Source organism: Artibeus jamaicensis, unplaced genomic scaffold (assembly GCF_021234435.1).
Source record: "Artibeus jamaicensis isolate MK-2021 breed Jamaican fruit bat unplaced genomic scaffold, CSHL_Jam_final contig_384, whole genome shotgun sequence".
NCBI classification, from domain to species: Eukaryota; Metazoa; Chordata; class Mammalia; order Chiroptera; family Phyllostomidae; genus Artibeus; species Artibeus jamaicensis.
This window is the reverse complement of record NW_026521810.1, coordinates 639,066-783,244: the sequence shown is the minus strand read 5'-3', so window position 1 is coordinate 783,244 and position 144,179 is coordinate 639,066. Positions and strand designations below refer to the sequence as shown.

The window sequence follows — 144,179 nt, the reverse complement described above, 5'->3', positions numbered from 1 at the left end:
TCATCAAAATGTCCATACTACCCAAAGCAATATACAGATTCAATGCAATACCTATTAAAGTACCAATGGCGTATTTCACAGACATAGAACAAACACTTCAAAAATTTATATGGAGCCATAAACCAGCAACTCCTCTTTTGAGAAAGAAGAACAAAGTAGGAGGGATCACAATACCTGATATCAAACTGTATTACAAAGCCACTGTAATCAAAACAGCCTGGTACTGGCATAAAAACAGGCACATAGACCAATGGAACAGAACGGAGAGCCCAGAAATCAACCCAACCCTCTACAGTCAATTAATATTCGACATAGGGGGCAGTAACATAAAATGGAGTAAAGATAGCCTCTTCAGCAAATGGTGTTGGGAGAACTGGACAGCTACGTGCAAAAAAATGAAACTTGAGCACCAACTTACACCATACACCAAAATAAATTCAAGGTGGATAAAAGACTTAAATATAAGCCATGACACCATTAAAGTCCTAGAGTAGAACATTGGCAAGAAAATCTCAGATATTCCACGCAGCAACATTTTTACGGATATGTCCCCTAGAGCAAGGAATATAAGGGAAAGAATAAACAAATGGGATCTCATCAAAATAAAAAGCTTCTGCATAGCTAAAGAAAACAGTATTAAATTAGCAAGACAACCAACTGTATGGGAAAACATATTTGCCAATGATACCTCAGACAAAGGTTTAATCTCCAAAATATACAAAGAACTTACACGACTCCACTCTAGGAAGACATCGAACCCAATAAAAAAATGGGAAAAGGACTTGAACAGACATTTCTCCAAAGAGGACATACAGAATATCCAGAGACACATGAAGAGATGCTCAATATCGTTAGCTATCAGAGAGATGCAAATTAAAACCACAATGAGATACCACTTTACACCAGTCAGGATGGCTATAATAGACAAAGCAACAAACAACAAATGTTGGAGAGGGTGTGGGGAAAAGGGGACCTTAGTTCACTGTTGGTGGGATTGCAGAGTGGTACAACCATTATGGAAAACAGTATGGAATTTTCTCAGAAAATTAAAAATTGACCTGCCTTTTGACACAGCAATTCCACTGCTGGGATTATATCCTAAGAATCCTAAAACATCAATTTCAAAGAACCTATGCACCACAATGTTCATAGCAGCACAATTTACAATAGCCAAGAGTTGGAAGCAACCTAGGTGCCCATCAGTAAATGAATGGATCAAAAAATTGTGGTACGTGTACCCAATGGAATTCTATGCTGCAGAGAGAAAGAAGGAGCTACTACCTTTTGCAACAACATGGATGGAACTGGAAAGCATTATGCTGAGTGAAATAGGCCAGGCATTGAAGGACAAATACCATATGATCTCACCTTTGACAGGAAGCTAAAGAATAAAACAAACAAGCAAACAGAATAAAAACAAAGACACTGAAATAGAGAATAAGTGGGCAGCGACCAGAGGGGAGAGGGAAGGGAACTTAAGGGGAAAAAGGGGGAGGGATTTTGAGGAACGAGTATGAAAGACACAGAGATGAGGACTGGGGGGGGGGAATGGGAGGGAGGGGGGAGACTGGGCGGGGGGGTGGGGTGGGATGGGAGAAATAGATAATAAAAATGTACTTGAAAAGTAACAAAATAAAATTTAATATTAAAAAAATAAAAGAAAAAAAAGAAAAAATAAAATAAAATAAAATAGGTTGAGATTGTTTCAGCTCTAAGACCTCTAATCATTTTTTTCAAATTAACTTTCACTGAATTAAAAACATCAAAGAGCTAACAAGGTAATCAGTAATTACCAAGCCAAATAAGAGCCTAAATGAGAGCCTAAACAGCTAAGTGAAGCTCTGATGTTTCTTCTGCTCTGTGTGCATCTGTCAATGTGGTCAAAATTGAGCTTGAGTTTTTTTGGTCTCATGAGATCATGGGGAAAAAATTAACACCTAGGGCATGACCAAGGAGAAGTTGGTTTTATGGGAAACCCTCCCTCCATAAAGCTGGGGCCAAAAAAAAAAAAAAGACTATTCCTTAAGTAACACCAACAAGAGGACTTGAAGAGAATTGAATCAGTACTGAGCAGAATAATCAAAATGAAAAATTTCCTTAAGTCATAATCACAACCTAGCCTTTGTGCAGATTTGCAGTCCTTAATCATATAACCTAGTGGGCCAATACAACTCCAGCCTTGAGGGTAGTTTAAGCTTCTCCTGGACTAGTAGTGTTGCAAGGCTGCAGGTAAAAATAAGAACAGATTCTCATTAGAAAAAAGCACCTTTGGCACAGTAAAAATAAATCTCCAAATATTACTTTTTAAGGACAGTGGTCAACATATAGCCAAAGCAAACAAACGTGCAAAGCATTGAACACCTTGAGAAAAAAACAGGTAAAATAGTAATTTGAAAAAACAACTGCAAAGACTTAAGATCTGACAGAATATAAAACAAATACTTGGTATATTTCTTTTTTAAAGAAAAGATCATAAAAGGCTACAAAGCACATATCTGTGGGACATAAGAAACTATAATGTAACAGATTTGAGTAATAACCAAACAGAATTTCTGGAAATAAAAAATAAGATTATTAATATTAAGAAACTCAGTTAATAAATTAAACAGAAGAAATAAAGAAGGATTTAAAGACTTAGGAAGTAGAGTGAAAAAGTCGAGTAACACCCATTTACTCAGAGTTTCAAAAGGAGAGAAGTGAGAGAATAACATAGAAGTAAGAACATTTAAAGAGAGAATGTATGAAAAAATTTCTCAAATGATGGAAAACACTAATCCACACATTCAGAAAATGAAGCAAGTTCCCAGTAAGATAAATATAGGAAATCCACACCAAATTCATCATAGTGAAACTGAAGAACACTAAAATCAAAGGGAAGTTAAAAGGTAGGAAAAAAGTCACACTGCCTTCAGAGAACTAATGGACTTACAACTGGCTATTCACCAGAGATGTTAGAAGCTAGAAGCTCAGGGGGTAATATTTTCAACATGCTGAAGGCAGCAATCACCAGTCAAAAACCTTAGAACCTTTCAGGAAAGAGTGTGAAATAAAGATATTTTTAGAAGTAAAACCTGAGAGTTTTCCAAGAGCAAATTTTCAATAAAGATAATTCTAAAGGACAATCTTTAGGTAGAAGGAAAGTAATGCCAGATGGGCGTATCATGATTAAAAAAGGAACAACGCAAAAAGCAAAATTAAAATGGAGAACATATGGGTAAACCAAACAAACATTGCTTGTATAATACAAAATAATAATGCTAGAGAGTATATATAAGTAGGCAGAAAGGTCAATGGAAGTGTTTTTAAGATTCATATATTGTCCAGGAATAGGCTAACTGTATTAATTAATTTAGATGTTGAGAAGTTAAATATTTATGTTATAATTTCTTGAGTAAGTTTTGAGTAATTTTGAGTAATTTTCTTTGAGTAATTTATTTATTTTTTTATTGTTTTCAACTTCAATTGTCTCCATGTTCCCCCACTTCCTCCCCTCTGTTCTACCCACTCTCACCTCCCACCCTCAATTCTACCCCGCTGTGGCTTTATCCATGGGTCCTTTATACGTGTTCCTTGATGACAAAGAACATGTATATTCCCCTCTTTCCCCTGTTATCTCCCTTACCCTCCCCTCTGGTTACCGTCAGTCTGTATTTTATTTCAATATCCATTTATGTTTTGTTTGCTTATTTGTTTTGTTGATGAGGTTCTGCTTATAGGTGAGATCATATGGTATTTGTCTTTCACTACCTGGCTTATTTCACTTATCACAATGCTCTCCACATCTATCCATGCTGTGGTGAAGGGTAGGTACTCCTATCTTTCTGCTGGGTAGTATTCCATTGTGTAAATGTGCCATATTTTTTTGATCCATTTATTTACAGATGGGCTTTTACATTGCTTTCAACACTTGGCTATTGTAAATTGTGCTTCCATGAACATTAGGGTGCCTAGATTCATTTGAATTGGTGTTTCAGAGTTCTTAGGGTAAAATCCCAGCAGTGCAATTGTTGGGTCAAAAGGCAACAGCTCCATTTTTAAGTTTCTGAGGAAGTTCCATACTGTTTTCCACAGTGGCTGCACGAGTCTGCCTTCGCACCAACAGTGTACTAGGGTTCCCAGAAATTTTTGAAAAATAGACATTGGATGTTGCTTCCAAAATACTAGAAGATAAAAATGGAATGATAAAAATACTAAATCTAAAAGAAAGAAAATGATTTTAAAATTTATCATGAGATAAGAGGGTGCTCAACAAATAATGAAAACAATAACAGACATCATGGTAGAAAGTCTCTATTAAACAAAGTGAAAGCTCGCACTCTTTCTCAGCAGTTATCAGAGGAAGATTCAAGATAAGAACAGGGACAGAAGTGCTGTTCCACTCTCTATACAACCATTTAGGACTCAATGGGCCTCCAGCTTCCTTTCAAGCATTTGATTATTTCATGGTGGGTTTTTAAACATATGTATTGTCCAAAGATGTTGTAATTCTGTTATTGTCCATCCCATACTCAAAACTAAATGAATCCACTCTCCAGATGGTCTCTCCTCCCTTTACTAGCTTGTGGGTTTGCAAAAGTCACTTGCCCATCAACCTGCATTGTGAATATTCCTCTCATTCTGGCAAAGCTGCTTTATCCAGGAAAAAGAGTTGCCTTTGTTGGGTTTAAGGGACTAAGAGCTGACTTTGGGAACCATTGTTTAAGATTTCCTGTATTGGATTTTGTGATAAATTGAAGCTTTTGTTTTGTTTTGTTTTTATTCCTTACAGAGGAAATCAAGCGCAGCAGGCCTCTTTATGGTGAGCTGTGTCTGCTGTGGCGAAAGCAGCAAAGTTCAAGTCAGGAAGTTCAAGTGGTGGTATCTAGGATGGGTCCAGCCCAAAACACCATCTCTTCCTGTGAAATCTGACCTGTTATGACAAGCAAAAAATGCAAGAAATGGCCCTTTTAAGAAACATAAACTCAAGCTTCTATCATATTTTCTTAGAGAAAATTTCTCATTACTAGAATAATTCAACACGCGTTTATTCAATACCTACCAGCATCCATCCAACACTATGCTAGTCAAGTCCCTGCCTTAAGGAAGGAGCTCACTTTATAAAGAAAGGACAGCTACACACACAGACTGAGCAATGCTGAGATGGAGTTAAGCCCAAAGGGGTATGAGAGGGTACTGGGGAACCCCCACATAAACTGGCTAAAGAAGAAGGGGGTCTTAGAAGGCTTCCAGAACAAAAGGAGATTAAGTTGAAGTAAGCTAGACAGCAATTAGCCAGGAGATGGGAAAAAGCTGAGATGCCAGGCAGCAAGTGTAGCTTGTGCAAAGGCGCTGACATATGCAAGTGTGCAGCACCTCAAGGAACTGTAAGTTCTGCCCTTTGGGAATATGAGTGAGATAAGGCTAGAGAAACAGTTTTTCAAATCTGAGAATTCCTGTATGAACATTTGAAACTATATGTCTATACCTGTAAAGAAGAAAAGAAATTTGGGGGTATGTGGTCATGTCACTACTGTCATTTTTGGTAAATTGAGGATCCAAAGTATAAGGAAAACGTGAATTGCAGTCAAAATTTAAACAGGTCACAGATTTAGTTGCAACAAAATCAAAACTGTCTGATCTTAGGCAAACTGCTTAATTTCTCTAAGGACTCAGTTTCTTTACCTACAAAACAATAAAAAAATCTATTTGGTGGATGGACATACACAAAAGTTTTTATAAGTTTTAGGAACAAATGTGATGCAATAGTAACAATGGTGTTAAGGAACACTGTATTTAGTATTGTTATTATCATAATCATTGTTATGATTAGCACAAGGTTAATAACACTTCTCAGCCCTCCAAATGATAAGAGATGAAAAGGAAAGAAGAATAGAGAAGATGAAGTGAAGGAATGCAGGGGAATGGAGGAATTCCAAATCCCAGAGACCCTGGGACTGCTGACACAGGAAAGTCTGCCTGAAGGATGAGGAAAGAGCAAGTTAGCCCTTGGCTGGGCTTCAGACAGATGCAAAAGGGGAAGTGCCTAAATGTGTGGTGGCAAATAAATTTAAAAAGTGAGTCTGTGAATCAACATTCTATGACTCTCAGGATATTACTTAAGCTGTTATGATCACATTCTTTTTCTTTGTTTTTAAATAAAACTGCCAGAGCAAGGGAATCCTAAATTGATGAGTCTATTCCCTTTTCATAGTGCTTTTTTCAGTGCATGGAGGAAACATAAGTTCAGATGTTCACTAAGAGGAAAATTATTTGCATCATATCAGAAAGTTGAACATATAAAGCATGACTATATGTGTATTTTTAATTCCACATGTCACCTCTCCTTGGAGACAGCCAAGTACTGACATAAATCCTGCTTGACATACCAGCTGTGTGCAGTTATAGAGAGGAAAGAGTGGGAGTCGAGCCTTCATCCCCATCCTCAAGAAACCAGAAATGCTCCTGTAGCCTCCTGTCCATGCCACAGTTAGAGACTCACTCCTCTGGGAGAGATGGGCAGATGTGCTCATGAGGTCACTCCTTCTCTTCTCCAGACATGTGGCAGCTGGTGGTTGGGCCATGAGGAAAAAGAGAAGAGAGAAGTGGACAAAGGAGGCATGAGACAAGGACACTAAGATTACTCTTTGTCAAACCTCTGGAAACCATTTTACTTGATAGCACCTGACAATCCTAGGATAGCCCATGAGATATGACATTCTGTAATGTATAGCTTATACCACTGTTTCCAAAACTGAGTTCCATGGAACTAAGTATCCTTCAAGCTATTTATCAGTGGTGAACAATGTTATACAAAAAGACAAGTAAGCAAACAAATAGGAAGGGGTATGATTCTGTAGACAGTTAAACTTGGTAATACCAAATTATACCTGACTGGTGTAGTTCGGTGGATTGAGCTGGGGCCTGAAAAACAAACCAAATTATAAATAGGCTTACTTGCAGCAGGATCACTGAGATCCTTTAATATGATAATATACCTGTGAATTACCAAGACAGAGATACAGACATATAGTATTTGGGAGTTTCCGAAACTTTTCTTTTTTTTTTTTAGAATACTAAGTCTTTTCTTTTCTTTTCTTTTTTAGAAGAACACAAGGGTGTTCTGCAGAATATTAAAAGAAAGCCCTAATAATGTTATATGATAATATGCTAGAGTTAATTAGCCTGTTAATAACATACTTTGGGTATTCTACATGTTGAAGAGGGTTTTTAGGCAGATCTGAAATGTATGTGTCTCTGTGTGTATAAGTAGCTTTTATGCATCACTCTCAGAATACAGCTTCAAATATACATATATAAACAAACTTTTTATTATGGATAATTTCAAACACATAGAAAAGTAAGGAGCAGCCCTGGCTGGTGTAGCTTAGTGGATTGAGCACAGGCTGTGAACCAAAGTGTCTCTGCTTAGATTCCTAGTCAGGGCACATGCCTGGCTTGCAGGTCAGGTCCTCAGAATGGAGCACCTGAGAAGCCATCACACACTTATGTTTCTCTCCCTCTCTTTCTCTTTCTCTTTCCCCCTCTCTAAAAATGAATAAATAAGATCTTTTAAAAATAAAAAGAAAAGTAAGGAGCAAAGTATAACAATTCCCTCAAACCTGACACCCAGCTTCAGCCATCCTCAGTACTTGTGAATCTTGTTTCCTCTATCCTCCCCCTTCTTTTTCCCAACCCCTGCCCTGCCAACTATGAAGAATCATCTCAGACATCATCTTATTTCATTTCTAAATATTTGAGTGTGTATATCTAAAATGGATAAGGATTCTCTTTAAAAAAAGAACCATGATTTTCTCAATACCTCAAAATTTTTGAAATAACTGAAATCATTTTAACTATATCCTTTCAAGAAAAGTTATAGGCAACAAAAATTTATTGAGCACTTATTATGGGCCAGTCACTGTGTTAAGAGCTTTATCAATTTTTATTTTGTCTCACAGCTACACTTGGCAGTGGCTACTTTAGTGATCTGTTTTATAAGCAAGTAAACTGTTGCTTAGCCATCCCCCAGCAGAGTAGATAAACCTGGGACCCTATGTGTTCTGCCATTTATCAGCTGTATGACTTGAGACAAGGTCACTTCAAATCTCTTCAAGTCTTCTTTCCCTCCCTGTAAAAGGAAGCGAACAATTATACTCAATACTAGTATACTCACAGATTCTGTATATAAGACCGGAGGGGTACTGCTGTCCTTCTTCATAGACTGAGGATCAGAGAGAAACATCTAAATTTTAGTCTGATCTGCTATAGTTAGCCCAATATAATGATTCAGTCAGTCCTCTGAGATCATGCCTAGGCTCCTTGGATAAACATGATTTATCTCTATTTCATTTCCCTCCAGTCTTTCCCCAAGATGACTCCAAACAATGTTTGGCAGAAGGGTGGCTTACCATGTGGGGGGACCACATAACTCATGGTTTAAGTTAGGGCACTTTGAAGAACAGGAAAGAGAGCACAAGGACAAAAGGCATAAGCTGGAACTGTTCCAGGCAAACTCCACCCTTGTGGGTCTCTTCTCAAGCCTTGTCCTTTTTCCTGGTCTTGGCACTCAGAGACAATGCCCTCGTCCTCAGGGTGCTGCTCCCTTTGGTGCCAGCATGGCTCAGTCACCCTCTGGAGAATTTGCTCCCTCTTATTCCTGATGGCTCTGTGGGCTGTGTCCCTCCCACTCCATGTTTCCTACCAGGAGGCCAATCTTGTGGCCCAGAGCTACATGACTGTTCTGAAAAGTCCCTAGCTAAACTTTCAACTACTATCTAATGTGTTCTATTTTACAGAGTCTTTGGGGGTAGCCCTATTTTAATTACTATGTCTTTGCTGTGGGCAACATGGGGGCAGGTACCATTGCAATGTGTCCTCATTGATGTCTGCCCCACTCCTTGCATGTCTATAGCTCACATAGGTGTTTCACAAATATTGTTGAGTGAATGGCTCAAATCTACCTCTCCCTCTGCTTACCTGTGAATCACTGACTGTCACCTGCAGATCGGTGTGGGAGCAACTTGCTTCTCCCAGAATCCTCACTCAGAAGATAAATGACAAGTATTAGTAGTACATCACTTTGTTATAAGAAAAGGAAATCTACTCAAACTAGCTCAAGTGGAAAGGTAGTTTGTTGAAGTACACAGAGGAATCTCATGGGACTCCACTTCAGGAGGGACAGTGCAGCCACTTTGGAACTAGAAGGTTATTAGGCATCTACCCTCTCCAGCTCTCCTCACCTGAGTTCTGGAGTCTCTCACTTTAGCTTCTCTCATCTCACTTCTTCAATTTGCTAAGAAGTTGCCAAGCTGAGTGGTCTGGCCAGGGAATTATCTGAGGTGAGAGAGGTGCAACCTGGACAACTCAGCTGCAGGTGGATGTGGATATGATTCATGCACTGGGCAAGCATCTCAGCTATGCAGTGATGGCATGTGACAATTATATTTGAAAAAGATCATCTGAACAGCTGTTGGCATATTGGACTCGCTCTTTGTGTTTTTAATATTAGTAGATTTTAACATATGTGAAGACATGTTTCTTTTCATAAAATATGTTTAACTATCTTTAGGCATCTATCAAGATGTATCTACCTTCATTATGAAACACAGCATACAGATGTTCTTTTAAAATTTTTTATTGTTATTCTATTGCACTTGTCCCAATATTTCCCCCCTATGCTCTCTTCTGACACTAGCTCCCACAGTCAATCCCCACACTGTTGTCCATGTCCATGTGTCATTCACACATGTTCTTTGACTAGTCCCTTCCCCTTCTTTCAACCATTATCCTGCTCCCTCTTCCCCTCTGGTCACTATCAGTCTGTTCCATGTTTCCATGCCTGTGCTTCTTTTTTGCTCATTAGGTTCCTATATAGGTGAGATAATATGGTATTTGTCTTTCATTGACTGTCTTATTTCACTTAGCATAATCTATGCTGTCACAAAAGTAGGAGTTCATTCACTGCTGTGAAGTATACCATTGTGTAGTATACCATTGTGTCAAATGTACCACAGTTATTTGATCCACTCATTTACTGATGGGCACTTAAGCTGTTTTGAGCACTTGGCTGTTGTAAATAGTGTTGCTATGAACATAGGGGTGCATAGGTTCTTTTGAACTGATGATTCAGTAATCTTAGGATATATTCCCAGCAGTGAAATTCCTGTGTCAAAAGACATTTCTATTTTTAGTTTTTCTGAGGAAATTCCATATGGTTTTCCACAGTCATTGCATCACTCTTCATTCCCACCAACAGTGCACTTGAGTTCCCTTTTCTCCACATCCTTTCCTGTACTCATTGTGTATTAATTTATTAATGATGGCCATTCTGACTGTTATGAGGTGATATCTTACTGAGGCTTTAATTTCAATTTCCCTAATGGCTACTAATGTTGAGCATCTTTTCAAATATCTATGGGCCATCTGTGTGTCCTCCTTGGAGAAGTGTCTATTCAGGTTCTTTGTCCATTTTTAATTGTATTGTGTTTCTTTCTGGTGTTGAGTTGTATGCATTCTTTATATATTTTGGTGATCAAACACTTGTCTGATGTATCATTGGTAAATATATTCTATCATGCAGCCAGTTCCCTTTTCATTTTGATGATGGTTTCTTGAGCTGTGCAGAAGCTTTTTAATTTGATGTAGTCTCATTTATTTATTTTCCCTTTATTTCCCTTCCCCTAGGAGATGTATCAGCAAAAGTATTGCTACATGGAATATCTAAAATTTTACTGCCTATGTTTTCCTCTAGGATTTTTATGGTATGATGGTTTATATATAAGTTTTTAATCCATTTTGAGTTTATTCTGGTGTATGGTATAAGTTGGTGACTGAGTTTCATTTTTTTTTTTGCATGTACCAGTCCCGTTGTCTCAACACCATTTATTGAAGAAGCTATTTTGACTCCATTGTATGTTACTGTCCCCTTTGCCAAGTATTAATTGACCATAGAGACATGGATTTATTTAGGGGCTCTCCATTCTGTTCCATTGATCTCTGTGTCTGGTCTTATGCTACTACCAAACTGTTTTGATTACAACACACTTGTAATATAGTTTGATATCAGGTATTGTGATCCTTCCTACTTTGTTCTCCTTTCTCGAAATTTTTTAGGACATTCAGGGTTGCTTGGTTCCATACAAACTTGTGAGATGTTTGCTCTAAATCAATAAAGTGGTATTTTAATAGGAATTGCATTGAATATAGGTTGCGTTGGGTAGTATGGACATTTTAACGATGTTATTTTTTCCAATCAACGAACTTGGTATATACTCCCATTTATTTGTATCTTCCTTAATTTCTTTCTTTAATGTTCTATGGTTTGCTAAGTACAGGTCTTTTATCTCTTTGGTTATGGTTATTCCTAAGGTACTTTCTTTTTCTTGTTGCTATGGTAAATGGGATTTTTCCCCTAGTTCCTCTTTTTGGTATTTCATTGTTGGTGTATAAAAATGCTCTAATTTTTCTAAATATTGATTTTGTATCCTGCTATTTGCCTAATTAATTTATTAGGTCGAGTGGTGTTTTTGGAGCCTATAGGGTTTTCTATGTACACTATCATGATGTTTACGAATGACAGTTTTACTTCCTTCTTTCCAATTTGGACACCATTTATTTCTTCTTCTTGTCTAATTGCTTATGTTGAACAAGATTGGTGAAAGCAGACACTCTTGTCTTGTTCTTTCTTAGGGGAACACTTTTAGTTTTCCCCTGTTGAGTAAGATGTTAGTAGTGGGTTTGCTATATGTGGTTTTTATTATGTTGAGGTATGTTTCCTCTATTCCCACTTTACTGAGTGTTTTGATCATTAATGGGTCTTGGACTTTATCAAGCGCTTTTTGAGCATCTATTGATATGATCATGTGGTTTTTGTCCTTCATTTTTATGTGGTGTATTGTGTGTATTGATTTGAAAATATTGTACCATCCTTGCATTGCTGGAATGAATCCCAAATGATCATGGTGTATGATGTATTTAATGTATTGCTGGATCCATATTGCCAATATTTTGTTGTTTAGCCTCTATGTTCATCGGATATATTGACCTATAGTTTTCTTTCTTTGTTGTGTCTTTACCTGGTTTTAGAATTAAGATAATACTGGCCTCCTAAAAAAGAGTTTAGAATTATTCACTTTTCTTAAATTTTTTGGAATAATTTGAGAAAGATAGGAGTGGTTCTTCTTTAAATATTTGGTAAAATTCACCTGTGAAGCCATCTGGTCCTGAGCTTTTGTGTGCCAGGAGTCTTTTTTATTACTGCTTCAATTTCACCAGTTGTTATTGGTCTATTCAGGCTTTCTACTCCATCTTCATTCAGTTTTGGATATTGTATGTTTCTAAAAATTTGTCCATTTTGTCCAGGTTGTCCACTTTCTTGGTATATAGTTGTTTGTAGTAATTTCTTTTGATCCTTTGTATTTCTGTTGTATAGTTTTAACTTCTCCACTTTTGTTTCTGATAAATAAAAAAGAAATAAAGTTTATTTATTTAGGTACTCTCTCTTTTTTTCTTCATATGTTTGGTTAAAGATTTGTCAATTAAAAAAAAACAGATCCTGGATTCATTGATCCTTGAATTATTCTTTTAGTCTCTATGTCATTTCATTCTGTTCTTATTTTGATTATTTCCTTCCTTATACTCACTGTGGGCTTTGTCATTATTTTCCTAGTTCTTGTAGCTGTAGGGTTAGGTTGTTTATTATAGATTTTTCTTTGTAGGTAGGCCTGTATTGCTATGACCTCTCTATATGGCCAGTGCTGTGTCTCATTGGTTTTGGGTTGTTGTGTGTTCATGGTCATTTGTTTCCAGATACTTTTTATTTTCTTCTTTGATCTAATTGTTAACTCATCAATTATTTAATAACATGGTATTTATTCTCCATGTATTTGAATGTTTTCGAGTTTTTCCTTGCTATTCATTTCTAGTTTGAAGTTATTGTAATGTGAGAACATGCTTGATGGAATTTAAACTTTCTTGAATTTGTTGAGGCTTATTCTGTTTCCTACTATGTGGTCTATCTCCAAAAATGTTCCATATGCATTTTTAAAAAATGTATATTTTGCTTCTTTCGGGTAAAAATTTCTGTACATATAAATTAAGTCCATTTGATATAATGTGTCATTCAATGCCACAGCATCCTTTGTTTCTTTGTTTGGAAGACATATCCATTTTTGACAGTGAGATGTTAAAATCCCCTGTAATGATTATGTTGCTGTCACTATCTTTTTAGAAGTCCTCCAATATTTTTTTTTATATTTTAGTGCTCTTATGTTAGGTGCATATATGTTTACATGGTTATATCCTCTTGTTGTACTATTCCCTTAAATATGATGTAGTGACCTTCTTTGTCTTTTTTATGGCCTTTGTTTGAAGTCTATTTCGAGTGGTGTTAAGTATTGTTACCCCAGCTTATTTTTTCATGTCTGTTTGAAATATCTTATTCCATCCCTTCACTTTCAGGCTATGTAGATCTTTTGTTCTGAGTTGTGTCCCTTGTAGATGCTCTGTGTGGAGGTCATATTTTCTTACCATTCAAGCTACCTTATTTTTTTTTCACTGGAGATTTTAATCCATTTACATTTAAGGTTATTATTGATAGGCACTTATTCATTGTCATTTTTTCTCTTCATACCTGTGTTCCTCTCTCTCTCTGTTCATCTTCTTAAAGCAATCCCTTTAGTATCTCTGGCAATGCTGGTTTCTGGAAATATACTCTTAACTTCCACCCCCCCCCTTTGGTCTGGTAAGCTCCTTATTAGAGCTTGGTTGCAGGCCTTTACTTTACATTACTTGGAATATTTAATGTAATTTCCTTCTGGCCTGTAGTGTTTCTGTTGAAAAACCAGTTGACTGCTTTATTGAAACTCCCTTGTATGTTACTAGGTGATTCTGCCTTGCTACCTTTAAAATTCTCTTTGTTTTTAAATTTTGCCATTTTAATTATGGTGTATTTGCTGTAGGCCTTTTTGGGTTCATCTTGATGTGACACTTTGTTCTTCCTGGACTTGTGTGACTTTTTCTCTGACCAAGTTAGGGATGTTTTCTGTCATTACTTTTTCAAACAGGATTTCTATCCCTTGCTCCTCTTCTACTCTTTTTGGTATCCTTATGACACAGTATTATTTTCTTTCATGTTGTCCTGTAGCTCCCATAAACTATTTTTGTTATTTTAGAGGGTTTTTTTGTTTTGTTTTGTTTTGTTGCTCTGTCTGGGTGTTTTGTTTTTTTTTTACCTTGTCCTCCAATTCACTGATTTGATCCTATGCTTCATCTAGCCTGTTTTTTTATTTAAAGATTTTATTTATTTATTTTTAGAGAGAGGGGAAGGAAGGGAGAAATAGAGGGGGAAAAACATCAATGTGTGGTTGCCTCTCACATGCCCTACACTGGGGAAATTGGCCCACAATCCAGGGATGTGCCCTGACTGGGAATTGAACCAGTGACCCTTTAGTTTGTAGTCTGGTGCTCAATCCACTGAGCCACACCAGTCAGGGCTCATGTAGCCTGCTTTTAATCCCTTCTATTGTATTCATCATTTCAGATATTGTATTCTTCATTGTCTATTGGCTGTTATTCATGGTTTACATGTCCTTTTTCATATTGATGTAATGCTCAGTAAGTTCCTTGCAGCTTCTGTAGAGTTCCTTGTAGTTCTCACTGAGACCCTTGAGCCCCTTTATTACTGTTATTTTGAACTGTATGAGTGATAGGCTGCTTGCCTCAGTTTCATTTAGCATTCTTTCTGGGGATTCCTCCTTTCCTTTTGTTCGGGGGTTGTTTCTTTTTCTTCCCATTTTAGGTGACTCTTCTTGTTTGGTTTTTCTGATATGGGCTGGTTCAGCCCTCCTTAAGCAACCTGGTGGCACCCCACTCCCAAGAGGTTGCCATACTGATGCTGAACTTAGTGTGGACACCCAATTGGCATAGTGCACTGCAGCCCAGAACTCCTGGGCTCAAGCGATCCTCCTGCATCAGCCTTCCAAGGAGTTGGGACTACAGGCACACACCACCACACCCAGCTATTTTTTAATATTACATTCATCTGCTTTGACTCCATGTCTCCATGACAAAAATTGGCTAGTTGGGTGAAATATCAGTTATTGCTGTACTTCTCCAAAAGATCTTCTATCTCTTCTGACTTGTTGGTACTTAAAATCCCATAAAAACCTCTCCTGCTGTCTTAATTCATTTTGCCATTGCCCAGACCCTGATCATACATAAGATAAGATGGGAGCTGTGAATACCAGTAAACACACAGGAGGAGAGAACCAACCAATGAAGGAGCTGCCAGCAGGTAAAACTCAAATACAACAGAAGAGCCCACACGAACAGGAGAAAGAGCAACCCTAGAGCATCCAGACAAGGAGATCAAAGAGACCGCTCCACTGAGTCCCATAGAACTGCTACCATAGATGTTAACCCTACAAAAACAGCTAGCAAAGCACAGTATCTAGAATCACAGAAACAAATAAAAATAGTGATCTGAAGTAGGGAGAAAAAGAAGGAACCTATAATCAAAAGGAAAAGAAGACTAAAAGAGCTAAATGAGCTAAAAGAGCTAAATGAAATGGAGGCGAGCAAACTATCAAAAATTGAATTAAAAAGAATGGTTATAATGATGCTCAAGGAAGTCACAGAAAACTACAAGGAACTGGGTGAGAACTACAATAGCACAAAAAGGAAATAGAAACTATAAACAAGAACCAGAAAAAAATAAAGAATAAATTTTCTGAAATAATAGACACACTAGAAGGATGAAGCAGAGGACCAAACTACTGAGCTGGAAGACAAGGCAGAAAGAAATAGCCAGATAGAGCAGCTGCACACACACACACACACACACACACACACACACACACAAAGACTGAAAAAAATATGAAGATAACTTAAGGGAAGTGCAAGACAACATGAAACGCATCAACATTTGAATTATAGGAATACCAGAGGAAAAGAAAAGGAGTAAGAAACCCTGTTTTAAAAAATGACAGAAAACTCTGAACTCGGAGAGGGGGAAGAAACACATAAGTTCAGGAAGCACAGAGGGTCTCAATTAAGAGGAACCCAAAAAGGCTCACTCCAAGACATATCCTAATTAAAATTCCACATTTTAAAGACGAAGAGAGAATACTAAAAACAGCAAGGGAGAAATAAGAAATAATATACAAAGGAGAGCAGATAAAGATAACAGCTAATTTCTTACCAGAAACACTACAAGCAGGACAGAATGGCAAGAAATATTCCAAGTAATGAAAAGTAACAGCCTACAACCAAGACTGATCTATGCAACAAGGCTCTCAATTAAAATGGAAGGCAAAATAAGGACTTTCCCAGACAAAAGAAGCCTATAAGAATACACATAAACCAAACCAGCACTGCAAGACATGCTAAAGGGACTGCTATAAGAAGAGAAAGAAAAAGAGAGAGAGGGGAACACAGGTACAAAGGAGGGGAAATAAATAAGTACCTACCAATAACAACCATAGATATTAATGGATCAAATGCTCTAATCAAAAGATAGGAAATATAGGGGAGCTGAATAGATAAGAAAACATAACCTACACACATGCTGCCTACAAGAGACCCACTTCACAAAAACATAGACCTACACTGACTGAAAGTGAAGGGCTGGAAAAACTATTCCAAGCAAAAGGACAGGGAAAAAAAGAAGTTGTACCAATACTTATATTAGACAAAATACAGTTCAAAAGAAAAGCCATAAAAAGAAATGTGGAAGGAGAACATTTCATAATACTCAAGGGAAGAATCCACTCAGAAAACATAAATATCATAAACATGTATGCATCCAATATAGGAGTACCCAAATATATAAGAAAAATCTTGGAGGACTTCAAGAGAAGTATAGACAGCAACACACTTATACTAGGGGATTTTAATACCCCACTGCCAAAAATGGATAGATCTCCAAAACAAAATAGCAACAAGAACACTGAGGCATTGAAAGATACCCTTGATAAAATATATTTCATTGATATATATAAAAACTTTCATCCAAAAAATCAAAATTCACAATCTTTTCAAAGGCACATGAAACATTTTCAAAGATAAACCACATGATAGAACACAAAACAAGCCCCAACAAATTCAAGAAAAGTAAAATCATATCAAGCATTTTCTCTGGCCACATGAACTAAAACTAGAAACCAAACTCAAGGAAAAAACTCAAAAACACTCAACTTCATGAAGATTGAATAGCATGCTACTAAACAATGAATGGGTTAAAATTGGATCAAGAAAGACATCAAAACGTTTCTGGAATAAAATGAAAATGTACGCACACAGTCCAAAACATATGGAACACAGCATTGGTGATGCTAAGAGGGAAGCTGACAGTGATACAAGCCAACCTAAAAAAATAGAAACATTTGAAATAAACAACCTAAGACTAAAAGAACAATCCAAATGATCAATAAATCCAGGAGCTGTCCTTTGAAAAGATAAACAAAAATTGGCAAGCCTTTAAGAAGACTCATCAGGAAAAATAGAGATAGAACCAAAAAGAATAAAATCAGAAATGAAAGAGGAGATGACAACTGATACCACAGAAATAAAAAGGATTGTAAGAAGTTATTATGAACAAGCATATGTCAAGAAATTTGAAAACATGCATGAAATGGATAACTTTCTAGAAAAATATAATCTTCCAATACTGAATGATGAAGAAGCAGAAAGCTTGAAAAGACCAACAAGAGCTGATTATATTGAAGCAGTAATTAAAAAGTCCTGGCACACATAAGCCCTGGCCTGGATGGTTTCACAGGAGAATTTTACAAGTTTTTAAAGAAAGAACTGACCCCCATCCTTCTCAGACTATTCCACAAAATCCAAGGTGAAGGAAAACCCTCAACTTTCTTTATGAAGCCAGCATCAACCTAATTCCAAAACTAGATAAAGACAAAGAAAGAAAACTATAGGCCAATATCACTGATGAACATAGATGCTGAAATCCTCAACAAAATATTGGCAAGCTGCATCCAGCAATACATTGAAAAGATCACACACCATGATCAAGTGGGATTCATCCCACGGATGCAAGGATAGTACAACATTTGCAAATCAAAAAACATAATACATCACATAAACAAAAGGAAAGACAGAAATCACATGATCACAACAATAGATGCAAAAAACATTTGATAAGGTACAACATCCATTTATGATAAAAACACTTGTGGCATCCACAAACGCGAGCAACAAATGGTCGGAAACTTTCAGGAGTTTAAGATGGAACTTTATTGGCCAAAGCTTTACCTGCACAGGGGTGAACTCTCTAGGTGTCCAGAGACGGTGCCAAGAAGGCTGCAAATGAGAGTCGCGCCTGGCGCTTACAGCCTAGGATTTTTATTGGGGTGAGCAAGCAAGCAAATACAGAAGCAGATGTAGCTGTTAGCAATTGGCTATCTCAGGGAACACACGTGGCTATGCTCTCTGCTTGCAGCAATGGATACTTTTCTGCAAAGGCAAGGTCTTGCATAGGTGGTTATCTTGTTTAGCACTCTTTGTACTTTCTGTATTTTCTATCTTCCTTGCTGAGTCTGGAGCCTGCCTCGGGTTCCTTGGTCCTCTTGGCTACTTTTATCTAATTCTGGGCCGGGCCTAACACACTCAGCAAAGTGGGAGTGGAAGGAGCATACCTCAACACAATGAAGGCCATATATGAGAAACTTACAACCAACATCATACTCAACAAACAAAAACTAAAAACTTTTGCATTAAGATCAGGAACAAGACAAGGCTTTATCACTTCTATTCAACATAGTATTGGAAGTCCTAGCCACAGAAATGGGACATGAAAAAGAAATAAAAGGCATTCAAATGGAAAAGAAGGAAGTAAAATTGTCACTATTTGCAAATAATATAATAGTGTACACAGAAAACCCTACAAACCTCACCAAAAAACTGCTCAACCTAATAAGTGGATTTGGCAAATGGTCAGGATTCAAATTCAGTATTCAGAAATGTTAAAGATTTTGTTTCAGAAACTACAGATAAGAGCTGTTTTCCCTGGCTCCTGGGAAAACAGCTGGCCTCCTGGGGCACTGCTAAAGATTACCACTTGGGAACAACTAGAGGCATCAGGACCTTTGTGTTCCAGGGAGATCTAGATAACCACTGCCCCTGGAAACAGCTAATACATTCCTGCCCAGGACAGGAATGTTGCAGCTTCACTCACCTAATCCTCCCTGAACATCAAAGCCCTGGCCTTACCTCATTTACTCCCTGTGATAAAAAGTCTGGCCTAGAAAGAGAAGAGAAGATGGTTTGTTAGGGTATGAACCCGCCATCTTCTCAGATCGCCGGCCATCTGAATAAAGCACCCATAAAGATTCAATCGCTGTCATTGCTTATTGAGTTTGGTAGTGACAGGCAGCCCAAACACCAGTGTCTTTTCTGGTTATACTTACACAGAGCATTTCTTTTTCAACTTATAAAATCTCTTATCAGGTGGTGCAAAGCATCCTCTATACTCCTTGACTCCAAAACTTTGTATCAGCTGAGATTCCATTGATAGTTCAGGTCACTTGTTGGAAGATCAGCCATAAAAATAAGCCAAGTGCACTCAGCTTCCACCTACTCAGTCACCATCTTCCACTCCAGAAGTTCTTTATAAAATATTCTCACTGCCTCTCTCTGCGGGGGAATTCCAGTTGCTAATTAGCAGAAAAGGTCACACAACTGACTTAAAGGCAGTGTGCCATCTTTTACTTGCTTTCAGAAATATGTGTCAAATGGGTATTGGGTTTGGGGAAACTTTAGTTGAAATCCATTTCATGGTAGAGGTGCCATCATGAGATAATTATAGGCAGAACATTGGAGACCAAGCATGTGTTGGAGTATGTTTTTACGAAAGAAGAATATGAACCATGGTATGAACTTTTGTTACACCAAAAAGTCAATTAGTGCTACCATTTGAAAACTGCTTTTAAAAGATAATGCCTCCACACTCATAAAAGTCTTTAAAATACTATTTACACAAATCCGAAGTAATTGCTTTAGTGTGCCTTAACCCATTCTCTTGAAACATTATTAAATGAATTAGGGTATAATTTATGAATTTCCACACTATCATGATTTGGAAAAGTGCCTTTAGAGCACAGGTGGCAAACACAAGGCCTAGGCCTGTGGGCAGAATCTGGCCCTCCATCTTGTTTTATCCAGCCTGGTATCTTGTTTCTACCCAGCGGCAGCACTGAGCTCCTTGCCCCTAGTTAAGGAGTAGTTACATTTATGCAGTCCTAAAATTACATTCAGCCCTTTGAAGGCAAATGCAAGGCTGATGTTGATACAGGGTGCAGCCAAGATGGGGGCCCCCAAATAAGAATTTGGAATGGAGTCCAACTCAAGGTGTATAGGAAATATTAGAAAGACATATAAGTTGTCCTCACCCCTTCCCCTCAGGTGTGAGTTGGGAGAAGGGACACATGGAGCAGGAACATGCGGGGCCATTTTGTACAGCCACAGTTTTGCAGCTAATCCAGGGAATGGTCATTTAACATATCTATAGCCTTTGAATGGTCACTGAGATATGTTAAATAGCAGTGGCCATGCTCTGAGCCAGGGGGATGGAAAGGGACTCCCCCCCAAGATGTGACTGGGGGGCAGGTCCCCCAAGTTACAGTGCCTGTGTGGGAGCTTGGAGAAGTTTGGCTCCATGACATGGGGTCACCCCTGCCTAGACTTATAATGGCAGCCCAGTAAACTTGGAATAATGCAGGAGTGCTGGCAAGTGTAACTGATTGTAGGAAGAGTCAGAAATGGGGCTGCTAGGGAGGATCGGTGTGGGGATTTAAAACCCAGTCTCAGCAGTCATTGACGTGAGAAAGCCACGCGCTTCTGGCAGAGTGGGGACCCCTGCAGCCATGTTAAATAAAGAGCCAGGAGGTTTTGCCAGAGTGGAGACACCCTCTTGGCCTTGCCAGAAAAAGAGATCCATGTGTTTTGGCCAGTGTGCAGACCCCTGCAGCTCTGGTGGAGAGAAGAACCATACAGTTTTGGCCAGAACAGGGACCCCTGCAGCTTTGGTAGAAGAGGACCACATGGCTTTGGGGTGCTCCCTTTGGCCACATGGCCTGGGAAGCAAGAGACACTTTGCCTGGAAGAAGGGTGAAAGAACTCTTGCCAGTAGGCCATGAGCAGGTGCCACATGGCTTTGGATTAATTAGAGATCCTGCCTGGATGGGGACAAAGCCAATGGTGCCAACAGCCTGAAGCACAGACTTTGTGCTTCTTTTCCTGAGTTATGGTACCCTGAATTAGGGCAAGGGGATAAGGAAGCACTGTGGGCATTTGTGGGTATCACAAAGGACTTTGATATTTTAATGAAGATATGAGGTCACTACTTTAAGTCTGCATGGCATTTAATGAACATTTTCTTTTCTTTTCACAAATCTCTGGCATTGACAGATGTCTTTCCTATCGGGCAGCTGACAGGCTGGCAATTGAGCCCATTAGGGGGTCCTTTCTATAAAAGTATATTACCCTTGGCCCCTTTGTTCTGTGACAATGTGGCCCCTGGTGAAAATGAGTTTGACATCCCTGATTTAGAGGTTACATGACAGCTCTAATAAGATGACATTTAATTCCTATTCTTCCTTTTCAGGAAAGGAGAAACCACATTTCATTTTGGTTTTGTTTAGTTTTCTATCACTCCCAAAACATCCCACTTTTAATGGAACAAAAGACTTCAAATGTGCAACTCCACAAATGACAATTTATAAGCATTCTGAGATGAATGAAGGTTGTTCCTTTTTATTCTTAGCATTCCTCTGCCAATAATACTGTTTGTTACACCACATGTGGCCAGCCTTTTACATGACCTGAGGGAAAAAAAGGACAATTAGGTGGGTGGGAAACAACCTCTACAGGAGTGGAATATATTCAGATACTCCAAATCATGGATTTTAGTTTAGATCAAGAGATGGCAGTGATGTGCTCTGTGTAGCATTGGGTTTTCTAGTTCCACACATGCCTGCTACTTTAGTGTTCCCGATTTCAACTAGAGCATGAGCCAGACACTCTGAAGGTAACTTTAGACCAAGGGAAATGTTAACACACGAGAGCCATTTGGAATCTCCCCAGTGAGAGAGAACCCAATGATCTTAAAGTCTCCTCCAGGCAAAAATGAAACATACAGTTCCATTGTAATTCTGTAAATTGAAAATCTGTCCTCTGTAATACTCTGGGCAAAAGCTAACTACATTCTACATTCTTGGCTGAAGGCATTACAACTCAGCTTTATTTTCAAACACATCTATTGGCTGAAGACACCTGGGACATCCACAAAAAGTGCATAATGGTAAGGATTTAGTAAAATTAAGCACCCCCAATCAGAAGTGTTTTTTGTACAAGAATAAGGCACATTTGGTGCCTTTTTAGAAGCTGAAATAAAACTAATTGGATAATCTCCAGGGCAATTAGGCTGAATTGGGCAAAAGAAGTCACTGATCAACTAAAAGAGATATATTCTCTGGCAAAGGGAGAAAAAACTTTGTGTATATCAAATGTGACACAAAGAAGTGAAATTTTATTTTATAAAACTAAGATTCCTTTCCTTTTGTAATGGTAACTACATTAAAGAGAAGATGCTGGACCTGAGATAGAGGGAGATTGGACTTTTCAGGCATTAGAGAATAGATACACAAAATGATATTTTAAAATATCAGTTGTAATTAAACATCCTTTGAAAAGAAAATAGATTTTATACCTAATTCTACTTAGTGGTCTATGTGGCTATATTCTCGGACCAAATGAAAACCTTAATTATGCTGCTACTAAAAGAGTCATGTGCAGAGATGAACATCCTTTGCACATTAAGCACATTAGGAAGGCATAGCCACAAATAAACCTAAGAGAGTTATTACACTAGCACACACCTACTCAGAGTCTGCATCCATAAGAGGGTTGGTCAAACTGAGGACACCAGCTGTCATCTTTCATAGATGAAATTAGCTGGGCCTTTGGGTGGAGGGTGTAAAATTGACCTCATGGCTTCTATATCTATTGTCCTTTACACAACAGGCCTCAACAGTTCTACAGCAAGGGGAGGTGATGCTTGCATTTCATAGCATCTAATATTTTTTGCAGTCAATAGCAAAGAGACCAGTGGTCAACCAGAGGGTTATGGTATCCCATTGCATTTCCAAGGTCTGTCTCAGTGCCTGGCACTGATGGGGGCTCAGTAAATATGCAAATGTCACATAATCTGCAGTGGCATAATAAGACCGCAAGTCAGCTATAAATAACAGTAGGGTGTTTTCTTAGTTATTTCTAATCTCTGTAAAAATGGTGGGCATCTTGGGAAGTTTCTTGGGTGGCATGGAGCTGCTGCAGGACCAGCATGAGGGATGGAAGAAACAATGTTCTCAGCATCCAGGGGTTATAGAGAAGGACCTGTCCCACAGCAGGAGGTCTCCATCACTTGTAATGATAAGTCCTTCCCACTTACCCACCCAACCCACCTCTATCCCACAATTTCATAAAACCCTCCTCAAACTTCAGGACCAGGCTGATCCCTGGCACAGTTCTCCAAAAGAGAGCTAGATGTTACCCAGGGTTGGAATCAGTGACCTATCAAACTTGAAGGCTCAGGCTTTTTCAAGAATATCCTGTGATCTCTCCTCTGCACTGCCCTTTATGCCTGCCTGATGCTCTGATGATGGTGTCCCCTTTGAAGGGAGAGTGCTGGCCCTGGAGACCTCTGCTGGTATGTCCCAACATCTATATCCCAGTATTGTCACATGAAAGGTATAAAATCTACCATTCTAACCATGTTTAAGTGTACAATGGCATTAAGTGGCATTAAGTATATTATCGGGAACTGCCCTGCCTGGTTTCAGGAGCTGTACCCCCCCCCCAGTGGCTAAGGCTGAGTGAACAACCTTTGGACCATAAGCCACTAAGAAGACAAAGCTTATCTCCCTGGCAGGAGCGCCACTTCTGCTCCTTTTACTTCATCCATACTGGCCTCCAATGCTTGATCAGTTAGCTGATGATGGGTAAGAGTCCCCAAGGCAGGAATGACATAAGACAGACATGATCACATGGAGGCCCCAGGAAGAACTTGGGGGGCTATGGAGAAAGGGGGTGACAGACACTTGCCCCTCGGCTTTGACAAAGCCTGAGTCCTCATTCTGTCTGCGAGAAGTCTCCTAATTTCTTGGCTATCTTGCTTCCTCTGCCTGACTTAAGCCTGAAACAATGACAGAGAGCAGTGCAGCCCTGTGCTGGAAAGGGTGGATTCCCCAGGAAATCAGGCCTGAGAAAGGATATGTAAACTCCTATGAAACCTGCTTTGCTAAGAATGTTCTTAATTAAGCGATAAAAGTCTGAGCAGGAAATGAATATGTTTCCCAAAGTTTTTGTAGCCTTTTAGCTAACAGACCCTGACTAAGAATAGGCCCTCGGAGTTCTTTGTATGCTATCTACTGCCTGACAATAATTAATGAACTTTACCTGTATTCCTGTGCTAACTGAACCCAATAAAATTCTATCTGGGCAAGGGTCGGTGTGCTTTCCCCTTGAGAGAGTTGCCAGGCCACTCTGAGGTGCTCCGCCCTCTAGGGAGTAGCCGTGCCATCCCTTTTCCTCCACAGGACTCAGCAGTCTGTGTGAATTTTTCTCATGTCTCATCCATAACAGGATGAGGGGACGGCAGTGACATGGACACTGTGGACGGAGGTCCGAGTCAGTACATGTACATTGTGATGCAACTATCACTACCATAAATCCCCAGAGCTTTTTCATTATCTCAAACTAAAACTGTTGTACCAGTGAAACAACTCCTTATTATCTCCTTTCCCAAGTCCTGGTAACCATCATTCTTTCTGTCTCTATGAGTTCGACTATCCTAGGTACCTCATATAAGAGGAATCATCCTTTTTTATCTGGCTTCTTTCACCTGGCATAATGTTCTCAAGGTTTGTCCATGCTGTAGCATGTATCAGAGTTTCCTCCCTTTTTTAAGCTGAATAAGATACTACTTTTTGTCCACCGTTTGTCAGTTGATGGTCACTGTGCTGCTTCCACCTTTTGACTGTTGTGAATAATGCTGCTGTGTACATGGGGGTACAAATTAAAAATATCTGTTCAAGTCCCTGCTTTCAATTCTTTGATATACATACCCAGAGTAGAATTAATGCATCATACAGTAATTCTATTTTTAATTTATTGAGAAACCACTTGTTTTCACAGAACCTGCAACCTTTTTACACATCTGCCAGCAATGAGCCATGTTCCAATTCTGCACATCCTTGCCAACACTTATTTTCTTTTTTCTTTCTTTTTAAAAATGATAGCAATCCCAGAGTATATGGAATGGTATGTCATTGTGGTTTTAATGTGCATTCCCCTAATTACTAAGGATGTTGAACATTTTTTATGTGTTTATTGGCCAGTTGTGTATGTACTTTTGGAGAAGATAGTCAAGTTATTTCTCCATTTTTATAGTACTTTTTATTATTGTTCAAGTACAGTTTTCTGTCTTTTACTCCCAGCCCAGCCCACCCCCCCCCCAGCACTTCCCACCTCCCTCCCATTTCTACTCCTGTTAGTTTTTGTTCATGTGTCATTTATACTTGTTCCTATGAATCCTTCCCCTTTTCCCCTGAAATTCCCTCCCCTCTCCCCTCTGGTCCCTGTTTGCCTATTCTCTATTTTGGTGTCTTTGCTTGCTTGTTTGTTTTGTTTAGCTTCCTGTTAAAGGTGAGATCATATGGTATTTGTCTTTCACTGCCTGGCTTATTTCCCTCAGCATAATACTTTCCAGTTCCATCCATGCTGTGGCAAAGGGTAGGAGCCCCTCCTTTCTTTCTGCTGCATAGAATTCCATTGTATAAATGTACCATAGTTTTTGGATCCATTCATTTACTGATGGGCACCTAGGTTTCTTCCAGCTCTTGGCTATTGTAAATTGTGCTGCTATGAACATTGGGGTGCATAGGTTCTTTTGGATTGGTGTTTCAGGGTTCTTAGGATATAATCCTAGCAGTGGAATTACTGGGTCAAAAAGCAGATCTATTTTTAGTTTTCTGAGAAAATGCCATACTCTTTTCCATAGTGATTGTACCAGTCTGCAATGCCACCAACACTGAACTAGGGTCCCGTTTCCCCACAACCTCTCCAGCACTTGTTTGTTGCTTTGTTTATGATGGCCATTCTGACTGGTGTAAAGGGCTATCTCATTGTGGTTTTAATTTACATATCTCTGATAGCTAGTGGTATTGAGCATCTTTCCATGTGTCTCTGGATCCTCTGTATGTCCTCCTTGGAGAAGTGTCTCTTCAAGTCCTTTGTCCATTTTTTAGTTGGGTTGGTTGTCTTCTTAGAGTGGAGTCGTGTAAGTTCTTTGTATATTTTGGAGATTAAACCTTTGCCTGAGGTATCATTGGCAAATATATTTTCCCACACAATTGGTTCTCTTTTTATTTTAATATTGTTTTCTTTAGCCATGAAGAAGCTTTTTATTTTGATGAGATCCCATTTGTTTATTCTTTCCTTTATGTCCCTTGCTCTAGGGGACATATCATTAAAAATGTTGCTGTGTGAAATATCTGAGATTTTCCTGCCAATATTCTCCTCTAAGACTTTAATGGTGTCACAGCTTATATTTAAGTCTTTTATCCATCTTGAATTTATTTTGGTGCATGGTGTAAGTTGGTGCTCAAGTTTCATTTCTGGGGTCCAGAAGAAACCATGTGATTTGAGGGGTCTGTAAAAAATTACCTTGATATTCCAGAGGTATGTTATCAGGAATATTATCATTGGTCAAAAAAACAAAAAGTCTCAGTCAGTTAAGGTGAAGATTGACCTTTGTTTAGGAAAATACTGCTCTAGGACATGAGTACCTGCCATGAACTGCTTTCAATTAGAAAGTTTTAATTTCAGACCATCCTATGTGGTTACTTCAGGTCTCTTGAGTTTGTAAGGCTGCCATGTAACGCATTGCCTGAGCTTGTCAGGTTTAGTATATGGCCCCTTTTTTGTCCACACCTTTCAAGGGGAGGGAGTGGGATGGTAGAGTTGAGGATGGGTTTAATTTTTTTTTTAGATTTTATTTATTTATCTTTAGAGGGGAAGGGAAGGAGAAAGGGAGAGAAACATCAATGTATGATTGCCTCTAGTGCGTCCCCTGCTGGGAACTGGCCTGCAGGGAACCGGCCTGCAACCCCGGTATGTGCCCTGACTGGGAATCGAACCTTGATTGTCTGGTTCACAGGCCCACACCCAATCCACTGAGCTACACCAGCCAGGGCCCAGGTTTAATTTTCTTTGGAGGATGGCTCTTAGGCATCCAGCCTTAGGAGAATGTTTAACAGATCGCTAGTACTTGTGCTATTGCTGGTGGAAGTGGAGTTCTTGTGATGTCACAAGGAAAGCATTTTAGGAGACCCATAAGGGAGGATGAGGTATGACAAGATTGATTTGTAGCATGGCCTGCATTAAATAACTTGGGTTGAAAATCATGCAAACAACTGCTTCAGAAGAAAAGACAACAGAGGTAAGAGCTATGCACTGTGCCCTGGGTCACAGGCCACAGGGACTGGCAAGTCATACTGGCTCCTGCAGTCACCTGCAGGGGTGATAGACTGTAAGGGGGCATTACTTTGTGTTTTAGGAAGGAAATAATTCTCCACTTCGTAGTTATAGAGATCTTGGCTGCAACCTTTATAAAAGTATGTGAAACAGTGCCTGCTGAGCCCAATAATTTGGACTTTTTTTCAGTATACCTGTATTTCAAAAATATAAAACAACAAAAAACACTCACCACGTTGTTAATCTTATGGCCCAAAATCAATATACAGGATGGGGAAAAAGTAGGTTCACCATTGTTCATATGGAAAATAATGTAATGGGTGTGCCACCCTGTAAATAGGGAGGGTGGAGAAGCACTGAAAACAGCATATGTGTGCATTGCCCTGACAACCAGGGCTGTGTGAGCATGATGCAGCAAAAAGAGGCAGGTCAGGCTGGCACCAAAAGGTGGGGAGGTAATTGGATGAGACAGACATACCCTAATATCTACTTCTGCTGTGAGGAATTATGGGAGCTGTTTTAAAAAGCAGAGCACATGGAAAATGTGTGCTTTTTGCTCCCCCACCTCCTGGCTTGTGAGTCTGCAGCTGGGAACTGAAGTTCCTGAGCCAGTGGGCTTTGTCTGAGGTTCCTGAACTGGCAGGCCTTGCCAGGAGGATTCCCCATGGAGCATAGCTGGTTCTGGTAAGAGGGCAGGGGGGAGGCTCAGGCTGGAAGGTTCAAAGAGCATGGCTGGCTGGCAATCTCTGCATCCCTTCACCAGACAAGAAGCTGTGGTGGCTGCTGCCTGCCCACAGCCCATACTTACAGTGCAGGCCCAGCAATTCCCACGCCCCATCCCCAGATGGAAAGCCATGGTGGCTGTCACCTGTCTACAGCCCATGCCATACAGGCTTGTTGGTGGGTGGTAGGGTCCCAGTGAACCTGGGGAACAGAATGCCCTGCCCCCCTCCCTGAGCATACCCAGGCCTGACCAGGAGTGCTACAGGCACTAGGCTGGTAAGAACAGGGGCAGGCAACTTGAGCCAGCAGGTCCAAGGAGGCAAGGCAGCCTGGTGGCAAGCCCCATACTCCTCCCCTGCACATGAAGCCGTGGGAAGCCACCTTGAAGGCTACCCACCAACTGCCTGCACACACCTCTGCCAGCAAGGTAGGGGGGACATCAAGAAATATGCTGTGCATATTTTAAATTTAAAAATCTGCCCACCCCCCCAAAATTCCTTTTTCCTTCTTACCAGATTCTTTTCTCTAGAGTTTTTGCCTGTGGGTGGTGAGTGGTAAGAACCCACTGGTTGTTTGGTTACAATGGTACAATAATTAATAAATAATAACACAAGAATAAATTGTTTTACATACTCACAACTCTAAACCTATTTTTGCTCCACCCTGTACTTAACTCTGAGCTGAGAACAAAAAGGTACAATATATTACTGATGCTGATTGGTGAACTTTTGTATTCAGTAAGTTAAGCTCGTTTAATTTAGTTGGATCCCACACTCATGATGACCGCTGATCCTTATCAGAATGTCCTGTTGTAGAAAAACTGATGCCAATTTCCTCTTCCTTACCTTCCTCTCCCCAGGGCTGGTGGACAATTTCTGCATTTGTGAAGGGTACAGTGTGCCTTGTTGCTTCATGTATGAGATCTACGTGGATACCTGTGGGCAAGATGTACAGAACCAAGTCAACCTAGCCACATTTGTGAAGGTAGGTTGTGAAGATAAAAATATAGAATCCTGAGTTTTTTAAAAAAGAACCCATGTTAATTGATGAGCCAATGTTAGAATTTAAGTTTAATGATTCTCAGTTGGGTATAATTTGGGTTTGCTCAGATGGCTAACATGCTGTTGTACTCCATCTCTATGGAAAAGCTATCCTTTCTTTGTCCACACTTCATAATGAGGGAACAGGAAAGGTGAGGAATAGAGTGACACTTCGGAGAGTGAAACCATGGCAGCTCCAGATACTCAACCAGTTTTTCCTGGCCATTATTCCATGCATGAAAGGCCCAAATTCAGTTTCACACAAGTCCTAGGATCTACTTTGTAGTGTGAGAAAACTGATATTTCCAACAATTTTGTCATACTTAGAAAACTCATTAAAGATTTCCTCTGGAAGTTAAGAGCCCTATCAGGAACTTTGTTTAGGTTATACAATATACAGAATGGGTTAACAGAGGATAGTCTTCTGAGACCATCCACGTTTAACAAATATTTATTGAGCAGCCTCTATGTTCCAGGGACTGTTTTAGATGCCGAAAATACAACAATGAAAAGGACATTCCTGGCCTTACTGAACTTACATTATAGTGGGAGGAGACAGATAACTAAGATAAAATATATAATACATTAGGTGGGTTAAATGCTAAGGGAGAATATAGAACAAAAGGAGAGAGGACTTTAAGGAAAAGGAATATCTCATCCAATACAATTGCAAGTTGGACTGGGCCTCATAGAATGTAGTCTAGTGCTGTCCAACAGAAATTTAACGGGACCATAGACATAATTTAAAATATTTTAGTATCCTCATTTTTTAAGACTTTTAAAGATGAAAATAATTTTTATAATTTTAACATAATCCAAATTATCTAAAATATTACCTTTTCACCATGGAATCAATATTAAATATCATTGAGTTATCTTTGTCATTCTTTTATCCAACTAAATCTCAAAAATCCAGTGTATTTTACATATAAGCCCCTTTCAGTTTGGACTAGGCACATTTTAAGTGCTCATTAGTCACATGTGGCCAGTGGTTCCCATCTAGGACATCCCATGACTAGATGGTGACTTGCCAGGCACCTCACTTTCTCCCTCTGGTGCATCCTTTACCCACGGGGACTCTGCTTCTCTCTACCTCTCTATTGGCCTGCTGTGGGCCCTGTAGCCTCCTCCTTCTTCATCTACCTGCCTGGCAGCTTGGTCAGATGGAAGTGGGGTTACTCTAGCTTGACATGTTTTTGGTCTGTATGATCCCTTTCTTTTCTAAGAAATCAAAAACTGTTTTTCAAAATCTGTTTCAGACTTTCTTAGAAGTTGTCTCACTTCTAGGGAAGTCCCTAAAGTTAAAACAAGATCTTGGTGTGTATGACAATGGGTATTTTGTTAGCATTTTTTCATCTTAATACTCCCTGAGAATCCACTCCCAAAGGCACTAACTTTTGGGGAATTTAACTGAAGAATGGTTTAGTGGAGCCCAGTGGAGCTGGGATTGGGAACGGATCCTGTGCTGCCTAATTTGTTACTAAACAGAGAAGGGAGAGGAAAGGGAAAAGGATATGATCCCAAAATGTGTTTACAAGAGAAACAACAAGATACCCAATTCTCATTTCCTCCCCCCACCCCAGGGAATAGAGTCAATTCCACATTCCACAGCAGTTCCTGTGCAGATGTTAGAATGTTTCTTGCTCCTTTTGGCAATCCTGGGCATAGGATGAGTAATACTCATTCCTAGTGCAAGTGATAATTTTACATGGATGAGGGGATTTCCATAACATTGACTTCCTTTTTGAAAATAACATTTACTGATGTTTTTCTGATTACAAAAGTAATATATTCTCATAGCGAAAATGTGGGAATTGGAGAAAAGTGTATAAAAAGAAAATAAATATCTGCTACATCCACAGATATAGCCATTTGTGTGGTTCATTTGAATGCTCATGCACATATGCACACCTGTGACCAGAGTAGCCAAAGAAGAAGGCACACAATGGGGCTTCTCCTTCCCTTTCACCACCTCCCCCAACCTTTCTGGGTATTGGTTTGATCCCTCCAGGAGGGGGAGGTAAAAGCGGCTGGAAAGCTCCTACTACACAGCTTCATGCTTTGGAGGCCAAACTGACTCTTGTATTCTGGTCCCTTTGGTGGATTCTTCACAGTAGCCCTTGGAAATGTGCTAGTCATGCCTTGCCTTAGTGATGGATTCTTTCTGAAGCCTGACAGCCCATTCTGGCACCCTTGCTAGGCAGAGTCTGGGCTCTTCCACATGTCACCTCTTTCTTATTTGTGGCCAACTTCAGGTCATGGAAACTACCATCATTCTTGACCTGAGCAGACTATTGGTGTGCCAGCTAAAACCAGGGCAATAGGACTCCCCTCTGGCTGTCCATCAAGGCCCTGGCCAACCTATCTCTCATCTGCCAGGACTCCTGTGTAGCCTGGCACAAACTTTAGGGCCCTCACAATAAGTTCTTCAGTCAACAAGTGAATCCCTTTTTGTTAGGCTTATCCCACACACCATTTGAAGGTAAGAAAGTAGTTTTGCCACAGGAAATACCCTCATACTTCCTTTTCTCTCTCCCTCTGTGCATTATTTGAGTTGAGGGCTTTTCGGAGTTTTAAAACCAAATTTTAGTGAAATTACTAAGGGTACAAGTCCCCTTCAGTGTGTGTCTCACAACACACTTGGCTGTCTGTTGTCTTCATGCTCTTCCTCTTGTAACAAGAGACCCTACCTCAAGAAATGGTGGAAGGATTGAGAAGTGCAGAGGACTGTGCATATGTGTGTTGCCCCAGCAACCAGGATAACACACACACGACTCAGTAAAAAAGAAGTGCATGGAGCTAATACTTAGAGCTAGGGAGGTGATTGGGTGGGAAAGGCATGCCCTCCCATATACTTCTTCCACATCGGGGACTATGAAAGATATCTTTAAAAGCAGAGTGTGTGAAAATGCCATGTACCTTACTCTCTTTTCCCCTGGATGGTCAGTCCGCTGCCAGTGTCAGGGGCTTAGGTGCCTGAGTCAGTGGGTCTTGAGGAGACCACGTGGTCCAGGAGTGTTTCCTATGTCCCTACCCTGTACAGAAGCTGCAGAGGCACCAATGATTGGAGCCCTGCTCCATGGGTCCTGCCCTGGCAGGCACACAGAAACACCAGAAAGCAGCAGCCAGAGGAAGATGGCAGTGGGTGCCATGAGTAGGACACCTGGATGCACAGACTCCAAAGGATGCCTGAAGCCAGACAGCAACTGGAAACCAGCTAAGCCACCCATGTTTCTTAAAGGATGGTGCCTTTGGGTAGGAGAAGAGGTCCCTGGGCAACCTTGAACTGAGCTAGCGGAAGGTGGCAGGGTGATTTTCTTTAGATGTTTTAGAGGAAATGGGCTTTGAGGAAGACACCTGCCATTATTTCAAACTGTATGTACTTTACATAAAAGATTCCCCTTTTTTCCACAAAGTTTCTGTCATCAGAGTTTTTGCCTATTGGCAGCAAGTGATAGAGAACCCCACTGGTTATTCAGTTATGCTGTTGTATAGATACCATGTAGATGGATGGATTGAAAGATAATATATGGGTGGATATACACAGATGGGTATTCAAAGAGACAGGTAGGTAGACAGACACTTACTGGATGACAGAGTGTACTATGGCACACTTTTTTACAACACTAAGTCTAGAATCAGACTAAATAGGTTATAACCTTGGGCAAGTTATTTATCTTTTTTTGTACCTCAACTTTGTCATCTGTAAAGTGAGAATACTGATAATGTTAATAGTACCTATGTCATGAGGTACTTTTAAGGAATTAATTAAAAAACACATGTAAAGGGAATTGAATAACTTTGGTACACAAGAAACACCCCAGAAACCTAAACTATTATGATCATATGCCTATTTTCACCTAGAATATCATAAAAATCTTCACATCATTTTCAAATGCGCATTGTATAAAATATTTTTGGATGTTCCAGTATTTACCTCATTATTCCCTTTATTGGAAATTTATCTTGTTCATAATTTTTCTCTAATATAAGTAACATAGACCTCCATCTGTATCTGGTAATTTCCCTAGAATAAACTCTACACAACTGTAACCAATTCATGGCTCTCATAATAGTTTTTGATATTCTTCCCCAAATTCATAATATTCTTAACCTAGAACAGTCATTGGTTAAGAACTATATTTAGCTATCTTGACTTGGATTTATTGATTAGGGAAAGTAAGCACTTTCATGTGTGTTTGGTTATATGTTTCTTGTTTATATACATTTTATCACCAGACCACTTTCTAATGGTGTATTAGTGTTTTTCTTATTGATTTATATTAAATATGTAAATTTCATACTTATAATATTTTTGGGAAATTGTCATCTCAGTTGGATTTCAAATTTTTACTGTGGTATATTGATCATAAAATGAAAACACAGGGTATTCTGGGGTTAGAATTACTCAGTAAAATAAAATGTGCAGATTATCATGTTGCCAGACAATTTTTTCCTGCTGCTTCTTCCAAAACACCAGGTTACTTTCCAGGGCCTTGAATCTGAGCCTGATGCATAATTTATAATGATTCCATTAGTTACCTACTATCTTATAACTAAACATATAGCAAAGATTTTAAGTGATTTTATGAAGGGAAGATGAAATTGTCAGAATCTGTTGTTGAAAATAGAAATTTTTGGCATCTAATCCTACATTTAGGCTTCACTGACTTTTTAAAAAATCTCCTATCATTTAATTTTCATCTGTGTATTTTGGTTCTCCTTCCCTGAATTAACTTGTCAATTTGACCTCATGAACTCAATGTTTAATTGCACCATACTTGCCTTCCCTCTTCCTTCATTTGCCTACTCCACACTCAAGAGTTTGGTCACCTCCCATAGGAAGAGGTAGGACCTGAAGCCAGATAAGAGGAATGTTTAATGACACTGTCAAATCCTGCTGCTTGGAAGCTAAGAAAAGAAAGAGAGATGCAATAGGAAACAAAGCAGAAGTGGAGGCTGAGTGATTAGGGAGGGGATTGTAGAAAAATATCAGAAATCATTACTTGACTGTTTGGAACACCATGCTCTGTATGTTTGTAATTTCACCATACTCCAGGATTTTCACTTTCAACAGATTTGCAGTCAGACACCATGCATGCCATGCACCCCTCACAATTAGGAAAATGGAAGACTTCTATTTTTCTTAATGTTATTGATCATAAATGTAATATCAGCATTATTTAACAACATGCATTAAAATGAATTCAAGGAGTTCATCATCACCAAGCCCTTATTGTATGAAATGTTAAAGGGACTTATCTAAGAAAAAAGATAAAATATGAACAGTGAAAGGACAGCAAACTCACAGTTACTAACAACCACACCTAAAACAAAAGCATACTAAGTGGACAGCTAGATCAGGAGTGAAACCATAGAAATGGAGATCACATGGAAGGTTAGCAACAGGGGAGTGGGAGGAGGAAAAGGGAGGAGAAGGTACAGAGAATAAGTAGCATAGACGGTAGAAAATAGACAGAGGGGAGGGCAAAAATAGTATGAGAAATACAGAATCTAAAGAATTTGTTACACTCGGACATAAACTAAAGGGAGGGAATGGTGAAGGAGGGGAGGTGCAGGGTAGAGGGGAATGAAAGGGGGGAGAAATGGGACAACTGTAATGGCATAATCAATAAAATATATTTTTTAAAAAATGATAATTGAGAGAGCCCTGACCAGGTGGCTCCATCAGTTGGAGCATTGTCCCATACACCAAAAGGTTTTGGGTCAGGGTACATACAACTGATGATTCTCTCTCACATAGATGTTTCTCTCTCTCTCTCTCTCTCTCTCTCTCTCAAATCAATAAAAATATATCTTCCAGGAAAGTATAACAAAATGATGGACTATTAGGCAGCTGTTAAAAATCCCTGTTTTCAGAAAATTCTGAATGATGAGGGGAAATGTTTATGGCACAATATTCAGGGAAGAAAGTGGAAAGCAAGATTGCAGACATGCTAATTGTGTGATGTCAGTTATTTCATGTATATACCTATAGAATACATACGCATATTGAGGCTTTGATAAAAGATTAGAAGGAACTGCACTGAGATTTAAATGTTGGTTTCCTGAGTGGTATGTTTTCTTCTTTATATGTGTCTGATTTTTTTCAAATTTTATTTACATATATTTTCTGTATCATCATAAAAGAGGAACTACAATTTAAACAATATGAGAGAAGAAATCACAAGTATTATTTCTAAATTTTTGAATTATAGCTTTAAATCTGGCTTATTCTTTTAGTTTGTGTACTTAATTTTTTCTGATCTAGTCACAAGAAGAAGTGCCAAGGAGGTTTATCATTTTTGTTTTATTTTTAAAAAATCATAGAATAAGTGACCAAAAATGCAAAACTGGACAAATTATAAGTATCAGCTGTTACCATAAAGTTCCCATAATTCAAGCTGAAATCCTAGTGCCTAAAGTAAGTCAGAAAATGCTAGAATCAAATATTAATTTTTGTTTTTTTTACTTTTGTTAAAACACAAAAGTCACAATATATTTTGGTCTCAACGTATTAACTATTTAGATATATAAATGTCTAATTGTTGAAATATTTAAATAATTAGAACTATTTTAGTACTATTTGAGCTAAAATTTCCAAGTAACATCTAACTAGCACATTTTAATTATATTCAGCAAACTGGATACCCAGGCTATATTTTTAACACAAAAGGAAATTTCAGTGTTATTTAGTGTACGGTGTTATAATTGTCACTCAGTTATTACTGTTTGTTGTTTGTTTGTTTTAAATCAAGAAAAATTAGGAGAGATCAGGAAATCAGTAATAAGAAATAGGAGCCAAATTAAGAAAGGGGCCTGCCACCCATGAAGGAATTGAAGACAGTGGAAGAGTTTACCAAATTCAACATTGAGCCGTAGTCCATTTGAAAGAATTTTGTGCTGCCTGGACAAGCTGCTGCAGTTTCCAGGCCTGAACAGAACAGGGTGTGAACTACAGAAAGGAAGCCAGCTTATTCATTGGGTTTCTGGGAACGTTGGTGTAGCCTCACTTCATTCTGAAGAAGTTAATGACAGTGGCAACCGGAGGCTTTCCCTATTGCACCTCTAAGATTAGATCATCATAAATTGGGAAAGCAGAGTAGAACATTTGCAAGCCTGTTTCAAAGCTGCTGCATTTGAAATAGTTCAAAATCACCTGCCTATCAAAGCCTGATTATGCTGAAATGATAGAGGACTCAAGAGTCTGAAATTTTCATTTTAAGTAATAGCTAATAAGCTTAGAAATCAATGCATATAAAAGCTGTCATTTGAGGAACTGAAGGTATGACCCACCCTGACTCTGGGAGACAATAAGCAGTTACATCTTTGTGCCTTGGGAAGACTGCAAACAATTCAAGATGGTATCTGAGCCATTGTACTCCATCCAGGGTGAGATGACCACCACCTAGGACATAGCTAAAGACCACCACCCAGTATGAGAATGCTGCAGTTTTTTAATCCAATTAACTTTTTTCCGAATTCTAAACCCTTACCTACACTTTGTTCTCCTTATAAAAATGGCCATCTTAAAATGGAATTTAAGATGGTCTGTTAGGCTTTGAACTCGACTGCCATCTTCTCAGATCACTGGCCATCTGAATAAAGCACTCATAATTTTCAATCCCTGTCTCTGCTTATTGGTTTCATTATGTGATAGGCAGCATGAACGCTGGTCTTTTCCAGTTTCATTATGACTGATTACCTTTTCCTAATAACCAGAGTCAGTGATAAAACCCAGAGAAGACCCCCAAGTCTTCATAAGCTAGTCTGTGTTGTATCTTCTGCAAAACATGTGTAGTGTGACATCATCTTTAAGATAACCTTTATCTTTCAGGTATCATTATGATGGAATCAAGAAAAGTTCTTTCTTTTATGCCCAATATTGCTGCCTTCTGAATGAAAAAAAGCATTACAGGTTAGTATGTATCATTGGAGTAGTTTGGTCATGAGTCACAGCCTGAATGATTCAATTAACTGGCTTTTTGGCTGTTCAGCCATTAATCCTTTTTCAGGATGGAAACACATGCATTGCATCAATACATCTTTGACATGGGCAGAAAATCAATCTCTGACAATATCATTCACCAGAGAAATGCATTTTCAGTTCATTTCCTTAGATTTTTTTTTATCTTAACCATTATCTCAATTGCCAGATCACTGGATAATGGCCCCTTCTCATTCTCCTGTATCTCCCCTCCCCACTAAGTGCAGACATTTTTCTGACATCCAACAGTTGGTAATCTTCCTACTGTCTGGCCGAAAGACGCCTCATCCTTTTATACTTTTCACCTATTGTTCATTCTGTTACAGAACTTGCCAAAACTGTAACTGAGCAGACCAGAGCCTATCCACGTAGCACCTTGGTAAATGACCCAACAATTCATGCTGGAAGGAGCAGATCTTTATTTACAACATTCCAGCCTTGGGGGAGCTCAGAGCACCTCAGCTCAAAGCCCTCTTTTCCCAATATACCCAGCACTTCCCATGCTCCCCAGCAGGCTGTGAGCCAAAAACATCCCCAAAAGTTTTCCATGTCCTTATCTGTGCAGGATCTGGAATATGTTGCCAGCAACCTTCTTGTAATAGTCCAGGAAAGCATTACTATTCCTGATCCTGGAGTTGGTGTTACACTGGGTCATGGTGAAACTCAAGAAAGGCACAACTCTTAATAGTCTAGGTAAAGTCCAAGTCTGAAAGGTAGCATCTTGCAAAGAAGTCCTTTGCAGCTCTGGAGTCAGTTAGAGTGCACATGATCACAGCAGCAGTTCATGGCCTAATCCCTTACTATAGACAGCATGTCTCGGTCCTCACGTGGCCAAAAGCTCCTCTCCTTCATAAACCACATGGTCAGGAGAACTCCACATAGCTGCTACATCCTGCTTTTCTTCTCCTTTCTAAACCATGTGCCAGAGAGAGAGAGTGAAAATGACAGAGAAAGCACCCCTCATGTCTCTCCTACTCCCTTCCAAGCAACATGGTCCAGAGACCTTGGCTGCCTCACACTTGAGTTTAAATCCCTGTACCTCCTCAACCCCATCTCCAACTTCTCCCACAGTCAGCTACATCTGCCCATCCTCTGGTTTATTCTGCCTTTTTCAGCTGTCATTGTTAGTCTGGTTAGGATTGGCCCTGTGACCTAGGGAAACCTCCTTCCTGCTCTCAGGCAGGCTCAGGAACCAAGGAGCCACCTCCTGGCTACATAACAGCTTAAAGTCATGCCCAGCTCCCTCATTCTGAGTGCCTGCCACAGCTACTGAACTACCTAGGAAACTAGCCTGCTGTTATTGATATACAAAATACCTCTTAACTGGTCTGTCCACTTCCCCAGCCCCAAGCAATGGCTGTGGGTTTTTTCCCCCAGGTACCCCAAGTTCTAAACCTTGTTCCACACCTGTTACAATCCCATGGGTGGCTCCTCCTAAATCATTTCCTCAGGTCTTGATGGGGGACTCAAGAGTTGGAAATTTTTAGTTTAAGGTAATAGTTAATAAGCCTAGTAGTTAGTGCATGTAAAAAGCTATTGTTGCCCGTGAACCAGACGATTGCAGTTCGATTCCCAGTCAAGGCACATGCCTGGGTTGCAGGCCGGTTCCCTGCAGGCCAGTTCCCAGCAGGGGACGCACAAAAGGCAACCGTACATTGATGTTTCTCTCCCTCTCTTCTTCCCTTCCCCTCTAAAGATAAATAAATAAATAAATTTTTAAAAAAGCTATTGTTCCAGGAACTGCAGGAAGGCCCACCCTGACTCCCAGAGACCACAAGTGATTGACCTTTGTGCTCCAGAAGAGACCATAAGCAATCAAGGTTGTACCTGAGCCATTGTGTTCCAAGGAGAAACAATCTGCTGCCCAGGGTACTGATAAAAAAAAATTGCCCAGGACACAGATAAAGAAAATGATTGGTCAGTGGATGAAAATATGTTAGGGAAATTGATGGACTTCAGCTTTTATCTCATTAACCTCTTTCTTGAATTCCAAATTCCTTACCTACACTTTTTTCCCTTGAATTGCAGCCCCCTTACCTACACTTTTGCCCCCTTATAAAAAAAAGGCTGGCTTGAAAGGAAATGTAAGACAGTCTGTTAGGGTCGATACCTACCATCTTCTCAGATTGTTGGCTTTCTGAATAAAGTGCCCATAAAGATTCAATCCCTGTCTCTGCTTATTTGGTCTAGTAGGTGACAGGCAGCACAAACATCAGGTGTTCCGGTTTCATTCTCATTTCTCCAATATTCTGGCCATTCCTTTCTGGCTATTTCTGGATATTTCCATTTAGTCGACCTGCTGGTGCCTCATACTTAGTGTGTAAAAATCTACAATAAATTTATAATCTTCATTCAAATCATCTCTGCATTATTATTTTAATCTATCATTCCAACAGATAGACTATGTGTGTATTGTTACCTTAAAACTATCCCTAACTCCCTTGGGTCACATAGTGCTGTTAATCCTACTTTTTCAGGTCTCCAGGAAGTTTACTCATTTTAGTGACCAGTATTTCCTTTAAATTCCTGTCATTGTACATTGAGATTATTTCCATGGATCCATGTGGACTTCCTCTCCTCAGCCTCACCTTTCTCTAAATATGACCATGAGAAGAGTTTCCCAAAATGCTACATTTTCTTTGTCTCTTTCCTGCTCTTTCCTCATTTATAAAGAGAGGGAGAGAAACACTCAGGTACTTGCTACTTTTACCTGCTTTATAAAGACTACACCTTCCCCCTACACATACACACTGGTGTTAGCACTGCAGTTTCTTCCTACCCCACTTTCCAACCCTGGTGCCTATTTCTCCTCAATATAAACCATCAACTTCAGCCATAAACTCTTCTCTGAATATATCAAATGTGGTTCCATCTTTGCTCCTAACAGCCTATCCTTCCATGATGTCATTCCTTTTTCTCTCTGTTTAATTGGGTCTTCCTGAATCCTGTTTCTTCCCACTGGTCATACCTCAGGGACCACCTGTTCAGTGGAACCATCCTCAGAAATATTAGCTCTGATAATGGCACCTTCTGCCAACCTTTTACACTGCTCACGGGCTACTACATTATAAGCCAGTAACAAAGTAAGTGTAAGTGTAGTTGTAAGTATAGGCATTTCCACTTAATTCATAAACTATTTGTTGATACTCCATTTGTCATAAATACCATGTGACCAAATAGCCAGGGACAATTTTAGTTTTACTTGCAGCCTAGGATAATTACTAAGAATGGCCCTTTCACTATCAAAAGTGTCTTGGTTTAGACAATAAATTATAACAAACCATATGATCAACTTTTGTAGAAGTTACCCTACGTGTGAAGCAACTGTTGAAGTGGAGCCACCAATATGAATAAGACATGGGCTCTTCTCTCTAATAGATTAATAGCAGAGATTGGTACACATTGAACTTCATGCCAGGTGTAATGTGATGCTTATTAGAAGTATACAAAAGGTCCTGGCTGGTGTTGCTCAGTTGTTTGAGCACCAGCCTGTGAACCAAAGGGTAGGCTGGTTCAATTCCCAGTCAGGGCACATGTCTAGATTGTGGGCCAGGTCCCCAGTGGGGGGTGTACAAGAGGCAACCACACCTTAATGTTTTTCTCCCATTCTTTCCCCCTCCCTTCTCCTCTGTCTAAAAATAAATAAATAAAATCTTTTAAAAAAAGAAGTATACAAAAATCCCCATGAAAACTCAAAGAGCAGACACCTTGCACAGAGAGCCTGTGAGAGAGTCATGTTTTGAGTGAAGTTATGAAAGACAGCTTAGGATGTTGAAAGGTAGGTTGAGTGGAGGGGAAGAAGGAGACAGGAACATGGAGGGCATCCAGACTTGGGGGAGGAAAGTGAGAGAAGACAAAGGAATGAGAAGTCAGAGGTTTCTTGCTATGTGGAAATGTGTGGAGCTATAGCACAGGATAAACCCAGAAGGTGAGTTCAGAGGGTCTTGAACACCTGGCTAGGGGCCCAGCCACCTGTAAGTCTTTGAGACTTTGTTTGAGAAATGGGGTGGTATCATCATGGGAATTTCCACAAGTGCAGGAACCATGGAGTTTTACTTGTCTTTAACCCCAGTATTGCCTAGAAGTAGAGTGGGAATTGAACTAGCTGTTGAAAAACTAAGAAGTCTGAATAGGAGTTTAAGAAGACTAGATTGAGAAGGAGGTCACAGCTGGAGAGGCTGCCAGTTACTCAGATCAGTGTCTGAACCACAAAAGAAGCAGGTTGGAAAGACCTGAGGTATGTTGGTGCAGGTCTTGTTTGAGTCTGTGTTATTAAGAGGGTCAGAGATGACTGAGCCCAGCCTGCCCCACTGAAACCTCAAACTCAACCTCCAATAGAGTCATTATGTTCTGCTCCCAACCAGCTCTTTCTCTTCAATCTCTTACTCATCCCTTAGGCACAATGATAAAAAAAATTACATCAACTAAAATAGAGAAGTTAGGGAAGGGAGAGATTTTTTTTCAGTAACAATGAGAACTTTCCTTGTGCAAATGTCTCCTCCTACTGACTGACCTATCCACTCCTGTAAGGCTGGGCTGAGAATCTGCTATTCTCAGTTTGCTCCAGCAGTCAACCAACAGACAGTTTGGAGAGCCCTGCATACACACTCACTAGAGTAGAATAATGACAAAGCTGGCAATCAGCATGGATGAGAGGCCATCAGCATCCTGAGGTCTCTGAGCTGATATCAGAGAGAGAGAGAGAGAGAGAGAGAGAGAGAGAGAGAGAGAGAGACCAGAACTGGTCTTTGCGAGGGAAAAAATGATTTTATCCTCAGCAAAAAAGGAAGGCTGTCAGGAGACAAAGATAAGGACAAAGGTAGTATTGGCTTATTCATGAGATAAGCCCAGCAACAAACATTTCAACAAGTACTCTGCATTCAACTTATGTTTGATAATTGATAAGTCTAGAGCCTTGGCTAATTAAGAGAATTTTTTAAAATTAAGATTTAAAGGTAGTTTCCTTACCAATTCCACATTTAAAAAAATACTAAATACCAGGGAGGGGAAGATGGCTGCGGAGTAGGACAAAGGATTTCGCTTCCCCCATGCACTGGAGAAAAATTGGGCTGATCTGCAGCAGAGCCCAGCGGACAGCCAACAGGGACCCAGCATATAGGAAGGTAGGACTCCAGATATTGGAGTGGACTCTGAATGACCAGAAGGTGAGGAGAGACGGCTGCAAGTCAATAAGGTCCCAGGGAATGGTGCAGAGGCCACAGGCCCTCTGCCAGTTTGCGCCAGGGCCCAGGTTGGTCCGCCTCAGTTTCTGCGAGTGGAGGGCTGGCTCAAGGACCTTGGGAGAGAGCCAATCACCAGCTCCCTCCCTACCCAGCCAGGCACTGTTTGAAAAACACCAAGAGAGATCTGTTTGCTTGGAGTATTAGGGAGAGGAGTGGGTATGAAGAAGCAAAACAAAGAGCTTTGATCACACATGGAGTCTGTGGCCACTGGCTTGGGAGAATTGAGAGTCACCCTTGCGTCCCCCGTTGCACTGGGCCTGGGCCTAGTATGCTGGGTTTGCTTCAGACTCTGGGAGCAGGGAGCCAGAGAGCTGGCTGCAAGGCCCCTGGGAGAGAGTCAGTCATCAGCCCCCTCCCTCCCTCCCTACTCAGCCGGGTGCAGTTTGAAAAATGCCAGGAGAGACCTGTTTGCTTGGACTGTCAGAGAGAGGAGTGGGTATGAAGAAGCAAATCAGAGAGCATTGATCACACATGGAGTCTGTGGTCGCCGGCTTGGGAGAATCGAGAGTCGCCTTTGTGACCCCACATAGCACTGGGAAGGGTTTGCGCCCAGGCCGGCAGGACCAGAGAAACCTGGCCGGAACGCAGGTCCACACCCCAGGCCAGGACTGTGAATCCTGGGGAAAGTCTGCTCTCAGTGGGGCGCTGAGGAGAGGATTTTGGGAGAGCAATCCTGAGACCAGCTGAGTTTACCGAGAAGAGAGAAAAGCAGCACTAATCGACCCTCAGACTGCTGCAGCTAGTGTGACCAGAAGAAAAGGCTTGGCCAGCTGGAAACCAACAAAATGTTGTGTGTTTCTTTTTCAATTTAAATAATCTTTTATTTTTCAACTTTATTATTGTTTTATCTTTCAATACTTTTACCCTCTCCCTTCTTGTTTTTTATTCCTTCTTCCTTGCTTTCCAAACCTATCACTTTCTCCTCCCTCCTGCTGCCTTTTTTTTCTTTCCTCTCAACCCCCTCTCCCCCAAGTGAGACAAAAGACTTGGAATGCCGAAAAGACCAGAGTTGGACTCAAAGAGGGGGCATCCCAACAGCAGAGACAGAGAGACAGAATTCACTTTGCTATACTAGAAAAACTACAAGTTACTGCATATTTGAATTTTTTCATTATTTTTCATTATTCTTACATCTTTTATTTTAATAGTATCTCTGTATTCCTCCTCTTTCTGTATAGTCTTCTTTACCTTGGCTGGATATATTGTATCACTTGCCAGGTTTCCCCTGTCCCCTCAGCCATAGTATATTGCTAATTTACTGTCCTTTACTTCCCCTTGCCCAGTTAGCAAACTATTGGAAGTCTAATACTCCCTATTCTTGGTATATCATAGATTCTGTCGTATGATTGTTGCTCTAATATTATTGTAAATAATAGTTTTTCCATGCCGTTGTAATTTCTACACCCCCCACCCTGGATCTTAGCCCACTACATTGTTGCCTGAACTATAATACTGCAGTGGTTGACTCTGTTCCCTCTCACACTATACCTAGTTACCATCCCTTATTCTCACCTTACCTCAAAATCTGATGTCCCTCAACCTCACTCCTTTCTGGATCCAAATCACAAGCCTTCCCTCCTCAAAAAGAGCCTTATCTTCCTTCCACCTATTATGAAAAGTGGCTAGGTGGGTTGAAGATTACTGTTTTTGCTGTACATAGTCCGGGGAGTGCCTATCTCTTCTCTACTGGCTGCTACTGTAAATATCATAGAATACCCTCCTGCTGTCATAAACCAGTTTGCCTTCCCCTCCAACTGATCACAAAGAAAAAAAAAAGAATAGATGGAAGCGGTGAACACCAGGATACACAAAGAAAGAGAAAACTCAACAACAAAGGAACCACCAACAGTTAACAACAAAAGAAGGTGAAGGAGGGAGTAGAAACCACACAAATCTCAACCCAAGACCTACCTGGAAATACAAATAAACAGCAGAGAAACTTCCCAGGGCAACAAACTGAACAAGAGCAAAACAGAATCTTCAAAACCATGTATATGCAGAAGAACTAGCTTCAACACAACCTGCCCTCCCCAGCACAGCAAATTAAAATGAATAGGGGACACAGGGCCCATCAATTCACCAGCTGGTGGGAAAAAACCACACACACACAAAAGACCCAGAAACAACAAAAACCCAAAGACAAACTCAGAGCCAACATTAAGGACAGCCCAAAACCAGCAATTGGGGAGATCAAGGAGACCATACCACTGAATCTCACGGGTATTATACCACAGAAGTTCACACCATAAGTCCAGGAAGCCAGAACAAATCAATTTAAGAAGCTAAAGCTAACAAAAGAGTCTCACAAACAATGGGAAGACAAAGAAACAACACCCCAATGAAAGGAAGGGAGGAATCCCCAGAAAGAATGCTAGATGAAATAGAGGCAAGTCACCTATCAGATATTGAATTCAAAGCACTGGTTATCAGGAAGTTCAAAGAGCTCACAATGAGCTACCAGAAACTATGGGGGGCTACAATGAACTCACCGCAAACTATATCAACATGAAAAAAGAAATAGAAACTATTAGCAAGGGCCATGAGGGAATGAAGAATACAATTTTGGAGCTGAAGAACACAGTAGAAGGTATCAAAAGCTGGATCAATAAAGCAGAAGCTCAGATCAGTGAGTTGGAGGACAAAGTAGAAAGAAATGCCCAGAAAGAGCAAGAAAAGGAAAAGAGGCTTAGAAAGAATGGAGAGGGATTAAGAGAAATGCAAGATAATGTGAAACATAATAATATCCAAATAATACGAAGAAGAAGAAGAAGAAGAAGAAGAAGAAGAAGAAGAAGAAGAAGAAGAAGAAGGAGAAGGAGAAGGAGAAGGAGAAGAAGAAGAAGAAGAAGAAGAGGAAGAGGAAGAGGAAGAAGGACAAGGAGAAGGAGAAGAGCAAGGGATAGAAAATCTATTTGAAAAAGTAAGTAATGATGGAAAACTTTCATAATTTGATGAGAGGAAAAGTTGCACAAATCCAGAAAACACAGAGAGTCCCAATCAAGAGGAACCCAAAGAGACCCACTTGAAGGCACATCATCATTAAAATGGCAAAATTTCAAGATAAAGAGAAAATCTTAAGGCAGCAAGGGAGAAAAAGGAAGTAACATACAAGGGAGCCCCAATAAGGTTAGCAACTGATTTCTCAATGAAAACACTCCAAGCAAGAAGAGAATGGCAAAAATATTCCAAGTAATGAGAACCAGAGGCCTTCAACCAGGGCTTTCAATCAAGATAGAAGGCCAAATAAAGAGCTTCCAAGACAAAAGAAATCTAAAAGAATACACCTCCACCAAACCAGCTCTGCAAGAAATACTAAAAGATCTGCTTTAAGGAAAGGAAGGAAAAGAGAGAGACAATGAGAAGCACAGGTATAAAAACAACAATGAATAAGTACCTATCAATAATATCCTTAAACGTAAATGGATTAAATGCTCCAATCAAAAGCCATAGAATAGCTGAGTGGATAAGAAAGCATGACCCACACATATGCTGCCTACAAGAGACTCACCTCAGGACAAAAGACCTACACAGACTAAAAGTGAGGGGTTGGAAACAAATTTTCTAAGCAAACAGCCAGAAAAAAAGCTGAGGTAGCAGTACTCATATCAGACAAAATAGACTTCCAAAAAAGGACCATAAAGAGAGACCCAGAGGTCACTCAAGAAAAGAATCCACCAGGAGAACATTAACATTGTAAATATATATGCACCCAATATAGGAGCACCCAAATATATAAAGAAAATCTTAGAGAACTTCAAGAAAGATATTGACAGCAACACAATTATAGTTTGAGATTTTAACACACCACTGTAAAAAATGCACAGATCTTCCAAACAAAAAAATCAACAAAGATATTGTGGAATTGAACAACATCCTAGATGAAATGGACTTAACTGATATATATAGAACCCTTCATCCCAAAGAAGCTAAATACACATTCTTTTCAAATGTGCATGGAACATTTTCAAAGATAGACCATATGATAGGACACAAAACAAGCCTCAACAAATTTAAGAATACTGAAATCATACCGAGCATTTTCTTCAATTACAAGGGACTGAACCTGGAAACCAACCCCAAGAACAAAGACCCAAAAACATTCAAAATCATGGAGATTGAATAGCATGCTATTAAACAATGAATGGGTCAAGAATGAAATTAAAGAAGAAATCAAAAAGTTTCTGGAAACAAATGAAAATGAACTCAAGACAACCCAGAACTTATGGGAAACAGCGAAGGCAGTCCTGAGAGGGAAGTTCATAACAATACAGGCCTACCTAAGAAAAATAGAAACATTTCAAACAAAGAACCTAACCCTACGCCTACAAGAACTTGAGGAATAACAACAAAGACAGCCCAGAGCAAGTAGAAGGAAGGAAATAACCAAGATCAGAGCAGAATTAAATGATATAGAGACTAAAAGTACAATTCTAAAAATCAACAAATCTAGGAGCTGGTTTTTTGAAAAGATAAACAAAATCGACAAGCCTTTAAGCAGGCTCATCAAGAAAGGGAGAGAACCCAAATAAACACAATCAGAAATAAAAGAGGAGAGATTACAACTGATACCACAGAAATATAAAGGATTGCAATTACCATGAAGAATTATATGCCAAGAAATTTGAAAGCCTAGTTGAAATGGACAATTTTCTAGAAAAAACGTAATCTTCCAAAACTCAGTGAAGAAGAAGCAGAAAGCCTGAATAGGCCAATAACAGCAAATGAAATTGAAGCAGTAATCAAAAATCTCTAGAAGCACAAAAGCCCTGGTCCAGATGGTTTCACAGGAGAATTCTAAGAAGCATTTAAGGAAGAGCTAATCCCTATTCTTCACAGACTATTCCAAAAAATCCAAAATGATGGAAAACTCCCACACTTTTTTTAGGAAGCCAACATCATCCTAATTCCAAAACCAAATAAAGATACAACAAAGAAAGAAAACTTCAGGCCAATATTGCTGATGAACATAGATGCTGAAGTCCTCAACAAAATATTGGCAAACTGCATCCAACAATACAGTAAAAAGATCATTTACCACGACCAAGTGGGATTCATCCCAGGGATGCAAAGATGGTTCAATATTTGCAAATCAGTAAATGTAATACATCATATAAACAAAAGCAAAGACAAAAACTACATGATCATATTAATAGATGTGGAAAAAGCTTTTGATAAGGTACAATGCCCATTTATGACAAAGGCATTCAGCAAAGTGGGAATAGAGGGAGCATTCCTCAATATAATAAAGGCCATATATGAGACACCTACAGCGAACATCATGCTCAATGGGCAAAAACTAAAATCTTTTCCACTAAGATCAGGAACAAGACAAGGTTGTCCACTTTCACCACTTCTATTCAATATAGTATTGGAAGTTTTAGCCACAGCAATCAGAAAAGAAAAAGAAATAAAAGCCATCCAAATCAGAAAGGAGGAAACAAAACTGTCAATGTTTGCAGATGACATGATAGTGTACATGGAAAATCCTCTAGACTCTACCCCAAAACTGCTCAACCCAATAAATAAATTTAGCAAAACAGCAGGTTACAAAGTCCATATCCAAAAATCAAATGCAATTTTGTATACCAGCAATGAAATAGCAGAAACAGAAATCAAGAAAAAAATCCCATTCAATATAGCAAAAAGAAAAATAAAATACCTACAAATAAACCTAACCAAGGAGGTAAAAGACCTGTATGCAGAAAACTATATAACACTGAAGAAAGAAATCAAGGAAGACACAAACAAATGGAAACATATACCGTGTTTATGGATTGGAAGAATTAACATCATCAAAATGTCCATACTACCCAGAGCAATTTAGAGATTCAATGCAATACCTATTAAAGTACCAATGACATACTTCACAGATATTGAACAAACACTTCACAAATTTATATGGAACCATAAATGACCTCGAATAGTAGCTGCAATTTTAAGAAAGAAGAGCAAAGTAGGAGGGATCACAATACCTGATACCAAACTGTATTACGAGGCTACCGTAGTCAAAACAGCCTGGTGCTGGCATAAAAATAGGCAAATAGAATAATGGCACAGAACAGAGAGCCCAGAAATAAACCCATGTCTCTATGGCCAATTAATATTCAACAAAGAAGGCAGCAACATAAAATGGACTACTAAATGCCCTTTCAACAAATGGTCTTGGGAGAACTGGACGGCTATGTGCAAAAAAATGAAACTCAAGCACTACCTTACACCACACACCAAAATAAATTCAAGGTGGATAAAAGACTTAAATATAAGCCGTGACACCATTAAAGTCCTAGAGGAGAACATTGGCAAGAAAATCTCAGATATTTCATGCAGCAACTTTTTTACTGATATGTCCCCCAGAGCAAATGACATAAAGGAAAGAATAAACAAATGGGATCTCATCAAAATTAAAAGCTTTTGCATGGCTAAAGAAAAAAAGTATTAAAATAAAAAGAGATCCAACCATATTGGAAAACATATTTGCCAATGATACCTCAGGCAAAGGTTTAATCTCCAAAATATATAAGGAATTTACACGACCCCACTCTAAGAAGACAACCAACCCAATTAAAAAATGGGAAAAGGACTTGAACAGACATTTCTCCAAGGAGGACATACAGAAGACCCAGGGACATATGAAAAAGTGCTCAATATCACTAGCTATCAGAGAGATGCAAATTAAAACCACAATGAGATACCACTTTACACCAGTCAGAATGGCATCATTAACAAAGCAACAAACAACAAGTGTTGGAGAGGTTATGGAGAAGACGGGACCCTAATCCACTGTTGGTGGGATTGCAGACTGGTACATCCGCTGTGGAAAACACTATGGAATTTTCTTTAAAAAAAAACCAAAAATGGACCTGCCTTTTGATCCAGCAATTCCACATCTGGGATTATACCCTAAGAACCCTAAAACACCAATCCTAAAGAACCTATGCACCCCAATGTTCATAGCAGCACAATTTACAATAGCCAAGAGCTGGAAGCAACCTAGGTACTCATCAGTAAATGAATGGATCAAATTTACGGTACATATACACAATGGAATTCTATGCAGCAGAAAGAAAGAAGGAGCTCCTACCCTTTGCAACAGCATGGATGGAACCGGAAAGTATTATGCTAAGTGAAATGAGCCAGGTGTTGAAAGACAAATACCATATGATCTCACCTTTAACAGGAAGCTAAACAACAAAACAAACAAGCAAAATAAAAATAAGGACACTGAAATAGAGAACAGGGGGACAGTGACCAGAGGGCAGAGGGGAGGGAATTTCAGGGGAAAAGGGGGAAGGATTTACTGGAACAAGTATGAAGGACACATGGACAACAACTAACAGGGGTGGAAATGGGAGGGAGGTGGGGAACGCTGGGGGGGGGGGGGGTGGGAATGGGAGTAAAAGACAGAAAACTATACTTGAACAGTCATTAAATAAATTTAAAAAATACTAAATACCTATTTTAGAAAGCAAATGTATAGTAAATGATATACTGTAGTTAATAACCTATGAACTAAAGTGATGAAAATCAGTTTATTATACTGATAATATAATATAGCTTCTACTTTATTATATAGTTTATATAAAAACCTATGTGACAAATTTCTCATAAAAGTGGATTCTCAAAATACAAAGTTTATCTCTAGTCTCTAGTTTTCAGATATTTAAAACTGTATAACTCATCCATCTATTTATTTGTTCAATTCAATAAATATTTGAATTCCTCCAATAAATCAGGCCCTATTCTAGCTACTGGTGATGAAGTAGTAAACAAGATAAGCAAGACCTCTCCTTTTGTTACTTTTAGTGAAGGAGAAGACAATTAAACGAGAACAATAGTGAGATTGATCTGAAGACAATAAAATGGAGTCATGGCAAGGCCTCCATGAGAAGATGCTTTCTGAGCAGAAAACTGAAAACAGGAGCCACCCAGTGAAGATCTGAGGGACAAGAATTCCAGGCAGAGGAAAGAGCAAGTGCAAAGGGCCAGAGGCAGAGGAAAATGCAAATAACAACCAGAAAGTCTGAGGGTTTGGGTTGGTGAATGAATAGCAGGGTGGGAAGAAAGAAATGTGAAAACACAGGCAAGGATCTATAAGTCTGAGGAAGGAGATGAGGTATTAACCTGAGTGTGATGGGAGCCACTGGAGAGTCTCAGGCTAGGGAGTGAAGTAGTCTGCTTTGCATTTTAAAATGGAGATCCTCCAGGCAACTTTGCTGAGACTAGGCTACTCGAGGAGGCAATGACCAACCCTGGAAGAGATGGCCCATGAGATTTCTCACTGACATAAATGTCCATAATCCTTTCAAAAAAGCAGCATAAAGTATGCAATACCACAAGTCAATATGAGCACAGAGTCTGCAACGAACTGCCTAGCTCGACTACTAGTGTTATAGAACAGAGGTCCAAGGGGGGGGCAATATTTGGCCCACCCAGGGATGCCCCAAACTGTTACAGAACTGTTACACTGGGGCCCAGACTCCAGAGGATGGTATACTAATACCATCCGGACCACCTACTGGGCCCAATCGTCCATTGCCAATTGGAAAGACATCTTTCAATGCCAGAGATTTGTGAAACGGAAAGGAAAGGCTTATTTAATGCTATACAGACCTAACATAGTAACCTAACATCTTCATTAAAATATCAAAGTCCTTTAGGATATCCACCTATGCACACAGCGCTCCCTCCACTCCCCCCCCCCCCTTATTCAGGGTACTGTAACTCAGGAAAAGAGCACATGTCTGTTTTTCCAGGCTGCTGGCACTGTCAGCTGTGTTGCTGTCCAGGCAGGATCTCCAATTAATCCAAAGTCAGGTGGCACCTTCTCATGGTCCACTGGCAAGAGTTCTTCATATCCATTTTTCCAAGCAAAGTCTCTCTTGCTTCCCAGGCCATGTGGCCAAAGGAAGCACCCCAAGGCCATGTGGGCATCTTCTACCAAAGCTGCATGGGTCCGCACTCTACCAAAAGCATGTGGCTTTCTTCTTCACCTGGCTGCAGAGGTCCCCACTCTGACAAAGCCATGTGGCTCTCCTTCACCTGGCCAAGAGGGGGTTCTCACTCTGCTAAAATTGTGTGGTTCTCCCTGCTAAAGCTACATGATGATTCTGTCACATGGCTGCAGGAGTCCCCATTCTGGCTGAAAGGGCATGGTTCTCCTCTTCACCTGGGCAAAAGGGGGTCCTCACTCTGCCCCAAACTGCCTGGCTTCCCCTCAATGGCTGCCATGTCTGGGTTTAAATCCCCTTGCCAATTTTCCTCTGTACCCCCATTTCCAACTCCTCCCACAATCAGTTACCTCTGCCAATATTTCTGTATTATTCCAAATTTACTGGGCTGCCATTGTGAGTCTGTGCAGGTGTTGCCCGATGTCCTGGAGCAAATCTTCTCCAAGCTCCCGTACAGGTGCTGTAACTTGGGGGACCTGCCCCCAGTTACATCTTGGGGGGAAGTGACTTCATCCCCCTGGCTCCAAGCCTGGCCACAGCCATTTAACATATCCAAGTGACCTGCCAAAGGTCATGTGTTAAATGACCATGCCATGGATTAGCTACAAGGCTGTGGCTGTACAAAACAGCCCTGCATGTTCCTGCTCCATGTGTCCCTTCCCCCAACTCACACCTGTGGGGGAAGGGGTGAGGACATCTTATATGTCTCTCCAGTAATTCCTGTATACCTTGAGTTCTGGACCCCATTCCAAATCCCTCTCTGGGCCCCCCCTCTTGGCTGCACCCTGTATCACTAGTAAGCTATCTGACTTATTGTGCTGAGCATAATGCCCTCAAGGTACATCCATGTTGTTGCAAATAGCAATATTTCATTCTTTTTATGGATAACTAATATTCTATTGTATATAAGTGGCACATCTTTTTTATCCATTCATGTGCTGATGTACACTTAGGTTGTTTCCATATCATGGCTATTGTAAATAATGTTGCAGTGAACACGGGAGTGTGTATATCTTTTTGGGTTAGTCTTTGAATTTCCTTTGTATAAATGCCCAGCAGTGGAATTGTTGGATTGTATGGTAGCTCTATTTTTAATTTTTAAGAACTTCCAGGTTCTTTTCCATGGAAGCTGCACCAGTTTATATTCCTACCAACAATACACGAGGGTTCTATTTTCTCCACACCTTTGCCAGCATTAGTTTGTCTCTCTCTTTTTTTAAATAGCCATTCTAACAGGTGTGAAATGATATTTCACTGTGGTTTTGATTTGCATTTTCCTGATGATTACTGATATTGAGCATCTTTTCATGTGCTTATTGGTCATCTGTATATGTTCTTTGGAAAGATGTCTATTCAGAGTTCCAGCCAAGATGGAGGTATAGGTAGAAACCCTTCACTTCCTCACACAACCAAAAGGATAACAACCAATCTAAAATGAATAAACAACCAGAAGTGCCAGAAAATCAAACTGTATGGAGTTCCAACAACCAAGGAATTAAAGAACAGTCAACCAGAACAAACAGACTGGTAAGAACCCACGGAGCAGCTACATACGGCTGGTGGGGCTGGCTGAATGGGAAACAGAGAATCAGAACTGACTGTGGAGTATGGCAGTTGCTGCAGAGGGAAAAACTCCCAATCTCACATGAGAGGTCATTGGAAAGTGAGCTAGAGACAAACAGGCAAGCTGATTTGTTGACTCTCTGGCCCCTCTTTGACAGACAGCGCTGCAGTACAGCAAGGAGGGTTGGCTCACCCTGGTGAATACCTAAGGCCCCTCCCCTAATAACTTAACAGCTGTGTGGAGACACAGAAATGTGGCCCAAATTAAAGAACAGAGCAAAGCTTCAGAAAGAGAGCTGAGCAATGAGGAGATAGCCAACCTATCTAATAGAGAGTTTTAAGCCCTGGTAATCAAAATGCTCACAGAACTGATTGAAATATTAAAAAACAAATGAAAAATACCCAAAATGAAATAAAGCAAAATATTCATGGAACAAACAGTGACATGAAGAAAGCCAGGACTCAAAGTAAGGATTTGGAACAAAAGGAAGAAATAAACATCCAACTGGAACAGAATGAAGAAAGAATTTTTAAAAATGAAGAGGCTGAGGAATCTCTGGGGCAACCTGAAACATTCCAATATGCAAATTATAGGGGTGCCAGAAGGAAACGAACAACAGCAAGAAATTAAAAATATATTTGAACAAATAATGAAAGAAAATTTCCCCAATCTGGCAAAGGAAAGACTTTCAGGAACTCTAGGAATCCCAGAGAGTTGTAAAGAAGTTGAACCCAAAGAGGAACACACCAAGGCACATCATCATTAAATTACCCAAGATTAAAGATAAAGAGGAAATCTTAAAAACAGCAAGAGAAAAGGAGACAGTGAGCTACAAAGGAGTGCCCATAGGCTATCAGATGATTTCTCCAAAGAAACCTTGCAGGCAAGAGGGGCTGGAAAGAAGTATCTGAAGTCATGAAAGGCAAGGGCCTACCTACATCCAAGATTACTGTATCCAGCAAAGCTTTCATTTAAAATAGGGCAGATAAAGTGCTTCCCTGATAAGGTCAAGATAAAGGAGTTCATCATCACCAAGCCATTATTATATGAAATGTTAAAGGGACTTATCCAGGAAATAGAAGATAAAAAATCTGAACAGTAAAATGACAACAAACGCACAGCTATCAACGAATGAACCTAAAAGAAAAGACAAACAATGAAAACAAAAACTAAGCAAACAACTAGAACAGGAACAAAATCAGAGAAATGGACATTGCATGGAGGGTTTTTAGTGGGGGGGAGGGAGGAATAGGGGGAAAAGGTACAGGGAAGAAGCATAATTGGTAGGCATAAAATAGATTGGGAGAGATAAAAGATGTTATAGGAAACAGAGAACTCTAAGACTTTATATATACAATCCATGGACATGAACTAGCGGGGTGAATGCTAGAGGGTGGACAAGTACAGGGTGCAGGAGGGATAAGGGGGGAAGTTGGGAAAACTGTAACAGCATAATCAGTAAAATGTGTTTCAAAAATGTCTACTTGGATCCTCTGCCCAATTTTATTTATTTTTTGCTATTTATTTATATGAGCTCTTCATATATTTTAGACATTTATCTCTTGCATATGAATTATAACTATTTTCTCCTATTCAGTATATTACCTTTTCATTTTATTGATGGTTTCCTTTTGTGTGCATAAACTTTTCCATTTGATGTCTTCCCACTTATTTTTTTAATTTTGTTGACTATGCTTTTGGTGTCAAATCTAAAAAGTTATTGCCAAGACCAACATCAAGGAGCTTACTGCATATGTTTTCTTCTAGGACTTTTATAGTTTCAGATCTTACATTCAAGACTTAAAACATTTTGAATTAATTTCTCTGTATGGTGTAAAGTAGTAGTCCAGTATCCTTTTTTTTTTTTTTACATTTTTGTATTGTCGTTCAAGTATAGTTGTCCATTCTCCCTGCCACCAGTACTTCCCTCAATCCCAGCCATTCCTACCTCCCACCCTCAATCCTACCCTGCTTTGGTGTTGTCCATGTGTCCTTTATATTTGTTTCTGAAAACACCTCCCCCTATCCCACTCTCTATCCTCTACCACCTCCCCTCTGATTACTGATCATTTGTTCTTCATTTCACTGTCACTGGTTATATTTTGCTTGTTTGTTTTGTTGATTAGGTGCCACTGACAGGTGAGATTATATGGTATTTGACTTTCATGGCTGGGCTTATTTCACTTTGCATATTGCTTTCCAGTTCCATACATGCTGTAGCAAAAGGTAGGAGCCCCTTCTTTCTTTCTGCTGTGTAGTATTACCTCATGTAAATGTACCATGATTTTTTGATCCATTCATTTACTGATGAACACTTAGGTTGCTTCCAGCACTTAGCTATTATAAATTTTGCTGCTATGAACATTGGGGTGCATAGGTTCTTTTGGATTGATGTTTCAAGGTTCTTAGGGTATAATCTCAGCAGTGGAATAGCTGGGTCAAAAGGCAGTTTCAGTTTTAGTTTTCTGAGGAAATTCCATATTGTTTTCTACAGTGGCTGCACCAGAAGGCATTCCCACCAAAAGTGTACTAGGATTCCCCTTTCTCCACAACCTCTCTAACACTTGTTCTTTGTTGATTTGTTTATGATGGCCATTCTCACCAGTGTGAAGTAGTATCTTGTGGTTTTAATTTGCATCTCTCTGATGGCAAGTGATGCTGAGATTCTTTTCATATGTCTCTGGACTCTCTGTATGTCCTTTTTGGAGAAGTGTCCGTTCAAGTCCTTTGCCCATTTTTAATTGGTTTTTCTTCCTGGAGTGGAGAGTCATGTGAGTTCTTCATATATATGTTAGAGATCAAACTCTTGTCCAAGGTATCATTAGCAAATATGTTTTCCTGTATGGTTAGTTCTCTTTTCATTTTAATTATATTCTGTTTAGCTGTGCAGACACTTTTTATTTTGATGAGATTCCATTTGTTTATTTTTTCCTTTATGTGCCTTGCACTAGAGGACATATCAGTGAAAATATTGCTGCATAGATTATCTGAGATTTTCCTGCCTATGTTCTCCTCTAGGACTTTTATGGTATCATGACTTACATTTAAGTCGTTTACCCAACTTGGGTTTCTTTTTGTGTATGGTGTAAGTTGGTGATTGAGTTTCATTTTTTTCCATGTAGCTGGCCAGATCTCCCCAGTACTATTTTTCGAGGATGCTATTTTTACTCCATTTTATGTTTCTGCCTCCTTTCTCAAATATTAATTTGCAATAGAAACTTGGGTTTATTTCTGGGCTCTCTATTCTGTTCCATATGGAACGGAATAGACCTGTTCCATATAGACCTGTTATGCCTGTTTTTATGCCAGTACCAGGCTGTTTTGATTACAGTGGCCTTGTAATACACTTTGATATCAGGCATTGTGATCCCTCTTACTTTGTACCATTGGTACTTTAATATGGATTGCATTGAATATACAAATTGCTTTGGGTAGTATGGACATTTTGATGATGTTAATTCTTCCAATCCATGAGCATGGTACCTGCTTCCATTTGTTTATGTCTTCCTTAATTTCTTCCCTCAGTGCTGTGCATTTTTCTTAGTACAAGTCTTTTGCACCCTTGGGTAGATTTGTCCCTAGGTACTTTATTTTTCTTGTTGCTATATCAAATGGGACTTTTTTTTACCTGATTTCTGTTTTTGATATTTCATGGTTGGTGTACAAAAATGTCTTTGATTTCTGAATATTGACTTTATATCCTGCTGTTTTGCCAAATACATTTATTAGATCAAGTAGTTTTTTGGTGGAGTCTATAGGATTTTTCTATGGACACTATCAGGTTATCTGCAAACAATGACAGTTTTGCTTCCTCCTTTCCAATTGGAATGCCTTTTATTTCTTTTTCTTGTCTGATTGCTGTGGCTAGGACTTCCAATACTATGTTGAATAGAAGTCATGAAAGCGGATATTCTTGTCTTGTTCCTGATCTTAGTGGGAAAGCTTTTAGTTTTCATTTATTGAGTATGATGTTGGATGTAGGACTCTACTGTGGGGCCTTTATTATGCTGAGGAATACTCCCTCTATTACCACTCTGCTCAGTGTTTTTATCATAAATGGGTTCTCTACCTTATCAAATGCTTTTTCTTCCTCTACTGATATGGTCATGTGATTTTTGTCTTTTATTTATGTGCTGTATTGCATTTATTGATTTGTGATTATTATACTATCCTTGCATCCCTGGGATGAATCCCACTTGATCATGGTATATGATCTTTTTAACATATTGCTAGATGCAGTTTGTCAATATGTTTTGAAGATTTTTGTGTCTGTGTTTGTCAGCAATATTGGCCTGAAGTTGTCTTTCTTTATTGTCTTTGTCTGGTTTGGGGATTAGAGTGAAAGAGTTTCAGAGTCTTCCATCTTCTTGAATTTTTGGAATAATCTGTGAAGGAGAGGGGTTAGCTCATCCTTAAATGCTTTGTAGAATTCTCCTGTGAAACAGTGTGGTCCAGGGCTTTTGTGTGTCAGCAGTTTTTTGATTACTGCTTCAATTTTGTCAGGTGTTATTGGTTTGTTCAGCCTTTCTTCTTTTCCACTCAGTTTTGGAAGTCTATACGTTTCCAGAAATTTTTCCTTTTCCCCTGGGTTTTCAAATTTCTTGGCATATACTTCTTCATAGTAATTTCATACAATTCTGTGGTATCAGTTGTAATCTCTCCTCTTTCATTTCTTTTTTTAAAAAATGTTTTATTTATTTATATTTACAGGGGAATGAAAGGAGACAAGGAGAGAAATATCAATGTATGGTTGCCTCTCATTCACCTCCTGCTAGGGACTGGCCTGCAACCCAGGCATGTGCCCTGACTGGGAATCAAACTGTGATCATGCAGTTCACAGGTCCGCGCTCAATCCACTGAACTACACCAGCCAGGGCATCTCTCCTCCTTCATTTCTGATGGTGTTTATTTGGGTGTTCTTTTTCTCTTGATGAGTCTTCTTAGAGGCTTGGCAATTGTGTTTATCTTTTCAAAAAAGCAGCTCCTCAATTTATTGATCCTTAGAATTGTGCTTTTAGTCTCTATGTTGTTTAATTATGCTGTGATCTTGGTTATTTCCTTCCTTCTACTTGCTCTGGGCTGCCTTTGTTGTTGTTCCTCCAGATCTTGCAGGTGTAGAGTTAGGTTGTTATTTGAAATTTTTTCTGTCTTTTTTAGGTAGGCCTGTACTGCTATGAACTTTCCTCTCAGGACTGCCTTTGCTGCGTCCCATAAGTTTTGCACTATTGGGAGTTCATTTTCATTTATTTACACAAACTTTTTGATTTCTTCCTTGACCCATTCATTGTTTAATAGCATGCTGTTCAATCTCCATGAATTCGAATGTTTTTTAGTTCTTTTCTTTACCTTGGTTTCCAGTTGCAATTCCTCATGGTTGGAAAAAAATGCTTGATATGATTTCAAATTTCTTAAATTTGTTGAGGCTTGTTTTGTGTCCTGTCATATGTTCTATCTTTTAAAATGTTCCATGTACATTTCAAAAGAATGTGTATTTTTCTTCTTTGGGTTGAAAGACTCTATGTATATCAGGTAAATCCATTTGATCTAGATCATTGTTCAATGCTACAAAGTTTGTTGCTATTTTGTTTCAAAGATCTATCCATTTTTGACAGTGACATGTTAAAATCCCCTACTATAATGGTGTTTCTGTCAATATCTTTCTTGAATCCTCCAAGATTTTCCTTATGTATTTATGACCCTATGGGTCATAAATGTTTACAGTGTTTACATCTTCTTGATGGATTCTTCCCTTGAATATTTTACAGTGTCCTCCTGGGCCTCTTTTTATGGCCCCTATTTTGAAATCTGTTTTGTATGATATGAGTATTGGTACCCTGCCTTTTTAAAACTGTTTTCTTGAAATATTTTTTCCAATCTTTCACTTTCAGTCTGTGCAGGTCTTTTTTTCCTCAGGTGGGTCTTTTGTAGGCCACGTATGTGTGCATCATGTTTTCTTATCCATTCATCTACTTTATGTCTTTTGACTGGAGCATTAATTTATTAACATTTAACTTTATTAAAAGTGGATAAATGCATTTCCCCCCTTACTTGTGTTCCTCTCTATCCCACTCTTTTCCTTCCTCTGCTTATTGTAGTCCCTTAAGCATATGTTGTAGTGCTAGTTTTGTGGAAATGTATTCTTTCAGCCTCCCTTTGTCTGGGAAACTCCTTATTTCACCTTTCATTTTAATTGAAAACTCGCAGGGCAGGGTATACTTCATTGCAGGCCTTTGTTTTTTGTTGCTTGAAATATTTCTTGCCATTCTCTCCTGGATTGTAGTGTTTCTGTTAAGAAATCAGCTGCTAGTCTTATAGGAGCCCCTTGTATGTTACTCCTTGTTTTTCCCTTGCTTCTTTAAAATTTGGCATTTTAATTATGCTATGTCTTGCAGTAGGCCTCTTTGTGTTCATCTTGATTGGGACTCTCTCTGTCTCCTGCACTTGCATGGTTTTCTTCCCTCTCCAATTTTGGAAAGTTGTCTGTGATTACGTTTTCAAATAGGATTTCTTTCCCTTGTTCCTTTTCTTCTCCTTCTGGCATTCCTATGATTTGAATGTTGTTGTGTTTCATATTATCTTGGAGTTCCCTTAAACTCTTTTAATTTTTTTCAGTCTCTTTCTGGTGCAGTTGATCTACCTGGGTATTTCTTTCTACCTTGTCTTCCAGCTCCAGTAGTTCGGTCCTCTGCTTCATCCAGCCTGCTTGTAATTACTTCTAGTGTGTTTCTTATTTCAGAAATTGTATTTTTCATTTCTTCCTAGTTTTTGTTTATGGTTTCTATTTCCTTTTTCATACTGTTGTAGCTCCTACTCAGTTCCTTGTAGTCGTCTTTGACTTCCTTGAGCATCCTTATAGCCATTCTTTTGAATTCTATAGCTAATAGTTTGCTTGCCTCCCTTTCTTTTAGCTTTTTTAGTGGGGAGTCTTCTATTCCTTTTGATTGCGGGTTGTTGGTTTTTTTTTTGTCTCCCTGTTTAGGTGACTGTTTTTGTTTGTTTCTGAACTTCCTGATATTCTGCTCTGCTAGCTGTCTTTGCAGTGTGAACTTCTATGTAGGAAATCTATGGAATTCAGTGGAGTGGTCTCCTTGATTTCCTTGTCTGAATGCTCTAGAGTTGCCTTTTTTTTCTGTTTGTGTGGGCTCTTTTGTTGTACTTGGGTTTTTACCTCTTGGTGGTTCCTTTGTTAGTGGGCACTCTCTGAGAGCAGTTATATTGGTGGTCTCAGCTCTCACCTACTCTTGTATGTGACCAGTTGCCTGGGGAAGGCAAAATGAATTAAGAAAGCAGGAGAGTATTTGCTGGGATTTAAAATACTAGCAAGTAAGGAAGGGAAATCCTTGGATAAGTATAGCATTAACTGATGTTTCACCCAACTAGCCACTTTTTATAAAAAGTGAAAAAGAAATAAGATTCTTGTTAGAGAGGGGAAGGATTGTGAGCTGAATCCAGAAAACAGAGCCCTTGTGTGAAGTCAGATGATGAGATATAGTGAGAATGAAAGATAGAAAGTAGGGGTACTGTGCAAGAGAATAGAGTTACCACAACGGTAATAAAGCTCTGGAAGATAGTGAAATGGACTAAGATCTGGACGGGTGCTATGTAGTATTTACAATTACATGGAAAAACAATTATTTACAATAACACTAGAACAACAATAATATTACAAGAAATATATGATCTAAAAAACAAGAATAGGAACTACACAATTAAGAGTGGTGTGATATTGGAACACGAGTGAAGTGAAAGGACAATTAAAATACAATGTGAAAGGGAAAACCAGTCAAACAATGAAATTAAAGAAACAAATAAAATGAGAAAACTAAACAGAGAGAAGAGAAATGAAAAAAATACTAATAAAATTAAAAAAGTAAAAATAGTGAAAAATAATAATAATACAAATAAGTAATAAAATGCAAGTTCTATAGGATAGCAGTGTAATTTGTTTCCATTTCTAATTTGTTGGGGTTAGCCTTATGTTTCCTCTTTGGGTCTGTCTCTGGACCTTTCACATTTCCAGGTTCTATTGTCTCACTTGGGGGAAAAATATAAAAAAAGCCTCCTGTTGACTTTAAACCCACCAAGGGAGTTCTGCTGGTCCTCCTGGATGCAGCAGGCTGAGGTGGGCTGGGTTTTGCTTTTCTCTCTTCTTATGGATTTTCAAGGATGGGGGCCAGGTCTGGGCCACAGTCTTCACAGTTGCCCAGTCCCTAGCCCAGGTCCTCTGTGTGCTGCCGAGACCCCATTTGTCCATCTGCACCAGGCTGTCACTTTTAATCCACTAGTTGTTCCATCTGTGAGGTGCACTAATTAGGGGCAACTCACACAGTATCTTCTCTGTTTTTGCTGGCCTAGGTGCTGAGCACTCTCAGAGCCTCTTTAAGGTAGTTCAGCTCCCCCACTGAGTTAAGTCTCTCTGGGGACTGCTAGCTCCCTGAGTCCTGCTACCCTCCTCTGAACAGTTTGTGCAGGATGCCTTCTCCTTCCTCTTTGTGAGCCAATCTCCTCGAGAGCCAGCCTTGGTGACAATAGGCAGCTGCTTAATCATTGGTTGAGAGCCCTTTTTTTGAGTAAAATCCTATTGTTTAAGCCCACTGTTCTTTTTTTTTATTTTAAGTTGTTCCATTTTTTCTCCCCCTTTCTTTTAACCATTTATTTAACTTTTTGGTTAGTTTACTTTCAATATCATATTGGTTTTTTTTTAACATTTTTATTGTTCGAGTACAGTTGTTGCCTTTCCCCCCCACCCCTCCTCACCACTCCAGCCCTCCCAACCTCCCTCCCCTGTTTCCACCCTGCCCCTCTTGTTATTGTCCATATGTCCTTTATAATTATTCCTGTAAACCCTTCACCCTTTTTCCCCATTATCCTCTCTTCTGTCCCCTCTGGTCACTGTCAGCCTGTTTTCAATTTCAGTGTCTTTGGCTACACTTTGCTTGCTTGTTCTTAATAAGTGCCTGGTTTTTCACACAGCCCAGCTTTCTAACCAGACTGGAGACTATCTGAGTCAGGGTCTGTCGCAATCCAACTATTCTCCCTTCTGCAGGTGTCACCCAGCTCCCCATTTTCTCTGGTAATGACCTGGCTGGCATCCACAGTCCCAGTGGGTGATCACCGCCTCTGTGTGTCTCCCAATTCATCTTTATTCCCCCAACCCCAGTGACTTCAAGCATCCAGGTTCATCCTGGTACTGCTCTGTCCTCTGTGTTTGTAGGGGAGGAGGCTGTTGATTTGGCTCTCCTCCAAGGTTCCCACTGCAGGGACCAGGCTGGGGGCCGGAGTAGCCTTGGCCCCCAAGTAGGTCCCAGGGACCTTAATGTCCCAATGCAATCTCCTTACCATCTGTTTTTCAATGTCTTGTATAATTCTGGCCTCCAAACTTCATATAAGCTGGGATTCAATAGATTGTTCACTCTGTCCCTCAGAAGATTGGCTAGGCCCTGGCTGGTGTAGCTCAGTGGTTTGAGCATGGGCCTGTGAACCAGACAATCGCGGTTCGATTCCCAGTCAGGGCACATGCCTGGGTTGCAGACCAGTTCCCTGCAGGCCAATTCCCAGCACGGGACGCATGAAAGGCAACCATACATTGATGTTTCTCTCCCTCTCTCCTTCCCTTCCCCTCTAAAGATAAATAAATAAAATCTTTAAAAAAAAAAAAAAGAAGATTGGCTAGGTGTTCCACCTCTTTGCAGGGGGAATTGGTATCTGTTCCCACCTACCTCACCACCATCTTCCACCCCCTTCAGTTTCCTTCTTTTGCTTGTGGTTATCCAGTTTTTCCAACACCATTTATTGATTAGACTGCCTTTTCCCAATTATATATTCTTACCTCCTTTATCAAAAATTAATTGAATCTGTATGCATGGGCTTCTTTCTAGGCTCTGTATTCTGTTCCATTGTATCCTAGGCATTCGGGTTATGATGTTAGGATACTCTGGATCCTCCTTAAATCACTTTTGCAAGCAGTCAGCTTGTTTAGATTTAGCATATTATTTCTGGCTTACTTTTGTGGGCTGTACTTCCAAAGATAATTTTGTTTTCTGAACCCTTGAATGCTATTCTTGAATGCTATACTTGAATGCTATCTGTTTCATTCTTCGGGCACTATCAAGACTTCTGATCAATTTCTTACTGGTACTAAATGGGATTGAACCATTTCCTGGGGCCACCTTTTGCAGGGAGTGGAGAGCCAGAGTAGCTGTGTCTGGTACCCTTATATCAATTAGTGTAGGGCAGGGAGATTTCAGGTTTTGCTGGTATGGGTAGAATGCCTGCCTTTCACTGCAAGTATAGATTAGGTGTTAAATTGGTCAGTGGCTTCAATTCTGTCCATGTGGAGGTACCTAGCCCACCTGTTAATGTGCATTGGAATGAGGGGTTGGTCAGCTCATCAGGACTTTGAAGCTGCCACTGTGGGCAGATTGGGATGCCAGCTTATGGCCTGGTTGTGGAAAAGTATTGTAGCCCCTCTAGGTATCCATTGGGCTCACCTTTTCTGACCTTTTTCCCACAGAGTACAGATTTTTCTTGGGACCTATGTCTATGGCTGTTGACAGTTAAAGATTTCTCCAGTGCCCAGTGCAGACATATATAAGAGAAAAAGCAAACCCAGGGAACTCACCACAATGTCACTTCTCTAGTCCTGTGTTCCCTGGTTGGTCTACCTTCTTGTTTCCAGCTTTCAGAGTGCTTTATCATGGTCTATTGAATAATTTTCAGGGTATTTATTGTATTAGAAGGCAGGAGCAAGGGAGAAAGAACCTACACAATTTTGTTCCCTGTCTTAATTCAAGCTGCCTCACAAACATTTAAAAAAGCAGACCATATATACATTATAAATCAATGTTTCCAGTAAGTGGCTCACTTAATTATATGATGGTGCCTAACAAATTAAAACATGATGAGTTAAAATATGGTAGCAAATTTGGTTGCAACAATGTGGTATAGAACCATTTCTTTCTGCTCCTCCTTGCTATGCACAATTATAAACTATAAAGATAATGCAGGAGGAAACCAAAGGAAAACTCCAAAAGGTGGTGAGAGGAAATTGACCTGGTTAGGGCCCCCAGGACAGCACAGCCAGCAGAATGGCATCCTTCAGTTTCCCCATCCAGACCCAGTGTTTCCCATCCCTGACCCAGCAGGAGGAAACATCTCAGGTAAACTCAGTATCAGGTGAGAGGATGCAGTAGGGAATTTGTCAAAAATAAACAGCCAGGGGAAACTGGGTCTGAGATACTCCTTTCCCCCCAGAGATACTAAGTGTCAGCTAATCTGTCAAGGGAGGCCCAGCTACAGCAAGTAGCCTGGCCCAAGGAGTCTTATTGTCTTCCACCCCAGCCAAAGGCAGCTGAGGGGGCACCAGCAGAAGGACCCTTCCTCAACAGAAAAAAAAAGTCTTCCAGCCCACTAGGCAGTACCAGCAAAGAGCACCAGAGGCACCAGATAAACCAGGCAGACCAAAATTGTATATTCATACCCACAACTAAAACTTCCTACAGAGATGTAGTAAGGATACACAGTCTATCATAAGGAGAAAAATGCAGAGTCTGGGGGAATCCACGTGCAGGCTTCCCACACTCCTCCCTCCCATGATGGTCACACAGCATATCCTCCTCCAGCAGTGAAAATGAAGCAACATGATTTTGATGTTTCTGCCCAGGGAAGCCCAGTAGAGACTCCACTTTCAAAGTTTTTATTGGGAGGTGATCACATAAGTCCCTTCTTCTCGGAATGTGCCAAAACTATGGATCACTGTCCCCCCCAAAACAGGCTATTCAGCATAAACTACTATATTGTTTGCACAAACATTTTAGGCACAGTGAACCTCCCTTATCAGTTAAGTGTTAACTGGGGACATCTTGGGAACCAAGTTCCCAGAGGCCAGCCAAAGACCAGTCTTGCAAGCAGGCCTGTCTAGGTACAGCAGTCTCGGTGCTGCTCTGTTATCTTTTTTGCTGCACAATTACATGACCCTGTGAAAACACTAAAAAATAAAAACACTGAAAAAATAAATTGCACTCTTTACGTGGGTACTAAAAAACACTGCATTGCAGTTTTTAAGTGGGTAAATTGTATAGTATGTGAATTATCTTTCAACGAAGTTTAAAAAAAAATACCAGCAATGTTTTTTGTAGATATAGGCAAGCTTATTATAAAAGTTATATGGAAAGACAAGACCCTAAATAGCTCATATAACCTTGACAAAGAAAGGACCAAGCTGTGCACCAAGCCTGGCTTTCTCCAACACCAAGCCCAGGGGCAGTTCAGCAAAAGGCCCATGGCACCCCAAGATGTGTTTCTGCATGCCAGAGCCTATACTCAAGTGCATGATGTAAGTTCTCAGTGAGTCACCAGGTAGGGGTGAGTGGTGCTCACCAGACCGATACTGGTTCAAACTCAGTGCTTTGTGTAAGGCCACTCAGAAAAAGTCTCAGGGTATACAAGTTTAGCGCCACTTGCTATGTGCCTGCATACATTTGTGGTGGGGTGGGGTCTCAGGGAGTTGTCAGGGTGAGGCCCAAACAGACCAAGATTTGGCCACGTGAAGGGAGGGTTCTGCACCAGTCAGGCATGCAAGGGAAAATGGCCCCTCTCCTGGAGCTTCCCAATCAATCTGACCCAGATTCTGCCAGTCCTCTTACAGATCCTGAGCTAGGCATAAGGGAGCCACCAGGAGTCTGGAGGATGGGACAAGTGGATCTGTTATGGGGGAATGCACCAGTATGCCGGAAGGTGAGGGAAATGGCAACTCAATCCCTGACATCCCTGAGTCTTCCTGGACCTCTACACCTTGGGCACACACAGCTGACTCTTCTACAAAGCGTAAGCTATGAAGGGTGGGATACAGGGAGTCCAGAGGGTCTAACAATTGCTTTCCCCCAAGCTGATGTTGTATGGAGGAGGGTGCTCCCCCAAAGAGACTTGGTATCTAATGTGTGGAAGAGTGTCTCAGCACAGGGATCCTGGGGGTTGTCCCTTCAGCTCTCTACCCACAGTCACAAACCCTATTCTCTCTTCACACTACTCTAATCAGCTCTGCCATCCCTTCACCAGAGCCCTAGGTGAGTGGCTGCAGACAAGATCTCGTGCACTAGCTCTTTTACAGGATGCCTGAGTCTCTTGAAGACTCTGTCTCTCCCTGCCAGACAGAAACCCCACTGATTTTCACAGTCAAATGTGATGTGGGCACCTCTTCCCAGCTCTGGTGCTCCAGGCTGGGGAACCTGGTGTGTGGTTGAGACCCCATGCTTTTCAGGGAAGCATCTCTGCAGCTGAGATATCCCTCCAGATTCTCCATTGCCACCATGGGAATACGTTTACTTTTTTCTTGTCTTTGCCCTTCCCACTGGTCTCAATGTGGCTACTTCTGTAAATCCTTAGTTATAAGACTTCTGTTCAGCTAGTCTTCAGTTGATTATTCAGGTTGATTGTCCTATATTTTTGTTGTAATTCTAACTAGGTGCTGCAAGATTAATGTAACTTTCAACTACTCTGTTGCCATCTTGTTTGTCTTTTTCCCCCCTTCTGGTCTTTGTGTTAAGGGAAGAAATAGAAATTCCACTAACAGCATAGAGAGACCTAGCCTGGAAACAGGACTGGTAGCAAAGTGGTGGCTTTCAGGTGACTTGAGGACTTGGCTTCTTCATGCTCACCATTATCAGGCACTGCAAATGAGCATGCTTTCTAATTAAAATAAATTTAGTCTCAAGCTAAGCCCCTATCTCTTTCCTATTTTCCTCATATTTCCCCTCCTCAGCACCATCAGTAAAGAATTCCTGCACCCAGATTTCAAACACTATCTATCCCACCACTTTCCCTTATACCAAAAGAAGCAGCATGAGGACATATTCCTCACTGATGATCTCCTTAAACTGTACATCTGAATAAGTCGCCATAGAAGAAGTGAGTCCTGCTGTCATCAGCTTTCATTTTCACTGGGGGGTGGGGTGGGGGTTGTGGTAAATCTCACTAAAAACTGCTGATATAGCATCTGTCCTGAACCAAGGAGAAACCAAGGCTCGATTTTTAAAACAAATGAAAAGCTCGAGGCTATTTTTTAAAGGAAAATGACTATAAATATACAGTGTGCACCATATGAAAGGAACCCCCTTCACAAAATCCAGAACGTTTTACCTCCCTACACTCCTCTCCAGGGTAACATCATTTCACGGTTGATAGATCTCCCCAGATTCCAATCTTGTTTAGTGGGCAACCAGACTGAGACTTGGGCCCTTGTATAATTGCTGACCTAGAAATTTACTGAAGAATTGAGGACAACATAGAAAGTGCTTTATTGTCCATGGAAGAGGGAGGAGTGTGTGTGTGTGTGTGTGTGTGTGTGTGTGTGTGTGTGTGTGTGTGTCTCACACCTAGAGAAATAATTCTGCTTAACTCACTTTTATTCCCTACTTTTTAGGCAAAATCTCTGGTTAATATATTTCAAAAAATGTCATTTTCCAAATAGATGAGTCTGTTCTATCTAATGTAAAGTCTGAAATCCATGGCACTGTCTTATATTTTTCTCAGTATATATGGAAACTAACCCTTACCCCCCTCATTCCTACCCCCCTCAGTCCACACACATACATGCACACATACAGCTTTTCCAAGTTAACATATTAAAGGTTTTTTAAAAGCTTCTAAAATTGTGCCTTCAATATTTTGTGCCTTTATTCTTCTATTTCTTTGTTCTTTTGCCAGCTCATGAGCTCAGGGGGCTGCCTGGGCCTCAGCAGGTCCTGGGGAATCCAGAGTTATGGGTCCACAGCTGGCTAGTTATGCTGACACAGCAGAAGGCACAGGGTTTATATTTCAGGCTATACCACACTGGAGGAAGTCAGATCACAGGGGTGTCATCCTGGCACTTGTAGCCACCACAGACTTACAGATGTCAGAAGAGCACAAGCAGTTCCTTTAGAAGTGTTCTTTGGCCCCAACAAGGGGTTCTTTTCCTTCTATTCACACAGCCAGGGCACCTAAGCTTTCCTGGGTCTAGGGCCCCCTGCAAGGGCTCTGATGTGCCCAGGAGACCCAACTCTTGGGTTCTAATCAGATGTCCAAGTTGCAACCCACTTTTTGGCTCTGTCTACCCTATGGTTTTCAAGGGTGGTTAGCACTTGTTGAAGTTAAAAAATATGCATTACCCGATTGTTTTCTAGCAGCTCAAAAAAAACATATGTGTGGGGAATTATACTCTAGGCTGCACCCTTGCTTAGGAAAGATTTGAAAAGCTGGTAATGCTCCTGAGCTCCCTAACATGGAGAAGTGTCTCATTTGTTCAAAGCAACCCTCCCTTGCCCAGCCCCAGCCCAGAGATGCCCATGGCAATGCAACATGCTCTCTGCTGTCTACCAGTGAGACCTGAATTCAAGCTGCTAAATTTTGCCTCAAGAAGGTGAATATGAATGAGTCTGACTTTCAATACTTCCAACTGGGTTGTCATTTTGTAGTTAAGTTTTTCATAAAATCGAATGGGTTAGGATATAGTTAAACAGTATGAAAGTACCTATCCCCAATGCAGAAAATGACCAACGCACAATTCTTAGCAAACCAGATTTAAAAATAAGATTGTTCTTTTCTGTTTTAAGATTCAAAACTTTGACTTCCTTTGCCTTTCTTGTGTACATTACTTTTTATGACACCTGTATATTTATCAAGACAGATTAGAGTGCATAATTGAGGTGAGGCTATGAAGTCAGAGCTGGGTTTCTAGATCTACAAATTCTGTTTTGCTTTTCCTATATGTAAAATTGGGATAATAATGAATTACTGTCTAACTACCTACTGAATCATTGTGAGAATTAGGGTAATACAAGAAAAGCACTTAGCAATGAGTTAGTGCTCAGTATATTTTAGTGATTAGTATTAGTATAATCAAAATGATTTAAATACAGTGTTTTGCAATCATAATGACACATGCCTTTCTATGAATACATATTTACTATTTTAACTTTGGATATAAAATACTCATTAAATTAAGTGTATCTTATAGTCAAAACCAAAATAATTAATTTGTGTGCTTTGAGTAAGATTTGAAATAAGATCTTTTAATGATTGGAAGACAAAGCACCTTTGTTCTCCAATCTGACACTAAATAAGCATGGTACATGAGTTAGGTTTTATTACATTTTTATCCTCTTACCTTTATAATTGCTTCAAGTTGTTTTCATTGCTGTTAGAATAATTTGAGAGGGTAAATTGCAAAGCCAAAATTATGTAAATGGGAGTCTGAATTAATGACAAATGATGTCAAAACCTGAGAATGTGAGTGTAAATTGTAGTTAGACTAAAAGAAACTTAAATGCCAGAAAGCATATCAAGCTAACATTATATTTGAAAGATTTTATGGGGGTTAGAAGGAGATGAGTTGTGTGTCATATAATCATGTATCAATCCTCTTTGCCCTGGACCTTTAGCCAAACTGATCATGAAAAGTAATTAAAATAAAATGTGTTTCCTTTGCTGTATCTGCACTGCACTGAGTAAAGTGGACAATCTGTGGGCTCCAGAGAGACCTTCCTGCACTCCCTGTGAAAGGTCCAGAAAGAATCTTTTTATCATCATAGAAGCCATGTAGCATTGAGGCCCCCAGTTCGTAAGGTTTTGGACTTTGGAAGCTAGAAAAGGTCTTATGAGTCCTTAAATTCCATGCCCTCCCTTTATAGGGATAGAAAATTGAGGTCCTCAAAGAACAAGCAATGTGTGTAAGGCCACATAGCAAGTTAGTGATAGAGCTGGACAAGCAAGCCTGTTCTTTTCCAGACCTTCCTTCTGTGTCTCTGGTCCTATTCTATCTCTGTTCTCTCTCCCACCATTCCCCCCCGATCCTTTCTGGAACCTTCTGAGCACTTTCCTTCCCCCCCAAGCAGTCGAATCTTAACATCCTGGTTCTGCCTGGCTTGAGCCCTGCAGATGCTGAGGAGAGTGCTCACAAGGAACCAAATGATTTCACTGGGCCTCACTCCTGTGTTATGGGTCTTTTCCTCTGTCATCAGGATTTGGCACCATTACAGCATCTCAGACCTCAGAGAACAATGGAGAAAAACTTTCTTTCACAGCAAGGCCAGCCCTGGATGTTTGCTGTGGTTTTATTAGAGCCATATTTTAGTAATGACGGCTTTTGATCATAATCTAATAAATGTCCCAGAGGACTTAATCAGAATCACACATGGGAAATTACCCAAAGGCAATAACCCCAAAACACGAGTCTACTCCAGCTGGCATCCTGAGAGTTGAAATTGTCACCTCCAATGCTGCTTCAGCCTTGTCATCCTCATTGCCCCTCCTTTTCGTGGTTAGAACCCAGTGTAGGAAAGGAGGTGCCACTGGCAAAGTGCCTATCTACACAGCCTCACTTTCTAGCCCAGCTGGCCTCGCCTGCAAGATTAAAGTACACCCATTGTTTACAGTGTTCATTCCACCTCCTTTTCCAGATCCTCTAAGAGCTAATGCCCTTAAATTGGCCCTTTACAGTTACCATCTTGCCGGAGGCTGATCTCCAGCACTGATTCTCTGATCATCTGCTCTGTAGTGCCTGGCTCTAATGTTGCCTCCCATTCATGCTGTAATCATGCATATTTTCTTTTGAAAAAACTTTTTAAAAGATTTTATTTATTGAGAATTTGGAAGATGGTGGCGAGGTGGATGAGAATGGAGCCCAGTTCTCCCTGTTCCCAGCTGGAATATGTAGCCGATCTTCTGAAGAACAGAGTGAACAGCCAACAGAATCCAGCTTATATGAAGTTTGGAGGCCTAAAATTGCAGAGGACATTGAAAAACAGATGATGAGGAGTTTGTATTGGAATGCTAAGGTCCCCGGGATCTGCACGGGGACCAAGGCTGCCCAGAGCCTGCCACAGAATGTGGAGAGGAGACTTAGATCATCAGCTCCCTCCCCTACCACAGCAGGGAGGGCAGCCTGGTACCAGGAAGGATCAGGATGCTGGAAGTCGCTGAGGGGAATAGAGACAAAATGAGAGACACACAGAGGCAGTATATATCTGCTGGGACTATGGACTCTGGCACTAGAGAAATTGAGGTGCTGGGCAACCCCTGGAGAAGGGAAGCATTGGGCCAAGTTGGACACTGACTGGGGTAGTCTCAGGACTGGTTGGAAAGTTGGGTTGTGTGAAAAGCCATCTGCTTGTTAAGAATGGTGGGCAGCTGCTTTGTAAGGAACTCTCAAGCAGCAGCTGACTCGCTCCAAGGGTGATTTCAGCTGTGCTCACCCAGAGACTGAGTGGCTGAGGGGAACCACGTGCCCATGCAACTTATCTAATTCTGCCTGCCCAGAGGCTGAGTGCCTGAGTGAAAGAGCACCTGAGATTAACTCATGCTGTGAGCAGCTGAGTGGCTGATTTGAGGCTAGCAGCTCAAGGAGGACCTGGGCTGGAGGCCAGGAAACTGTGAATATTGTAACTTCAACCTGGTACCCATCCTCAAAAATCTGTAGGAACAGAGAAAAGTGAAGCCAGCCCCCTGCTTCCTGTGGCATGTAGTACAACCAGCAGAACTTGACAAATAGGTTTAAAGTGAGCAGGAGGCTTATTTATTTTCCTGTTTTGTTCTTCGCTGTTTTTTTTCCTTTCTTTTTCTTCCCCCACGTGAGACAATAAGATGTGGAGTTACAAAGGGTCCAGAGACAGATTGAAAGGGGGAGCACAAGTCTAACCCCAAAAACTGAGAAACAGAGACAAATGTCACTTTGCTATCCCATAGATCTGGCATTTTATTGCTTATGTGTATTATTATTTTTTTCATTATTTTTACCACTTTTATTTATTAGTGTTTTTTATTTCTCTTCCTTATGTTTAGTTTTCCTAGATTTATTTCTATGTTTAATTGCACTGTTTAACTGGTTTTCCTTATTCTCTCTGTCTTATATTTTAATTTTCCTTCTTTCACTTCACTTGTGTATGAATAACTCACTACTCTTGATTGGGTGCTTTCTGTTCTGGTTACCCAAATCATATACTTATTGCCATATTATTGTTGTTATAGTACTATTGTAAATAATTGTTCCATACAATTGTACATACTACACAGCAACCCTCTCTGATCTTAGTCCATTTCATTTTATACCTGACCATTATTATTGTTGTAGTTAACACTATTCTTTCTCACACTGAGCCTGCTTTCTATACTTTACTCTCACTATCTCTCATCATCAAAACTTGCACGAGTGCTCTGTTTTCTAGATTCAGCTCACAGTACTCCTCCTTTCTAATAAGAGTCTCATATCTCTTTTACCTTTTATAAGAAGTGGCTAGTTGGGTGAAATATCACAGTTAATACTATACTTATTCAAAGAAACTCCTATCTCTTCTCTACTTGATGGTACTTTAAATCCCATAAAACACTCTCCTGCTGCCTTAACCCATTTTACCTACCCCCTGCTACTTATCACATAGAAGAATAAGTGGAAGTTGTGAACATAAGTAAACCTGCTGCAGGAGAAAAACCACCAACAAAGGATCCAACAACAGGTAAAAACCCAAGAACAACAAGAGAACCCACACAAACAGGAGAAAGGGCAAAGCCAGAGCATCCAGACAAGGAGATCAAAGAGACCACGCCACAGAACCCCATAGCATTCCTACCATAGAAGTTTACCCTACAAAGACATCTAGCAAAGGGAAACATCGGGAAGTGCAGAAACAAACAAAAAAAAGTCACCTAAAATGGGGAGACAAGAACATGCAATGAAAATAAATGAAGGACTTCCCACTAAAAGAGCTAAACAAAATGGAAGTAACCAAACTATCACATACAGAATTCAAAATAATGGCTATAAAATGCTCAAGGAACTCACACACAATTATGAGGAACTGAATGAGAACAACATAAAAAAAGAAATAGAAACTATAAACAAAAACTAGGAAGAAATGAACAACAAAATTTCAGAAATAGAAAACACATTAGAAGGATTACAAGCAGGTTGGATGAAGCAGAAGATCAAATTGATGAGCTGGAGAACAAAGGAGAAAAAACACCCAGAAAAAGCAAGAAAAGGAAAAAAGATTCAGAGAGAATGAACAGGTGGTAAGGGAGCTGCAAGAACACATAGAACATAATAATATCTACATAATAGGGATACCAGAGGAGAAGAAGAGGAGCAAGGGATAGAAAACCTGTTTGAAAAAGTACTAATGGAAAACTTCCATAATTTGATGAGACAAAAACTCACACAAATCCAGGAAACACAGGGACTCCCAATCAAGAGGAACACGAAGAGGCCCATTTTAAGACATATCATAATTAAAATGGCAAAATTCCAAGATGAAGAGAGAATCTTAAAGTCAGTAAGGAAGAAACCAGAAGTAACATACAAGGGAGCCCAGATAAGTCTACTAGCTTACTCCTGAATGAAAATGAAAATGTTCCAAGCCAGAACAAAATGACAAGAAATATTTCAAGTAAAAACCAGAGGCCTGAAACCAAGGCTACTTTTTCCACTGATGCTCCCAATTAAAATGCAAGGCCAAATAAAGAGCTTCCCAGACAAAAGAAGTCTGAAAGAATGCACATCTACCAAACCAGCTGTACAGGAGATATTAAAGGGCATGCTATAAAAAAAAGGAAAGAAAAGAGTAAAAGAGAGAGGAACACAAGTATGAAAAATGGCAATGAATAACTACTTATCAATAATAACCTTAAATGTAAATGGATTAAATGTTCCAATAAAAGACATAGAATAGCTGAGTGGATAACAAAGCATGACCCACACATATGCTGCCTACAAGAGACCCACTCAGAACAAAAGACTACACAGACTGAAAGTGAAGGACTGGGAACAATTATTCCAAGAATAGACAGGAAAAAGAAGCTGGGGTAGCATACTCATATCAGAAAAAAATAGACTTCAAAAACAGGGCCATAAAAAGAGACTCAGAAGGTCACTTCATAATACTCAAGGGAAGAATCCATGAAGAACATGCATACATTGTAGATATATACATGCACCCAATATAGGAGCACCCAAATACATAAAGAAAATCTTGGAAGACTTCAAGAAATTGACAGTAACATCTTTATACTATGGGATTTGAACACCCCACTATCAAAAATGGATAAATCTTCCAAACAAAATAGCAACAAAGATATTATGGCATTGAACAATGCTCTAGATGAAATGGACTTAACTGATATATATATATATAACTGATATATATATATATATATATATATATATATATATATATAACTGATATATATATATATCAGTTAAGTCCATATATATATATATGGACTTCATGCCAAAGAAGCAAAATACACATTTTTTCAAAAGCACATGGAACTGTTTCAAAGATACACCACATGCTAGGACACAAAACAAGTGTCAACAAATTCAAGAAAATTGGAATCATATTAAGCATTCTCTCTGACCACAAAGGACTGAAACTAGAAACCAAGTTCCAGGAAAAAACTCAAAAACACTTAAACTCAGGGAGATAGAATAGAATGCTATTTAACAACTAATGGGTCAAGAATGAGATCAAGGAAGAAATTAAAATGTTTCTGGAGACAAATGAAAATGAACTCACAACAACCAAAAACTTATGGGACATAGCAAAGGCAGTCTTGAGAGGCAAATTCACAGTGATAAAGCCTATCTAAAAAAGACGGAAACATTTCAAATAAACAACCTAACCCTACACCTACAAGAATTGGAGGAACAGTAAGAAAGACACCCCACAGAAAATAGAAAAAAGGAAATAACCAAGATCACAGCATAATTAAACAACATAGAGACTAAAAGAACAATAATAAAGATCAATAAATTGAGGATCTGCTTCTTTGAAAACATAAACAAAATTGACAAGCCCTTAAGCAGGCTCATCAAGAAAAAAAGAGAGAAGACACAAATAAACACCATCAGAAATGAAAGAGGAGAGATAACAACTGATACCACAGAAATACAAAGGATTGTAAGAAATTATTAAGACATATATGCCAAGAAATTTGAAGACCTAGGTGAAATGGACAAATTTCTAGAAAAATATAATCTTCAAAAACTGAGTGAAGAAGAAGCAGAAAGCCTGAACAGACCAATAACACCTGACAAAATTGAAGCAGTAATCAAAAAACTCCTGACACACAAAAGCTCTAGACTGAACAGTTTCACAGGAGAATTCTACAAAGCACTTAAGGAAGAGATAACCCCTCTCCTTCACAGATCATTCCAAAAAATTCAAGAAGTTGGAAGACTCTCAAACTCTTTTTATGAAGCCAGTATAATCCTTATGTCAAAACGAGATAAAGACATAACAAAGAAAGAAAACTTCAAGCCAATATCACTGATGAACATAGACACTAAATCCTCAACAAAATACTGGCAAACCAGATCCAGCAATACATTAAAAAGATTATGTACCGGTCTCGAGGAAGATGGCGGTGGAGTAGGACAAAGGATTCTGCTTCCAGCCACGCAACCTCCAGCCACGCTCCGGAAAAAAGCCTGGCTGATCTGTGGAGGAGTGCAGAGGATAGCCAACAAAGAACCAGCATATAGGAAGATAGGACTCCAGAAATTGGAGCGGACACTGAATGACTGACCAGATGGTGAGGAGAGATGGCTGCAGGTCAATAAGGTCCGAGGGAACAGTGCAGAGGCCGCAGGCCCTCTGCCAGTCTGCACCAGGACCCGAGCCAGTTGCCTCAGTCTCTGGGAGCCGAGGGCTGGCAGCAACGTCCTTGGGAGAGAGCTGGGTCATCAGCTCCCTTCCTACCTGGCCGGTGGCAGTTTGAAAAATGCCAGGAGAGATCTGTTTGCTTAAAGTGTCAGAGAGAGGAATGGGCATGAGGAAGCAAACCAGACGGCTTTGATCACACATGGTGTCTGTGATCACCAGCTTGGGAGAATTGAGAGTCACCCTTGGGTTCCCCCATAGCACTGGGAAAAGTTTGCGCCCAAGACTTGGGGAACAAAGAAGCCTGGCCAGGAGCTCATGCCCACACACCAGCCCAGGACTGTGAACACTGGGGAAAGTCTGCTCTGAGGAGGCACTGGGGAGAGGCGCTCATCCAGATCTTGGAAGAGCACATGTGAGACTGGCTGAGTTCACCCAGAAGGGAGAAAAGCCACACCAAACACCCCTCAGTCTGCTGCAGCTAGTGTGACCAGAAAAAATGGTTTGACCAGCTGGAAAGCAACAATAGGGGTTTTTTTTAATATATTTTTTAAATTTCTTAACTTTATTAGTTTTACCTTTTAATATTCTTACCCTCTCTCTTCTTCTTTCTTGTTTTATTCCTTCTTCCTTTCTTTCCAAACTATTATTTTCTCCTCCCTTCTGCTGCATTTTTCCCACCCCCCCTTCCCCTGAAGTGAGACAAAAGACTTGGAATGCCGAAAAGACCAGAGTTGGACTAAAAGAGGGGGCATCCCAACAGTAGAGACAGAGAGACAAAATTCACTTTGCTATAACAGAAAAGGTACAAGTTACTGCATATTTGAATTTTTTCATTATTCTTACATCTTTTATTTTAATAGTATCTCTGTATTCCTCCTCTTTCTCTATAGTCTTCTTTACCTTGGCTGGATATATTGTATCACTTGCCAGGTTTCCCCTGTCCCCTCAACCATAGCGTATTGCTAATTTACTGTCCTTTACTTCCCCTTGCCCAGTTAGCACCCTATTGAAAGTCCAATACTCCCTAATCTTGGTATATCATAGATTCTGTCATATGAATGTTGCTCTAATATTATTGTAAAAAATACCTGTTACATACTATTTTAAATACTACACAACACGCTCCCCCCGATCTTAGCCCACTACATTGTTGCCTGAACTATAATACTGTAGTGGCTAACTCTATTCTCTTTCACATTACACCTATTTACCATCCTTTATTCTCACCTTACCTCAGAATATGACTTCCCTCAACCTCACTCCTTTCTAGATCCAAATCACAAGCCTACTCACCCCAAAAAGAGCCTTATCTTCTATCCATCCTTTCTAAAAAGTGGCTAGTTGGGTTGAACATTATGGTTATTGCTCTACATAGCCAGCAGATCTCCTACCTCTTCTCTATTGGCTGCTACTGTAAATATCATAGAATACCCTCCTGCTGTCATAAACCAGTTTTCCTTCCCCTCCAACTGATCACAAAAACAACAACAAAAAAAGAATATGTGGAAGCAGTGAACAACACCAGGATACCCAAGGGAAGAGGAAATCCAACAACAAATGAACCACCAACAGATAACAACAGAAGAATGTGAAGGAGGGAGTAGAAACCACACAAACCTCAACCCAAGATGTATCTGGAAGTACAACTAAACAGTGGAGAAACTATCCAGGGCAACAAACTGAACAAGAGCAAAACGGAATCCTCAAAACCCTGTACATGCAGAACTAGCTTCAATGCAACCTGCCCTCACCAGCACAGAAAATTAAAATAGATAGCGGAAAGAGGAACCATCAGTTCACCAGCTGGTGGAAAGGACCCACAGAAAAAAAAAAGAACCAGAAACAACAAATGCCCAAAGACAAACTCAGAGTAAACATAAAGGACAGCCCAAGACTGGCGAGCTGGCAAGGTCGAGGAGACTACATCACTGAATCTCACAGATATTATAGCATAGAAGTTCACACCATAAATCCAGGAAGCCAGAAGAAATCAGTCTGAGAAGCTGAAGCTAACAAGAAGAGTCTGACAAACAATGAAAAGACAAAGAAACAACTCCCCAATGAAAGGAAAAGAGGAAGCCTCAGAAAGAATGCTAAATGAAATAGAGGCAAGTCAACTATCAGATATTGAATTCAAAGCACTGCTTATTAGGAAGTTCAAAGAGCTCATAATGAGCTACCAGAAACTACAGGGGAACTACAATGAACTCACTGCAAACTATATCAGCATGAAAAAAGAAATAGAAATAATCAACAGGCCCAAGAGGAAATGAAGAATACAATTTCTGAACTGAAGAACACAGTAAAATAAATCAAAAGCAGGATCAATGAAGCTGAAGATCAGATCAGCAAGTTGGAAGACAAAGTAGAAAAAACACCCAGAAAGAGCAAGAAAAGGAAAAGAGGCTCAGAAAGAATGAAGAGGGATTAAGAGAAATGCAAGATAATGTGAAACATAATAATATCCGAATAATAGAGATACCAGAAGGAGAAGAACAGCAAACGGGTAGAAAACCTATTTGAAAAAGTAATGCTGAAAAACTTTCCTGATTCAGTGAGGGGAAAACTCACATGAATCCAGGAAACACAGAGAGTCCCAATCAAGAGGAACCAAAACAGGCCCACTTCAAGACACATCATAATTAAAATGGCAAAATTCCAAGACAAAGAGAAAATCTTAAAGGCAGCAAAGGAGAAATAGGAAGTAACATACAAGGGAGCCCCAATAAGGTTAGCTACTTACTTCTCAATAAAAACACTCCAAGCCAGAAAAGAATGGCAAGAAATATTCCAAGTAAGGATAACCAGAGGCCAGCAACAAAGGCTACTCTACCCAGCAAGTCTCTCAATCAAGACAGAAGGCCAAATAAAAAGCTTCCAAGACAAGAGAAGTCTAAAAGAATATGCCTCCACCAAGCCAGCTCTGCATGAAATACTAAAAGCTCTGCTTTAAGGAAAGGAAGAAAAAGAGAGAGACAATGAGATGCACAGGTATAAAAATGGCAATGAATAAGTACCTATCAATAATAACCTGAAACGTAAATGGATTAATGTTCCAATCAAAAGACATAGAATAGCTGAATGGATAAGAAAGCATGACCCTCACATTTGCTGCCTACAAGAGACCCACCTCAGGAAAAAAAGACCTACACAAACTAAAAGTAAAGGGCTAGAAACAAATTTTCTAAGCAAACAGCCAGGGGGAAAAAAGCCAGAGTAGCAACACTCGTTGCAGACAAAATATACTTCAAAAAAGGGTTCGTAAAGACAGACCCAGAAGGTCACTTCATAATACTCAAGGGAAGACTCCACCAAGAACACATAAACATTGTAAATATATATGCAACCAACATAGGAGCACTCAAATATATAAAAAAAAAATCTTAGAGGACTTCAAGAAAGATATTGACAGCAACACAATTATAGTTTGAGGTTTTAACACCCCCACTGTCAAAATTGCACAGATCTTCCAAACAAAATATCAACAAAGATATTGTGGAATTGAACAATATCCTAGAAGAAATGGACTTAACTGATACATATAGAACCCTTCTTCCCAAAGAAGCTAAATACACATTCTTTTCAAGTGCACATGGAACATTTTCAAAGATAGACCATACGATAGGACACAAAACAAGCCTCAACAAATTTAAGAATACTGAAATCATACCGAGCATTTTCTTCAATTACAAGGGACTGAAACTGAAAAACAAACCCAAGAAAAAAGACCCAAAACATTCAAAATCATGGAGATTGAATAGCATGGTATTAAAAAATGTATGGGTCAAGAATGAAATTAAAGAAGAAATCAAAAAGTTTCTGGAAACAAATGAAAATGAACTCAAGACAACCCAAAACTTATGGGAAACAGTGAAGGCAGTCCTGAGAGGGAAGTTTATAGCAATACAGGCCTACCTAAAAAAAAAAATAGAAACATTTCAAACAAAGAACCTAACCCTATGCCTGCAAGAACTTGAGGAACAACAACAAAGACAGCTCAGAGCAAGTAAAAGGAAGGAAATAACCAAGATCAGAGCAGAATTAAGTGACATAGAGACTAAAAGCACAATTCTTAAAATCAATGAATCCAGGAGCTGGTTTTTTGAAAAGATAAACAAAATCAACAAGCCTTGAAGCAGGCTCATCAAGAAAAGGAGAGAACCCAAATAAACACAATCAGAAATAAAAGAGGAGAGATTAAAACTGACCCCACAGAAATACAAAGGACTATAAGAAATTACTGTGAAGAACTGTATGCCAAGAAATTTGAAAACCTAGGGGAAATGGACACATTTCTAGAAAGATGTAATCTTCCAAAACTTAATGAAAAAGAAACAGAAAATCTAAACACACCAATAGCAGCAAAAGAAATTGAAGCAGTAATCAAAAGACTCCCATCCCACAAAAGCCCTGGACCAGATGGGTTTACAGGAGAATTCTACAAAGCATTTAAGGAAGAGCTAACCCCTATTCTTCACAGACTATTCCAAAATATCCAAAACGATGGAAAACTCCCAAACTCCTTTTATGAAGCCAGCATCATCCTAATTCCAAAACCAGATAGTGATACAACAAACAAAAAAAACTTCAGGCCAATATCACTGATGAACATAGACTCTAAAATCCTCAACAAAATATTGGCAAATCACATCCAACAATATATCCAAAAGATTATACACCATGACCAAGTGGGAGTCACCTCAGGGATGCAAGGTTGGTTCAACATTCGCAAATCAGTAAATGTAATTCATCACATAAACAAAAGCAAAGACAAAAACCACATGATCATATCAATAGATGTGGGAAAAGCTTTTGATAAGGTACAACATCCATTTATGATAAAAACACTCAGCAAAGTGGGAATAGAGGGACCATTCCTCAATGTAATAAAGGCCATATATGAGAGACCTACAGCCAACATCATACTCAATGGGCAAAAACTAAAAGCTTTTCCACTAAGATCAGGAACAAGACAAGGATGTCCACTTTCACTACTTCTATTTAATATAGTTTTGGAAGTTTTGGCCACAGCAATCAGACAAGACAAGGAAATAAGGGGCATCCAAATAGGAAAGGAGGAAACAAAACTGTCACTGTTTGCAGATGACATGATAGTGTACATGGAAAATCCTATAGACTCTACCAAAAACTGCTCGAACTAATTAATGAGTGTGGCAAAACAGCAGGATACAAAGTCAATATCCAGAAATCAAAGGCATTTTTGTATACTAACAATGAAACAGCAGAAGCAGAAATCAAGAAAAAAATCCCATTCGATATAGCAAAAAGAAAAATAAAATATCTGGGAATAAACCTAACCAAGGAGGTAAAAGACCTGTATGCAGAAAACTACACAGCACTGAAGAAATAAACCAGGGAAGACACAAACAAATGGAAACATATACCTTGTTCATGGATTGGAAGAATTAACATCATCAAAATGTCCATACTACCCAAAGCAATATACAGATTCAATGCAATACCTATTAAAGTACCAATGGAATATTTCACAGACATAGAACAAAGACTTCAAAAATTTATTTGGAATCATAAACGACCCCGAATAGCAGCTGCACTTTTGAGAAAAAAGAACAAAGTAGGAGGGATCACAGTACCTGATATCAAACTGTATCACAAGACCACTGTAATCAAAACAGCCTGGTACTGGTATAAAAACAGGCACATAGACCAATGGAAAAGAACAGAGATCCCAGAAATCAACCCAACTCTCTACAGTCAATTAACATTTGACAAAGGGGGCAATAACATAAAATGGAGTGACGATAGCCTCTTCAACAAATGGTGTTGGGAGAACTGGACTGCTACATGCAAAAAAATGAAACTTGAGCACAAACTTACACCATACACCAAAATAAATTCAAGGTGGATAAAAGACTTAAATATAAGCCGTGACACTATTAAAGTTCTAGAGGAAAACATTGACAAGAAAATCTCAGATATTTCACACAGCACCTTTTTTACTGATATGTCCCCTAGAGCAAAGGACATAAAGGAAAGAATAAATAAATGGCATCTCATCAAAATAAAAAGCTTCTGTGTGGCTAAAGAAAACAGTATTAAATTAAAAGTACAACCAAGTGTAATGGAAAACATAAGTGCCAATGATACCTCAGGCAAGGGTTTAATCTCCAATATATACAAAGAACTTACACGACTCCACTCTAAGAAGACAAATAACCCAATTAAAAAATGGGAAAAGGACTTGAACAGACACTTCTCCAAGCAGGACATACAGAGGATCCAGAGACACATGAAAATATTCTCAATATAGTTAGCTATCAGAGAGATGCAAGTTAAAACCACAATGAGATACCACTTTACACCAGTCAGGATGGCTATCATAAGTAAAGCAACAAACAACAAATGTTGGAGAGGTTGTGGAGAAAAGGGGTCCTTAGTTCACTGTTGGTGGGACTGTAGGCTGGTACAACCATTATGGAAAACAGTATGGAATTTTCTCAGAAAAATAAAAATGGACCTGCCTTTTGACCCAGCAATTCCACTGCTAGGATTATATCCCAAGAATCCTAAAACATCAATTTCAGAGAACCTATGCACCACAATGTTCTTAGCAGCACAATTTACAATAGCCAAGAGTTGGAAGCAACCTAGGTGCCCATCAGTAAATGAATGGATCAAAAAATTGTGGTACGTATACACAATGGAATTCTATGCAGCAGAGAGAAAGAAGGAGCTCCTACCCTTTGCAACAACATGGATGGAACTGGAAAGCATTATGCTGAGTTAAATAGGTCAGGTGTTGAAAGACAAATACCGTATGATCTCACCTTTAACAGGAAGCTAAACAACAAAACAAACAAGCCAGCAGAATAAAAAACAAAGACACTGAAATAGAGAACAAGGGGACAGTGACCAGAGGGGAGAGGGAAGGGAAGTTAAGGGGGAAGGGGTAGGGATTTGGGGGAACAAATGTGAGGGATGCCGGGACGAGGGCTGGAGGGTTGGGGGAGAGGCGGGGAGCACGGGACGGGGGGTGGGCTTGGATGGGAAAAATAGACAAAAAACTGTACTTGAAAAATAACTAAATAAAATTTAAAATAATAATAATAAATTAATTTTTTAAAAAGGTTGCATAAGTTTTGAACAATAAATCTGTGTGAAAGTGTCTTTATAGTACAGTTATAGCTCTTTGAATTAAGAGACCAGAACTGTTAATAGCTATGACATCATGAGTTAAATTTTATTTTAGTTGGCCAAGACAGTTGCTAGCACTTTGATGCCGTCTTGTTGACAAATGAATGGACATGTTTTAAAAACCTGTTTTGTGCCCTGAATGGTGTAGCTCAGTGGATTGAGTTTGGGCCATGAACCAAAGGGTCACCAGTTCAATTCCCAGTCAGGGCACATGCCTGGGTTGCAGGCCAGTTCCCAGCAGGGGATGCACAAGAGGCAACCATACATTGATATTTCTCCCCCCTCTGTTCCCTTCCCCTCTAAAGATAAATAAATAAAATCTTTTAAAAAAAGTTACGTGTTCTTTGAGATGTGAGTCCACCATTCTCCCAGGTTGTGTGGCACCTGAATAAACCTCTTTCCTCTTGCACCAGCAAAAAAAAAAAAAAAAAAAAAAGTTTCAGGTTAAAAAACAACCCTGTTTTGTGACGAGCACTCTTGAAGGCTGAATGAGATATGGAAAAAACTAAAAACATAAAGAACAACAAAAAAAATGGTCTCTTTCCTTGAGTGGAGTACCATTTTATAGGTGGAGAACTCATGTAGACATGAAAAAATTGTTCTCTTCAATGCACAGTACAGGCTGTCAGAAGTTTGGGAAGTCCAAAGTTTTGTGTGCCTCTCCAGAAAACATTGCCTGTGTCCATTTTATATTGCTGCTATAATAAATGAACACAAATGTAATGGCTTAAAGCAGCACAAACTTATTATCTTCCAGCTCTACTTGTCACAAGTCCAAAAGATTTCTCACCAGGCTAAGAGCAAAGGGTTGGCAGAGCTGTGTTCTTTCTGGGAGACTTGAGGGAGAATCTATTCCTTGTCTTTTCCAGTTTCTAGAGGCTGCCTTGTTCCTTGTGGCTCTTCTCAGTTTTCAAAGATGTCAAAGGCTGGCTGAGTCCTTCTCCATTCTGACTTATTTGATTCTCTGCACCTGGGAAAGGTCCTTTGATTTTTAAGGACCTTTTTATTGTATTGGGGGTCAACTGGATGATCCAGCATCATCTTCCCATCTCAAGGTCCTTATCCTTAATCACATCTGCAAAGTCCCTTTTGCCAGGGATTAGGATGTGGAAGTTTTGCAGCCATTATTCTGCCTGCCACACTGCCCTTGAGCTAGCTCTGGAAGGGTCAAAATGATCCTTCTGTAGAAGACATTCATCTTGAGGATGTTAGCTTGCATTTGTGCTGAAAGGTATATGGGCAGTGAGGAGTCAGAGGTGAGAATGTTGTGGAACGAGAGACTCTGTCTGAGTGAGGCCCAGATAATAGACAACTTGTCAATGCCAGGCTGAGGAATTTGGATTTCATCAAGAAAATTGTAATAACCATTGAGGCATCTTTAGAAGGAAATTAACGGGACACATTTGCCATAGGGTGGTAATTCTGGGAGTATTATCTTTAAGGATACAGGAAAAACAAAAGTATTGAGGAGAATTGGTGGAGTAACTCAGGGGAGGCAGATGGTGCCAAAAGGGGTTGGCATGACCGAAAGGATCCCCCATTGTATCTATAGGAGTTGCCACATGATATGTGCTCACTGAAGGTTGATAGAATAAATGAATGATAATAATTTCTGTGACATTTCTGGATCTGTTAAAAATTCCAAATGCACTTAATATACCTGGAAAAGCTAAATAGAATTTCTCACTTTTTTCTTTGTTATTTTGATGAATGACTTTTCTAGTGTGGGAATCCCTCTAATTCATTACTGAGTGTGTTCTCCTGCAGAAATTCAAACTTCAGTGGAGTTATTTGCCACACATTTTTGTTTCTGATTGTTTATATTTTGAAGAAAATATTTCAGCTTATGATTTAAATTTTTTTGTTTACTGAAATATCAGTTCTGTTCCCAGGAAGAGGCCTGAGGGAATTAATTTCAGAGACACATAAATTTACTTTTTATTGTTTTAATATAAGCTTACTTATATTCCCCTTGTAATAATTTTTAATTACTATGATAGTGTATTTTCAGATAACTTCTTCTGAACACATGAAACTATATTGCATTTGCCATGTGGCAATGTACAGATTCATGAAGAGTGGGACAAAGAACAGTCTGCCTAGAGCTGATGTTCTCAATTTGAGTGTACATATGGCTCATTTGGGAAGCTAGTTAAAATTAGATTTCTGGCTCATCTGATTTACTAGAACTCTAAGGAGATGAACCCCAAGCATCCCCACGGACTCTAATATCGATGATTTCAGGACCGCACTTGAAAAATACTGGCTTTAATCATTAATGGTTACCTTCTTTCCTCCTTAATAGAAATTATTTACCTTCCCATAAATTGTTCTTGTAAAGGAAAGTCTGTACTTCTCATTTTCCTCATTAGTTCGGACCTGAGATTTATGATACAACTAGCCATTTACAGATATAACAACTCAAGGAGGGACAATTTGGTGGACAGGAGTTGTGAAAATATATTTGTGGCATTAAATTTTAGATAATATTTTCACTGCATCTAACTATACAGCACTTGTAATACATGACCACAAGAGTGATACATCTGGCTAATATAGTCCTAACTCTTTCTTGCTTACCATAATTAATAGAATTATAAAGAAAGGTTAGTATCATTTGAAATGAAATAAGGGAGAAATTTGCTGGGATCAATAAAGTATGAAGAGGTATAGATAAATTATATAGAACATTAACCTATAGTAGTGATATGATTATTGCATAGTTTATATGTGAGAAAATAAATTTTATTAAAAAAATAATGTAAATTGTTTCTAGTGTGAAAATTATTTACTGATAACAGAGTCAATAAGATTGTGTTTGAATTCAGAAGATGTTTATTGTGGGAGCAAGAACTGGCAAAGAAGTACTCCTATAAAATGGTGGGCTTGCACCCTGGGGAGACTATCTTTTTATGTCTTTGATACCTCAGGCAGTAAGCATCTTTTTACTCACCTATTACAATTGCTGTACTAGATGAGTAATATATGCCTTGACCCAGGTCTGTGAAAAACAACCTTTTTCCTGGGCTTGGTGGTGGTCAGGAAATTCAGGTTTCCTCTCTTGTTCTATAGAAAGGCTCCACCTGGGACCACTCTGTCATCTTCTAGAGTGAGAGCATTCTGTAACTGAGAGGGGAAGAGAATGTGGATTTTCTAGAACCTGGGACTGGGGTTATGAAGGAGAAAAATCAGGGTTTAAGGAGAAAAATGTCAATGATTGATGACCTTTACAAAGGGTGGTATAGGCCCTGGAGTTATGATATTTAAACTGAAGGTACATCAGTTTTAGGTCAATAAATTATACATTACTTTACAGATACTCAACCACTGTCATATCAGAAGTGCAACAGCCTCCAAGGACTTCAGAATGGCCTTTGATGAGCAAGTTCATTCTTGAAGTAGCCTGCAAACTGAAATAATTTTTCACCTCCTTCTTAAATGTCTTTTCTTGCTGATGAATACTGCAACTCTTGCCAAGACATTTTATGGAAGATGAGGAACCAAGAACTTGAAAGGGTAAGATTTTATCTATAAAATACAAATGTTTATGACTCATTATTAACCATTTTACTGAAAAGACCCCTCAAGAGATGCCGAGAGGTAATTCACTGCACCGAAGGGCTTAGAATTCAGCTATTTTATAGTTAATGAATTCTTGAGGGTGATATTTTTATTCAGTTTAATCATTTGGCAATTTCCCCAGGTGCTAATATATCTAATTTTATGCTTTAAATATAATTCAGCGATTTTTTAGATCCTAATTACAGCATCTTTTGAAAGTATTGGTAATATTATTCACTCTGAGATTTTCAATAATGCTAAAGAGTTATTTTATTGATGCATACTAACTGAAAAAGAAGCAAGGCTTTGAAGTAGGGTGATTTGATGTGGATATAATCATGATATTACAGAACAGACCCGTGGAGGGGGAGAATAATATACTGTTACCAAATGGACCTCCCCCTTCTCGTGGGGTCTCCCTGTACTAGGTTTGCCTTGCCTGACATGAGGAAATTACATCTCTTAATGCCAGAGATTGGTGAAAAGGAAAGGAATTATTTATTCAAAAGTTATACAAACTTAAGAGTAATGACTTAATTACTCTTGAGATCCCAAAGTCCCTTAGAACACCCACAAATGCACACAGTCCTTCCTTCCCCCTCTACCCAGTTCAGGTTACAGTATCTCAGAAAAAGACATAGAAGTCTGTGGCTCAGATAGCCCCCTTGGTTCCCAGCAGCATCAGCTGTGTTGCCACGGCAATCTCCAGTTAATTCAAAACCATGTGGCACCTTCTCATGGCTCACCAGCAAGAGTCCTTTCACCCCTTTTCTTCCCACGAAGATCTCTCCTGCTTCCTAAGCTACATGGCAAAAGGGAGCACCCCAAAGCTGCATGATCCCAGCCCTCACCAAAGCCACATGGTGCTCTCCTGCATAGCTACCACACCTAGGTTTAAGTCCCAGGGCCAATTTTCCTCTGCAGTCCCATCTGAGTCCTCCCACAATCAGCTACACCTGCCAGCATTCCCATATTTTCCCAGCTTTTCTGGGCTGCCATAGTAAGTCCAGGCAGGCGTGGCCCTATGACATGGATCCAATCATCTCTTAGTTATTACTCAGGTGCTGTAACCAGGGGAAGTTACATCATGGGTTGAAGTCACTCCCATCTCCCTGGCTCAAAGCATGGCCGCAGCTATTCAACATATCCATGAAACCAGTTAAAAGTTATACTTATGTCTTTGGATTTCATGACTTGGAATACTTCTTTCCATCCCCTTCTTGCCTGTAAGGTCTCTTTTGAGAAATCAGCTGACAGTCTGACGGTAACTCCTTTGTAGGTGACTGTCCCCTTATCTCTTGCCACTTCTAGGATTCTCTCCTTCATTTTAATTTTGGCTAATGTAATTATGATGTGCCTTGGTGTGTTCCTTCTTGGGTCCAATTTCTTTGGGATTCTGAGCTTCCTGTATTTCCTGGAAGTCTATTGTCTTTGCCAAATTGGGGAAGTGACCTACATCCATGATTGCTCTATCCAGCAAAGCTTTCATGTAGAATGGAAGGGCAGATGAAGTGCTTCTCAGATAAGGTCAAATTCAAGGAATTCATCATCACCAAGCCCTTATTATATGAAATGTTAAAGGGACTTATCTAAGAAAAGGAAGATAAAAAAGATGAACAGTGAAAGGACAGCAAACTCACAGTTATTAAGAACCACACCTAAAACAAAAGCAAACTAAGAGGACAACTAGATCAGGAGCGGAACCATAAAAATGGAGATCACATGAAGGGTTAGCAACAGCGGAGTGGGAGGAGGAAAAGGGGGGAGAAGGTACAGAGAATAAGTAGCATAGATGATAGGTATATAATAGGGGGGAGGGCAAGAATAGTATGGGAAATATAGGATCTAAAGAGCTTGTGACACCTAGACATAAACTAAAGGGGGGAATGTGGGGGAGGGGTTGTGCAGGGTGGAGGGGAATGAAGGGAGTGAAACAGGACAATGGTAATGGCATAATTAGTAATATATATAGTTATAGTTGTTATAGTTATAGTGTTATAGTTGTTATAAGTTAGTTATAGTTATAGTTATAGTTGTTATAGTTATAGTTGGTATAGTTATAGTTATAGTTATGTTAAATGACCATGCCTGAGATTAGTTGCAAAACTTGCTACTAAGAACAGCTCTCAATGGCTCTGCTCCATGTGTCCCATCCCAGTGGTTCAGACTTGCCAGAGGTGAGGACATCCTATATATTTTTTAAATATTTTCTCAACACTCTGAGTTCTGGCCATTTTATAAATCCCTATTTGGGGCCCCCGGCTGCACCCTGTATCAATGACTAGATTGTGGAAAAAAATGAATAAATCCTTTAACTATTCTGAGTTTTATCTTTTGCAGTAAAAAAATGGAAATGTAGGGAAACAAGTACACATTTAAATTAAAACTTGTCCAATGCTTTACTGTTCTAAATATTTCAGCTTTGGGTGATAATATTCATTCGGCATGAGTACATTTAGTAACTACATATTCAGTGTAAAGCATAATAGTGAGATAGAGACCAAGATGTCTTCAAAATGGCCCCTGTCCTATTAATGCAATGTTTAAAATATCCACCCACATTGGATATTTGTTATATTTCTCATTTTCTTCATTCACTCATTAATATTAACTTAATTCTTACCCTATGACCAGTATCATTTCCAGAACTAGTAGTGTCCATAAATCTTGATAAGTTGGTAATCCAGTACTAAAAGAAACAATATAAGCCAATATATATGATACAGTATGGTAAGTTGTAGAATAGCAGTATGATTTGACTGTTGTGGGTGCCCAGAAGCAGAGATGGCAGGGGTTGACTCCCAAGAGGAGGACATGCGGCTGGACTCTAGTAGAAAAGCAGGGGTTCAACAGACTAAAATGGAGTGGGAAAGAGATTCCAGGTAGAATAGTAAGTGTGTGCAAAGGCAGCAAGATGTTCATAGACAAATAACAAAAGGATCATCATCTAAAGGAGAGAAGCTAAAGGGGAGGCAGGAAAGTAGGCTGGTGCTAGAAAAGGCCTTGCATGCCCTGTGAAGAATCATGACTTATTGAGAAGAGTGTGGGAGCAGTGACAAAGATTGCCATATTGGAGAAGAAAGGGTGGTCAGGAGGTTTTGTCATAGGCAGGGTAAGAAACAATGAAGGCTGTCATAACAGGAGCAGTGGCAATGAAATTAGAGAGGAATGTTTCTGAAGTAGATGCAACAGGACTTGATCACTTGGACACAGGGAGTGAGGGAATCAGCAGAGATGAGCCCATGACTAATGTCTCATTCAAACCCATCAACCCCAAAATGTCATACTCCAAAATTACCAACCTGAGAAGGAAAGGGTTAATATATTCCACTTGTCTCACTACAGCATTTTTTGTTGTTGTTGAATAACTATGAGTCTCTTTGGAGATGGCTTCTCTGGAATTCACACACCTAATAACAGGGTTTTAGATCAGGTAACCTAAGAGTTGGCCCCAACTTCCTTGACAGCCTACAGAAGGGAAGTGGTATCTTGCCTGAAGTCCCTGCCGAGTTCTTGTGTCAGGGGTGCCATGCCTTAGAATACTAGAGCCTGCAGAAATCCCCAATATTTAAAAGTCTTTATTAACTGGCAGCTCAGTTTGGCCACCTGGTTCAATCATAGAATCTGAAAAGTGAACATGGGAGAAAATAAAGAAAAGAAAGCTGCTATTTTGTCTGTTAATGTAACAAACATTCAAACCTATCAAGAATTTTTGGTGATTTTATTTGAGACAAACTGACAACAATTGCCAGGAAGCAAAATCTCAATAAATTGAGAAATGCTCCTGAGAATGGCATTTTAGCACCTTATTTATATATTACAATCAAAGGAGGAGACATAAAGGGATTACCTGAAATCAATTTGTAATAGATTAGGGAGGTGGAAGAAAGCAAAGCACTTGGGGGATGGGGAACTCTGGGATTCGATAAAAAGTAAAATAAAATGCATATTTATTTTTTTAAGAATTAAAATAGAGCCTTTTTATTAGAAAGACAATAGTACATATTAGCCCTTGCTAAAGGTATTCAATAAAGAAGTGGAGATATTTTTATTCCCAGGTAATTGTCACATGCAGTCTCTCTTTACTCTCCAAATGAATATTTACTCTCTAATATTCATATTTCTTTTAGACACATGAGTACAGGATAGTTAACAGTCAACAATTAACATGATAGTGATAACAATGAGGAGATTTGTAGTCTCAACTTGTGCCCAAGGGGTTTGGAAAAAGAAAAGTGACCTTGACATTCCAAAGGTATGTTATCATAGATGCAAAAAGATAACAGACACAATGAGACACCACCTCACACTGGTGAGAATGGCCATCATAAGAAAATGAACAAACAAGTGTAGGAGAGGATGTGGAAAAAAGGGAACCCTAGTGCACTGTTGGTGGAAATGCAGACTGGTGCAGCCACTGTGGAAAACAGTATGGAATTTCCTCAGAAAACTAAAAATGAAACTGCCTTTTGACCCAGCAATTGCACTGCCGGGATTATACCCTAAGATCCCTGAAACACCAATCCAAAAGAAACCATGCACTCCAGTGTTCATAGCAGCACAATTTACAGTAGCCAAGTGCTGGAAGCTACCTAAGTGCTCATCAGTAAATGAGTGGATCAAAAAACTATGGTCCATTTGCACAATGGAATTCTACACAGCAGAGAGAAAGAAGGAGCTTCTACACTTTGCTACAGCATAGATGGGACTGGAAAGCATGCTAAGTGAAATAAGCCAGGCAGTGAGGGACAAATACCATATGATATCACCTTTAATTGGAACATAATCAACAAAAGAAAAAAGTAAGCAAAATATAACTCGAGTTATTGAAAATAAGAACAATCTAACAATAGCTAAAGGGGAGTGGGGAGGGAACAGAGGAGAGAAGGGTTTTCAGGAACTACTATGAAGGACACATGGACAAAACCAAGGAGTAGAATGGAAGCAAGGGAGGGTGGTGGGTTTGGACGGAGTGGCGGGAGAGAAAATACAGACAACTGTAATTGAACAATAATAAAATAATTTTAAAAAATAGACAGGCTTAAGTAAGGTAAAGATTGACCTTTGTTAGGAAAAAATACGAGCCTAGGACATGACTACCCACCACAAACTACTTTTAATTAATGAGTGTTAGTTTCAGACCATCCTTTGTGGTTACTTTAGGTCTCTGAGTTTCTAAGGTTCCCTCAAAGGCCTCCCCTGAGCTTGTCAGGTTAATATATGGCCCCTTTTTGTCCACATGTTCCTAAATAAAAGTCGTTCACAACAGTCTTTAAAGAATACCACTGTGAAGAATGACTCCAGGCTCCTTTTTCTTATCCAATCCTTGGGTGAATTCTAACTCAAGGTCAAGGAGGAAATCTTTGATTAAGTACTGTTACCCTTTTTCAGACCTGAAAAGTAATCGAGGGTCGATCAGTCAATGAAGATTATTTCCATACTCTGCTCTGGCCATTTCCTCATCTTATTATAATCAACAGAGGCCCCCTTGTGGTTAAAACTCTTTCCCTTCCAGAAAACTTTGTGAAAATATGTTCCTCATTATTTCACCAAAGTGAAAAAGCTGATAGGTTAACTTTTACATTAATGAGAATGAAATTCATTCCATTATCAGTTGGGGCTGATTAAGTATATAGGAGGATCAGTTTCACCAAAATGAGTTTTTGGAGATAGCTTCCATTCCTTACTTCAGGTGGAGGACTTGCTTACTTCCTTTTGGAAATATCTGAAGCAAGATACCGTCATTCTTATGTCATTGCCTGAGATGTGCCAGCTCTTTAAATGCTATGATGTGCAGATGTACAAGGTAAGAAGACATTGGCTGAGTTGCTGGTTTGTACCTTTCCAGAAGTTGGTGCCAAAGGCTGGGGTTAGAACCACAGCCCTTTCTCACCACAGTGCCCATGGCTTTGGGAGTCTGAGCAGTAAACAGTGAGGTTGAAGGATCACAAGCTTTTGATATTTCCCTAAAACTCAGCTTTTTTTTTTTCTGAATTCAGTGAGTCTGACTTATCTCATGTAAGGAAAAAGGCAGTATACACGGTAGACTTTGGTTTCAGTGACCAGAGAACCCCAAACTGAATCAAAATTCTCTGGCAATTTCAACAAAAGAAGACATTTAAAAATGAGTGATTAGAATAATTACTTTAAAATAAAACATGTATAACTGCCAGGGGGTTTGGATTTGTTTGTTTTTAAACTCTATCTCTAGAGTGATTATTATAGTTTGGGGGTCAGTTATATTTTCACTACAGTTTTTGTGGTGAATATATGTTCTTTTAAGCTAGTCACAAACCTTTATCTTTTTTTTCTTATTTTTAGGAAGCAATGTTATGCTAGTTTTTTAACACAAATGTTGAAAGCCAGGGCTTGGGTTTAGCCATTAAATATTTTGGTTTGACCCAAATATACCTCTTTTTTAAAATTTTGAATTAGCTTTGTCTGTGTGACTCAGTTGGTTGGAGCATTATCCCATAACCACCAAAATGTTGTGTTTTTACTTCCTGGTCAGGGCACATACCTAGGCTTTGGGTTTGATCCCCAGTTGGGGCATTTGTGGGAGGCCACCAATCTCTTGATCTCTCTCCAATGGCCTCCCACTGGCTGTCTCTCTCTACTCCCCCTTCCTCAGGTGAAGAATTAAAAAATATTTTTAAATCAATTATTAATATTTTAAGACCTTTGAAAAAGTTTGAATTCCGTTCCTACACAGTGAGCTGTGGCAATGGCTGCATGGTATCTGTCCCCTCGGACTAGGTGGGACCTTCCCTCTGAATTTGGCATATGTTACTTTTGGGCACTTGTAGTTAGAGGATACCTGAACTGGCTAGAAGTCACATCTCTTCACTTTCATTGTAGGGAATCAAAGATGTCCTCCTTAATGATTTTCTTTTCTTCTTTATTTAATTTATTTTTTTAAATTGATTATGCTGTTACAGTTGTTCTATTCCCCCCCTTCTTTCCCCTCCACCCTGCCCCCCCATCCCCACCATTACCCCCCTTTAGTTTATGTCCATGTGTCTCAAGTCCTTTAGGTTCTATATTTCCCATGCTATTCTTGCCCCCCCATCTATTTTCTATCTACTGTCTATGCTACTTATTTTCTGTACCTTCTCCCCCCATCTCCTCCTCCCACTCCCCTGTTGCTAACCCTCCTTGAGATCTTCATTTCTATGTTTCCACTCCTGATCTAGCTGTTCTTTTAGTTTGCTTTCCTTTTAGGTGTGGTTGTTAATAACTGTGAGCTTGTTGTTCTTTCACTGTTCATGTTTCTTTAACTTCTTTTTCTTAGATAAGTCCCTTTAACATTTCATATAATAAGGGCTTGGTGATGATGAACTCCTTGAATTTGATCTTATCTGAGAAGCACCTTATCTGTCCTTCCATTCTAAATGAAAGTTTTGCTGGATAGAGCAATCTTGGTTGTAGGTCTTTAGATTTCATGACTTGGAATATTTCTTTCCAGCCCCTTCTTGCCTGTAAGGTCTCTTTTGAGAAATCTGCTGACAGTCTGATGGGGACTCCTTTGTAGGTGATTGTCCCCTTAGCTCTTGCTGCTTCTAGGATTCTCTCCTTCATTTTAATTTTGGCTAATGTAAGTATGATATGCCTTGGTGTGTTTCTTCTTGAGTCCAACTTTTTTGGTACTCTCTGAGCTTCTTGGATTTCTTGGAAGTCTATTTCCTTTGCCAGATTGGGGAAATTTTCTTTTATTATTTGTTCAAATAATTTTTCCACTGGTGGCTGTGACTTTCCCCTTCTGGTACCCCTATAATTTGGATATTGGAGCGTTTAAAGATGTCCTGGAGGTTCCTAAGACTCTCCTCATTTCTTTGAATTCTTGCTCCTTGACTCTTTTCTGTTTGGCCATTATTTGCTTTCTTCTGGTCCACGCCATTGATTTGAGTCCCAGTTTCCTTTTCATCGCTATGGGTTTTCTGTGCAATTCCATTAATTTCAATTAGTTTTGCCTTCATATATTTGTCTAATTTGTCGGTATAATCAACCAGATCTGTGAGGATCCTGATGACCAGTGTTTTAAACTGTGCGTCTGAGAGTTTTGCTATTTCTTCGTCGCTTAGATTTATCTCTGGGGCTTTGAGGTCTTCCTGCAACATTTTTGGTCTGTTCTGGCCCTTTAAATGTGAGAAGCGGTGCCTTGGACTCCCAGGTCGCTGGGTTGTGACGCTGTATGTGGGGGCATGGTCAGAGCGGGGATTTGGCGGGGCCCTCTACTGCCGCTTGCCACGGGACTGCCGGGGGCCCCGGTCCAACCACCCACTCCCTCGCCTGTCCGCTCGCGCCCAGATAGGCGACCGCAGTCAACACGCAGCACCGCCTCCCCACTGTCTCCTCTGCAGTCGCTCACCCGGTGGGTTGTTCGGTCGCTCACTAGGTCCAATCCTGCGTTTGGAACCCGTGCGTCTGGTTTCGAGGGTCTGGATTCCGCGCCCGGGTCTGACCCAGTCCTTCTGTGCAACCCCTCACGAGATGCCGGTTTCGCCCCTTACTGGTCGGGTTGAAGAATTTGTTGTTAACGGACTTCCGAAAAGTTCAATTTTCCGTGTTCTGGTTGTGTTTTCTGATGCTAATATTTAGTTGTCCCTAAACTTGGTTGTGTGAGAAGGCACGGCACATCCACCTATACCTCCATCTTGGTGGAAGTCCCTGTCCTCCTTAATGATTTTCTGTGAGACGTTTCTATTCAGTACCTAAAATCTGTCTGGTTATTTAGTGAGAAACTTAAGCTATGGCTACTTAATGGTTTTCCAACCCTCTTATAGATCTTCAAACTCAAAGGTAGGTTTCAATAAGAAAAGTAAATTCTGTGAGAATAGATTCAGAATTTGACTTTCAGACTGGGCAGGACTCTCAGCTATGTAACCCTTTCTCCCCCTCATGCACAAATACAATTCTGCTTCAAACCATGTGGCTTGTGTTTTAGTGCCAGTGGTGTATTCCTGCACTGATCCATCCACACCCTTTTACTGATTCCCCCTTATGAATAAGCAGATGGAATTTTGGTAGGTCCAAGGGGTTAGAGGTGTAGAAAAAGTGCCTGACTGTCATAAAGTCAGGGAGAATGTGGCTGGTGCTCCAGGCAGCCCACTGCACACCTTTATTCTTCAACACACTCCTTGGGGCAGTCCACAGTCCTCACTCATTACCCCTCCAGCAGGAATGAGCAGGCTCTGCCACCAATATCCTTCCACCTCTCTGTGCTCTATGAAACCTCCCAGAGAGGCTTCAAAAAATATAAATTTCTCCTTAGAAATTCGTCCCATATCTTTAAGTTTCTCTCAGCCTATGGAGGCATCAGCATATCTGCTTCTCTGTAATCTTGTCTCCTCACTGACTTTCTAGAACACTTTTTCTTCCCATCAGCTGCCAGATTATGGTCTCTGGCTTTCCTCAGGCTGCTCATTCAAGGCTAACCATGGCTTTCTTTAAACATTAGTACACTCTTGCTATATGAGTACCATCTTTATGGTCCTGGAAATAACCTTTTTCTCCCTTCTGGCAGTGTCAAATTTCTCGATCATTGCCTAGAGCTCTCTCCAATGTCCCCTATCCATAAGTCCCACTTTTCTTGGGTCAGGTTAGAGCCACTGTAATCACCAAACTTGCCACAGTTATCTCCCTACTCTTCTGTCAGTCTTTGCACATTTTTTGCTGGCTTCTCAGAGTGCCCACATAATAGGATCATATCTAATTTTTACCCACCACCCCTGTACCCCGATCAGTACTCACATTGGGTATCTTGATCCCAGTTTGACCCATTTGGAAATTTTTACCTTGCCAGTGTGGGCTCATGGGCCATGTGGTTGCCATGCAGGGAGGCAGTAAGGTGGGGACACTGCAGAGAAAAAATAAGGTCTGAGACTTTCTTTGAAAGGGGAAAAGAAGCCTGCTGCAGTATTCCTAGGATCATGTTACCATCTGCCCTAACTCAAGCCCTCCGTTTCTCTCTGTCACTCCTATAGCTTACTTCAGTAGCTTCCTAGCCAGTTGAATGTCTTGCTTCCAACCTCAGTATACTCCCTTCTAGACCCAGCGATTATTATATTTTTACTTTTTATTAATCTTTATTGTATTTTTTCATTACTGTTTAGTTCCTTTATGCCCCCTTCCTCCAGCAATCACCACATTTGAGTCCACACATCCTTGAGTCATTTTTTTCTCAATACCTCTCTCCCTTCACCTACCCTGTTCCCAATAGCTGTTATCCTGCTCTCCATCTACAAGTCTGTCCCCATTTTCCTTGTTAGTTTAGTTCGTTCATTAGGTTCCATATGTAAGTGAAATCATATGGTAGTTGACTTTTTCTGACTAGCTTATTTCACTTAGCATAATGGTCTCAAGGTCTATCATGCTGTCACAAGGGTAAAATTTTCTTCTTTATAATGGCTGAGTAGAGCTACATTGTGTAAATGTTCCATACTTGTTTTATCTACTCATCTACTGATGAAGATTTAGGCTGCTTCCATATCTTAGCAATTGTAAATAACACTGCAATGAACATAGAGTTGTTTATGCTCTTTAGAATTAGTGTTTTGGGTTCCTTCAGATATATTCCCAGAAGTGAAATCACTGGGTCAAAAGAAAGATCCATTTTTATTTTTTTCCTGTATCTTCATACTGCTTTCCACAGTGGCTCCACTACCAACAGTGCAAAAGGGTTTCCCTTTCTTCACATTCTCCAGCACTCCTTGTTTGTTGATTTACTGATGATAGCCATTATGACAGGTGTAAGATGACATCTCATTTTGGTTTTAATTTGCATTTCTGTGATAATTAGTGATGTTGAGCATCTTTTCATATGTTTATTGGCCATATGTATGTCCTTCTTGAAGAAGTATCTATTCAGGTCTTTTGCCCATTTTTTAACTGGGTTATTTGTTTGTTTGGTGTTGAGTATGATAAATTCATTATAAATTTTGGATATTAACCCTTAACAGTTATATCAGTGAACATGTTCTCCCATTTTGTGGGTTTTAAATTTTGTTGCTGCTTCCTTTGTGGTGCAAAACTTTTTTAGTTTGAGGGAGTCCTATTTGTTCATTTTTTTCTCTTTTATTTCTCTTGCTTGGGGAGAAATATCCAATAAAATATTGCTACAAGCAATGTCCAAGATTTTCCTGCCTATGTTTTCTTCTAGAATTTATATGGTTTCAGTCTAACATGTAAGCCTTTAATCAATTTTGAATTCATTCTTGTTTTTTAATAGTTATTTTATTGTTATTCAATTACACTTGTCTGCATTTCCCCCCAACGATTCCCCCCCACCCCAGACAAACCCACCTCACTCCCTTGCTTCCATTCTACTCCTTGGTTTTGTCCATGTGTCCTTCATAGTAGTTCCTGAAAACCCTTCTCTCCTCTGTTCCCTCCCCACTCCCCTTTAGCTATTGTTAGATTGTTCTTATTTTCAATAACTCGAGTTATATTTTGCTTACTTTTTTCTTTTGTTGATTATGTTCCAATTAAAGGTGATATCATATGGTATTTGTCCCTCACTGCCTGGCTTATTTCACTTAGCATGCTTTCCAGTCCCATCTATGCTGTAGCAAAGTGTAGAAGCTCCTTCTTTCTCTCTGCTGTGTAGAATTCCATTGTGCAAATGGACCATAGTTTTTTGATCCACTCATTTACTGATGAGCACTTAGGTAGCTTCCAGCACTTGGCTACTGTAAATTGTGCTGCTATGAACACTGGAGTGCATGGTTTCTTTTGGATTGGTGTTTCAGGGATCTTAGGGTATAATCCCGGCAGTGCAATTGCTGGGTCAAAAGGCAGTTTCATTTTTAGTTTTCTGAGGAAATTCCATACTGTTTTCCACAGTGGCTGTACCAGTCTGCATTTCCACCAACAGTGCACTAGGGTTCCCTTTTTTCCACATCCTCTCCTACACTTGTTTGTTCATTTTCTTATGATGGCCATTCTCACCAGTGTGAGGTGGTATCTCATCGTGTTTTTAATTTGCAACTCTCTGATGGCTAGTGATACTGAGTACCTTTTCATATGTCTCTAGGCTCTTTGTATGTCTTCCTTGGAGATGTGTGTGTTCAGGTCTATTACTCATTTTTTAATTGAGTTTTTTGTCTTCCTGGAATGGAGTCCTGTGAGTTATTTATATATTTTGAAGATCAAACCCTTGTCTGCAGTATCATTGGCAAATATGTTTTCCCATATAGTTGGTTCTCTTTTTATTTTAATGCTGCTTTCTTTGGCCATGCAGAAGCTTTTTAATTTGACAAGGTCCCATTTGTTTATACTTCCTCTCATGGCTCTTGCTTTAGGGGATGTATCAGTGAACATGTTGGTGTGTGGAATGACTGAGATTTTCCTGCCAATGTGTTTCTCTAAGACTTTTATGGTGTGATGACTTATATTTAAATCTTTTATCCACCTTGAATTTATTTTTGTATATGATGTAAGTTGGTGATCGAGTTTCACTTTTTTGCATGTAGCTGTCCAGATCTCCCAACACCATTTTTTGAAGAGGCTATCTTTACTCCATTTTATGCTGCCGCCCCTTTTGTCAAATATTAATTGTTGTAGACACTTGGATTTATTTCTGGGCACTCTATTCTGTTCCATTGATCTATGTGTCTGTTCTTATGCCAGTACCGCCAGACTGTTTTGATTACAGTGGCCTTGTAATACAGTTTGTTGTCAGGTACTGTGATACCTCCTACTTTGTTTTTCTTTCTTAAAATTGCTGCAGGTATTCAGGGTCATTTATAATTTCACATACATTTTTGAAGTGTTTGCTCTATATCTCTGAAATATGTCATCGGCACTTTAATAAGGATTGCATTGAATCTATAAATTGCTTTGGATAGTATGGACATTTTGATGATGTTAATTCTTCCAATCCATGAGCATGTACATGCTTCCATTTGTTTATGTCTTCTTTTACTTTTTTTCTTCAGTGTTGTGTAGTTTTCAGAGTGTAGGACTTTTACCTCCTTGGTTAGGTTTCTTCCTAGGTACTTTATTTTTTCTTGTTGCTATAGCAAATAAAATTGTTTTAATAAATTATGTTTCTGATATTTCATTATTGGTGTACAAAAAATGCCTTTGGTATCTGGATATTGATTTTGTATCTCGCTCTTTTGCCCAATTTACTTATTAGGTCGAGTAGCTTTTTGGTGGAGTCTATAGGATTTTCTATGTACACTATCATGTCATCTGCAAACAATGACAGTTTTGCTTTCTCCTTTCCAGTATGGATGACTTTTATTTCTTTTTCTTGTGTGGTTGCTGTGGGGAGGTCTCCCAATACTATTTTGAATAGAAGTGGTGAAAGTGAGCATCCTTGTCTTGCTCCTAATCTTAGGAGGAAAGTTTTAGTTCTTGCCTATTGAATATGCTGTTGGCTGTTGGTCTCTCATATAAGGCCTTTATTATGTTGATGAATACTCCTTCTATTCTCACTCCGTTGAATGTTATTATCATAAATGGATGCTGCACCTTATCAAATGCTTTTTTTGCATCTATTGATATGGTCATATGATTTATGTTGTTGCTTTTATTTATGTAATGTATTACATTTATTGATTTGTGAATATTGAACCATCCTTGCATCCCTAGGATGAATCCCACTTGGTCATGGTGTATGATATTTTTAAGGTATTGCTGGATGCAGTTTGCCAATATTTTGTTGAGGATTTTAGCATGTATGTTCACCAGTAATATTGGCCTGAAGTTTTCTTTCTTTGTTATATCTTTATCTGGTTTGGGGATTAGGATGACGCTAGCTTCATAAACAGAGTTTGGGAGTCTTCCATCTTCTTGCATTTTTTTGGAATGATCTTGAAGGATAGGGGTTATCTCTTCCTTAAATGCTTTTTAAAAATTCTCCTGTGAAACAGTGTGGTCCAGGGCTTTTGTGTGATGGGAGTTTTTTTATTACTGTTTCAATTTCATCAGCTGTTATTGTTCTGTTCAGGCTTTCTGCTTCTTCTTCACTCAGTTTTGGAAAATTATATTTTTCTATAATTTTGTCCATTTCACCTAGACATTCAAATTTCTTGGCATACACTTCTTCATAGTAATTTCTTACAATCCTTTGTATTTCTGTGGTATCAGTTGTAATCTCTCCTCCTTCATTTCTGATTGTGCTCATTTGGGTTCTCTCTCTTTTTCTCGATGAGTATGCCTAAAGGCTTGTCGATTTTATTTATCTTTTCAAAGAAGCAGCTCCTGGATTTATTGGTCCTTAGAGTTGTGCTTTTAGTCTCTATGTTGTTTAATTATGCTGTGATCTTTGTTATTTCCTTCCTTCTACTTGCTCTGGACTGTCTTTGTTGTTGTTTCTCCAATTCTTGTAGATGTAGGGTTAGGTTATTTATTTGAAATGTTTCTATCTTTTTTAGGTGGGCCTGTATCAGTATGAACTTCCCTCTCAGAGCTGCCGTCATTGTGTCCCATAAGTTTTGGATGTTGTGAGTTCATTTTCATTTGTTTCCAGAAACTTTTTTTTTTGTTTCCAGAAACTTTTTGATATCTTTCTTAATCACATTCCTGACCCATTCATTGTTTAATAGCATGTTATTCAATCTCCCTGAGTTTGAGTGTTTTTGAGTTTTTTCATTGAGGTTGGTTTCTAGTTTCAGTCCCTGCGGTCTGAAAAAATGCTTGATATGATTTCCCTTTTCTTGAATTTGTTGAGGCTTGTTTTGTGTTCTATCATGTGATGTACCTTTGAAAATGTTCCTTGTGCATTTGTAAAGAATATGTATTTTACTTCTTTGGGATGAAATTCTCTCTATATATATCAGTTAAATCCATTTCATCTAGGACATTATTCTATGCCACAGTATCTTTGTTGATATTGGTTTGGAAGATTTATTCATTTGTGACAGTGGAGTGTTAAAATCCCCTAGTATAATTGTGTTGCTATCAATATCTTTCCTGAAGTCCTCCAAGATTTTCTTTATGTATTTGGGTGCTCCTATGATGGGTGCATACATATTTACAATGTTTACGTCTTCTTCATGGATTCTTCCCTTGAGTATTATGAAGTGACCTTCTGGGTCTCTTTTTATGCCCTCCCCCTTTTTTTGACGTCTATTTTGTCTAATATGAGTATGCAACTCCTGCTTTTTTTCCTGTCTATTTGCTTGGAATATTTGTTTCCAGCCCTCCACTTTCAGTGTGTGTAGTCTTTTGTTTTGAGATGGGTCTCTTGTAGGCAGTATATGTGTGAGTCATGCTTTCTTATTTATTCAGCTATTCTATGTCTTTTGATTGAAGCATTTAATCTATTTGCCTTTAATGTTATCATTGATAGGTACTTATTCATTTCCATTTTTTGTACTTGTGTTCCTCCCTCTCTTATTGTTTTTCTTTCTGTTCTTAAAGCAGACCATTTAGCATGTTTTGCAGAGCTGGTTTGGGGAAATATATCCTTTGAGGCTTCTTTTGTCCTAGAAGGTTCTTATTTGGCTTTCCATTTTAATTGAGAGCCTTGCTGGATAGTGTACCCTCAGTTGTAGCCCCTTGGTTTTCATTACTTGTAATTGTTGCTGTTCCCTTCTGTCTTAAAGTGTTTCCTTTGAGAAGTCAGCTGTTAGTCTTACCAGGGCTCCCTTGTAAGTCACTTTCTATTTTTCCCTTGCTCTTTTTAGGATTTTGTCTTTGTCTTGGAATTTTGCCATTTTAATTATGATGTGTCTTGAAGTGGGCCTCTCTGTGTTCCTGTTGATTAGGACTCTCTGCATTTCCTGGATTTGTGTGAGTTTTCTCTCATTAAATTAGGGAAGATTTCCATCATTACTTTTTCAAACAGGTTTTCTATTCCTTACTCCTCTTTTTTCCTCCTTCTGGTATCTCTATTATATGAATATATTACATTTCATGTTTTCCTGCATTTCTCTTAACCCTTCTTCATTCTTTCTGAGTCTCTTTTTCTTTTCTTGCTCTTTCTGGGTGTTTCTTTGTACCTTGTCCTCCAGCTCACTGATCGATTCTTTGCTTGCTCTAGCCTGCTTTTGATTCCTTGCACTGTGTTCTTCAAAGCATAAATTGTAATCTTCATTGTTTCTTGCTACTTATTGATAGTTTCTATTGTCTTTTTCATATTGATACAGTTTGCAGTGAGTTCATTGTAGTTTCCCTATAGTTTTTGGTAATTCTCTGTGAGTTCATTCAGCTTCATGATAACCATTACTTTGAACTCAGTATATGATAGTTTACTTGCCTCTTTTTCAGTTAGTATTTTATCTGAAGCTTCCTACTTTCCTCTCATTCGGGGATTGTTTCCTTGTCTTCTCATTGTTTGTTTGTGTTCAGTTGGAGGGGGAAGGCAAAATGGTCTAAGACAACAGAAATGTATTCTATGGTATTTAAAGTACCAACCCATAGAGAAGAGATAAAAGTTCCTTTGGATATGTACAATGTCAACTGTGATATTTCACTGAAGTAGCCACTTTTTAGAAAGGGTGGAAAATATATGACTCTCATTGGGGGTGGGGAAGCGTTGTGAGTTGGAGCTAGAAAACAGTGAGCTTGTGGGAGGTCAGATTATGAAGTGAGTATAAAGGATAAAAAATAGGTGTGGTGTGTGAGAGAATAGAATTAACCACAACAGTATTGAAGTTCTAAAAACAGTGAAGTAAGATCCGAGAGGGGTGCTGTGGGGTATTTACAATAGTATGGAACCACATTTATTTACAATAGTAATGGAGCAACTACCACATGACAGAATCTATGTGATCTGAAAAACAAGAATAGGAAGTACAGGACCTAGACTAGTGGCTATTGGAACACAAGTGAAGTGAAAGACAGAAAATTAAAAATACACTATGAAAGAGAGAAAAAGGGAAACCAGTCAAACAGTGCATTTTAACATGCCAAGCAAAGAAGACTAAACAGAAAGAAGAGAAATAAAAAATACTAATAAAATAAAAGAAGTAAAAATAATGAAAAATGATAATAATACAAATATACAATAACCTGCAAGTTCTCTGGAGTTGCAAAGTGAAATTTGTCTTACTGCCTCAGTTGTTGGGATGACCCCTCTTTAGGTTTAACTCTGGTCCTTTCACAGCTCCACCTTTTATTGTCTCACTTGTGAGAATAAAAAAAAAGTGGGAATTATAAAAGGGGGGGAAGGGAAGGAAAAAAGAAAGGAAGGAAGGAAGAAGGAATAAAGACAGAAAGAAGGAAAGAAAATAAGAAGCAACTTTAAAAAGTGGGAGGGTGCTCCTGCTGGCTTTAAACAAGCAAAATCTGTTCTGCTGATCTTCCTGGCTGCAGCAAGCCGAGAGGGGTGGGTGGGGTTGGGCGCAATATGACTGTGAGTGTCGGGGTAAGTCTCACTCTGTTCCAGGGGCTGGGGATGTGAGCTCTTGGCCTCAGCACCTAGGGTGGGACTGGCAGCCACTGGGACGCAGGTTCAGGTGTGCGAAGTCCCTGGCGCTGCCCGTGTGAGCATTCAGCCTCCGCTGTTGGGGTGGGATGGGCAGCCGCTGGGCTAGGGGTTTGGGCACACACTGTCCCAGGGTGTCATGTGTGAGCATGCAGCCGCTGTGGTGGCAACCAGGGCAGGGTGGGGGTTGGCTGGGTGGGGTTTGGCTGGGTCAGTGGCGCACCTCTTGGTTTGCTGATGTGGCTGGGGTTAGGGGTGCAGTCGTGGTCATGGCAGCAGAGGTGGGCTGGGGCCGGGGCTGAGGCTGCAGAGGCTGCTCAGGCTGCTCTGGTGCAGCTAGGGGAGGCAGGGGTGGCTGCCCGCCGGACGATTCCCCATACAGCTGCTGAGTGCCTCTTTTCTTTATTTTTCTGTCTGAAAAATTCCTCCTGCTCAAGCATAATGCTCCATACAAGGGCCTGGCCTTTCACATAGCCCAACTCTTCAACCAGACCGGGGACTATCAGGGTCAGGGCCCAACACGGCCCAACTCTTCCCAGCTGGCGTCCACAGTCTCAGTGGGTGCACACTGCCTCTGTGTGTTTGCCACTTCCTCCCTATTCCCCCACCGACTTCAAGCATCCAGGTCCATCCTGGTGCTGCTCAAACCTTGTTTGGCAGGGGAGGGAGCCATTAACCTGGCTCTCTCCTAAGAATCTTGCAGCATACCCAGTGGGCACCGGGCCTGGGGCTGCAGCCACCCTGGTCCTCATGCTGCTCCCAGGGACCTTATTGTCCCAAAGCACTCTCCTTACTGTCTGATTTTTCAATGTCTTCTACAATTTTGGCCTCCCATCTTCATATATGCTTGGATACTGTTGACTGTTCACTCTGCTCCTCAGAAGATTGGGCAGGTGTTCCACCTGTGTGCAGGGGGAAGTGGACTCCACTCCCACCTATCTCACCACCATCTTAAAAAATTTTAATTTATTCTTGTGTGTGGTGTAAGAAGGTGGTCTAGTTTAAATTTTCTGCATGTATCTGTCCAATTTTCCCAACACCATTTATTGAATAAACTATCTTTAGCCTATTGTATGTGCTTGCTTTCTCTGTCAAATATTAATTACCTATAAAGTGTGGGTTTATTTGGGGGCTCTCTGTTCTGTTCCATTGATCTATGTGTCTTTTTTCATGTCACTACATGGTGTTTTGATTACTATAACCTTATAGTATAGTTTAATATTAGGTAGTGTGATTCCTCCAACTTAGTTCTTCTTTCTCAAGATCACTTTTGCTCTTCAGTGTCTCTTGTGGATCCATATAAATTTTTGAAATATTTGTTCTACTTCTATGAAATACATCATTGAAATTTTTATAGGAATTGTGCTGAACCTATAGATTGGTTTGGGTAGTGTGGACATTTTAATGATGTTAATTCTTCCTATCCATGAACACAGTATGTGCTTCCACTTATTTGTATCTTCTTCTATTTCTGTCTTCAGAGTCTTCTAATTTTCTGAGTACAGTTCTTTTTCATCCTTGGCTAGGTTTATTCCTTGGTATTTTATTCTTTTTGAAGCAATTATGTAGCCCAGAGGTTTGATTTTTGGGGAGGTGTTTTTTAAGACGTGTTTGGGGATATGATGGGATTGTATTTTAACTTCCCTTTCTGTTAGTTTGTTATTGGCACATAAAAAATGCAACTAATTTCTGGGTATTAATTTTGTATTTTGCTACTTTGCTGAATTCATTTATTATTTCTAGTAGATTCTTGGTGTAATCTGGGGTTTCTGTGTACAGTATCATATTATCTACACATAATGACAATTTTACTTCTTCCTTTTCAATTTGGATTCCTTTTATTTCTTCTTGTCTGAATAATGTGGCTAGGGCTTCCAGTACTTTGTTGAATAAGAGAGGTAAAAGTGAGCATCCATTTTGTTCCCTATGTTAAAGGGAACACTGGAAGATTTTTCCCACTGAGTATGATGTTGGCAGGAGTTTGTTATATATGGTCTTTATTATGTTTAAGTATGATTCCTCTAATCCCACTTTGCCGAGAGTTTTTGTCATAAATGGGTGCTGGACTTTATCAAAAGCTTTTTCTGCATCTATTGATATGATCACATGGTTTTTAGCCTCCATTTTGTTTATGTGGTGAATCACATTTATTGATTTGTGAATGTTGTACCGACTTTGCATTTCCAGAATAAATCCTACTGGATCATGGTGTATGATCTTTTTGATGCATTGCTGTATTCAGCTTGCTAATATTTTATTGAGGAGTGTAGTATCTATGTTCATCAGGGATATTAGCCTATTATTTTCTTTCTTTGTAATATCCTTATTTGGTTTTGGAAGTAAGATCATTTGGCCTTGTAAAATGACTAGGGATCCTTTCTTCTTAGTGAATTTTATGAAATAGTTTGAGAAGAAAGATGTTAGTTCTTCTTAGAATGTTTGGTAAAATTCACCTGTGAAGACTTCTGGTCCAGAGCTTTTATTTGTTGGGAGTTTTGGTGTTTTTTTATTACTGCTTCAATTTCACTAAGTATAATTTGTCTATTCATATTCTCTGTTCTTTCTGATTTATTTTCAAATGATTGTATACTCCTAGAAATTTATTCATTTCATCCAAGTTGTCCAGTTTGTTGGCATGGAGTTGTTCATAATGTTTTCTTATAATCCTTTTTATTTCTTTGGTGTCTGTTGTCATTTCTTCTCTTTCATTTCTGATTCTATTTGGGTCCTTTCTCTTTTTTTCTTGATGAGTCTGGTAAAGGTTTGTCAATCTTGTTTATCTTTTCAAAGAATCATCTCTTGGATTCATTGATATTCTGTACCATTTTTTTACTCTATTTCATTTATTTCTGCTCTGATATTTCTTATTTCCTTCCTTCTACTCACTTTGGGCTTTGTTTGTTGTTCCTTTTCTAATTACTTTAAGTGTGTAGTTAGATCCTTTATTTGAGATTTTGTTTGTTTGTTTGTTTGTTTGTTTGAGATAGGCCTGCAATACTATGAATTTCTCTCTAAGGATTGCTTTTCCAGTGTCCCACAGATTTTACATTGTTGTGTCCTCAATTTCATTTGTTTCAAGTGTCTTTAATTTCTTCTTTTATCTCATTGTTGACCCACTCATTTAATAACATGCTATTTAGTTTCCATGCATTTGCATATTTTTCAGTTTGATTTCTATGACTGATTTCTAGTTTCATAGCATTGTGGTCAGAGAATATGCTTGATATGATTTCAGTCTTTCTAAACTTACTGAGATTTGTTTTGTGTCCTAACATGTGGTCTACCCTAGAAAATATTCCATGTGCACTTGAAAAGTATGTATATTCTGCTGCTTTGGTGTGAAATGCTCTGAAAAGAGTGATTAAACCCATATGATCTACTGTGTCACTTAAGGCCACTATCTCCTTGTTGATTTTCTGTCTGGAAGATATATCCATTGAAGTCAAAGGGGTGTTAAAATCCCTGACTACGACTGTATTTCTGTCCACCTCCTTCTTTATGTCCATCAAGATTTCCTTCATGTATTTAGGTGCTCCTATGTTAGGTGCATAAGTGTTTACTAGGGTTATATCCTCTTGTTGGATTGTTCCCTTTATGATTATGTAGTGTTTTTCTTTCTCTCTTACTATAACCTTGATTTTAAAGTGTATTTGGTTGGATATAAGCACTGTTACATCAGTGTTCTTTTCCTTTGGATTTGCATGAAATATTTTTTTCCATTCCTTTACTTTTCCTCTGTGTGTATCTTTAAATCTGAGATGGGCCTTTTGAAGAAAGCATATATATGGGTCTTGATTCCTTATCCATTCAGCTAATCTGTGTCTTTTGGTTGGAGTATTTAATCCATTTACATTTAAGGTGATTATTGACAGATAGGTATTCAGTGCCATTTTATCACTAGACTATTTTCATTTCTTTTGTTTTCTCTTTTTCTTTTTTTATTTAATTATTTTTAAGTACAGTTTTCTGCCTTTTACTCCAATCCTTGCGCACCCACCCCCACATGACCCCCACCTCCCTCCCATTTCCACCCCACTTAGCTGTTGTCCATGTGTTCTTTATACTAGTTCCTTGAAATCCCTCCCCTTTTCCCCCTTAAATTCCCTCCCCTCTCCCCTTTGTCACTGTCCCCTTGTTCTCTATTTCAGTGTCTTTGTTTTTATTTTGCTTGTTTGTTTGTTTTGTTGTTTAGGTTCCTGTTAAAGGTAAGATCATATGGTATTTGTCTTTCAACACCTGGCTTATTTCACTCAGCATAATGCTTTCCAGTTCCACCCATGCTATTGCAAAGGGTATGAGCTCTTTCTTTCTTTCTGCTGCATAGAATTCTATTGTGTATATGTACCACAATTTTTTGATCCATTCATTTACTGACGAGTACCTAGGTTGCTTCTACCTCTTGGCTATTGTAAATTGTGCTGCTAAGAACATTGGGGTGCATATGTTCTTTTGGATTAGTGTTTTTGGGTTCTTAGGATATAATCCCGGCAGTGGAATTGCTGAGTCAAAAGGCAGGTCCATTTTGAGTTTTCTAAGAAAATTCTATTCTGTTTTCCATAATGGTTGTACCAGTCTGCAATCCCACCAACAGTGAACTAGGGTCTCATTTTCCCCACTACCTCTCCAACATTTGTTGTTTGTTGCTTTGTTTATGATAGCCAGGTGTAAAGTGGTATCTCAGTGTTGGTTTAATTTGCATCTCTCTGATAGCTAATGATATTGAGCATTTTTTCATGTGTCTCTGGATAATCTGTATGTCCTCCTTGGAGAAGTGTCTGTTCAAGTCCTTTTCCCATTTTTTAATTGGGTTATTTGTCTTCTTAGAGTGAAGTTGTGTGAGTTCTTTGTATATTTTGGAGATTAAACCTTTGTCTGAGGTATCATTGGCAAATATGTTTTCCCATACAATGGGTTGTCTTTTTATTTGAATACTGTTTTCTTTAGCCCCACAGAAGCTTTTTACTTTGATGAGATCCCATTTGTTTATTCTTTCCTTTATATCCCTTGCTTTAGGGGACATATCCATAAAAAAAGTTGCTGCATGAAGTATCTGATATTTTCTTGCCAATGTTCTCCTCTAGGACTTTAATGGATTCACAGCTTATGTTTTTTTTTATCCACCTTGAATTTATTTTGGTGTATGGTGTAAGTTGGTGCTCAAGTTTCTTTTTTTTTTTTTTTTGCATGTAGCTGTCTAGTTCTCCCAACACCATTTGTTGAAGAGGCTATCTTTACTACATTTTATATTGCTGCCCCCTTTGTCAAATATTAATTGACTGTAGAGGGTTGGGTTGATTTCTGGGCTCTCTGTTCTGTTCCATTGGTCTATGTGCCTGTTTTTATGCCAGTACCAGGCTGTTTTCATTACAGTGGCTTTGTAATACAGTTTGATATCAGGTATTGTGATCCCTCCTACTTTGTTCTTCTTTCTCAAAATTTCAGCGACTATTTGGGGGTCATTTATGGTTCCATATAAATTTTTGAAGTGTTTGTTCTATATCTGTGAAATATGCCATTGGTACTTTAATAGGTATTGCACTGAATCTGTAAATTACTTTGGGTAGCATGGACATTTTGATGATTTTAATTCTTCCAATCCATGAACATGGTATATGTTTCCATTTGTTTGTGTCTTCCCTAATTTCTTTCTTCAGTGCTGTGTAGTTTTCTGAGTACAGATCTTTTACCTCCTTGGTTAGGTTTATTCCCAGATATTTTATTTTTCTTTTTGCTATATCGAATGGGATTTTTTCCTCGATTTCTGCTTCTGCTGATTCATTGTTAGTATACAAAAATGCCTTTGATTTCTGGATATTGACTTTGTATCCTACTGTTTTGCCACACTCATTAATTAATTTGAGCAGTATTTCTGGTAGAGTCTATAGGATTTTCCATGTACACTATCATGTCATCTGCAAACAGTGATGGTTTTATTTCCTCCTTTCCTATTTGGATGCCTCTTATTTCCTTTTATTGTCTGATTGCTGTGGCCAAAACTTCCAAAACTATATTGAATAGAAGTGGTGAGAGTGGACAACCTTGTCTTGTTCCTGATCTTAGTGGAAAATATTTTAGTTTTTGCCCATTGAACATGATGTTGGCTGTAGGTCTCTCATATATAGCCTTTATTATATTGAGGAATGCTCCCTCTATTCCCACTTTGCTGAGTGTTTTTTTTATCATAAATGGATGTTGTACCTTATCAAAAGGTTTTTCTGCATCTATTGATATGATCATGTGGTTTTTGTCTTTGCTTTTGTTTATGTGATGAATTACATTTACTGATTTGTGAATATTGAACCATCTTTGCATCCCTGGATGAATCTCACTTGGTCATGGTGTATGATCTCTTTGATGTATAGTTGGATGCGATTTGCCAATGTTTTGTTGAGAATTTTAGTGTCTATGTTCATCAGCAATATTGGCCTGAAGTTTTCTTTCTTTGTTGTATCTCTATCTGGTTTTGGAATTAGGATAATGCTGGCTTCCTAAAAAGAGTGTGGGAGTTTTCCATCATTTTTGATTTCTTGGAATAGTCTGTGAAGAATGGGGGTTAGCTCTTCCTTAAATGCTTTGTAGAATTCTCCTGTGAACCCATCTGGTCCAGGGCTTTTGTGGGATGGGAGTCTTTTGATTACTGCTTCAATTTCTTTTGCTGTTATTGGTCTGTTCATGTTTTCTGCTTCTTTTTCATTGAGTTTTGGAAGACTATATTTTTTTAGAAATTTGTTCATTTCCCCTAGGTTTTCATATTTCTTGGGATACAGCTATTCACAGTAATTTCTTACAATCCCTTCTATATCTGTGGTATCAGTTGTAATCTCTCCTCTTTCATTTCTGATTGTGTTTATTTGAGTCCTCTCTCTTCTTATCTTTATGAGCGTACTTAAAGGCTTGTCTGTTTTGTTTTTCTTTTCAAAAAACCAGCTCCTGAAATCACTGATCCTTAAAATTATGCTTTTAGTCTCTATGTCATTTAGTTCTGCTCTGATCTTGGTTATTTTCTTCTACTTGCTCTGGGCTGTCTTTGTTGTTGTTTGTCGAGCTCTTACAGACATAGGGTTAGGTTGTTTTTTTGAAATGTTTCTATCTTTTTTTAGGTAAGCCTGTATTGCTATGAACTTTCCTCTCAGTACTGCCTTTGCTGTGTTCCATAAGTTTTGGGTTTTCGTGAGGTCATTTTAATTTGTTTCCAGAAACTTTTTGATTTCTTCCCTAATTTCATTCTTGACCCACTCATTGTTTAATAGCATACTATTCAGTCTCCATGATTTGGGGTGTTTTGGGTTTTTTCCTTTGGGATTGGTTTCCAGTTTCCGTCCCTTGTGGTCAGAGAAAATGCTTGGTATGATTTCAATATTCTTGAATTTGTTGAGGCTCATTTTGTGTACTATCATGTGGTCTATCTTTGTAAATGTTCCATGTGCATTTGAAAAGAATGTGTATTTAGCTTCTTTGGGATGAAGGGCTCTCTCTATATATCAGTTAAATCCATTTCATTAAGGGTGTTGTTTAATGCCGCAATATCTTTGTTGATATTTTGTTTGGAAGATCTGTCCCTCTTTGATAGTGGGGTGTTAACATCCCCCACTGTAATTGTGTTGCTGTCAATATCTTTCTTGAAGTCCTCTAAGATTTTCTTCATATGTTTGGGTTCTCCTATGTTGGGTGCACATATATTTACAACGTTAATGTCTTCTCGGTGGATTCTTCCCTTGAGTATTATGAAGTGACCTTCTGGGTCTCTCTTTATGGCCCTTTTTTTGAAGTCTATTTTGTCTGATATGAGAATTGCTACCCCAGGTTTTTTTTCTTATCCATTTGCTTGGAAAATTTGTTTCCAGGCTTTCACTTTTAGTCTGTGATGGTCCTTTGTCCTGAGGTGGGTCTCTTGTAGGCAGCATATGAGTAGGTCATGCTTTCTTATCCATTGAGCTATTCTGTGTCTTTTGATTAGAGCATTTAATTCATTTACATTTAAGGTTATTATTGATAGGTACTTATTCATTGTCATTTTTGTACCTGTGTTCCTCTCTGTCTGTCTCTTTTCCTTCCTTTCCTTCAATCAGTCCTTTTAGTATTTCTTGTAGAGCTGGTTTGGTAAAGGCAAATTCTTTTAGACTTCTTTTGTCTTGGAAGCTTTTTATTTGTCTTTCTGTCTTGATTGAAAGAATAGTAAATAGGTGTAGTATGTGAGCAAATAAAGTTAATCACTACAGTAATAGAATTCAGGAACCTGTAAAGTGGGCTAAGATCCAGGAGATGGGTAGTGAAGTATTTACAGTTGTATAGACCAGCTATTATTTACAATAATATTAGAGCAACAATCATATGACAGACTCTATTTGATCTGAGTAGGGAGTATAGAGCTTTGGGTAGTGTGCTAAAGGAAAACAAGTGGTGTGAAGTATAGAGGATTAGCAATACACTGTGGAGGAAAGAACAGGGGAAACCTGTCAAATAATACAATATAACCAGCCAAGACTAAGAAGCCTATACAGAAAGCAGAGGAATACAAAGAAACTATTAAAATATAAAAGAAGTGAGAATAATGAAAAATGCAGCAACTTGTGGCTTCTCTGCTATAGCAAAGTGAAATCTATCTCTCTGTCTCCACTATTGAGATGCCCCCTCTTTGGGTCCTACTCTGGTCTTTTCACAGTTCCCAGTTGTTTGTGTCTCTTGTGGGTAAAAGAAAACAAAGCAACAAACAAACAAACATACAAAACAGGCAGGAGAAGGGAGGCAAAAGCCATAAGTTTGGGAAGAAAGGAAGAAGAACTAAAACAGGAAAAAAGAAAGGAGAGGAACAAAGTATTGAAAGATAAAGCAATAATAAAATAAAAAGTATAAGATTACTAAAAAGAAAAGTTACTAAAGAAAGGAAAAAATAAAACAAAACCAACAACAAAAATCCTTCCCTTCTTGGTTTCAAACTGTCCAGATGGTTTTTCTGGTTGCAGCAGGACCTCTCTGTGGGCTGGGATGCTGGTGCATGCACTCGCGCACTAGCCAGGCTACCAGACTAGGGTGCAGGCGCCCGTGCACCCACCAGGCTGCTTGGGCCCCGCAAGATCTGTCAAGGTCCTTCCCAGACCTGTGATGGGACTCAAATGCTTCTGCCCCTCTGTTCACCCCCCAGGCTGCATGGGTCCCACGGGTTCTGGCAGGGTCCTTCCCAGTACTGTGGTGGTACTCAAATGCTTCCGCTCCTCTGAGCACCTGCCAGGCTGCCTGGGTCCTGCAGAACTGGCACAGTCCTTCCCAGTCTTGCAGGGGAACTCAACTGCCTCTGCTCACCACCCCGTGGGATCAGCGCCAGGCTGGGTGTGAAGCAAGCCAAGCTTCAGTGGCAGGAGAACACCTCAGTCCACTTTCCAAAAAAAATACCTCTCCAGACAGCCTGCCTCTCAGGCCAGCCCAATTCCCAGCCAGACTTGTGATGACAATGTGCTTCTCAATTCTCCCAGACTGGCGACCACAGAGTTTGCAGTTGAACAGGGCCCTTTGTCTCTGTAACCTTCCCTTAAACGCAAGCAGACAGGTCTCTGCCTGGTGTTGTCAAGCCTTGCTTAGACGGGGAGGGAGGGAGCTGCTGACCAGGGATGGTCACCTACCAAGGCCACTGTGTGCCTGAGCTCCTGTGGCAGACGCTTCTGGCGCTGGTCTCATACCGATGCCTCTGGACCCCGACTGCAGAGGCAGCACTGGGGCCACCTGGCTGCAGGTGCAGGCCCCCACTACTGCTCTTGTCTTTATCTAGGTCCCCCAGACCTCACTGACCTGCTGCTGTCTGGTCGTTCAGCATTTGTCCCAATTTCTGGTCTTTTAATTTCATAAATGCCCGAGAACCACTGGTTTATTGCACTGTTTCTCTGTAGATCTGCCAGGATTTTCACCTATGTGTACGGGAGCTGGAATCTTCTCCATCCTACTCTGTTGCCATCTTCCCTCCCCTCCTGTTTTCTCTTTTTGTTCTTCTTAAAGCAAGTTCTTTAACATTTGTTGCAGTACTGGTTTGACATAAAATACTCTGTTAGCTTTTTCTTGTCTAGGAAGCTTTTTATTTCTCCTTCAATTTTAAATGCTAGCCTTCCTGGATAAAGTAGCCTGGTTGTAAGTCCTTGCTTCTCATCACCTTGAATATTTCACACCACTCCCTTCTGGCCTCAAATGTTTCTGTTAAATAATCAGATGAGAGTCAAATTGGTGCTGCCTTATAGGTAACTACCTGCTTTTCTCTTACTTCTTTAAAATTCTCTCCTTGACTTTAAACCCTGTCATTTTAATTATGATGTCTCAGTGTATGCCTCTTTAGGTCCAACTTGTTTGGGATTCTATAAGCTTCCTGGGCTTGTGTGTCTTTTTCCTTCACCAGATTAGGAAAGTTTTCTGTCATTATTTCTTCAAATAAGTTCTTGATCCCTTGCTCACTCTTTTCTCCTTCTGGTGTTCCCATGATGTGAATATTGTTACAATTCATATGTCCAAAATGTTTCTTAAATTCTCATTTTTTAATTCTTTTTTTTTTTTGCTACTGTGAGTAGCAAACACTGCTTGAGTGTTCTTTTCTACCTTGTCTTCCAAATCACTGATTCAGTCTTTTGCTTCATCTAACCTACTATTGATTCCCTCCAGTGCATAGTTTACTTCAAATATTGCATTCTTTATTTCAGATTGGTTTTTTTCATGGTTTCTATGTCTTTTTTCATGCTTTTGAATATCCTTATAATCATTACTCTAAACTCTCTATTTGATAAATTGCTTGCCTTCTTTTCATCTAGTTCTTCTGGAAAATGCTTTTGTTCTTTAATTTGGGGTCTGTTTCTTTGTATTCCCATTTTGGTGGATTCTTTGTATTTTCTGCCTTAATTGCTAAATTAATGAGTTGTTAACCTGATAAGTAAACTATTCAATTTGTGATCAGTAGCACAGCTTAAGCTCCACAGGGTTGGACAAAGCAATTACTGTGGGTTGGGCTATTGCTTCTCTTCAGGCCGATTCCACTTGGAGGGCAGTGTTCTGCCTGAGAAAAATGGCTCCTACAGTATGGGAAATGACTCAGCACAGGGATCCTGGCAGCTATTTCTTCAATTCTCTCCCCAGAGCCACCAACCCTAGATTCTCCTCACGCATCTCTAGACCACTCTTCCCTCCCTCTGCCAGAGCTCAGAGTGACTAAAAATGAAATTTTTTGTGTTGCACCTTTAAAAGGCTCTCTGAATCTCTAGCCTTCTCTCCCTGGCAGACAGAAACCCTGCTGCTTTTCACAGCTGGATGTTATCCAGGTTCCTTTCTGGCTTTGGTGATATAGGATCGGGAGACTAGCTTGTGGTTTAGTCCCTATACTTCTTAGGCATAAACCCACAGCTGCTGAAATGTCCCTTCAGAAGTTCAGCTGTTGCCTATAGGAGCCCAGCCATCCCTCTCTCACCTTCTCTGCATTCCCTATCAATCTCATTGTGGTAAAGTGGTTTCTTCTGTATGTCCTTGGTGATAAGTCTTCTCTCTAGCTAGTATTCAGTTGGTTATTCAGGACCATATCTCTACAATTCAGTTGCAATTCCAGATTGGTCCTGGAAGGAGGTTAGTGTAGCTTCCCCTTATTCTTCTGCCTTCTTGGATCTCTAGACCCTATGATTATTTTAAAACAGTGACTTGGCCAATTAAAAACATCCAATGGCCCCTGCTTCCTGGAGGGCCTATTGTCCTTCTCTCACTGGGTAATATCATTCACTGCTTGGTCTTGGTCCCTATTCCCCAAGAGACCCCCTACTGGTCTTCCCAGCAACACAAGACAGGGTGTCTCCAAAAAGGCCTTTCCTGCCCCTCTCTGTGGCTAGATTGCCTTCCCCATGCCTGTTCCCCTGGCTAACCCCTAAATTACACATTCAAACCCAGACTGAATGTCACTTTCTAAGTGAATCCATCGATGATACCATCTTCCAAACAGGCCTGTCCCTCCGCTAAACCTCTCACAGTGCTTGGGAGCACTTACACTGTGGTTGGGAAGTCAGTGGTATACCTGATGACCCATCCTTGGAGCATGAACCCCTTGAGGATGGAGGCTGCCCTACTTCATCCAACAATTTGTAACCAGACAGCCTGGGGTCTTGCCACATGCTGCCATGTACAAGTGTAACACAAGGATTGGTGAAGAAGGAAAATGGTTTTTAACAGAGTACCCAATTTGGGGGAGCATCCCTGCTCCAAGCCAACCTTGTTTACAAAACACAGAATTCCCTTGTTTACAGAAACACTAAAACCCAAACCCATGCCCAGAAGTTCCCCATAATTTCTAATCTATAATTTTAGAGCTGAAGGTAACTATACAAATAGGTATCCATCCTCAGGCTCTCTCTCAATGGGGTGCACACTTGTGGGTTCCGGCATCGCCATTGCTTCATGTAGCTTTTCTCTCTCTCTCAGGGTCAGGGCACAGGTCTGGGGTATACTTCTGGTCACTGCAGCCCATTGTGCTAGGGGCTCAGTCTGTTAGGCCCCAGTGTCCAAGGCTGCTCATAACCCTGGGGCTGAGGATGTTTCCTGGCTTCTGCATTTGTGCTACTCTGGGGATGAAAGAATGGAAGCAGTGTAGGACCCATATGCTTTGCTACACACAGTCACAGTATCCCAAGGTCTGACACCCAATCAGGCACATCCCATTTCAGGACTCCACTTCTGTGGGCTGGCTTTGACCCTGTGAAGCAAAAAACACTGTGTAGGCCTGGTGTTCGCCAGTCCCACAAGCACTCTCACACATGTGAGGCAAAGAAGAACAAGTACTTTCCCCACGTGTTCCCTTTGAAGAAGTCTTTGCCCAGAAACCCATGCACGACAGAGTATCTGGCTTTTCAACCAATGTGTGTTAATGTCCACCATGTTTGTCAAACCCCACCCCAGTGTCTTTGTTCCTCTCCTGGCTGCCATTTTCTAGATGGGAGCAGAGTTTCCCAGCCAAGTGCAAGGGCATGATGAGTGTCTTGGCAGGGACAGGGCATCCAGCCCCCACAGCCTACACAGGCTCTGTTCTAGCTCCCTCCAGCTGTGTCACAAGCTGCTCAGCTACTGGGGAAATGCATGCTGGTTTGTGCAACCACACTGCCTTTGTTTATAGTTGCTCTGGGACATGGAAGCCTATCAAATCTCAGCTCCAAGTTCATTTCCAGGCTGCATTCAGCCCTTCTTAACCAGTGCTTTGTGCAACTCCTTTCCTTTTGGGGGAGGTGCTGGCTCTGGCTGGATCAGGATTTCTCCTGGATTGGAATCTTCTGTGGTCCCCAGTGATTTGGCCAGACACATCTTGTTACAAATTCAGCAAACACGCAGAAAATATTTATGGGGCAAATATGTACAAGTGTCCCTCAGAAATATTTGTCACATGAATAAATGATATATTCAAGAGGAAAGCATCCTTCCCTCTGTATGTTTTCTTTTTTCATCCTTTACTTTCCTTTGGTCATTTTCTGAGGAAGGTACTGTAGAAATGAGAAAGTCCAGGAAATTCAGGGTTTGTAGGTAAAAATCCTAACCTCCTTTAAGCAGGCATAGCAGATGCTGGGATTTCTTAGTCTTTCTGGGATGACTGGAGAGTATCTAGCAAAGTTGCCAGTTGAGAAAGTGCTAGCAGACAGTGGAAGCAGGATGCATGCAGCCTTCTCTGTGAGCAAGGCATCTAGGCACATGCCTCGTTCTTCACACCATTCTACAAGAGAATGTGGCACTATAGTATCAATAATGGTCATGTGTATTTCTCTTACAAAAGTTACTGTGTTTGTCCAAAGACTAAAAAGAAAAATATACCTTTCCAACATGGCAAAGGTAGGCTTCTGTCAACCAGACAAGAGGGAATGAAGCTTTTGTGAAGTGAAAGCTGAAAGCTGCAAGTATGCCATCAGAGCAGAGAGGCTGTTACCATGCACCCACAGGGCAGTCAGAGGTCCTTGCTGGCTACTGGCTGGGCTGGTCTAGTGGGCCCCAGGCATTCAGCAAGAAGCTCACCCTCCCCTCTCTGCCTTAGGAGGGCCCTGTCACCAGCTCTCTCTGTTCAAGAGAGAAAGTGGGGTGAGCAGGAAGACCCTGTGGAAGGGCCAACCAGGGAAGCCAGTGTCAGAGATGAAAGGGCATCATAGCAGAGCCAAGGACAGACAGACATAGCTTTGCCCCTGCATGTGGCCCCATGGACTCAGTATGTCTGGGCTGCCAAGTTCCTCAGCTCTGACCTTTCTCTCCTGGGTGGATTGTGTCATTTCAGTGTTAGAAGAAGATAGGGAAGAGCTGAGGAGAACGTTACAAAATGCTGGCATGTGGGCCACTCAGGAATGTGTTCTGAAATCATGTGGACACCAGATTAGGACAGAGTTAAAGACTGTTGCCCTGTTCCAAATCAGATCCAGCATGGGAGAAACTCAGCAGGGCCTTTGTTTACTGACTCCATTCCTGACTAGGTCAGCTGATGTGGCCCTGGAGCATCGCCTTCATCCCAATCCAACTGAGCGCCCAGCCCAGGTTAAAGCCAGCCCTGCTCTGCATTGTACCTTTGTACTTTCTGCACTAGTGAAAGTATACTTAACACTGCAAGTGCCCTCACTTTTCTCCTCTGCAAAAGGGAGGCAGCTCTAAGGGTGTAAAGGTGATCTATAAGCTCTGAAAATGTAAGGGGACTGGATTGTTCCCATTGGACAGTTGAGAAAATCAGCCCTCAGGGGCTAAATTTATTGCCCAAGCCTTCCAAGAGATGAGGACAGATAGTTTCTGAAGCCCCACAGACACCCTCCAGAACTGGTAAACACTGCTGCTTCTTTAGAGCAGCATGTTCCCTGCAGACCCTCTGTTCCCACAGTTTTCCTCTCTCAGGGTAATTTAGGCTCATTGACTGGAGTGGAGGGAGAGGATGAGCTGAAAGATCCTGAGAGCCCTAGACACATCTGCCCGTGAACAGAGGCATTCTAAATGCTGCTTTCTGAAAGGCAATTCTGTAACCAAATGGACCTGTGGAGGGAGCAGATTACCAAAACAAGGCTCCTCCCTTGGGGTCTCTCTGTCACTGTGGATTCTTTGCCTGCTTCCAGGTATTAGGAATTATGGCTCTCAGTGCCAGAGTTTGGTAAAAAGGAAAGGAATTATTTATTTACTTAAAAGTTACAGAGATTTAGAGTAATGGCAGAATGTCACTGTTAAAATCCCAAAGTCCCTTAAAATATCCACAAACACACACAGCCCTTCCTTCCCCACTTTGCCTTGGCAGGCCAGTCTCAGAACATGCCAATCAGAAGTACTGTCTTCCAGAAGAAAAAGAACAGAAGTCTTCAGCTCACTTCTCCCAGTTCTTCCCAGTAATCCATGCTCAACTGGGCAGGTCTCCCACAATCCCCAGCACCATCAGCTAGCTATGTTACCGCAATCTCTAGTTCTTAATCCAAAACCACATGGCACCTTCTCATGGCCCACCAGCAAGAATCCTTTCACCCCTTTTCCTCCCACAAGGTCTCTCATTGTCTTGCGTCCTGCATTCTCTCTCCTGGATTCTTTCAAACCACTAAGAGAAATAGTTGTTCATGGCTGCTACATTTTGCAGCCTGCTTCCTAAGCCACATGGTAAAGGGAGCCCCCTCTCTACCCCCAAAACTACATGGTTAGAACCAGTATGGTTGCTGCGCTTAGGTTTAAATCCCAGCATGAATCTTCCTCTATAACCCCATTTCCAGCTCCTCCCACAACTGGCTAAACCTGTCAGCACTCTAGTATTCTCTGCCTTTCTTGGCTGCCATATTAGTCCTGGCAGGCATGGCCCCCTGACATGGAGCAAACCATTTCTAAGCTCTCACTTACACACTGTAAGGGGAGCTGCCTCCCAGTTAACTCAAGGGTCAAAGTTATGCCCATCTCCCTAGCTAGACTTGTTGATAAGCAAGATAACTCTCAGTGGCCCTGCTCCATTTGTCCCATTCCCCAGTCAAGACTTGTGGGAGTGGGGATATCCTATATTTCCATATTTCCTAGACACCCCAACTTTTGAACCCCATTTCAAATTCTTTGTTGAAAGGGCCTTGGCTGCACTCCATTATAGTTCTTTTTTTAAATTTTTTTATTGATTATGCTGTTACAGTTGTTCTATTCCCCCCTTTCATTCCCCTCCACCCTACCCCCCATCCCCACCATTACTCCCCCTTTAGTTTATGACCATGTGTCTCAAGTCCTTTAGATTCTATATTTCTCATGCTATTCTTGCCCCCCTTCTATTTTCTATCTACCATCTATGCTACTTATTTTCTGTACCTTCTCCCCCCTTCTCCTCCTCCCACTCCCCTGTTGCTAACCCTCTTTGAGATCTTCATTTCTATGTTTCCACTCCTGATCTAGCAGTCCTTTTAGTTTGCTTTCGTTTTAGGTGTGGTTGTTAATAACTGTGAGTTTGTTGTCCTTTCACTGTTCATGTTTTTTAACTTCTTTTTCTTAAGTAAGTCCCTTTAACATTTCATATAATAAGGGCTTGGTGATGATGAACTCCTTGAATTTGATCTTATCTGAGAAGCACTTTATCTGTCCTTCCATTCTAAATGAAAGTTTTGCTGGATAGAGCAATCTTGGTTGTAGGTCTTTGGATTTCATGACATGGAATACCTCTTTCCAGCCCCTTCTTGCCTGTAAGGTCTCTTTTGAGAAATCCGCTGACAGTCTGATGGGGACTCCTTTGTAGGTAACTGTCCCCTTAGCTCTTGCTGCTTCTAGGATTCTCTCCTTCATTTTAATTTTGGCTAATGTAATTATGATGTGCCTTGGTGTGTTCCTTCTTGGGTCCAACTTCTTTGGGACTCTCTGAGCTTCCTGGATTTCCTGGAAGTCTATTTCCTTTGCCAGATTGGGGAAATTATCCTTTATTATGTGTTCAAATAAGTTTTCCACTGGTGGCTGTTCCTTTCCCCCTTCTGGTACCCCTATAATTCGGATGTTGGAGCGTTTAAAGATGTCCTGGAGGTTCCTAAGCCTCTCCTCATTTCTTTGAATTCTTGCTTCTTCACTCTTTTCTGTTTGGCCATTATTTGCTTTCTTCTGGTCCACTCCACTGATTTGAGTCCCAGTTTCCTTTTCATTGCTATTGGTGTCCTGTGCAATTCCATTAATTTCAATTAGTTTCGCCTTTATGTATTTGTCTAATTTGTGGCTATAATCAACCAGTTCTTTGAGGATCCTGATCACCAGTGTTTTAAACTGTGCGTCTGAGAGTTTTGCTATTTCTTCATTGCTTAGATCTATAGGTTCTGGGGCTTTGAGATCTTCTTGTGCTATTTTTGGTCTGTTTGCACCCTTTAAGAGTGAGAAGCGGCGCCTTGGAATCCCAGGTCACTGGGTTGTGACGCTATATGTGCGGGCATGGTCAGAGCAGAGAAATGGCGACCCCCTCTGCTGTTTCTCACAGCTGGGTGAGGAGGAGCACCTTAGGTGGTTGACCTCGGCCGGGCCACTCAGAGTTGCTGGGTTATGATGCTGTATGTGGAGGTGGGGTCAGAGCAGGGATATGGCGGCACTCTCCCTGCCGCTAGCTGCGGGGACCCGCCGGGCCGGTCCAATCGCCCTCTCCCTCGCCTGTCCACCAGCACACAAATGTGCGACCACAGTCAACTCGCAGCACCTCTCCCCCGCAGTCTCCCCTGCGGTCGCTCCCCTGGTTGCTCGCTCGGTCGCTCACTAGGTCCAACCCTGCGCCTGGATTCCAGCGCGCCTGGATTCCGCACGCCTGAGTCCGTCTGACCGAGTCCTCCTGTGCAACCCCGCTTCACCAGCCGCTGGTTTCGGCCCTTACTGGTCAGGCTGAAGAATTTGTTGTTAACGGACTTCCGAAAAGTTCAATTTTCCATGTTCTGGCTGTGTTTTCTGTTGCTAATATTCAGTTGTCTCTAAACTTGGTTGTGTGAGAAAGCACGGCCCATCCACCTATGCCTCCATCTTGGCGGAAGTCTCCATTATAGTTCTAAAATATGTGAAATTCAAACATTTTAGTTATTACTAAGAATTCTATTTTAATGGGTAATACCCAAATCCACATCTTTTCTCAACAGCAAAAAAAAAAAAAATCTTGTTAATTTGGAGACCGGGGGTTTAGGCAAAAGTAAAATGACAAGATTTAATTGAGTATTATGTTTACCCATTATACTTAGACTATTAAAATGGTATTGAGAAATAATAGGAGTCAGCCTTCTGAAATCAAACCTGAAAGGTATCATGAATGTTTCTAAGGAAGCCCTGCCAAGGAACCTGAGCAGCATAGGTGACCTGGAAAGCTGGGAAATGAAATGTAACCTTCCCTCTTCTGCTTTCTTTATTGGATGGAGTATGTGGCATGTATGTGGCTGGTGGCATAGCCTGCACTAATTTAGGAATTTATTAATAGAAGTAGAACATAATTTACTCTTTGATATTATCATTTATCTGCTCCTTCAGGGGCCAGGTAATTGTGGAAATCAACCTGGAATGTCTCTTGTAGGAAAAAAAAATCTGCATTATTCTTATACATGCACAGATTCAACATGTCTCTTCTCTCCTGTCTGAATTGGATTGAGTTAGCTCTCTGCCCTGCCAGACTCTGCTGGCACTACTGTGAGAATCAGCAAGTGTTATTTTTAACAATACAAACCATGGTGCTTTTACTGTATTTCACTATTTTACAAACAAGTGATATGAAGCATGTGGATAGTCTTGCCCTTTGCTATCTGATAATGGTGATTATTAAAAAAAAAAAACTCTGTCACAAAGAGCATCACAAGCTGGCCAACAGTGTGGCTGCATGCATTGGGGGTGGGGAGCTCCTCACTTTGGGCAACACAACAGGAGAGCTGTTTGAGGAAGGAGGCTGCACATTTATGCCCCTCTCCCACATTCTGGGCCAGTCTCTAGGCTTTTGTCTGAGGGTGGCTGAGAGGTGTCCTGGGGGCTATGCTCCCATATCTGCCCTTTCCAGGATGCCCTAGGAAGCTTAGAAGTTTCTTCCTTGTGGGCCTGAACTCATCCTGGTGCACTCACTATACATAAATTGCCTCCCCAGCACTTGTAAGTTTCTTCAGGTATCACCTGTGTCTTATCATCTTAGTCCACCCAACATAGTGCTGGCACATGGTAGTACTTCAGTATTTCATGAGTTGATGGCACAGGGATTCAGCAAGGGACACAAACACCACAAATTATCCTGTTGTCTTTCTTTGACCTTGAAATAGGGCCAACTTTGGTATGCTTGTACCAGTTATGGAAATATTGACATTGGTCATTCTTGTTGGTAAGCAGCCTCTGCCCACCTCTTCCCTTCCCACCCTATTCTCTCATCCCTTGATTATCTCCCCTGCTTCTATCCCAAATCCTAGTTCCTCCCCTAGATATTACCCTACCAATCAAACCAGCAACTAAAGGCTGGACACCTAAGCCAACATGCTTCAAAACTATGGAGAGCAATGTTGGTTAGTAGGAGTCCAATGAGCCCCCTTCTGAGGTACTGGCTTCTATAGAAATCTTATGTGGTTTCTCAAACCTGGTTATTGCCCCCAGCCCAAGCCCTGGGGCCCCATAAAAGCATAAGGCCTCTCCCCAAGAGGCCTGTGAAGAGGCCTGCCTTCCTGCCGAGGGCTCCTGTGGGCCTGTTGTCATCCTTGGGTGACCTTTCAAGAGGAAAGAGAGCCAGCAGGGACCTGGTATGCTAGTAGCCCCTGCTGATACATGGCAGACAAATGCTTGAGGTATACCTGGAAGATCTATCACATGAACTCTGGCCATGCCTCAGCCAGGGTCATGGCAACCAACTGGGTTTTCTACACTCTTCTTGGTACCCAGAGGCACCCAAAAAGAAGATGAAAGGCTGACTCACGTGCTCTCAGTGTTGGCCGTGCAGGTAGAGGACTCAACTCCCCATGTCACACATGCTCAGGCATCACCCTGCATGTCTGTACTGAGTCTGTAACCCCAGGCGAGTCAGTGAACATTCCTCAACAGTTTTAATGTTCACCATCAATTAAAAGACACTAATAAATTACACTTTAGTGAAAATGACAAGAATAGGCAAGGTCATGCCTGTATCATGCAATGAGCTCATCTGAAACCAAGTCTGTGTAATTAATTACAAAGTGTAGCTATTATTTCAAAATATTTCTTTCCACTTCGACAAGTGACAGATGTGGTTCCTACGAATCATTTCATATAAATTTGGACTAGATAACCACAGAGGTGACAAATCTGGACTTAGAATGCATCTTTTGTATTCAAAATGAGGGTGAGGTCACAGGGAGTGTGTTTGTACTATTGTTCAAATTTTGTCCCTCGGGTTACCTAGAATAAAAATACCTACAGTGAAGCTCTTTTGTGTCACTAGCAATCTTTTTGTTTGTTTTGTTTCTTTTTACAAGTTTAAGCAGTTTAATTTCTTTGCTGGGGACATCAACAGACCTCAATGTATTTCAGAATTGTCTGTCTTCAAATCTCCAAATGTTCATCTTCTAGGTACATAACCATATTTTTTTATAAAGAGAAGACGTGAGTATTGATCATTCTAGCTACATGATAGCACTGAGTACCCATGACCTGGTTGAATGAAAAAGAATTTTCTGTGGCCAGAAATGTGTCAAGTCTAGTATGGATGTTAAGGACAGAAAAGTAGTGTCTCACTCCTGTAGCAAGGCAGGAACATGTGTGTTTGCAGGTGAGCACACATGGTGAGCATATGTGTGCTTGGGTGTGTATGTGTGCGATAAGTCTGTAAATGTGTAATGAGCCAGGTGAGGGTAAGTGAACATGTGTGCAGGTGACCATGGGTGAGTGTATGTGTGTACCAAGCAAGTGTATAGGAGGAGGAGGGGTTTTCTCTGTTTGGGGAGAACAGTACTTGTCTGGGTATTTTGCAGAAACATCCTGGTAAAGCACTGAGCTTGATATTACAAAATCAAAGACAAATTAGTATAGAATGTGGGTGGATTTGATTCTTCTGGTCAATATTCCACTTGGGAGTTACTTCAGCAGGGTCCTTTGGATCAATCATCACCACAATCTGCATCAGCATTTTCAGATCTGAAAATGCCATTAGAGAAAGCCACAGCATCCTTGACCCAGTGGGCCCATAGTGGGTGGTTGGACAGGGAGTTGGGGCTGTGCATTAAAAATTTAGACCCAAACAAGGTAGCCAGTGGCCTTCCACCCTTGAGGCTTGTCCTCTGCAGGCTGAGGCAGTTATGAAAGGCCTTGATGAAGGAGGTAAAATTTAAATTAGGATGAAAAAGGTGGGTAAGATGAAAATAACATGAAAAGACAATATTCACAAGAGAACAACATGGGCACAGTGAGTATGGACCAGAGGAGTGTGGATGCCCCCTGATGGCCCACTAGAAGAAAGCAAGCACTGGTTACCCATACCAAAAAAATACTGTTTATGTTGCTGAACATTTACCAGTTTGTTTTTCTGTCCTTCTTAACACTTTGTGCTTCCCTTTAAAAGAGAAACTTTATGCTGCAGACAAAGAGCAACACAGTAATTACTATCAGCTTTCCATGGTAGCCACAGTTGACCTACCTACCCATAAGGGGGTTACCATACTTCCAATCCCACTCTGGTTCCTCCTTGTACCTTAGACACTAGCCATAAAGATTCAGTCTTCTGGTCTTTATGCCAAGAACTGAATGCCACCATTGCTTTTCTCCCAAAAAGTCCTTTTGTAATAGAGAATTGGGGAGCTAACTGGAGAATATTACCTAAGCCTGATACAACAATAGTTCCAACTCAGCTTCAACAACTATATATTAATGTGTGGTGGGAGAGGCCCAGCACCGGGGCACCTACTATCAGAATAGTTTCTCCTAACCACACTAGCCTGTGGCATTATAACTCTTGGAAAATGGGCTTGCCTTTTATTACTAGAAAGCATCTGTATATAAAAATTGGTTGTAACCCTAATGGTGTTCTGGGATGTTGCTGCCAGGTTGATCCTCCAGAACAAGATTGGGTCATGGTTTATACCTCTTACCCCTACCTGATTTTAGCAACCTCAGGGACAGCCCAGGTCTTTTATAATGAATTGGCAAAAATTTATTCTCTGCATGTCCCTGTTGGCTTTGTGTATGCCAGCTGCCTTCCCCATATCAATATTACTTAGCTAAACCTCACTACAGTTTATATAGTTAGAAGACAAACTCAAATATTGGTGCCAGTTGATGTAAACAGAGAATGTGAGGAACCCAATGGCATAATGGCACTTCACAATGCGCTATGCTCCTTAAAAAGGTCAGCACCCTAATTGCATTCATTTTCTCTGCTATAGTTGTTGCAGCTACTGCTGCCATGGCAACTGCCACCCTCAGTTGACTCATTTCAAACTGCTCATATTGTTGATGTTCTCTTAACCAGTACTACCTTAGGAATGATTCAACAGGCCCAGATTGATCAAGAGATCCTGACTCACCTTTCTGCAGTTTAATCAGTACTTGACTGGATTGTTGAGCACCAAGATGCATTAGTGACTTGCCAACAGCTAACCTGTGACCCTGGATTCTCCAGGCTGTGTGTTACCCCACTCCAGTGGAACTCCAGCCAGCACTCCTGGAGCCATATTCAACATCACCTAAGAGGGGCTTTTTCTGTCAACTTAAAGAGACTAATTGATAAACTGCAGCTAGAGCTGCATCAGCAGTTGCAGGATGTTCAATGCTTGACCAAGCAGGAGGTTTTTCAAACCCTCTATGATAATGTCCGCTGCCTAAATCCAAACAATTAGTTTGATGGACTTAACCTGAGAATGTGGGCCTTTGGAGCTGCTGGCTGTTTGCTGATTCTAATAAGGCTTTGTACACTTCTATACATTTGCCAAATATTTTCCCAGAGTCATGAAAGAGATCAGCAAGTAGCAAGCTTTTTGGGATCTATAGCAGTCCTAACTAAAAACAAGGGGGGAAATATAGGGAACCGATCTGCCTGGCAATGGCAAATGTAGCCCAGCCTTATTGGAAAGCCCATAGGCATGGATTGGCTCCCCCGTGGGAAACCAGGCCTGCATTATACCTAGGCTGCTTTGAGACTTGCTTTTGCTAAAACTCCCTCACCCTGAGTTGAAGAAAAAAAATCCTTACTGCATATTTTTAAGTAACTTCCTGAAGTCTGTGCTAGTTCTCCCAAGGACAGAGTGTAACCAGACCAATTACTGCTATCATTCCCTTGCATTTGCAACATTTTTTCCTTGTTAATCTCTAGTAAGTAATCAGTAACATCCTTTCTTTTGTTATCTGTAAAAAGTAATTACCTAAAGCAAACCTGAGCATAATGTATGAGAACCTTCTTTGATGTATGCTATTAGAAAGCCAATAAAAGCTTGCCAAGGCAGGGGTCAGGACTCTCTCCCCTTGAGAGAGTGGCCACACCATCCCTTTTTCTCTATAGAACTTTGGTAGCCTGTGTGAATTTGTTCATTGCATCCACAACATATGGACCCCACTGGACAGAATTCACATCAGTAAGATGAAAATAACATTAAAAGACAATATTCCCAAGAGAACAACATGGGCACAATGAGCATATGAAACACTGCAGGACCTCTAGTTCTCATGTAGTTGGGTCCAGGAGAATTTCTAAATGTAAGACCCTGAATGCCACACTAGTGGTGAGCAGAGTAATGGTCATTGTGGTTCACATACAAACATTTATGCAGACAGCACCAACCACCAGAGCTACTGCTTTCAATGCTTTTTAGAAAATGTACTTGTGTTTGTTGAATGCATGGTTCCTTCCTGGAGCCCCATTTCAGGTGATCAGAAACACTAGCTTGGGTGGTCAGAAGTCGCGTGGGATGTTGCTACTGAAAAGAATCCCCATGTACCCGAAGCCTAGGACAATCCTGTACATTCAGCGGGTTTCATTTGAGGCAGAAGGGAAGACAAGGAAAGATGAGAAAGGGCATGTCCTCATGTCTAGCCAGTCTCTCCATATCTTCTTCAGAGACTTTGGTTGAGCCAGTAGGTAGACCACATGCCTATGATAAGACTTAGGGAGTCTTTAGAGTCATTCTTCCCAACACATGCATGTGAAATTCATGACTCCATTGGCTGTAATTAATTTAAAGTGTGGTTCAAGGCTATTCTCAATATACATTGAGAGTCTCTTTGTCTGCATGTAGAAGCATCCCACTGGTGCTCAGTTAAGTGTCATTGAAGCTGTCAGATGGCTTTGACTCTGCTGGACACACAGTTGGGACCTTCTGGTCCTCAGATAATTTACATCATTCTGCCCTGGACTCATCTCTAGACAAAATGAACCAAGACCAGAGAAGGGTTGGTGTGCCACTGCCTCTTTTCTCACCTTATCATTTCTTCTTCCTCTTATTTCTCCACTTAAACATGTCTGTCCCTAACAAATGTGTGCATTTGAAAACATGCTTATCTTCATTTTGTCAAAAATGTAATAGCCAAGCAGAAGAAAAGAGGAGTTCTTCAACTTGGCTGCCAGCTCCCAGCTAAGATGGAATTTCCTTCCCACCACCATGAGCAAAGACATGACCCTCTACGATAGACAGACAGTTTTGGTAAGTCAGAGAATGCAAATCACTTGTTTTCTACCTTCAAATGTTATTATATCATAAAAACTTTTCATATTTCTACGTAGAATCCAGTCTTCTTTTAACCTTTTCATGTAAAATACAACATAGACACAGAAAATCATTTTAAAAAACTTATTTTGGGGGGCTTTCAAGATGGCGATGAAGCAGGACAGAGCAGATACCAGTTCCTAGTACAAAAGTGAGAGAAACCTGTCAGATCAGAGGAGGAGAAGCCAGCAATCCAGCAGTTGCCAAAGCTTATATGAAAATAAGGGACCAGAAACCTCGACGGTCACAGAGGAACCAGATGATTTCCTGTTTTATTCCTTCTTCTTTTCTTTCTAAACTTATTGCTCTTTCTTCCATTCCCTTACCCTTTTTTTCTCTTCCTTTTATTTCTTTCCTTGTCTTTTCTTTCTTTTACCCACAAGAGTCACAATCACCTTGAATATATGAAAAGACCAGAGCTGGACCCATAGAAGAGGCCTCCCAATAGTAGAGTCAGAGAGACAAATTGCACTTTGCAGTAGGAGAGAAGCCAAAAGTTGCTGCATATTTGAGTAGGTGGAAGCAGAGAATGACAGGATAACCAAAAGACACTGCACCACTGAAATTCACAGGCATTACACCACAAAAGTTTACACCATAAACCCAGGGTGTCAAAACAGATTAATCTAAGAAGCTGAGGCTAACAAGAAGAGTCCCACAAACAATGGGAAGACAAAGAAACAATTCCCCCCAAAAAGAAAGGAGGAACCCTCAGAAAGAATGTTAGATGAAATAGAGGCAAGTCAACTATCAGATACTGAATTCAAAGCACTGGTTATCAGGAAGTTCAAAGAGCTCACAATGAGCTACCAGAAACTACAGGGGAGCTACAATGATCTCATTCAGAACTATATCAACATGAAACAGGAAATGGAAACTATTAGCAAGGGCCAAGAGGAAATGAAGAATACAATTTCTGAATTGAAAAAAACAGTAGAAAGCATTAAAAATAGGGTAGATGAGACAGAAGATTGGATTATTGAGTTGGAGGACAAAGTAGAAAGCATCTCACAGAAAGAACAGGAAAGGGAAAAGAAGCTCAGAAAGAATGAAGAGGGATTAAGAGAAATGCAAGATAATATGAAACGTAATAATATCCAAATAAAAGGAATACCAGAAGAAGAAGAAGAAGAAAGAAGAAGAAGAAGAGAAGAAGAAGAAGAAGAAGAAGAAGAAGAAGAAGAAGAAGAAGAAGAAGAAGAAGAAGAAGAAGAAGAAGAACAGATAGAAAACGAACTATAGAAATGATCCCTGAAAGTATAGTCTTAAATTCAAAGTAGGAGGAGGGATTTGAAGGAACAAATATGGAGGACACAGGGACGAGAACTAAGGGGGGTAGAAATGGGAGGGAGGTGGGAGCACAGGGTGGGGGGGGCTGAAATGGGAGAAATTGAAAAAAAAACCGTACTTGAAAAATAACTAAATAAAATTATTAAAAATAAATAAATAAAATATTAAAAAAGGGATAGAAAATGTATTCGAAAGAGTAATGAGAGAAAATTTCTCTAATTTGATGAGAGAAAAAGTCACACAAATCCAAGAATCACACAGAGTTCCAATCAAGAGGAGAGCAAGGAGGCCCACTTCAAGACACATCATAATTAAAATGGCAAAACTCCACTACAAACAAAGAATCTTAAAGGCACCAATGGTGAAACAGGATGTAACATACAAGGGAGCCCGAATAACGTTACCTACTAACTTCACAATGGAAACACTCCAAGCAAGAAGAGAATGGCAAGAAATATTGCAAGTAATGAGAAACAGAGGCCTACAACCAAGGCTACTTTACCCAGCAAGGCTTTCAATCAAGATAGAAGGCAAAATAAAAAGCTTCCAAGACAAAAGAAGTCTAAAAGAATATGCTTCCACCAAGCCAGCTCTACAAGAAATACTAAATGGTCTGCTTTAAGGAAAGGAAGGAAAAGAGACAGACAGAGAGGAACACAGGTACAAAAATGGCAATCAATAAGTATCTATCAATAATAACCTTAAATATAAATGGATTAAATGCTCCAAACAAAGGACACAGAATAGCTGCATTGATAAGAAAGCATGACCCACACATATGCTGCCTACAAGAGACCCACCTCAGGACAAAAGATCATCACAGACCAAAAGTGAAAGGCTGGAGACAAATTTTCTAAGCAAATGGACAAGAAAAAAACCTGGGGTAGCAATTCTCATATCAGACAAAATAGACTTCAAAAAAGGGCCATAAAGAAAGACCCAGAAGGTCACTTCATAATACTCAAGGGAAGAATCCAACAAGAAGACATTAACATCATATATATGCACCCAACATAGGAGCACCCAAATATATAAAGAAAATCTTAGAGGAATTCAAGAAAGATATAGACAGCAACACAATTATAGTGGGGGATTTTAACACCCCACTATCAAAAATGGACAGATCTTCCAAACAAAATATCAACAAAGATATTGCGGCATTAAACAACACCCTTGATGAAATGGACCTAACTGATATATACAGAGCTCTTCACCACAAAGAAGCTAAATACACATTCTTTTCAAATGCACATGGAACATTCTCAAAGATAGACCACATGATAGGACAAAAAACAAGCCTCAACCAATTCAAGAATATTGAAATCATACCAAGCATTTTCTCTGACCACAAGGGACTGAAACTGGAAATCAACCCCAAAGGGAAAAACCCAAAACACCCAAAATCATGGAGACTGAATGGTATGCTATTAAACAACATTGGGTCAAGAATGAAATTAGGGAAGAAATCAAAAAGTTTCTGGAAACAAGTAAAAATGATCTCACAACAACCCAAATCTTAAGGGACACAGCAAAGGCAGTCCTGAGAGGGAAGTTTATAGCAATACAGGCCTACCTAAAGAAGATAGAAACATTTCAAACAAACAACCTTACTCTACGCCCGCTAGAACTCGAGGAACAACAACAAAAACAGCCCAAAGCAAGTAGAAGGAAGGAAATAACCAAGATCAGAGCAGAACTAAACGACATAGAGACTAAAAACACAATTCTAAGGATCAATGAATCCAGGAGTTGGTTCTTTGAAAAGATAAACAAAATAGACAAGCCTTTAACTAGGCTCATCAAGAAAAGAAGGGAACGGACACAAATAAACACAATCAGAAACAAAACAGAAGAGACTACAACTGATACCACAGAAATAGAAAGGATTGTAAGAAATTACTATGAAGAACTGTATGCCAAGAAATGTGAGAACCTAGGGGAAATGAACACATTTCTAGAAAAATATAATCTCCCAACACTCAATGAAAAAGAAGTAGAACACCTGAATAGACCAATAACAGCAAAAGAAATTGAAGCAATAATCAAAAACTCCCATCACACAAAAGCCCTGGACCAGATGGGTTTACAGGAGAATTCTACAAAGCATTTAAGGAAGAGCTAACCCCCATTCTGCACAGACTATTCCAAAAAATCCAAAAGGATAGAAAACTCCCAAACTCCTTTTATGAAGCCAGCATCATCCTAATTCCAAAACCAGATAGAGATACAACAAAGAAAGAAAACTTCAGGCCAATATCGCTGATGAACATAGATGCTAAAATCCTCAACAAAATATTGGCAAATCGCATCCAACAATATATCCAAAAGATTATACACCATGACCAAGTGGGAGTCATCCCAGGGATGCAAGGATGGTTCAACATTCACAAATCAGTAAATGTAACTCATCACACAAACAAAAGCAAAGACAAAAACCACAGGATCATATCAATAGATGTGGAAATAGCTTTTGATAAGGTACAGCACCCATTTATGATAAAAAACACTCAGCAAAGTGGGAATAGAGGGAGCATTCCTCAATATAATAAAGGCCATTTATGAGAGACCTACAGCCAATATCATACTCAATGGGCAAAAGCTAAAAGCTTTTCCACTAAGATCAGGAACAAGACAAGGATGTCCACTTTCACCACTTCTATTCAATATAGTATTAGAAGTTTTAGCCACAGCCATCAGGCAGGAAAAGGAAATAAAGGCATCCAAATAGGAAAGAAGGAAACAAAACTGTCACTGTTTGCAGATGACATGATAGTGTACATGGAAAATCCTATAGACTCTACCCAAAAACTGCTCAAACTAATTAATGAGTTTGGCAAAACAGCAGGATACAAAGTCAATATCCAGAAATCAAAGGCATTTCTGTATACTAACAATAAATCAGCAGAAGCAGAAATCAAAGAAAAAATCCCATTCGATATAGCAAAAAGAAAAATAAAATATCTGGGAATAAACTTAACCAAGGAGGTTAAAGATCTGTATGCAGAAAACTACACAGCACTGAAGAAAGAAATCAGGGAAGACACAAACAAATGCAAACATATGCCTTGTTCATGTATTGGAAGAATTAACATCATCAAAATGTCCATACTACCCAAAGCAATATACAGATTCAATGCAATACCTATTAAAGTACCAATGGAATATTTCACAGACATAGAACAAACACTTCAAAAATTTATTTGGAATCATAAACGAGCCCGAATAGCAGCTGCTCTTTTGAGAAAGAAGAACAAAGTAGGAGGGATCACAATACCTGATATCAAACTGTATTACAAACCACTGTAATGAAAACAGCCTGGTACTGGCATAAAAACAGGCACATAGACCAATGGGACAGAACAGAGAGCCCAGAAATCAACCCAACTCTCTACAGTCAATTAATATTCAACAAAGGGGGCAGTAACATAAAATAGAGTAAAGATAGCCTCTTCAACAAATGGTGTTGGGAGAATTGGACAGCTACGTGCAAAAAAATGAAACTTGAGCACCAACTTACACCATACACCAAAATAAATTCAAGGTGGATAAAAGATTAAATATAAGCTGTGACACCATTAGAGTCCTAGAGGAGAACATTGGCAACAAAATCTCAGATATTCCACGCAGCAACATTTTTACTGATATGTCCCCTAAAGCAAGGAATATAAAGGAAAGAATAAACAAATGGGATCTCATCAAAATAAAAAGCTTCTGCGTGGCTAAAGGAAATAGTATTAAAATAAAAAGATGACCAACTGTATGGGAAAACATATTTGCCAATGATACCTCAGACAAAGGTTTAATCTCCAAATATACAAAAAACTTACAGGACTCCACTCTGAGAAGACATCTAACCCATTTAAAAATGGAAACAGACACTTCTCCAAGGAGGACATATAGAATATCCAGAGACACATGAAGAGATGCTCAATATTGTTAGCTATCAGAGAGATGCAAATTAAAACCACAATGAGATACAACTTTACACTGGTCAGGATGGCTATCATAAATAAAGCAACCAACAACAAATATTGGAGAGGTTGTGGGAAGAGGGGTCCTTAGTTCACTGTTGGTGAGATTGCAGACTGGTACAACCATTATGGAAAACAGTATGGAATTTTCTCAGAAAACTAAAAATGGACCTGCCTTTTGACCCAGCAATTCCACTGCTAGGATTATATCCCAAGAATCCTAAAACATCAATATCAAAGAACGTATGCACCACAATGTTCATAGCAGCACAATTTACAATAGCCAAGAGTTGGAAGCAACCTAGGTGCCCATCAGTAAATGAATGGATCAAAAAATTGTGGTACATATACACAATGGAATTCTATGCAGCAGAGAGAAAGAAGGAGCTCCTACCCTTTGCAACAACATGGATGGAACTGAAAAGCATTATGCTGAGTTAAATAGGCCAGCTGTTGAAATACAAATACCATATGATCTCACCTTTAACAGGAAGCTAAACAAAAAACAAACAAGCAAGCAGAAAAAAAAAAAAACAAAACAAAGACACTGAAATAGAGAACAAGGGGGCAGTGACCAGAGGGGAGAGGGAAGGGAATTTAAGGGGGGAAAAGGGAAGGGATTTTGAGGAACAAGTATGAAGGACACAGGGACTAGAACTAAGGGGGGTGGAAGAAATGGGAGGGATATGGGGAGCATGGGGTGGGGGGGCTGGTATGGGAGAAATAGTCAAAAAACTGTACTTGAAAGATAACTAAATAAATTTTTTTTTCAATTTATTTTAACCCTCATTCGAGGATATGTTTATCAATTTTTTAATGACAGAGGAATGGAGAGAGAGAAACATCAATGTATGAGAGAAATATTGTTTCGCTGCCTTTCTTACACACCCCAAGCAGTCATCAAACCCACAACCTTTTGGTGTATAGAATGATGCTCCAACCAACTGAGCCACCTGGCCAGGGCTATAACACTTTTTTTATTGGCAACAGAAGAATCTGCCAAACAGTTGAACCACTCTACTTTTCCCATTCCTCATTCCTGGGTGTGCAGGAAGCATCCCCTTGTTTTTGAATTATGTGCTTTGGGACATTTTGAGAAAACACCAAGAAAGATGAGTGAGATCTGAAAAAAAAAGGGGTTCTTGGGGACATTCATATTTCACTTGTAGTGATAACAATTGACAAAGTCACAAATGTACAGTCAAAAAAGTAAAGTAGTATTCATTTTGCAAACTTTCTGGTCAAATAGATGGTCTTTCTCTATCAGGGAAGGTCACATTTGTTACTACCATGGCTCAGATGCAGTGTAGCAGTTTTAGAGGTTCACCACAGCCCCATGGAAAAGATCATTCATCTCAACAAATACTTACTGTCTTCCTACAAAGTCCTAGGCACCTTCCTGGGCATGGGGCATAGAGCAGGGGAAAGACAAAGTCTTCTCACCATGCTTACACACTAAGCAGGGTCAGGAGCCCTGCTCCAGGGGGTGCAGCTTGGTGCCCTCACAGTAGGCAAGCGGAATAGGAAGAGAAGACAAGTCCTACTCTAGGTGAGATTTACAAACACTCTGGAGCTCTTTCAGGAGTTGTTGTAAGCTGCCCTATTGGTGATAATCATTTGTAGTGAGGCTCTCCCCTCTAATGATGTCCAAATTGACTCTGCTTTAGGCTAATGGTCTTCCAGACTAAAGTGATAAAATACATTCACATGCAATCATGGAAAGAAATCCAGTCCTGTAGTTGTTGCTTTTCCCTGACTTCCTTCTCTAGACCTCCATATGAAGTCAAAGTATTAACACCAGCTGTTTTTCCTCATCAATTGGACCATAGTTTCCAAGATTAAACAGGCCAGGAATTGTTAGGCTCTTTCCAGACCAGATCATGCCATCCCACCAAGCCAGCATCTTTCACCATATTTCATCAATGAATACACATCATAAAGGGCTGTGAAATAGATAAAAGTCTTGGATGTGAGCAAAAATGTTGGGCACCCCTTCTGAGTTGTTTCCACATGTCATTATCTTTGAGTTATTTTACAACTCTGTACCTTATATGAAACTAATAGTAATACAGATGGTAGTCCTCCCCAGAAATGCATGCTGGTGCTATCAAGTGGATGCAATGATTACCACCCCAAGGATGAATCCCTTTTGCATCTATTTGTAAATTAATGCCAGCATTCTCTACTGTCTATGTTGATATTTTGAATTCTCCACTGAACTAGTTGCAACAGCTTACTAGTTCCTGCATTCATTCATGCTCATTTTATATTTGTATAAGATTTGTGGTTTTACATCAATTAAAAATTAGTCTCTTAACAATTATAATAGGCCAGATCTCCTCTGTTTCTTAGCTGAACATTAATTATCCTTTTTTCTGGAAGACCAAAGGCCTTAGGATTTAAAGCAGTCGGATGAGTCAGCTTGCCCTACTGTCTCCCCTACACAATCTCCCCAGTGACAGGCCCACGTGAGAGGATGTCTCTCTATGCCAAACACCAGCCTCTTTCCCTTACACACTTCACTCATCAGAAGTTGCAGCTACACAGACTGAAGCAGGGGAAGGGGCTGCATTTGCAGCATCACAAATGGCAGTGGGACCCCTCTGCACTCTGCCTGCACCTTCCTCCACCCTCTCCTTTGCTTCCCTGCATGCCACTCATGGGAAGGCATAAGTCCCCTGCTCTGGGAATTTCTGTAGGATTTGCTCCATCTCACACCAGGTGGGTTTTAAGTTTCCTCTCATGGCTCAGGCTATTTAGCTCTCTGCATTCTGTCCAAAAGTCACCTTGCTGGGGTTCTGTGGATATGGAATGTCAGCCACATAGGTGATGTACTCTGCCCAGAACCCCTCAGAATCAGTTATAGGAGTGAGCGTCTAGTACATAGGAGTTAAAGCCTCAAAAAATTAAGTTTCTCATTGATCTGTTTTTGTTTATATAATTATTTATTTTGGGTTGTTATTTAAATGTAGGGTCCTGACATCTGTTCATTTGTTGCTTTGGGAATATGTGATTCATATACTGCAGTCAGGCATAGAAGAGGAAGAGGAGAAAGACAGTGTGGGAAATATCATGAAGATGCTACCAAATGACCAGTCTGCTGTCCACCCCAAACCTTGCCACCTTCCAGAGACTGCATCATCTCAGGAGTGTGAAAGCCCAGCCTGGGTGATTCTGAAATTCTTGAGCCAGAGCCAGTGTCTGTGGATATGGGCAGCATGGTCCTCAGGGTTCTGGGCTTCCTGGTGGACACTGTCACAGGCAATAAGGTAGATACTAGGGCCCTAACTCCTGGTCAGTTTTTCAAGGGCATTAAAAACTACCAGGTGGTTAATAAACCCATAATAAGCACATTGTCCAATCAATGACATGGGGTTCTAGAATGATCCTTGTTTTAAGTGATTTTGCTAGGCATGATAATAATAGTGTATCTGTTGGTCACTGCTCAACTCAACCTGGGGTGCATTAATATGCACTTGAATGATTAGAGGTGACAAATATGTGACTGGCCTGGGTGCTGCCCTCCCAGAGCTTCCTTGACATGGTTAGGCTAACTAAGAAATAGATGGCCACTGGCCACTAACCACTATACTGAGTGTTATGCACTGAAAATGCCTCTGGCATTCAAAGAAAGGAAACATTGAACAATGTGAATAGAAATGATTTTGGAAATATGGAGTTGGGATACATATTGAAAGATATAAAATTAAGGACTGCTATTTAGCCAACACCTATTATATATGCACTTTATATACATTATCATGAAGCCATACAATACTACATAGCATCTATTCTGATTATTTTCATGTCATGGATGAGAAAACTGAGGCTCAGAGAAACTAAATTACTTGTACAAAGTCATACAGTAAGTAAATTGTGAAACAGAGATTGGACCCCTGGCCTTCCTGATCTCAAGTCCATTCTTATTCCACAACATTAAGAAGATGATCTGTGCTCCAAGAAAAGTAAAACACATGTTTTAGACATCAAAGATAGGTACTTGAATGCCAAGATTTACGTAGTAAGCAACTGAAACACCTCCACTGATTGGAGGGAGTGGCAAGTTTACAAAATTTTTTCTCTTTTTTAATTTTTATTTAATTACTTTTCAAGTACATTTTTTGTCTATTTCTCCCATCCCAGTCCCCCCTGCCCCATCTCCCAACCTCCCTTCCATTCCCCCCCCCCAGTCCTCATCCCTGTGTCTTTCATACTTGTTCCTCAAACTCCCTACCCATTTTCCCCCTTAAATTCCCTTCCCTCTCCTCTCTGGTCACTGCCCACCTGTTCTCTATTTTAGTGTCTTTGTTTTTATTCTATTTGCTTGTTTGTTTTGTTGTTTAGCTTCCTGTTAAAGGTGAGATCATATGGTATTTGTCCTTCAATGCCTGGCCTATTTCACTCAGCATAATGCTTTCCAGTTCCATCCATGTTGTTGCAAAGGGTAGGAGCTCCTTCTTTCTCTCTGCTGCATAGAATTCCATTGTGTATATGTACCACAATTTTTTGATCCATTCATTTACTGATGGGCACCTAGGTTGCTTCCAACTCTTGGCTATTGTAAATTGTGCTGCTATGAACATTGTGGTGCATACGTTCTTTGATATTGATGTTTTAGGATTCTTGGGATATAATCCTAGCAGTGGAATTGCTGGGTCAAAAGGCAGGTCAATTTTTATTTTTCTGAGAAAATTCCTGGTATTAATTTCTGAAACTTCTCTATCTATGTTTGGAAGTTTAGCCAGTTTACATAGTATCTCTTCAGCACCCATGAGTTCCCTTTATGAACAGATGAGAGGTGCTTAGTAGAAGACTGTGGAGAGGGCTCCACATGCAGAGCCTACCCCCCACCTCATCTGCCACTAGTGAGAATAAGTCTACCAAGACCTGATCTGCTTGGGGAGGAAAGGTGGGCAACCAATCTCTCAAAGGAGAAGGGCCAGGAGCCTGTTTCTCAATAGGTTTTTATTGGGTTTAGTTTGCATAGGAATACAGGTAAAGCTCATCAATCATTGTCAGGAAGTAGTGATCAAACAATAGATAACATTCAAAGAACTATGAGGGCTTATTTAGAGTCAGGGTCAGATAGCTAAAGGGTCATAAAACTTTGGGGGAAACAAACTCATTTCCTGCTTGTACCCTTATCATTTAAATTGAGGGTATTAGCAAAACAGGTTTCACAGCATTTTATGCACACTTTCTTAGGACTGATCATCCCAGGGAACCCGCCCTTTCCAGCACAGGGCTGCACCCTGTGCTGGCATTGTTTCAGGCTTAGGTCAAGCAGGGAAAGTAAGGCAGCCAAGAGATTAGGAGGCTTCTTGCAGACAGAATGAGAACTCAGGCTATGTCAGGGGTGAGGGTACATACCCACTTTTTCTGTAGCCCCCCAAGTCCTTCCCTGAGGTCCCCTTCATGACCATGCCTGTCTTAGATCATCCCTCCTTTGAGAAATCTTACCCGCCATTGGCTAACTGGTCATCTGCTTGGGGCCAAGCAGGGTGAAGTAAAAGGGGCAGAGTTGGTGCCCCTGCCAGGGAGATTAGCTTTGTCTCATTAGTGGCTTAGGGTTCCAAGGTCTCTCACTCAGCCTTAGAAACCAGGATTACAGCTTCTGAAACCAGGCAGGGCAGGTCCCAACAGGAGATAATTAAAGGCAAGGTGTTGCCTTTGACTTGGGCTAATAGTGGTCATGGCCATGGGATGAGTCACAGCCTGAAACTGTTCATGCACTATAGTCCTCAAAATGACAAGAACCTTTTAGGGACCTCTCCTTCCTCATCAAACCCTGTTTCTAAGTTCTGCAGAGTGCAGAGAACCTATACAAGCACTGCTGCTCTAAAAAGACACCATGCTCAACAAAAATAACATAGTCAGGAGCAAAGGAAATGCATGTCCCAGTTTTAGTAATTCTCTTGTCAGTATTTGGTCTTACCTTGCTGTAGTTAATTCAGAAATCCAGGTGCCTTCAATGACCTTGATGCAATAGATTCAGACATGTGTCTGTAAATAAGAAACTCACCTCTTCTGAGACTGTGTGTATGAAGCTGACAAGACTGATGAAGCTTGAAACAGTTAAATACTGACCTCCTAATCAGAGACCCAATGGCAGGGGGATGGAGGTGGGAGGAAATTGGCCTCCTTAGAGGCAGTTAAGGTACCACTCACCAGCAGATGTTTCAGGGCTCTTGACAGAGAGGAGGTCCCATTAAATCTGAAGAAGGGACCAGTTGGATAACCTGTGCCCAAGAGAATGTTTCTCCTTGCTTTCTGACCTTCTGGAGAATATATCCCATCTTGGCAACATGACACTACAAAGGCTGGACAGTGGGAAGCTCAACTGAGAACACTTTGAAACATTCTGTGGAGCCTTAACAGGGCAAGCATTTGTGCTGGACATTTAGCTCCAACAGTGCAGAACTCCCTATTTACAGGCTGCAACAAGAGCTAGGGCTGTAGAGAATTTGAGATGCCCCTTAGTCACCAAGATAATTGGGAAAAACTTTTACCTCTTTGGCCATATTTGGAAGTGGGTGAAGAACAGACACATGAGCTCCCTGTGCTATTCATTTAAAGGCATTATTTCAGCAACCCAACAAGATGGTGTTACCATTGCTCCATTTCACAGATATTGTAACTGAAGCTCCTGAGGGATAATGTTCCCAAGATCACCTTGCAATAATAGGCAGAGCAAGAATTCAAACCTCGATATATCTTCTGACATTATCCTTTTCTAACACCTTTTCTTTCTCCAAAGGTACTTCCATGTGTTTTAATTCTAAAATCATTGAGTTAGGAATACATGAAAAATATCTTCAAGTCTGATCATTTGGAGAAATAACTGGGCAGTTCTGGTATACAACTTCCTATGTTTAAACTCCACATTTTTCACTTAATAGCTGAGAAACTTGGGAAAGTTAGTTAATTTATCCAGTCCTCAGTCTCCTTATTTACAAAGTGGTATTCTAATATCTAATCTCATAGTGCTGTTATGAAGTTTAAATAAAATAATTATTATTGTTAGAGCATGACATTTGTAGAGCATAGTAAGTGTTCACAACTACTAGTCATTGTTATTATTTCTACAACAAAAGCTCATAACCTGAGCATCTTTCCATAACATTCTCTACCCAACCCCCTGGAAATTTTTAAATTAATAATAATGGGGTTTGACCTATAATCATGTGCCACATAATGACATTTTCATCAACAATGGATCACATATACAACAGTGGTTCCATGAGATTATAATGGAGCTGAAAATTTACTATCACCTAATGACTTCATAGCACAACACATTACTTCATAGCACAACACATTACTCACGTGTTTGTGGTGATACTGGTGTACAGAACACTGCACTGCCAGTCATATAAAAGCATAGCACATCCATTATGTATAGGACATAATACTGGATAATAATAATAAGTGACTGTTACTGGTTGATGTGTCTACTACACTACATTTTCATCATTATTTTAGAATGTACTCTTTCTACTTATAAAACAAAGTTTGCTATATGACAACATAGTGTGTCACACTGGCTGCAGCTTCATACAGTAACTCTTGATTCTCATACTTGATTTAATCTCATGTTGTTTTGCACAGTAACATGTTATATAGCCTTGTAGTCCAGGAGCAATTCACTATGCCATACAGCCTACTTGTGTAGTAGGCTATACCATCTAGGTTTGTGCAAGTGCACATTATGAGGTTCACATAAGGATGAAATCTCCTAACAACAAATTTCTCAGAACATATCCCTAATAGTTAAGAGGTACGTGGCTGTATATTTAATTGGTGGAGACAATAGAGAAGATGTTAAATACTTAACTGACTATATAATAAAGCATTACAAGCAGGCTAATGTCAGATAATCTAAGGTAATATGCATTAGGTATTAATTAAACCTGCTCCTATTGATGAATGCCTGCTGAATTAGCAATAATGCCAAAAATTATGCTCACTTAATTTTCATTGTATTCATTATTTAGCATTGCACTTATCATCAACAAAAAGGCATGACCCTCTGTCCCCCATCTGCACTCGTCTGCCACAAGTCAATGCCCCATTCAGCTGCACATCTGTATTAGGCTTAATCTTTGAACAATTGCCACTCACTGCCTGCATGTGCAGTAAGAACTGAAGTCAGCATTTCAAAAACCATAGTCATTTGTCACTCTTCTATATTCTAGCAATGTTCAAAATAGTCATATGCCAAGGCGTGTTTCAGAATGAAGTAAAAAATTATAATGATATTTAGGTCATGTAACTCAAGGATTAAAGCATAGTAAAACAATTAAAAAGTGATTCTTCAGCTATAGGGTAAAGGTGAAGAAAATCTTTTTTGAGAAATGAAAAACATCTTTAAAATGGTGATGATGGTATTATTGAAAGGATGAGAAATGTACTTTCATGAAGGTTATCTTGTGCACACTTTGGTAAAAAATATTAGCTTGTTGGGGACTTACTGATGGAAACAGACTAAAAAAATATATCTCCATTGTTTTTTAAAAGTAATCATGTACAAGAATTTGCCAATCTTCTGAGTACCCTCAGAGCTAAGGGAAGTATGGCATTTATCCCTTGTTCCTCTGATAGGAAGACTTATCTGAGAGCTGGTACTTCAACTCATACTGGAATCTGTTAACCTTTCAAATGCATTACTACACAATCAAATGTCAATTTAATTAATGATCATTTCTACATATTTCCCCTTCTTACCTACTAGTATATTTAATAGATGGTGGAGGGAGGGTCTATGTGAGAATTTTACCCAGTTATGTCAGCTCAGAACAGATGAGGATGCAGAATTGGTATCCATCTGGAAAGCAGCCAGAGAGATGAGTACTACAGCCACATGGAAAGCCATGGATGTTTCACAGTCTGCCTCTTGATTTTCACAACTGAGTCTCCCACATCTCTAATGGGAGAGTGTTGTTTTGCAATCAGTGTCTCACAAACAGCAGCAGGCAGACTCCCATTCCTTTTCTTAAAGAGAGTCCATGTGCTCCTACTCCCCATGACCTGCCTCTCTTGCACCATCCCAAGGTGGAGATTCCTTCTATGAAGGCCTCACCAGACCCTGAACATTCCCCCTGATAAATTAGAATCTGTGGTAGAAATAAATCCACAAGATTCCCAAAGTAGGGGTGAGGGTATAGTAGAAGAATTCAAATAGTGGGTCCTGTGGCAGGAAACATTGTTACTTTTTCTTTTTATCTTTTCCTTTAAACATTTCCTTCTTGTAGCTCATCCATGTATTGATAGAGGACAAGAATAAAGCACTGTCAAATTTTTCTTCCCTGTGGGACAAGAAGCCCTCATGACACTAAAAGATGGATTTAAAAAAAAACCTGTGATAGCCCTGGCTGATGTAGCTCAGTGGATTGAGTGTGGGCCCGTGAACCAGAGTATCGTGGTTCGATTCCCAGTCAGGGTACATGCCAGGTTGCAGGCCAGTTCCCAGCAGGGAACATATGAGAGGCAACCATAGATTGATATTTCTCTCCCTCTCTCCTTCCCTTCCCTTCTAAAGATAAATAAATAAAATATTTTTTAAAAACCTGTGATTTACATATCACATATACCCCAAATTTCTGAAAATATTAATTTCATGGAAAACAGTGCTAATAATTAAGGTGATTTATTTGAATAGGACATGAAAAAAACACACATCTTTTAAAAATTTTATTTAATTATTGTTCAAGTACAGTTTTCTGTTTTTTACTTCCATCCCAGTTATTCTTAAAAATATATTGCATGCTAAAACTTTTATTGATAAGAAAAAAGATTTTATGTTACATAATAGATGTAACATTGTTTTATGTTTATATTTATTTCAAGGAGTTGGTTTTGATGAAAAGTATAAACTAATTTGGAGAATAATTTTTGCCTCTGTTGCTTTTTTGAGGGGGGCCTTTCTAAGGATTTCTACTTGGGTACTTAATAGGAGAGAAATCTGAGAAATCTTGTTGGGAGTAAAGAAATAGACTTGTTTCCAGAGAAAAATAAAATTTGAAGAATGCAAAGTGGTACTAGTGGTAAATGGCCAATGATAATATTGTCTTCCTTCCCTTTGGTACTGTCCCAGCTCAAAGAGAAAGATCTCTTCATGCAGTGAAAAACAGAAAAAAAATTGATAGTATTATTAGACTTACTCACTGGTCCACTAAACCATTACAACTTTCTTTGGTTCAACATCACAGCTTTCTTAAAGTGAGGTAAAATTTTGAATCCACCTATATTTGCAACAAATGAGGATGTCTTGCTTTGAATCAGTTTTTATTCCCTTCTTTGTAGCAAAATCCTTTAAAATTTTTTGAAACTATGAACAGCTCATTATTAAACCAATCCATTTTTATACACTGGTTATAATATTGTAAAAGAATTTAACAGCAGGAAAGATGGCGGAGGGGTGAATGGAAGCCACACTAACCCTCTCCCAGGACCAATCTGGAATTACCACCAAACTGTGGAGAAGTTACCCACAACAAACTAAACAATAGCAAGAGAGAAGCCTTATAACCTTGGACAGA

General features: G+C 39.9%; 1 protein-coding gene across 1 annotated transcript; it reads left to right on the top strand.

Moving 5' to 3' along the window:
- Window positions 1-28,253: 28,253 nt before the first annotated feature.
- On the top strand, window positions 28,254-143,281 carry RFX8 (regulatory factor X8). Its single transcript, XM_053664531.1, is given in 22 exon segments — window positions 28,254-28,425; window positions 29,108-29,232; window positions 30,548-30,621; window positions 37,126-37,206; window positions 85,642-85,720; window positions 86,279-86,356; window positions 92,094-92,207; window positions 92,768-92,774; window positions 95,066-95,200; window positions 101,840-101,842; window positions 117,544-117,599; window positions 121,937-121,965; window positions 121,967-122,073; window positions 123,490-123,502; window positions 124,172-124,259; window positions 128,201-128,317; window positions 136,172-136,362; window positions 136,614-136,837; window positions 136,840-136,910; window positions 142,893-142,920; window positions 142,923-143,015; window positions 143,226-143,281. Coding segments are annotated over 22 exon segments (1,941 nt in total).
- Window positions 143,282-144,179: the final 898 nt, after the last annotated feature.